We start from the raw sequence: 144,179 nt of genomic DNA on the forward strand, positions 1-144,179 counted from the left end.
GCCTCTTAATGTAATGAAACCCTTGTTAATGTTTCCAATACATAATGCACATAGACCAACAATTTTCAGTGCTCCTACATTGCCATGCAAAAGAGGGGGGAGGGATAGCTCAGTGGTTTGAGCATTGGCCTGCTAAGCCCAGGGTTATGAGTTCAATCCTGGAGGGGGCCACTGAAGGATCTAGGGCAAAAATCTGTCTGGGGATTGGCCCTGCTTTGAGCAGGGGGTTGGACTAGATGACCTCCTGAGGTCCCTTCCAACCCTGATATTTTATGATATTGTTGCAGTGCAATATAGCCTTATTGTAAAGCAAATCTTAATAAGAGCTAAGTATTTATTGTCATAGGGTATGTCTACACTGCAGTCTGAGGTGTGATAGACATACTCATGCTAGCTCTGCCTGTGCTATCATGGCTAAACTAGCAGTGTAGGTGCAGCAGGATGGGCTTCAGTACCGGCTGTATGCGGGGGACCCTGGGCATGTACTTGCATTGCAAGCCCATGCTGTTGCAGCTCCACTGCTCTTTTTAGCTGCGATGGCCTGGGTAAAGTTACCGGAAGTATGCCGGCCTGTGACAATCACATCTGAGATTGCAGTGTAGACACACCCTTCCATGTGATGGTCCAAAGATGGCACAGAATTTGCTGCTATGTGAACTACAAGACAAACAAGTGGATGAATTAAAAAAAGAATGAAGGAAGCGGGTCGGGGGGCAGTAAAGAAGGAAATAACATCAAAACAGAAGGCGCCTGAGCCAGTTAAATTGGTATAAATCTGGAATAACTCAATTGACGTCCATGAAATTGTCTCAGATTTACACCCCTATAAATGGGATTGGAACTGCCCTAGATATAGACTTTTCTATTTATATTTTGAGTAGTCTCAGAATAAAAGCAAATTTGGGGGACTCAAATTTTCATGGCTGAAATATTCTGAGTCTGTAACTTTCATAGAAAAATAGATCACATCTGGGTTCTATATTCTGCTTATCTGAAACTTCCCCTGCAGTTTCAACTGGATAAAGCATTCTTCTGCTCCTGTCCTTAGCTGCTAGTGTGTCCCCTTAACCAGCTGCCACCATCCACCTAGAAATGGCTGCCTTTCAAAGGGTGGTGATGTGATATTTCTAGAGACAGGGTCCTTGTTACAAGTTCAGGGCTCTTCCTGAGGTCAAAGAGAACACTGTGAACACAGTATTTAGTCCTAGTTTGTGTCTGCTTGTGAAGTGCTTAGACAATATTCTATTTGAGTACATGTCTTTGTTATCATTAGCAATGAACACTGCTGCCCCTCACTTTCTCATGCTCCCTCCCACCTCTGGTCCCAGCCTCCTCAAACTCAAGGGATCATTATGGTTACAGTACATACAGAGATCAGAGAGTGGAATGCTGCTTGCGAGACTTGTGGATAGAGGAGCAGAAAGTGTATGTCAGATGGATAATGTGTTACTTGAATCAAAGCCTGAAGACTGGATGTAAAGTAGCATGAAAAATAAGTTGAATTATATGCAGTACGGGAATGTTTGTTGCTTGAGAGTGGCCTGTATGTGTATTTTCAGGGGCTCCTATGTTGTGCATTTTTCTTTTTTCAGTGATTTTTGTATACATTTGCAGAGGTGGAAGTGGGAATAAAGCCTTTGTGAAGAGGGGATGCTATGGGGATAGGCTTCTTCCTTCAAAATACTTTGATAATCTTTTGGTGGATTCTGGTGCATGCTAAAGGCATGGACCACATGATTGCACCTTGGATGCATTAAATGCATTTCTCCCAGTTGTGAGGTGGGTTGGAATTCTATTTCATTCTACTTAGTCTAATCAGGCATTCACTTCAGACAGTTCATTTAAACCAGCAATTTGTTAGCAAGGTTGTTGGCGGGACCCTCCCTGCTAAGATGCAGGGAAGGGTCTTTACTAATATTAACAGACTTTTTCCCTGTGAGGTATGCGTAGTTGCCCATTTCTCACTGATGGGGATATTGGAAGGAGGAATACAGAGGTTGCTTAGGGGTATAGGAGGACTTGGAGGACAAGATTCAACCTTCACTAAGGAGAAGCTTTGAGAGCTGCTCGGGGGATTTTATAAAATCTTTTCAAATAAAGACTGCCTTTTTGGGACATGATTTAGTCAAAGACCAGTCATTGGGCTCAATATAGGGGTACCTGGGTAAAATTCTGTGGCCACCGACTATATGATCTAATGATCCCTCCTGGCTCAAAAATCTAAGAATAAAAGTTCCGTTGGTTAGAAGTTGAGATGAACTTCAACTGCAAAGTTCAATTCCAGATCCAAAGTTTGGAGGCATTTGGATATGGGATTTTGGTCAGCCTATGATGAAGATGGGGTTGGCTACAATGTGTCCATCCAAATCTGAACTTTCCAAAAGTTCAGTGTTAAGACCTGAGAGTTTGGTTTGGGTCCATCTCCAGTTAAGTTTCATAAGCTTCTTGAACTGAAGTTTGTACTCCAAAAGAACTTGGCCAATTTCCTTTAACTCTGTTTGTTTTGTTGGTTTTACAGCCTCCTTACCTGTTGAACTTAGTGACATTTGCCTGAGTAAGGATTGCGTGAGAACTGCAGGATTTGGTCTCAAATATTTGTTTGACATCAGGCCCATATAAGACGAGGCAGGGTAAAAAAGAAAAGAGCATACTCAGTGTATCTGTAATTCATACTTGACAAAATTGCAGTCCTTCAGAAAAATAGAGTACAAGAAATATTCAGTAACAATTTATATGTCATAGATGTACTGGAGTACAATATTATATAATAAAAGTTATGTCTTTAAATGTAGCATTTGTGTTTTATATTTTTTTGTACATCTGCTTGGTAGGATAATAGTGAGACACTAGTAATAGCGTCTGCTAGGAAGACATGAGATAATATTAAAAATCTTTTATTATAAATTATTCTTGCGTCTTACCATCTGTTTATTTTTAAAGTAAACTTGCATGCATCTCCGATGTGAGAATGATTTGACGTTGACAACTAATTAAGCCTATTAAATGCCCAGAAACTGGTGTATTTGTGACGCTCCAGAGCAACATGAGTTAAATCTTCTGTTTTTGGCAAGCATTTAATGATTTTTCTCAATACAATTTCTTTTTCATATTCTGTAGCTTAAAATATCTTTTGACAAATTCCCCCGTTTCATAGCTGTGCAGTCCAGGGGTCCAATTATAAAGGCTTTGCTGGGTTGGTTTAAAAATAATAATTTATACTTATTTTTACATGATTTTCCATATAATAAAGTGATTGCCCCATATGAGGCCCTGCGGTTTCATGCTAACCAGTATTTTTAAGTCACTGTTGGAGTCGAGAGTCTGTATGAGCTAATTAATTCTCTATTCTGTTCCTCTTTTTTGAGTCTGTTTTAATAATAATTTTATATATTCTTATGAATTTGAAAGACTTATTAAATAGGAATGAATGTGAATTAAACAGAATGAGTATCTTATTGTAATAAATACTTTTCACATATTTTAGGGGAGAGAAATATTCTGCTAAGATGAGTCAGCAGTAAGTCTATAATATATAACCAAAAATTCTTCATAGTTATTTTACTGTTTATCCACCAGACTTTAAATGAATGATCTTGAGTGAACTCAATGCGGACAGGTCTATTCTCTCCTTAATGAGAGTAGATGAATAATACCTATCTCTTATAGTGCTTTCATCTGTAGATCTCAAAGCGCTTCACAATCTCTAATGTGTTTATCCTCATGATGCCCTGTGAGGTAGGGAAATATTATCTCCATTTTACAGATGAGAAGGATCTGAGGCTGAGTGAGTTGCCCAAGGTCACGCAAGAAGTCTGTAGCACAACAGAGAATTGAACCAGGTCTCCCACCATCCTAGCCCTGGAGGATAGTCTGTTTTATGGCTAAAGTGCTAGCCTGAGAGTCAGGAGATCTGGATTCTGTTCCTTGGGCTTGTCTACATAGTGCTGCAAAGGACTTCAGAGGCAAAGATGGCTCTGTTTTTTGCCGCCCCAAGCACGGCAGTCAGGTGGCCTTCGGCGGCACGCCTGCAGGCAGTCTGTGGTCATGCGGATTCAGCTGCGTTTCTGTGGGTGATCTGCTGGTCCCACGGCTTTGGCGTACCTGCCGCCGAATTGCCGCCGAAACCGCGGGACCGGCGGACCTCCCGCAGGCACGCCACCAAAGGCTGCCTGAATGCTGCCCTCACAGCGACCCGCAGGCCGCCCCACACAGCTTGCCGCCCCAGGCACGCACTTGCTGCACTGGTGCTTGGAGCCACCCCTGATCAGAGGTGTGTGATTTGTGAAGCACTCTAATGTGCTGCATTCTAACTGCCCCATGTAGCTTGCTGGCATACTCTAAAAGGAACCTAGTTTCCGTTAATGTATTTGCACAAGTGCCAGCTGCCAAATTTCCCCGGGGGTGCTCACCCCCTGCTTGGGCCCCACCCTCGCTCCACCCCTTCCCTCAAGCCCCCACTCCCGCCCCACCTCTTCCTGCCCCCATTCTGCCCCACCCCTTTGCTGCCTTTTCTCGCCCAGTTCTGCCCCTTCCCCTGAGCGTGCCCCATCCCTGCTCCTCCCTCCTCCCTCCCAGCACCTCTTGCATGCCACGGAACAGCTGATCCACAGGAGGCCCTGGAAGGGAGGGGGAGGAGAACTGGGCTGCCAGTGGGTGCTGAGCACCCACTAATTTTTTTCTGTGGGTGCTCCAGGACTGGAGCACCCACAGAGTCAGTGCCTATGTGTATTTGTAAAGCACGGTAATGTGCTGCATTCTAATTGCCCCTCATAGACTCTGCTAGCATGCTGTAAAGACTGCCTAGTTTGCTTTAATGTAGTCATATTAACACAAACTAGGCGCTCTTTAGCGTGACCCAGCAAGGTCTACATGGGGCAGTAACAGTGCAGCACATTAGATTGCTTTACAAATTGCATCCTCTGTACACTTCGTTGGTGCTGTGTAGACAAGCCCCTACTTCGTCCAAAGGCTTCCTGTTTGACAGTGGGAAAGTTGCTCAAGGTTTGATCCTGAAAACTGCTGAATGGTCTCAACTCTAGTTGGCAGGACTGAGGCTCTGGTCCTCAAAAGTATTTAGGTGCTGAAATCCCATGGGAAATCAATGGGAGTTAGGCACCTGAATACCTTTGAGGATCTGGGTCTGAGCTCTTAACCTGGCATCTGTATGACTGTTTTCCTATCTTTAAATGAGGATAATGCTTATCTACCTCACAGAGAGAAACTAATGTTTGTAAAGTGTGATGGGAAACACTATATCAATTGAAAGTATTATAAAAATGGGTCAGACTTCCATGGGAGATTTGTCTGAGTATGGAGTGTGGGATATGCAGACAATATTGTATTCATTTTTTTTCTTGATTTATACTAAAAAAAAGCATCTGGCCATTGTTTAGCAACAATTAGACACACAATCCTTAAAAATAAATCTAGCTGCCTATATCCTCAACCCTTACAGCTTGAATAAATCAGCCATAAACATAATGAATCATAAAGTAAATTGGTCAAAAATAAGTTTGTGAGAATACATGGGCTTCTGCAGCATGCCCTCAAGGTCAACAGATTCAGGCGATTTTGGACCAAAAGGGGAGGAGGGAGTTCCAAAGTGGAAAAGCCTTCTTGGGAAAGCACCATCAGCAGCCCCCTCTTTTAATCCAGTGGAGCCCTGTCATGAGCTCTTCTGCTGACATGGATGCAGCAGTATGGCATGAAGAGAGAGGTGGGGGCAGGTCTTGGAAGTAGATAGGGCCCATGTCATTCAGGTTTAGGCTTTGCTAGAAAATTAGATGACGGTAGAACATGACCTCTGAGTCATGTTAACAAACATGTTAAAAATGACTTTGCAGTCAGTGTAGATGGGGGCAAGTTGTGTTTAACATTGTTAGCTGCTCAGGCTTAACCCTATGGTTTCAGTTGCTCACACTGCGTTCAATACAACGGGCCCTCTTTACATTGACTATTGCTAAGTTATGGTCAATAACATGTTAGTTAACATGACTCTGCAAGGTCTAGTTCTAACACAACCTAAGTTTCTAGTTAAGACCAGCTCTTAGGTACACGTTCCTTCACAAGTATTTGTGTTTTATGTACTCAGTAAAGCAATATACAGAACGTACTTCCTAAAGGGACATGGTTTAGGAGCGGCTGTGTGCTGTTAGCTGCGTTTTCAAACTCTGCTCCAGCATCATTCAATAACAGTTCTCGACAGAACGTATGTTAAGGACAGAATAGAAAGCGTGTATGAGGGGAAGAGCATAATTGTGATTATACAGTGCACACAAGTACATTATAAATGACAGGCAGTGGGGATCGAGGTTTTTAGATCAAATTTAGGCCCTTCATCTGGAGACTTAAAGAAAAGAGAAAAATGTGCTTTTACTGATACTGCCAATTAGGGAGTTGACAGGCGGCCTGATAATAATCCAGATGCACTGCAGAAGATGTGGAAGCAGCAGAGGCTGTTTCTGAAGCAAAGCAGAATAGTGTGTTAGAGGGTACAATAAAAGAACAGGAGGAGAGCAGGCAGTCTGGCGGCTAATTCTTTATTATGTTTTAGAGAGGCAAGTAGGATGTGAGGGATGCAAAAGACTCAACAAAAAAGAGAAATGGGTGGGCAGATAATATTAAACTAGGAAGGGATAATGCTGAGGAAAATTACAGAGAAGAACAACAGGGACAAAAGAAATATAAAGAACAGCTAACTATTACCTGCAGGGCCTAAGCAAAGGAGCATGTGAAATGGGATCTCGGGTGTGTATTCGCAGGTATAGACAGTGTCATTGGAGTAATTTAGAGACTGTTGAGACAGAAGGCCAGGTGACTTGTGGAATTGGGCTATACTGTCTTTGCCCTCTAGGCCACCTGTTCAAATCCATCCACTTCAGATCTACTGACTTCAGTTCAGTTCCCAGTAGACATCACAAAAGTCACCATCACAATGATCATGGCACCTCCATTCACAGTTTCAGTGCAGAGAGGTCAGGGCTTTGCATGGGCTGTGTAGAGTATGCTGTATTGCGGGGGCTACGTAGAAGCATGGACTGCCTTGGCTTCTTGCAGAACCTCAGGATTTGAGGCTGAATCCCCTAGTCATTCTGAGGGATATGGGGCAACCTCTCCCTGCTCAAAGGGAGTAAGCACATGGAAATTCTGTCAGCTTCATGGCCATTCTCGTAGATGGGAACTAGGGAGAAAGGACTGCACAGTGGTTGGGGCATTAGTCTGGTACTTTGAAGTCCCAGGTTAAATTCCTTGATCTGCCCAGGCTTCTTGGATGACTTTGGGCAAGTCACACAGGCTACATCTGCCTAGATTGTGGCAGCCTGCAGCAGGGAGCTGCCCAGCCCAGGTCCATACTTGGGCTTGTGCTAGTGCATTAAAAATAGCTGTGTAAACAGTGCTTTGGAGTTACAGCTCTAGCTGGAGCTCGGGACACCACCTTCCTCCTTAAGCTTCAGAGCCTGAGCTCCAGCCCAAGCTGCAATATATACAAACCCATTGTTTGTCGACCTGGGCTGGGCATCTCACTGCTGCAGCCTGTATAGATGTACCCATAATATCTCTGGGCCTCAGTTCCCCATCTGTAAAATGGGGATAACAGTATTTCCTAACTCACCGGGTACTGTGAAGATAAATACTTTAAAGATTGGGAGGTGCTCAGATACTATGGTAATGGAGGCATATAAATAATAATATGGTAATGGCCGCATATAAATACCTAGTACTGACTTGAAGTAGAAGCTGCAAATACCTGGATCATAAAGGCCAAGTGAGCAGCTGAGGGAGAACTATGCTGCAGTGAAACCCTGCCAGCAGCAGACATGTTACTCAACAAGCCTCTGGAACAGGGGATATAAATAAAAAGTTGGCATTGCTAGAGGAGATAGGCTGTAGTGCAGTGAAGCTAGACCTGTCACCGTGGCAGAATCAAGCCCTTTAAAGGGCTGCCAAGAGCAGTGGGCAAGCACCATCTCCAATGGTTTGCCATTTTAAAAAATAGCCAGAGATAGGAGGCTTATTTTAAGACATAGTGCTAGCAGATTATTTCAGCAGGCTCAACAGTAGGGGAAAAGCAGAGTAAGACCTCCCATCTTATCTTGGACAGACACTTTACTCCCTTACTTGGCCCACTGCTGTGTCAGTGAACGCTGACAATCCCCCTTGGTAAGATTCCAACAAAGTAGCCAGCTGATTCTCATCTTTGCCACCCTCAGTTTGACACTCACCTTTTGTGGTTGACTTGTGCTGCTTTAATGGCAGCAGGCTAAAAACTGGTTTCTAGCTTGGGTTTGATAGTACAATATCTGGTATGTTTTAAATACATGTTTTGGACACCTCTACCGCTGAGTCAGATATGCCTAGTTAACATATGAACCAGTTGCTATACTAGAAGCAGGGTTGTTGTGACGGGAACTCTGACTCAAGCACATATTCAGAGATATTCAGTCGTGGCTTACGATGGGCCTGATTCTCCATGAAAATCAGTGTCAATGTCAAACTCCTGTAGAACCACTGATTTAACTGGAGGTACTCTTGATATGCACCAATGCAAGTGAGATTATGGCCAATTGTGTGGAAGTAACTTTTAAAATAGGAAACTTAACATAGTTTATGTAAAAGTTAAAAATACTGGATTTTCAAGTCTGTATATATTACAGGCACATTCTGTACATGAGAAGGTACAGAGTATATGTTATAAACTATACAGTATGACACATTTCATGCAGCACAGGAAGTCTAAAGGTTATGTTGTCATCCTGTGAAATGGAGCTATTTATACTGAATGTTGTATGAGCTGAGCTTAATCAGCATACCAGCCAAATGCAGACTTGTAATTAAAGTTTACAATAAATACTTGCCTACTGTTTAGAACCCAATTTATTCTCTGGACTATAACTGTGTGCATATGTAAAATTTCTCTATCCTATCACGAGAGAACCTAATATAGGAACCTTTTTAAGTAGTCAGTCACCACTGTGAAAAGTTCCTAAATATGGATTCAACTACTTGTGGATATTTTTTAAAACTGGAAATGTGTCTTTGTCTCAGGGTATTAGACTGCTGCCCATCATCATGGCATTTGGGTGCCTTCCACAGAAAATAAACAACAATAGCAAAGGCCCTAATGGATTTCATGGAGTCTCTACCTTTTTGGAGTCAAACTGTTTATAGTTTATAAGCACTTGAGGGGACTTTTGCCTAAGTATGAGCAAGAGGAATAATCCCACAGATTTACAAAATATACGATTGTCTCATCTTTTACCTACAAAATGTATCTCTCTCTTCCCCAGCCCCATTCTTATATTCTTTAAAAATATATATACCATGAAAATGCAGGACACCAGTACATGTGATGGGACATTTACATAATGTCACGTGTTCTGGTTTAATGTGACTCACTGCCTGATGGTTTCATGAGTTGAAAATTATTTTAAAGATGTAAGCCTTTCTTTACTATATTGCGATATGGAAAAACTTCATCTATTCATTTATTGTAAGCCCCATTAAGGTGGCAGTGAGTCAAGATGAAAAGAGTGAAGCTATTCAAAGTAAAGGCTGATATTTTAAATGTTGAGACTTAGAAATATGTTAGTTATAGAATAAAAAATTCTATTAAACACGTAGTAAAAATTGAGAAATGCCATGCACCGCCACTTAACTGTGTGCTCTGCTCCACCCAAAACAAGAATGAGAGAGAAGTGATTATATTTAAACTATGGGAATTGTGCTTCTAAAACAGGAGCTGCCTTCAGGAAGGAAAAAAAAAAGAGTTATTAAAAGAAACCTAGGGCCCATTGCCAATGTAGATAGTGAGGGTGTTGCCATCGACTTCAGTAAGAGCAGAAACAAGCCCTTAAATATAAACTCTAGTGCTGAAGTCTCCTATAGCAATACTGCACCTGAGGGCCATTCTCTCATTATGCAGGAAGCTATAGTGGCTATATATATATATATTTATGTTGCTTAGAATTTTAATCATTTCTTTGGAGAGCTCCAGTTCCTCCAGAGTTTGCAACAGGAGATAGAAATATGGTAGGGTGATAGTCCTGGGGTGAGGGAGTTGCCACTTAAGGTCTCCATGAAAACCTGTTCCGATGGGGCCTAGTTCTAAACAGCTGACAATCATTATTTCCCATCCGTGTTGTGCTCAGCGGGTTTGCGAGCAGCTCAATGTTCCATCAGCACACAGGCCACCCTGGTGTATCACTTCAGCCTGCCACCTGCCGCTGAAATTCTGGACAAGAACTGGGCAAAATGGTTTTATCATCTTTCTCCTCTTCCCCTTCAAAATACCCTTTGGTGCAGAGGAAGGTGCACTGGATTAAGAACCAGGAGACCACCATCTAAAGTCACTACTTCTACTTTCTGATGGCAGTAATTCTGTCCCTTCACAACTCTTATTGAGTAAGGGTTGAGAGATTACACCAGCTGGGAATAGGGCCCATGTATCTAATATGGCAGAGCCAAATCTCATCCCATTAGCTACACTGTCTCTCAGAATCTGCCATATCTAAGTAGTCATCTATGCTCTGTAAAATGAGTCTACTCATGGATATGTAACCCACTGTTTCAGTGTGTTATGCATCCTCCTCTAGTGGTTGGTACATGGGCAATAACAGCCTATTCCCTTTGCCTGCTATTGTGGTTCCAGTAGCAAAGATCTATCCAGGGTCCAGTGCAAATTCCTGTAAGGGTGTGCCAGGACTTGGCTGGAGCTTCACAGGGAACCACAGGCAGGAGACTTAAATTAGAGCTTCCTTAAACCAAGGCCATAATTTGGGATGTGCAAAGGTAGCACTCAAGAAGTGCAGCCCAGAATCTGGCACAGAATCCCCCCCCCCCTTTGTTCCTGGAGAGCAAAAGTAAGGTGCTTTTCTTTGCAAGACACTGACCCTTCTCCCAGCTAGGCATAGAGAAGTCTGGCCCTTGGTTTCAGTGGGAGCAGGATGAGAGCCTGTGACCCGCGCCACTTCCCGCAGCTCCCATTGGCTGGGAACGGCGAAATGCGGCCGCTGGGAGCTGCGGGCAGCCGTGCAAATGTAAACAAACTATCTGGCACCCACCAGCAGATTACCCTGACTGGCCACAGGTTGCCCACCACTGGACTAGACTGATCACTAAATGAGAGTTCTCTGTTAAGACTTATCCTTCTCCACTCCCATTCCAATTAGTTTTAAGTCTAGTTGAGCACCTCATATGCCCTTGTTTTTCGTGGCTTGCATTCTAGTTAGTTATAATCTGTTTAGGAACATCAGACTTGCCATAATAGATCAGATCAATGGTCCACGTAGTCTAATATCCTGCCTCCAGCAATAGTCTTCATCAAAAAGTAAAAAATAATCCTAATAAGGTATTATATGCAATGTTATAGATGGCTAAAAATTCCTTCCTTATCCTTTCCACTTATCCTTATATGATGTGATCTTTAAGATTTCGTTACCCTTATTTTAGCTTGTGAACTAATGTTCAGAAAATTATCCAGTTCTTTTAAAGATCCAGTCACAGTGCCTGGTTTGGATGTTTCTGTTACAATGAATTCTACAGTTTAGTACTTGTTGATTCAATCCTTGTTTTTTGAGGGGGTACGGCAATAATAATGCAGGTTGCTGGTGTGAAATAGTACACCTATGACGATAACTGCTAATGATATAAAACTCATATTTAGCTACCTTCGCTTCTACTAAGACCTGCTAGTTCATTGCACTAGATAAGGTTTTACCAGCACTGTAGTGTACTGAACTCTACCAGCATGTGATATGGGTGGGTTATGAAGCCAGTCTAATCCAGATACAGGGTTGTGTCCTCTCAGTTAATTCATTGAGCTTGGGAAATGTTTTCCAGTTCCCTGAAGTTTGCATTTTGTCCTCTGGATGTCACTGTTCTGCCTTTTTGCACAAGACCTGTTGCAACTGCAGCTTTGACACTTACATTCCGCTTCAAAAGGAACCTGCGCCCGCCCCATAATGCAAACACATACAATCTACAGACTAGTCTTCTTAATTTATTAATGAATTCTTTTCATTAGCTCTACCAATTAACAATACCGCTTTCCCCAAATTAAAAAATGCAACCACCCTATTGCAGAACAGCTGTAGTGAAATACTTTTTCTAACCCTTTGTAAGAGGGAAAAGGTGTAGGTATAATTAATGCAAGCTTTAATTATAAAAATAGAAGTGAGAGTGGTGTGCTGGCAAATCAGATAACTATCACCTTAATAGCCCTTTCAGCACCTTACACTGCAAAATGTACATTACATTGCAGTGCCCTCTACTCATATTTACGTCAGCTTCCTTGTATACATGAAATGACAGTTTGCAATGGACATGGTGACAGCATTTTCTATAGATTGTGGCAGGTTCCCTAGATATAATTTATTGCCGGTCCTTCTGCAAACTCATAATGAAAGAGTTTTCTTCAGTACATACACCATTCCCTTTCAATATATAAATATCTAACCTGGTCACATATAATTTGAAATAAGAGCAAGGTTTTTGGTTTGCTGATGGAATATCATCACCAATAGGTTTCAGAGACGTTTTGCTTCTTGTTCTGTGACAAAAAGGACCCTCCTACATGCTGCTGTTTCAAAGGCTCTTGTCCATCTGGTTGCAGACAGATGGATGATGCTGTTTGCAGAAGACACTTCCCCCGGATTCATCCTCAGGCTTTAAGTTGGAAAAACAAATCCAAGGAGAGATGCACTGAGAGAGGGGAATCCAGATCTCTGGAAGTGCAAAAGCTGCTGCAGCTGCTGCCCAAGAGGGGGAAATTCACCACCAGCCTAGCACAGGGAAGAAGGAAAAGAGGGAAATCAATCATGCAGCAAGTGACAGGCTGACAGAACACATCCCTCCCAGCCCAACGCAGCACAGAGAGCCTGGAAACCCAGAAAACCATACAAGAAATATTAGAAACAAACAAAATAATCAACATCTCTGTGCTAAAGAAATACTGTGAAGGAAACACTGATCATTACGGAGAGGCAGTGAGCAGCAAGGGGGAGAAGGAATGAACAGTGCTCATCTAGCAAACAAGTCATGTCTTTTTGTTGTTGTTGAGGGCAAAGTGGAGAGAGACGCCATGCTCAGGCTGTGCTGGGAACTAATGTGATACCTAGTGAAGATGGCGTATATACAGGTAGGTCTGAACAGCACTGGGGAGGAAATGTCCTCTTTATCTGGGGAGGGGGACTGCAGGGACCCTGGGTCTGCTCTAATCTGGTTTAGACTCACTTGAATTTACTAGCTGCATGTTCATCCAGCCCAGGCTAGTGATTCCCTCGCCCACTTAATGGGAAACTTGAGAGTTAGTTATAGAAAAGGTTAAGTTCTTTAGTGACAGATGCAACCTGTAGCATTATTATTTGTTCTGATTTTTGCATTCAATAGTAATATTTGCTTCTAATGTATTTAGAAACAAGAACTGTGGCTTACTGGCAGTTGACAATACTAAGTAGGGTTACAAAACAATCTCTTCCAAGATAAGTTTGAGGAAATTGTTCTTGTGACTGGACCTTAATTAAAAAAAGTAAATAAAAGAAATTGAATGCATCCCTTCTAGCTATGTGTTGGGTGCATGTTCTTTTAAGGTTGTGTTGGTACAAATCAGTAAAACAAAAGGAAACTAACATTGTGTGTGTGTGTGTGTGTGTGAATGTGCTAGTGAGATTCTGTGGGTATGAGAGACTTACATTCATTCAGACATACACATTGTGTATGTACAAAAACAACAAGGAGTCCGTTGGCACCTTAAAGACTAACAGATTTATTTGGGCATAAGCTTTCGTGGGTAAAAAAACCTCACTTCTTCAGATGCCCAAATAAATCTGTTAGTCTTTAAGGTGCCACCGGACTCCTTGTTGTTTTTGTGGATACAGACTAACACGGCTACCCCCGATACTTGACAGTGTGTATGTGTGATGTTGGTATCTCTGTGTGAAGCTATTATTTATATGTAATAATGTCTGCATATGTGTGTGTGTGTGTATGAGACAAATGTTTGATGCCTTCTTGCACGGTGTGTGCAACTGTGCCCTGAGTGAAACAGAACAACAGTTTTCACAGACGCCTCTGCTGCACTTCCTGTTGCTGCTCTATGTGCCATGATCCGTCTGTTAACTCCAGGGTTCCGTTTTTGGGTCTCAGTTTGGCATGTGAGCAAGAGCAGGCTGGGAGATGGGGGTCAGGGCAGCCAGGAGTGCTTCAGCAACGACCCCAGCCCCCATCCATAGTGTTACCAGGGATGTTTCTTCTAATTGCTGAGCTGAGGGGAGCTTGCTGCTGCTGGACAGCAGGTGGATATCCAGGCAGAGCAGCCCCGGGGATGCAAATGGAGGGGGCCTGGGACTCAGCCAGGGGGGCATGAAAGGGCAGAGCTTCCTGATACTGTTGGCTAACCCTGTGACTCGTAGCCTGCAATCCTGTGAAATGCCAGCATGGAAGTGCCCCTCAGGAGGTCACGTGGGGCCTTGAGAACCACACTTAGATGTAGCCCCCTTCATCTGTGAACACAGAAAGGAGGACTGGACCCCAGCATGCATTCAGTGAGCTCTGTGAATCCAAAACCCAGGGGTCTACACACACTCACTGGGATCTTGTGGATACACAGACAGAGGGGCCCAAATACTCACACGGGGTCCCCATGCAAAGGTTAAAACAGGGCTAGCTTAACACAGAGGAGATTGAAAATGGGGTCCTAACTTGCATATGAGACACCCTCCCATTCGGGCACCCCTGCAAACAGAGTATACTGTGATTGTTCCCTCAGTAATTATATGCCCCTTCCCATTACACACTGTAAATTTCCTAGCATATATTCTGCATTGCAATAATGGGTATGGCTAACCCAAGTGTTTAGAAATCATCAGTCAGGTCCCCTAGACAATTGAGAGATTATAAATATAATAAACGTTGGGTTCTTTTTTGCCTTCTGGCATTTAGGAGTCACATTTTCAAGCATTTCTCGACAGTCCGTAGGGCTAGAAACTTACTTTAAGACAACAAAAATGAAAGCAGTGATTCTCAGGCACTAACAGGAGAGCAGCAGCTGGAGCTGGAACAGGAGTGAGGGGCTGAAGGAAGCCGAGGTGAGTGATGGGGTGGGGATCCCCAGCACCTAACATGCAACAGAGCCGATGGAACTACCTGCCACCAACATGTGCGAGGGGCTCGGGACCAGTCAGCTAATGTGTGAAACCCTGGAGTTAGCAGCACTGGCTCAAGGTGTTTTTTCTATTACTGTATGTGACAGGCTCCTGGTGAGTTCCCTAGTGGCATTAGAGGCAGGATTCCCTCCATGGGTGCCACATGGAGTGTGACACAAGTCCCACCAGTGCATACGTTCTGGGGATTCCCATCTCTTTCCCCCCTCCGCCTATCGCACACATTAGCTGACTGGTCCCCAGCCTGTGGCACATGTTGGTGGCAGGCAGTTTCATCGGCTCTGTTGCATGTTAGGTGCTTAATAATATAATAATATATGGTGATATATACCGATCTCCTAGAACTGGAAGGGACCCTGAAAGATCATCGTGTCCAGTCCCCTGCCTTCACTAGCAGGAGACAAGTACTGACTTTTGCCCCAGATCCCTAAGTGGCCCCCTACAGGATTGAACTCATAACCCTGGGTTTAGTAGGCCAATGCTCAAACCACTAAGCTATTCCCCACCCCATTGCATAGCATCAGCTTCCTTCAGCCCCTCACCCCTTTTCCACCCTGAGCTCCCACCCTGTGCAGCAGGCACAGCCACAGCCTAGATTTACAGGGCCCTCCTGAGGGCCTGCCCCCCCCCCAAGACCCCCCCCGCTCCCCCCCCCCCCTTTACCAGACGCTCGGGTCTCACCATGCCCAGCGCCTACCCAGGCTCCACGGGCTCTGCGAACTCCACTGGGAGCCTCCGCGGCAGCCTCCCTCCACCCCTGGCGGCTCCTCGGGGCGGCAGCACCAGCCGCTGCCGCCTGGCGGGGGCGATCCCCTCTGGGCTCCAGCTGCCCAGAGCGCAGGGGGCGCTGCTGCTGTGGCCGGGGCTATACCCCGCTTGCTCTCCCTGGCGGCCCCGGCGAAGGGAGTCGGGCTCCGGCTGGGTCTTGTTCTGCGCCGCGTGTTGCTGGCTGCAGGCGGCGGCGGGTGGCGGGGTGACGGTCCCGGCCGCAGGCTGGGAGGTTGGGGCTCGACGCTCAGGGAGGCTGCCCCGAGAGAGGCGAATGGCGACCCCGGGGAGAGGAAGGGCTGTAGCCACGGCAGTCCCAGCAGGGGAAATTCACCCCGAGCCATGCCCAGGAGGGTGCAGCGGGTGACAGGCTGCCAGAGCACATCCCTCCCCGCCCGGCGCGGCACAGAGAGCCTGGGGACCCAGACAAAACCTGCCCGAAATCCTAGACAGCGCCGGGCTAGGGAACCGCGGGGGGGAGACGCCGATCGGCAGCGAGCAGCCAGGGGGAGCGGAGATGGTCAGTGCTCATCTAGCAACCTAGTCACGTCTTTTTTTGTTGTTGAGGGCAAAGGGGAGAGAGACGCCATGCTCGGGCTGTGCTGGGAACTAATGTGATACCTAGTGAAGATGGCGTATATACAGGTAGGTCTGAACAGCACTGGGGAGGTAATGTCCTCTTTGCCGGGGTGGGGACCCGGGGACCACAGGGAAACCTGGTCTGCTTTAACCTGGGTTAGCACTCAGCTCAATTTCCTAGTTGCATGTTCATCCAGCCCAGGCTAGTGATTCCCTCTCCCGCTTAACGGTAAACTTGGGTGTGTGAGTTAGTTAGTTGCCCAGAAGGTGAAGCTCTCAAGTGACATACCCAACCTGACGCGCTAGTGGTTCGGCTTTTTGCATTTGTTTAATAGCAGCAGTCAGCCAATGCATCTTGATTCAGACCAGAACTATGGGTTGTTGGAAACACTTTGTGGAGTACTACAGGAGAAGGGTTTGGGAGAATAGTCTGTGTGATTGGAACTCGCCTTGTTCTTAAGAATGAAGCTGAACATCCCCTTTTGTGCGTGTTTGTGTGAACGTGTGTGTTTGTGCATCTGACTGATGGTGTACGTATGGGACTGACTGTGTTTGTGTCTGTGGGGGGGGGGGTGTTGTACGTAGGCGTGCTTATGTTTGTGTGTGTGCATGGGATTGTGCACGGTCTGTGCGTGTAAATGTCAGCATATATGTGAGTTCTTGTGTGTGAGTGTGTGTGTGAGAGGTTTGTGATGCCATAGTGCAGAGTTGCATATACCGGGCACAAAGAGAAGCGGAGCAACAGTTTTTGCAGCTGCCTCTGCTGCTGTTCTGTTGCACGTTCAGGGATCCAGCTGTTGACGGCGTGTTCCATGTCTAGGACTGAATTCGGAGTGGGAGCAAGAGCGGGCAGGGAGACGGGAGTAGGAGCAGCCAGGGGGGCTTTACCAAGTCCTCCCCCATTCACCCAGCTGGCGTTACCATGGATGCTGCTCCCGAGTTGAGCTTAGGTGGCTGCTGCTGAGGGAGGAGGACTAGGCCGGGCAGCCTCTGGAAGGGGCCTGGGAGGCTCAGGAATCAGCCAGCCAGAAGGTCATGAAAGGGCACAGAGCTTCCCCCAGGGTGTGAGATGACCTTGCTACTCACACTCTGCAGTCCCGTGAACCACCAGCAGGGATGGGACTTGCCCCTCACACTGTCACGTGGACCCTTGAGAATGGAGGCTCCGGAACCCCACCTACATGAGACACCCCCCCACCGTGGAAGCCTAGAAATGGGGGCTTCCACACATATGGGAATCCCTTCAGAGATTGAATCTGGGGCCCCTCACACCAATAAAGGGACCTGCTATGGACACAGACACAGGGATCCTCACCCCAATGTGGTATACTGACATATTACCACCAACTATGAACTTCAAAATAGGGGCCCACTCAACTTGCCCCAGGCCATGAAAACAACACTCACTTAAAGCTGTCCTTACTTTGAGGGGCTCTTGAAAGCTAGATGGGCAGGTGGCCCTGAACCCCTAGGTTTATAACTACTCTCAGCCTGGCCTGTCCCTCGTGTAATTGTGCCAGGGTAGAAGGAGCTCTTTGGTGGATAGGCTGTTGTATATGAGACCCTAATGCTGTAAACTGGGTCCACGGTGCATAATTCAAAATGTAATTTGACCTGCTCCCCAGAATGAGTTTTGATACCCATGGTTTTATGGTTTAAAAATTCCTGGAAGATGTTAGCCAGGAAATCTGGCTTCTTATCTGAGCTCTGACAATGACTCGGTTTGGTTCTCCACTGCCTTGCACAGTCACTGACAATGACATCTATGCACAGTGGATGTAAAATGCTGTTGGGTAAGTCATCCTCTCTGTAACTCAGTTTCGCATCTCTGAAATGACAATAGTGACCTACTTCCCGGGGATGTACTGACTGCAAATTAGTTAAAAAGTGCTTTGAGATCGTGGGATGAAAGATACTATGATGATCCAAACCACAATGAAGTCAGTAGGGATCTTTGCATTGATTTCTGTGGGCTTTAGGTCAGGCTTTGTGTGTGTGGAGTTTTACGATTTATTATTTCAAAAGTCCATAAGTGACTTAGGAGCACAAGGCTTATTGGCTTTCACTGGGAGTTGTGTTCCTAAGTCAGGCTCCTTTGAAAATTCCACCCTTAATGTTCTTAGCCCCATATCTGTATTATCAATGGTGTAGTACTGGACCCCTGCCATCCCCAAGTGACCAAAGTGTACAGAAGCAGAAGGGACATGTATATGCCCATACATGCATGTATGCACATATATTCATGCTAGAAAAAGCGAGCCCCGGCTCTGCAATATCACCCACCTAAAAAATGCTGGTCACTCTTGATCTGGAGGATGCAGGGAACTGCTAAGCACAGCAGCATATAGGGCACAGGAAGTGTAATGGTAAAGATAGCAAAACAGCCCCATGTATAGCAGATCCTGGAAACCAAGGTATCAAGGAACAGCTATCAGCCAGGTCATCAAGTAGCAAGGATTATGCAGGCACCCTAGGCCACAATACACATCCTATGTGTTGTTTTGTGATGGGGGTTTGTTCATGGCACCAGGACTCCCAAATGGATTATGCTCCTGAGTTGAAGAGTTGATCTTGAATTTGCAGATCTGGTGCAATAAGTCTAGGCTCAGCAGCAGTGGCTCGAGTGGTATTCCTTTTGCATTCCCAGTGGAGTAGGCCAATCTCATGGTAGACCCAGTCTGCCTATATGTGCTGGGTTTGTTATAGTGTCTATGGTCTTAAACTCCAACTGAGCTTACCCAGCACCTGCTGGCTATCACACCATTTGTACTCTATAAACCTTTGTCATTCCCCCAGAACTAGCCCCCCTGCTGCATGTGACTGGCATGGACACAGACAGCTGTTCGTGTTTGCTTTTATTTCATGGATCTGTGCATTTATGTATTTTATGGCACTGGCTGTTCATTTGCTTCTGCTGTGCTATGGTGATTAGTTCCTGCCTGTTGTCTCTGTCATCACTCCTGTGTTCCTGGCTAGGGTTTCTGGGGGAGCTGGATTGAGCACACAGACAGGATGGAACTCCGCTTACTTTATGATAGAGTCTGCGGGTAGCATTGCTCATGTTCGTGGGGTGCTGGCTGCCCAAGGACCTATTTTATTGTAAAGCAGATCTAGGTTGTTTTACTTGATGCCTCTCTTGCACAACTGATACATTTTAGCCAGGAGGATTGTCTGATGCAGGCCTGCCTGGAGTTACCACACCCCACTCTCTTACGCCACATGGCCTTTTCTCACAGTACATGCTGGGCTGTTTGGCTGCAAGGCATGAATCCAATGGACTCGTCTTAATGCAGCGTAGGCATTTTAGTGCAGGCTTGGAATATGCCACACCAGTTTTGGGTGGAATTTAGTGTGTAAATTGGGGGATGACAGAATCCTGGGGTTTTTAAAAATGATTTTAGGGGTGTAGCCATATCAAAATACAGCACTTTTGTCCTTGCAATCCTTACCTCATACAGGTGGTGGTATTTTCACTAAGCAACAGTCTGTGAGAACGTGACGATGGATGTTTGTGCTAAAATGCTTTCTATGGAAGCCATTGTAGAGCTAAATTTCATCTAATCTAATCTAGTTCCTTTTTAAAAAGTTGTATTGTCTATGTTTTCCATAGAGAATTTAGCCAATAGAAGCAGTATACTTTTGGGAGTGCAAGCCCCTTAAGGAAACCATCTTTAAAGGAAGGCACATGAGACAGAAAACTACTAGATATGAGCAGGGGTTAAAGATAGCAAAGCAATCACAGTAGAGATCCAAACTTTTTTAAATGAGATTTTTTAGTGAATTTTGGTGAATTCGGTGCTCATGAAAGTAAAGGTGCTAATAGTGCTAGTTACAGCAGGAATAGCACAAACAAAGTGAATAAGAGTGGAAGGATGGTGCGATTAAAGCACTAGATTGGAACGTGGGAGATTTGGGTTCTGTTCCTGGCTCTGGCACACACTTCTTGTGTGACCTTGGGCAAGTCACTTCAGCTCAAATTTTCAAAAGTGGTCAGTGATCTTGGGTGACTCAAGTTTTGAGCACTCACCTGGGGACACCTTGGGACTGATTGTTCCAATACTGAGGACCCAGCACCCCAGTGAAAGACAATGGGAGTTAAAGATGCTCAGTATCTCTGAAAAATCAGGCACCGGGTGTCTTGAGTTGGGCACACAGAAATGGGAGTACTCAAAGTTAGTGTCCACTTCTGAAAGTGTTGGTCTTAATATCTCTGGAGTTGCAACCATTTTTGCCAGAACTGAATTGAGACCAAGGTCTCTATTACCAGGAGCTTGTAGTGTATCTATGACCTGGATGTGGTTTGCTACTGATGCAGTAAATAGTTGTAGAAATCAAGTAATTTCCTGGGGACACAAGAAGAGTGTGGTTGCACATGATGTCTCTTGGGAGGGGGATGGTAGCAAAAGCAATACATACGTTTCTTTTGCTGTAAACGGGTGAGAGTGGTGAGATCCTCCTAGGGAAAGGTGAGCAGCAGGGAGGGAAGGGGAGAAGAAGACATTGTTGCTCCCTCAGGAGATTCTTCCCCTTCCCCTAAAATTAAGTAGGACAAGCTTGGGAAATAGCATGTCCTGAGAAATTAAAGAAATTGTTCTCTGGCCGGTGCTAATTTAGAGTTATTTGAGCATTGCTAAACTGGTTTTGTCTTTTTCATTTTATTCCCCTTTGCTCCATCATGGATATCTAAAAGGACAGTTGGAACCGATAAATGAGGTGAGTTAATCTGATGATTCATTCCCTATTCTGTCTCATCTCGTCATCCAGAGGAGATTGTCCTGCATTTTCTGAATCTTTTCTAATGCCGTAGGTATAGATGGTACGCGAGATTCCTTGCTTTGTGGCTTTTCTGATTTCTGGGGTTCATTTATAGAAAAACTAATTTTTTTGAATAGCAGGAAAATTCAGTTTTTTTACAGGTGTGGAATAAAAATGTGTTTTACTATCAATCTGCTACTGTCCTTCTCTGCAGCCCTGTCCTCCCGGGGAAGGCCTCCCAATGAGTGCCGACTGCCTCCCTATACAGACAGTGTTGAACACTGCAAACATGATACAGTTCAAGAATTTCTGGTACAATTATAAAAAGCCTATTCTCAAATTTTGACTTTGTGAGGGTTTCATAATGCATTCTGGGTTTTCACCTACCACTGAGAACAGATAGCTAGAATCTGTGTGTCTGTGTCCTATGTACTGTTCTTACAAACACTTTCTTCTCCCCCCCTTACCTGGGAAAGGTGGGTAGGGGTGGCTGGCTTCATGCCTCCTCCCCTCTCTCTCCAGTACACCAGCAAGCTGAGTTTAGAGGGTGTGGTGGGAATGGGATAGTTATTTGTTGTTGATATAAGACACCAGCAAGTTTATACCCTCTTGAAGCAAGGGAGAGAAGGAAGGGAACTGTGGCTTCTTCTGCCACAGTTCCTTTCTTGGGATACACTCCCCCTTGCTATAAATGTATACACTTCGCCTGTGTATATTTGTTTATAACATTATAACATAACATATATAATATAATAAATATACACAGGCGAAGTGTATACATTATTACATATTATGTGTGTGCATATAATAAATGTAATAGCACTGTTAGATAATTACTACTGCCACCATACAAAATTCTGTTCTCAAGTGTACTTCTATACTTACTGAGGGCAAATAATGTTTTTTTTTTTAAAAAATCATTAGCTTTTTCAATAAATTAATTATCATAGTAAGAGTCAGGCAAGATTTTGTACCTAGGCTGATACATTTTGCTGACAAATTTGAGGCTGTAATACTGCATGTATGGAGCATATGAATATCATATGTTTACATGCATACAGTATTAAAATACATTCATATTGTTGCGTTAGGTTTTTTCAGCTGTGCAACAACTTGTGAAATTAAATTGAGGTTTTCACTAATCTTTAGTTTTTTCTTCTCTCTGCCATGCATTTGTTGATATATTAGTTTGTTAATGTGAATGAAATAATGGGCATGTTTCTGCTCTAGCATATTGTTATGCCATAGTGTTTTGTAAATCGCTCTCTCGCCCACGTACATTATAATGCTATAAAAGAAAATACCTGCAGTGAATGTTTATTTCCCTGCCTAGTTATGGCTTCAGTGAGATTGTGCCAGTAACTGCACGGCACTTGTCTGTTTATATAAATGGAATAAATAGAGTTCCAAATGTTCTGCTGCAGAGACACAAACATAAATACAGCGGAGTGTTATTTCTCACCAATGATCTACTGGTTGTAATCTTATTCTTTGGTTTCCAATGGCCTCAGGGTCTGCTCTCTAGACTCTCGGATCTCTTGCTGTGCAGATGGACTTGTAGAAATTGTTGTCAGAAGTGTTTTGACTGTAGCTGTTGTCAGTCGAGCGAAGATGAAGTTGAAATCCTGGGACCTTTTCCTGCACAGACGCCAGCCTGGCTGTAAGTTTAGATGTGCATATTAAGCAAATGTTATCTCCAGTGTATAGCAGCATGACAAAGGTAATGTTATTTTGGCTGTGCTGAGGTCATAAACATGAGGCTATAAGAATCCAAAAATGCCACACACCTGGCTAATGGCATACATACAATAAGAGATTGGTGGGAAGAGTCGGTGTTAGGAGTGGAAACAGTGTATATAACTATATAAACAGTGCATATAACTGCAGTAAAGCTAAACAACATGTCCTGCTAATTCAGGTAGCTGGAGTCTTTGAAATATAGCTACCCCAGTGCTTAAGTCAGAAACTATCCTGCAAGCCAACACAGCAAGTTGGTAATTGGCCTAGCTTTGTATTGCATGCTGAGAACAATACATTTCATTTGAATTCTTGTAGAGTTTCTAAATTGGACAATGTTATTTTGAACACTTTAGCCCTCTGATTGCTGTAATTTTCCAGACTGCCAGTCAAGTGACTATGTAGGAGGATCTATATTTATTATTATTATTATTATTATTACTTAGAGCATGCCCTGTATTTTATGAACACATAACAGACAAGGTTCCTACCAGAGGAGCTTATGATCTACCTTAACCATAGACATATGCAATACACCAGATAACTGTTCAGACAAAGAGGGATTCAGGCACAGGCCCTAATTCAGCAATTTGTTGCATGTCAGTGAACCCCTGCACCCATGCAGAGCCCCACGGAAAATGGCTGAAATAACCCTTAACTTTAGCTATTTCCAGGATAAATCTGTATTCTTAGGAGGGCTTAGGGTTGGTTGTAAGATATTATTCTAGGCAGAAAGATAGCATACAAGCAGCACTTAGTGAAACTAAACAATATCTACTAGAATGTTTTGAGGATTATAAGAGTAAGAAATAGATACTGAACTTATTAATGTTATTCTAATTTAACCGGGCTAAAGGGGGGAACTTTCAAAAACACCAAGGTGACTTAAGAGAACATATCCCCTAGAAAAACTGAATTTCTAATGGGATTTGTGTTCCTGTGTCACTTAAGTGCTTTTAAAATCTGATCCTAAAACAACAACAATAACAACAACATCAAAGCAGTTTACAAGGGAGGCCAGTATTGTTATCCTCATTTTGCAGCTGGGGAAACTGAGGCATTGAGCGGCAAAGTGACTTATCCAAGGTCACCCAGCAGGCCACTGGCAGAGCAGGAGCCTTAGTGCCAGCCCAGTGCTTTATCTGCGAGGCCACACTGCGTCCCATAGAAGCAGAGTAGTTGACACTCAAGGGTTAAATGTGCAATGTGTTTCTGAAACCACAACAGGTGAGGTGCCCCCTTAATTGCTTCCCTAATGCATCACATTTCGCTGTGTTGCTGGAGGACAGATAGGAAGACACGTGATCACTATCATCCTCCCCTAGGAGCTTCTTTGCTTTCATTTTTTTTCCTGCCAGATCTATCAGGTTTGTGTGTAAACGGTATATAAAATTCATCCTTTTCTGTTTGAATTACAGCATCTTGTTTATTGTTTTGAATTAGTGTAGAAAGAAGGTGCAGAGAGGTTAGCAGTAGAGCTTCATAGTGGTTCTTAAACAGGGAGCCGTTTTTTAAGGGTCAGAATTATGCTTAGAAACTCATTTATCTGCAACTAATGGGAATTGGAAATAAAATCAATGCTAAATAAGGAAACAGCGTGTGCAGGTGAACAAAATGATGAGACAGCTTTATTGGACTTAGAAAGATACGCTGCAGAAATGATCGAGTACTTGGGGACAAGTGGCTAGGCTTGATAGGGGCTTCAGGAAGGGGTGGGGTAGAAGAAATCTTCACTTGATCTGTGGCAGGCCCTGAGTAAGGTTGCCAGGCGTCCTGTTTTCGACTGGAATGCCCGGTTGAAAAGGGACCCTGGTGGTTCTGGTCAGCACCGCCGAACGGGCTGTTAAAAGTCTGTTCAGCAGTGCTGCAAGTCTAAGGCGGGCTAATCCCTTCATGTCCTGGCACTGCACTGCACCCCGGAAACAGCCAGCAGGTCCGGCTCGCAGGCAGGGGGCCATGGGGCTCTGCATGCTGCCCCCGCACCGAGCACCGGCTCCGCACTCCCATTGGCTGGGAACTGCAGCCAGTGGGAGTTGGAGAGGCAGTGCCTGTGGGCGAGAGCAGTGTGAGGAGCCTCTTGGCCCCCTGACTAGGAGCCAGACCTGCTGGTCTCTTCCGGGGTGCGGCGCGGAGCCTGGACAGGCAGGGAGCCTGCCTTAGCCCAGCTGCGCCCTTGACTGGGAGCTGCCCGAGGTAAGCCCATGCCCCAACCCCGAGTCCCAACTTCCTGCCCCAACCCTGAGCCTCCCACTCCCCCCTCCCCGCCCCCAAACCCGGAGCAAATAGAGTGTTGGGAATCATTAAGAAAGGGATAGATCAGTGGTTCCCAAACTTGTTCCGCAACTTGTGCAGGGAAAACCCCTGGCGGGCCGGGCTGGTTTGTTTACCTGCCGCATCCTCAGGTTCGGCCGATTGCGGCTCCCAGTGACCGCAGTTCGCTGCTCCAGGCCAATGGGGGCTGCAGGAAGCTGCATGGGCCGAGGGACATACTGGCTGCTGCTTCCAGTAGCTCCCATTGGCCTGGAGCAGCGAACTGCGGCCACTGGGAGCCGCGATCGGCCGAACCTGCGGACGCGGCAGGTAAACAAACTAGCCCGGCCCGCCAGGGGCTTTCCCTGCACAGGCAGCGGAACAAGTTTGGGAACCCCTGGGATAGAAAATAAGACAGAAAATATCATATTGCTTCTATAGAAATCAGTGGTACTCCCACATCTTGAATACTGTGGTTGCCCCATCTCAAAAAAGATATATTGGACTTGGAAAAGGTTCAGAAAAGGGCAACAAAAATCATTAGGGGTATGGAACGGCTGCCATCTGAGGAGAGATTAATAAGACTGGGACTTTTCAGTTTGAAAAAGAGATGACTAAGGGGGGATATGATTGAGGTCTATAAAATCATGACTGTTGTAGAGAAAGTAAATAAGGAAGTTTTATTTACTCCTTCTCATAACACAAGAACTAGAGGTCACCAAATGAAATTAATAGGCAGCAGGTATAAAACAAACAAAAGGAAGTATTTCTTCACACAATGCACAGTCAACCTGTGGAATCCTTGCCAGAGGATGTTGTGAAGGCCAAGACTATAACAGGGTTGAAAAAAGAACTAGATAAATTCATGGAGGAGAGGTCCATCAATGGCTATTAGCCAGGATGGGCAGGGATGGTGTCTCTAGCCTCTGTTTGCCGGAAGCTGGGAATGGATGACAGGGGATGGATCATTTGATGATTACCTGTTCTGTTCATTCCCTCTGGGGCACCTGGCATTAGCCACTGTTGAAAGACAGGATACTGGCTAGATGGACCTTTGATCTGACCCAGTATGGCCATTCTTATGTTCTCCTGCACCCTAAACCCCTCATCCCCAGCCCCACCCCAGAGCTTGTACCCCCAGCTGGAGCCCTCACCCTCCCCTGCACCCTAACCCCCTGCCCCCTCCCCAGAGTGTCCTCTCACACCTTGAACCCCTCATTTCTGGCCCCACCCTGGAGCCTGCACCCCCAGTTAGAGTCCTCACCCCCTCCCACACCCCTGCCCCAGCCCAGTGACAGTGAGTGAGGGTTGGAGAGACTGAGTCACCAAGGGAGGGGGAATGTAGTGAGTGGGGGGTGGGGCTTTGGGGAAGGGGCGGGGCTAGGGTGTTCGGTTTTGTGTGATTAGAAAGTTGGCAACTCTAGCCCTGAGGCAGTAATTCCAACCATCTGTGGCCACTGGGGCTGTGTAGTGGTAGATCACCACCTTTGGGCCTCTGTTCCTTTTCTGCTCCCCGCCCCCCGCTAACCCATCTGTGTGGTGATTCTCCAGTTCCTTTGGGGAGCTGGACTTTGCAATGTGCAGCTGATGTGGACCCCCTTTGTGGGCTCCAGCAGTATTCCCTTCCACCTGCCTCTTGGATCCGCACCAGTTCCGCTGTCTCTAGGATCCCTCCTGGTTAACTTTTGCAATAAATCATAGTGAAAAAAGTTATATTAAAAGACCCTGTTCTGCAATCCTTTCTTATGCTGTGTTACATATAGTCAGACCAGCAGCCTCTAGGGACTATCAAAGTCATCAGCTCTCATGATATTTTCCCAAATCTTACAAGTTTAGTGTTTGTTTTGTTTTGTTTTGTTTCTTTAAAGATTTTTGTCTCTAGAAGCTGGGCAGCAAACTGCTTCAAAATGGCTGCTGTCTCCCATTACTTTTCATATGATTGAATCCAAGATGCCCTCAGCTAAAATGGCAGCTTCTGTTTCCTGTATGTAGCCCAGGCAAGAGATAGTGAGGGGATAGGGGAATGTATGGTGGTGGCAGCTGACTTTATCCAAGGAATATGGAGGGGGTGAGGAGGGAGGGAGGCTGAGAGATAGACTGTAAAGGAAAACGGGCATAGGGAAGGAGATTTGGGGGTATGCTAATACGGGGGAGATGCTGGGAGAATATGGGTGGCTGAGGGGAAAGGGAGAGAATATATGTATAGGGGTAAGGAGACTGAGAGAGGAGGGCTGGAAAGATGGAGAGGAGAATGGAGAGGGACAGAATGACACCTCAGGAGATAGAAGAGAGAAGTGGTGCCTTTTGCCTGGTCTTGTTGTTGTTTTGGGTGCAGGGAGGTGGGGAGGTTTCTAAATGTTTGGAGTTTGCAGTACTGCACTCATCACGTGAGTAAGTGCTACTCGGCATGAGTAAGAGTTGCAGAATTGGGCTGTGCATATGTACATTAATGTGTATATGTATTTCAAAACTGCTCCGAGGTCTGGTTACACTAATTGTTTTTGCATGGTAGATGTTCCCATGCTATAGTGCTGGGCAGCAGTATAACACCCTGAATTAGGACCTGGATTTAAAAAGATCCACATTCTGCCTCAATGCATTGAATTTGGGGAACAAGTAAATTTCTTGAGTTGCCCCTTCTCCCTCTGAAAAGTATCTAAAAATGCCTAAGGGCTCACAACTAAGAGCATCCAATCCTTTGCTCCTTGTCCACCTGACATGGCTGTTGCTGTCATATGGGGGGTGCTTTCCCCCCCACCCAGTCCTTCTCATGGTCTCTAGATGAATGGGAGCAATCTTGTTAATGTCTGCATCGATCCTCCATTCTTTGTATCCGCAGCATTCCCATATTTAGTAGTAGAAGCTCTGGGTATGCTAGGGAAGCAGGATTAGGCCCAACTGCTGTGAAATTAAGTAATTTCTTTCAGTAGATGTTGACTTTTCACACTTCCTGAATTTTTACAGCACCCTACAACGTCAATGTTAAAAGAAGTATGTTTATCTTGCTGAAGCAAATCTAATTGTATTGACTTGCACACATGGCAAATCCTTATTGTGATTTCATCATGATTGTTTGCTTCCTAGCCTTAGCAAAAAAATTGGCCGGGAATTGGGGTGCTTGTCAGCTCTGTATATTATGAAATCTCCTACATAAAAACTCGAAAATAAATACTGTGTGTTCTGGAAGGTTAAACTGAAATTAGAGCTCAATTCTCCTTAACAAAGGTTCTGATTAAATATGAACAGAGCTATTCCAAACACAGCCAAAGTTTATTTGAGGAAAAATTATTGTGGTTCAGTAGCAATTTCCCTGCAAAGGGTCACCTGCTTGTTACTTAGTTAATTCACTATTATGTTTAGCATGTGTAGAATATCCTTAATGATTTTTTTCTGATTCTTTTTGCCCCTGCTTTGCCCACATTCTGTAGGCTTAATTTGCAGGCATGTGAATCATAATAAGTATGTTCAAATCCTCAAGTCTGTGTCTTGGCATGAAAAGCAGACTTTTATGCTCCTAAGTATTGATTTTTATATCCAGCTGAAGGATTTAAGCAACTGCGTTTGAAAGCTGGGTATTGTCTGTTCATTTAATGTATGTTTTTAATTTGCTATCAAAAATCTATTAAATATCAATGGACTGTGAAGCTCAGGTGGGTTCAGATCTCCAAGCACCACAAGATCCAGATCTGAACTTCTTCCCCCAAACTTGGGGGAGAGGTAGTTTCAGATCTGGAATTCCATTTTTAGTCTATTCCTAAGTTTGGTTTTAGATTTTTGAGTTTACTACTTGCTACAGAATATCGTTAACAGCCTAGTTTCATCAGTGGTTTGTGAGGCAAATGATTCAACATATTCATTTTATTCCTGACATAGCCGGAAATATAGAAAGAGTGAATGAGGAGGAAAACTCAAGCACTGCTTCTATCTGATTTGCTTATTTCATGCTGAACTTTGGCTGTGCCCAGTTTCTATTTTCTGAGTGTTCTTTTGTCTTGTGGCTTAACCAGAAAAGTGTATTTTATCTTGGTACACTACAAAGAATGAAATACTGTTTAAAAAAAAAAAAGGTGAGATTCTGATCTCAATTATGTCAGTATAAAATTGTTCTTCCATTGACTTCATTGGACTTTTTCCAGACTGTCACCAGTGCAACTGACATCAGAATCTTGAACTATAGATTTTTGTTCCTGTCTGCTTTTGCTCTTCTTTGAGGGGAACTTAAGAGGTTCTGATTTGTTCTGTTTAATGTGAGTTGCTGCAATTTGTGGGAGGCTGAGATTTTCACTGAACTTACTTTATGTAGAAGATTTAAATTAACAAGGGGATTGCTTGTGGACTTTTGTATGATCCCATTCTCATAATCACTTTGTGCATTTTAAACCTTCACAAAGTTTCAGTGAGGGGCATGTAACCTTTCTTGCTTATTTAAATTCTCCCACAAATAAAACGAGATATAGCAGAATTATTATGCAAAAGAGTGAATAAAAAGGGGACAGGAACTGCTTAAAAGGTATGTCAACAAATCCTGCTTTACAGGGCCACGTTTCCAAACTTTATGGCTCATTTACTACCATATATTAATATTAAACATGTTGTGAGAAGATTGATCATGGTTATTTCCCATGCTATTCATAGTGTGACTATCCAATCCTAATGAAAGCCATAATTCCAGCACTATACCCTAAATATACAGCAGTAAGTAATGGTATAAATATTTTCACTACATATATCAATAATGCTGCAAGGTCTGTATCGCATGGATGTATTTAAAACATGAGCATATCTATATAGATGTGTGTTAAGGAGCATACTGGTGTATATCCTTGCTGTTGCTAGTAAGCTTCATTACATTTTAAGAAGTCTGAAAGACAAAATAAAGGATAGAGAATCCATGTTTTGTAGGGCCTTGAAACCATAGAGTTCAGCACTCTTCTGTTTTCCAGCTAGATCTGAAGATGAGCTCTAGCATCCATGATATTCATCCAGGGTTCAGTCTAAAGTATCAGAGAAGAGGGCTTTTTATCCTGTTCGTTATGTGTAAAGTACACTTACTGGATTCAGACATCCAGAGGTCTTTCATTTTCACAGGATAAGCAATCAAAATGAGGACAAAGACGGAGACTCTGATAACACAACCAGCGAGCCACCTCCAACTCCTCAAGACTCTTCTCCTGACAGAAGGCGATCATCTTCAGATACATCACGGTCCACTTACAGCCTCACAAGGCGGATTTCAAGTAAGGCTGTCAGACATACAAAATTAACATAATTTCCCAAAGCTTAGGTTAGTGCCAACTTTTAGAGAGAGATCCAAGTCAATCCTAAGGTATGTTGATTAAAATCTTAAACTGTTCCACAAAGAGACTGTGAAAGGGGCCAAACTTATATTTTTGCTAAAGGATGAATGTGACAGAATCACAGAGTTAGACAGGGGCAGGAGAGAGAAATCTATTTGATATTTTCACTTAACAATTAACTAGTTATGATATTATTGTTTGTTTTATTATTTGTGTTGCAATAGCCCCTAAGGCCCCAGTCATGGGTCAGGACCTCATTGTGCTGGGTTTTGTATGAACAGAACAAAAAGACCGACTGTAAGAGCTGTGGGGCAGAGACTAAGTTGGGATGCAATAAGATCTTTCCAGTTACCGACATTGCTATTTGATGTTTCTTTTGCCTAGGTCTAGAATCAAGAAGGCCAAGTTCTCCACTAATTGACATTAAACCTATTGAGTTTGGAATCATAGGCGCTAAAAAAGAAATAGTTCAGCCAACTATCCTGAGAAAAACATATACCCCAGATGACTATTTTAGAAAATTCGAACCAAGACTCTACTCTCTTGACTCTAATAGTGATGACATGGACTCCTTGACAGACGAGGAAATCTTATCGAAGTATCAACTGGGCATGCTGCATTTTAGCACACAGTATGATCTGTTGCATAATTATCTAATAGTGAGGGTAATTGAGGCTAAAGATCTGCCTCCTCCAATTTCATATGATGGTTCAAGACAAGATATGGCTCATTCCAACCCTTATGTCAAGATCTGCCTCCTTCCAGATCAGAAGAACTCCAAGCAGACAGGAGTAAAACGCAAAACCCAGAACCCAGTGTTTGAAGAGAGATACACCTTTGAAATCCCATTTTTAGAAGCCCAAAGAAGAACTCTACTTTTAACCATAGTGGATTTTGACAAATTCTCACGCCACTGTGTCATAGGCAAAGTGTCAATGTCATTAAGTGAAGTTGACCTTGTGAAGGGTGGACATTGGTGGAAGGCCCTTGTTCCCAGTTCGCAGGTAATGGAATTTATCAGACGGTTATTATGTAATATTTCGACTTTGTTTTTGTGGTTTCTTTGCTTGTTTGGGGTTAATGAGAGGTTTTTAAATAGCCATGATCATTCATGGCTATTCAAGCACCTTCTAGATTGAAAAGGCGTTGGATCTGATTCTAGTCTTGCTTATACCTGTATTATGCTGGGGTAAATTCAGTGACATTCTTTTTGATTTACATTGGTGTAAGACAGACCTGAACCAGGCCCACCATTGTGGCTTTAAAGGAACAACATCATAAAGGAGATGAAATTAGAAAGACCTTCTATTGTGCATAATGGAAACTGCTGGAAATTGCTTTGTGAATCTGCAACTTCTGGGAGAGCCTTTCTTGCAGATGCAGGTTCATGGACAAATCCTTCCCTGCAGTGGGCTGTGCTCACTGTCACTGTAGGGCAGTGGTGGGTAATCCGCTGGCAGACCACCAGACAGTTTGTTTACATTTGCCCAGCCGCCCGCAGCTCCCAGTGGCCGCAGTTAGCCGTTCACGGCCAATGGGAGCTGCGGGAAGCGGCACGGGCCGCAGGGATGTGCTGGCCGCCGCTTCCCACAGCTCTCATTGGCTGGAAACTGTGAATCGTGGCCACTGGGAGCTGCGGGTGGCTCTGCAAATGTAAACAAACTGTCTTGCGTCCCGCCAGCGGATTACCCTGATGGGCTGTAGGTTGCCCACTACTGCTGTAGGGAGTTTATCCAGGCTAGAAAAGCAGTACTGTGATCATGAAAACAGAACGATGGTTGGGGTGGGTGTGTCTGTTTTGCCATTGAAATCTGCACAGTTAGTTTGTGAGAAATACATAAGAGACTGGTCCTCTTTGAGACATCTTGGTCGTCCAATTGTCAGAGGATTCTTCTTGTGTTTCTGTACAGACCTATCTAGAAACATGTGGCCAAATATTGGTGAGGGTGAATTTATTTTCATTGCATCTGTTGACGGAAGTTGAATGTGCAGCGTATTCGATTGGATTGTAATGTCTCTTTGCACATGTGCAATGTTCTAATCTTCTCTCTGGGCTAGCCCCTGCCCTCTGATGTGTTGAGGAAGATGGTGTAGGGTTCTTCGTCTTCCCATATCCTCTCTCAAGACATCAGTGCAGGGTCTCTCCCCTTACTACTCACAGGAATGTTAGGAAAAACTCTTGGCCAGTGTGCCAACCCCACTAGGCCCTCAATGGGATGACAAGCTGGCTTGTCGGAGTGCCTAGTTCCCAGGCTAGTTAGCAAGTATGCTGCAGCTAGCAGCAGCCACTAGCATAAGGGTACATGCTACTCTGGTAAAAGAAGAAACAAATGGCAGTGCATTGCACTACTTCATCTTGAACCAGCCTGCCCTGCTTTGCTATGCTCCCCCCGCCCAGCAGCCAATGCTAAGGGTGGGAGTTTGCCCTGAGCTTAAGAGGCACTATACTGTTTAGCATTAGTGTAATACACTTAGATCTCTCTCTATCTCTCTCTCTCATCACTTGTTGTGATGTGTGATTTGTCAGTCTTACGTTTTCAGTTTTGGGTAATGCTGTGTCTGATCTCTCTCTGGTGGTTAGGGTGACCAGACAGCAAGTGTGAAAAATCAGGATGGGGGTGGGGGGTAATAGGAGCCTATATAAGAAAAAGACCAAAAATCGGGACATTCCTTATAAAATCGGGACATCTGGTCACCCTACTGGTGGTTAACAGCACCTAAACATTCACAGAAGGCCAATATAGCCATGGATAAGGGATTAGTCAGATTCTGATCTCAGGCATGCTGGTGTAAATCTGAAGTAATTCCACTGATTTCACTGGCATTACTCCCAGTTTTACACTGTTGCAACTGAGGGCAGAATGTGGCCCAGGTGTATAACCTGAGTTCAGAAAGCTGCAGAATTAAAATCTATTGAGACAGTATTTATGTTCAAAATCCCAAAGCCTTGGGGCCTGATTTTTCATTGTCTGGCACCTTATGTAGCATCTGCACCTGTGCAAAGCGGTTGGAAAGTGTTTTGCACCCCCTTTGCTCTAACTTTGCACTGCTATAAATGCACAAGGGAGTGGAGAATCAGGCCCTTGATTTCTCAATATTATTTATTTATTATGATGCAGATGACTAAGTTTGGTTTTTTTTTTATAATAAAGCTAGTAGCATGATGAGATTAACAAGAACACTTTTTGTAAATGCATAGGGAAAAATTCTTTCACCAACCAAAGTGAGTGGCTCCATGGGTGAAAATGAGATGTGGGTGTTCAGCTCCACTGGTTAGAGTCTGATATTGGGAGGGGTGGTAGAACAACTAAAGGGCTCTGCGTTTAAATGCGTAAGCGTTTAACCAGCCTTACAAGGCTTATCTTGCATCCTATCCCTTGTTCTCCCAAGTCTGTATTTACAAATATGCCCTCACATACATGGATGCAGTTCCCATTGATGGCCGTGGACATCACATTGGTGTATCTGAGGGCAGAGGGCCAAATTTTGTTCTCATTTATAGCCATGCAAACCCATTGCAGCCCTGCATTTTTTTTTCCAACTCGGCTTTTTGTGTATGATTAATGCTTGTCAGCACATGCTGAAACGATGATGTATACGATATAACAGTGTTGTGTTAATGCAAGTTAAGGGCCTGAGTATGCAAGATGTTCACTGCCTTCAAGTCAAACCCCTTACAGGATCTGGTCCTAACATGTCTGGTGATAAGGAAGTAATAGTATCTACTTCATGCTGGCCTGCATGCTATGGGATTATATCTGCTGCTGATGTAAATGGGTTTAGCTCCAGTGGCTTCAGCTGACTTGTTCCAATTTATGCCAGCTGAGGGTCTGACCCATATGGTGCAATACCACAAGTGTTTCACAGTAGTGAAGAAAAGTTGATGGATTCTGATTAATTACAAGATACCTAGTGCTGTGAGGTGCATTTCAGACTACAATGTATTAGAATTTAGCCCAGTATATGCATATGTGACTAGTTTGTGTGGGGATGATGGAAGGAGCCTCCTCCACCCATGGATTCCTGGGCAATGGCTGATCCTTGTGCGTGAGAACCTCTTGAGCTTAGTTCTCTCAACATGCAGTCTTGCCCAAAAGAGGGTGAGGTAGGGAGGGGCATGCTCGGGATTATGGACCCCTCCCTCTGCCCTTCCAGGAGCATGGAAAGATCTCTTCTGGTCTGGGCTGTCCCAGGGATTCCAGAGGTATTAGGCCCAATTCACCCTATGTTGTTGTTTTTCACTAGTGCAAAGTGATTCTAAAATGCCAACGTTCTGGTTTGGCAGCTATTTATGTTCGCTTTGCACTGATGTGTGTGCCAGCACGAAGTACAGGGTAATGGTGAATCAGGCTCACTGTGCCTACATCAGGCGGAGCTCCTGGTGGGGCAGTCTGCCTCCCTACCAGAGAGCATTGGCTTTATACAGTCTTCTAGTCCACATGTATTGCATTAAAGTCAGTCAGTCCAATTCTGCTCTCACCAGACCAATTTAATTTAATGAGGTTGCATAGATGTAAGCAAGAGCAGAATTTGGCCTAGTGTCTCGAAACCTCTGTGATAATCATGTATTAATTAATCATTACGTTAATGGACAAGGAGAGTTTTGCTGATGCATTCGATCTCTTAAGTTGGCAGACAGAAGGCGGTATAAAAAACCAAGCTACAAGCAGACTGATATATTTCTATTAGCGTAGCAACTGAAATGTCATGTGGTACATGCATGTTATGTGAAGAGCTGCACTTCTTGCACTCTTCACTTGCTAATTTAGGGCCTGATCCTCAGAGGTGCAGAGCACCGCAAACTCTACATCATAATCCTGTGGGCCAGATTCTCCTCTCTGTTACACTATCATTGCATCACTGTAACAGAGGAGAATTTGGCCCATAGTATCTGAATATGACTTTTAAAAGACAAGCTATGGCTAGAATTTCTGCTGAGTTTAAAATTCAAGAGTACTTGAACCAGAAGATTTGAGCCCCAATGGACCAATAAAATACTGATTGTTCCTGAATGGAAAATTGCAGTTAATGGGCTAAATTCTGCCCTCATTTACCACTGAGCGACCCCATTGACTTCACTGGATGCTTCTCCTTTGATAGTCAGTCAGACCATGCTGTGATTCTGTAGTTCACTTTTCACAGAGAGAGCCATTCGAGCTTGGATTTTGCGAGGCCTTTGAAGCTAGAGTGATTCCTTTTTTTTAGTTGGGAAGTAGATTTTGTTTTGCATCTTTCTTCCATCAAGCCTAGCTTTCATTTTAAAGGACAGTAGCCTAATCTTTCTCTTACTGAGACCAATTGGCGTTCCAGGTGCTCAGTGCCTTTGAAAATCAGGCCCCCAGGGCAGCCAAAACTTTGGCCCTTGAGGTTGAACATTTTGGATTAAATCCCAAGAGGTACTGAACCCTTGCACTACTCTAGCCATCAGTGGACAGATGAGGGAGGGAATGTAGCCATACCACTTAGTGTTCCAGAAATTCTGGGCTGCACTGCATCCCTGAAAAAGCCATTGTAAGCCAGAGCATTACCCAGGGGGAACAAACATCCTCAGGTCAGATGAACTTTCAGTCCTTTGGAACCTGGGACAGTCCTAGTGCTACTGTGTCTGCATGTCAGGTTGATGAATGAGAGTTGTTTTCTTTAAAAATTAAAATATGAAGACAGTTTAAAATGTGTTTTCGACATCACTTGATCCATACTACATGCAGCCTAAGCTGGAATGGAGCTGTCAAAAGCACTGGGAAGTTGAGACCATGGATTTTTTTTTTTTTTTTTTTAGATCATTAAGTTCAATAAGTCTTAGTGGTATCAATATTCCTGCAAGAAACATAATGTCCATCAGAGTCCATATGCCCTAGCAGTTCCACAGAATTCTTTTTGTGACCGGAGGAGGGTGAGGGATCAGGGAACAGCTGTTATAGAGGATACACGCAGTGTTGTTGTAGCTGTGTTGGTCCCAGGATATTAGAGAGACAAGGTGGGTGAGGTAATATCTTCTGTTTGTGAGAGAGACGAGCTTTTGAGCTACACAGAGCTCTTCCCCAGGTCTGGGAAAGGTCTTTATACTGTCACAGCTAAATACAAGATGGAACAGATAGTTGAACATAAGTCAGTGGTCCCCAAACTGTGGGGCATGCCACTCTAGGAGGGGCATGATGGAAAAAGTTTGGGGACCACTGTCATAAGTAGTTAGCACATATTCTAAAGGATTATTCAAGGTGAAGTGGCCTGTTAACACTCTTGTAGTCAGGACAAAAAGGGGGGTTAGTGGTTAAAGATTGTTGTAATGAGCCATAAATCCAGTGTATTTATTAAAACCATGATTTTTAGTATCTAGCAAAATTATGATTTTAAGCCCCCAGGCTTGTCATTTGAAAGTGTTGCGCAGGGTTCCTTTGAGGATGAGGACTGATAGGTCTGATATAAAGTGATTGCTTTGTGAAAAGTGTTTCACCCACAGGCGACAGGGTGTTTTTGTCTTTTATCATTTTCCTGTGTGAGTTCATTTGAGAGAGTAGTGATTGTCTGGCTTCACCCGCATAGTTGTTATTGGGGCATGTCATGTACTGGATGAGGTACTCCACATGTTGTTGTGATAGGCATTTGAAAGTTGTTCGAGGGGCGGGGTTGATCATTGACATAGTGGAGATGCAGGTTTTGCATCTGTTGTTCTGATGATACCCCATCTGGGTTCCTGTGTGGGGTGGTAGGTGACAGCTCAAATACCACAGAATATGCTCACTGGAAAAAGTCCAGGATATACACCTTAATACACTCAAATCTGCCTTCACCAAACAAGAACACTCCACCAGAGAAGTAGATCGCATCATGGAATGGGCCACCCAAATGCCATGAGAGAACCTGCTTCAATACAGAAATAAAACCCCCTCTGACTGCACACCCCTCGTTGTCACCTACCACCCCACACTGGAACCCATGTGAGGTATCATCAAACAACTACAACCCGTACTCGATGGGGACCCCATCCTGAAAGAAATCTTTCCTGAACCCTCTCTTCTTGCCTTCAAACACCCCCCACCTCTCCAAGCTCATCATCAGAAGCACCACCCCACACACCAACTCAGAGCACCACCAGGCCCTTCCAGAATAACAGATGCAAAATCTGCAGACTCGTGATAACGAGTGTTTTGTGCATGAATCAAGGAAAACATAGATATTTAAATAAGTAAAATATTAATTCATATTAATTTAAAGTACGGTCTTAATATTTTGTAGTGAAAGGGTAAGGTGTATGCTTGCAATTTGTATCTATTGTTTTTATAAACAGAAAGTTCCATCTGCAGGATGACAAAAATGGAAATAAAAAAAAATAGTGTTGCTTATACCTGTGCTAAGGAAGCCTTTTCTACTCATCTTATTTTTTAAAAGTGCTGAGTTTGAAGCCGAGAGGAAGCTTCCTGTAAGATCGATGAAGAAGAAAGTTCACTGTCAGCCTTTTAAAATTTCTTGTTAACTACATTTAAATTGAATTTGCTCCAACTGTATCTTCCAAACGAATTCTAGGAATCTTAATAGATTGGGAGAAAAAAAATCTGCTTGCAGTGCAGTGAAACTTGATTTTGCATAAAGGTATCTGCAGACACTTATAGAATTAAGTAGCGATACAAAATGGGTGTGGATTCTTAGTTGCAGTTAGTGGAGCTATGATGGTTTACACCAGCTGAGGATCTGCCCCAGTATGAGAAAGAAAGCAATGAATGTGGTGAAACTTGTGTGGTGAAAAATGCTGAAACAGTCAGTCATAAGACCATTAACAGAAGGAGAGAAAAATGAAAAGGCATAGACGAGGAATGTAAAGATAGAAGGCAAGATGTCTGTTTTATGGTGACATTTAAAAATAGACGGAAACTTCATGAACTGGAAAGATACAGGAAAGCTGGTCCAGATGGCAAGAGCTACAGAGAAGAGAAGTGAATAGTGGTGAGAAAGAAAAAGCAAAGAGGACAAGGGTTTTAGAAGTGCAGAGAAAGTGGCTGTAAAAAGCTACCAGATCAGAATGGCAACTACTTTGTGCTTACTGTGGCCAAGTGTAGATGACAACACACAGTGCAAGGCAATGGAAAATCAGGACCGACGGCTGTGAGGCAGTGTAGGGTGAGGCAAGTCCAGGGATGGTTCCTTTAAAAAAGGAGTGCATCTTTAGAACTGGGTCCGGAAATGAGCAGAGACAAGGGAGTGTGGGCACACATCTTTTTGCAAGTGAGAAGGTGGATAGAAGCAAATGCATGTTTTCCCTAAATTAAAGGCATGATCCATCTGCTATTGAAGCTGATGGGAGTCTTTCCACTGCTTTCACTGCGGTTTGGATCAGGCAAGCTCTTTAGCCCTCACAAGATTCATAATGGAATATACAGCTTTTAATTTCTAGGGAGTTGGTTCAGATCCAGCCCAGATCAATAGTGAGCGACATTTCTTACTGTTTGGCTGCTTGTTAGTCAACAGCATGTACAATTATTTTGGCTCAGTTCCCAGGCCAGTGAGCAGGAGTCCACATCACAAAAACCACCATCCCAGCAGACATTTTTGTTATCAGAGATGCTCAGGATTGAAAGTGCATGAGCACTGTTCTGTCCTCTTGGCCCGTAGGAGAGATCCCTCCAGCTCAGGATTGGGGCATGTTGGCAGGGCATCACCTCATATGCCGTCCCTGGTCTGTGGATCAATCGAGGACTTCATATTCAGCCAGGCTCTTGAACCAGTGCCTTTCACAGACACTACATTCACAAGGAAGATAGAGGGCTTGATCCTGTAAGGAGTGGAGCACTCTGGCGACAGTCCGGCGAAGCACTTACGCCGGTGCTTACCTTCGGTGGGGCTTAAAATTGATCATGTGCTTCAGTGCTCGGCTGAATTGGGGCCAGAGTGCCAGCACCTTGCAAGATTGAGTCCAGAAAGAGGGCCAGTGATCTGCCAGTTCAAATAGTACCAGAGCCAGAAAAGAAGAAATATTTTACCCTCCTTAAATAACTCCATACAATGGAATTGCCTGACTATTGTAAAGTAGGTTGAAAGTACTTACTATATCTATGCTCAGAGTCTCACATTTCTCTGTAGAGATTGATTAAAATAGAGTATGCTGCACCCTTAGTTTTATCAACACATTATTATTTTTTGAGGGGGAGGGGTGTTTATGAATAGGTAGGTTGAAATGTTTTGGACCAGTGTTGATCAGAACTGAGAGATCATTATTCTGCATGTGAAAATCCATGTCTTGCTGGTGTGTGAAAATTCATAAGAACTCCTTTTTCCCCTCCCCAGAGATTGTCATGGAGCTCCGTCTGATAAAAGACTGGGGGGTACTTGCTGTACCTTTCCTTTGAACCTTCATATCGCTAGTACACTTGAGTGGCATTCACTTTTTGGGAACATAGGTTCATAAGTACAGGGCTCAGTGGGAGTCTAATGGGCTTCTTGCTTGAATGTTGCACTCAGCCTTAAAGAAATTGCTTACAAGAGATTCAAGCGTCCAACAGCTCTCTGAAGCTCTAGTTTTGATTCCTGACTCAAGAGTAAACACAAAATATGTGTCCTCATTGTTCCTCTCTGACCTTAACAGAGATATTGATTGGTAAAGAAGAGGGGTACAGAAATTAAAGACTCGGTTTATAGGTCATTTCTGAGCATTTCTTTAGCAACTTATAATGAACTCTCCACCGTTCATGTCATGTGTTTTGGAAGTCTTCACTTGTGAATGTATTGAATTCATTCTTGGCTGCAGAATTCCCAGACTTTTCAGTTTTGGGTCTATGGAGCTGCAAGTGCCATTCTGTGGAAATGTGCACATCATTTGCATTTGGCTATAATATCCATCATTTAAAAAAAAAAGCAGGTTTCCATAATGCCCTTCACAGTAGACGAAAGAAGTTGGACAGAAAATTAAAAACCAGTAAAACTGATCATCGGACAGCTGTTTCTTTGGCAAAAGTTTTGAAACAGCAGTTGGTTCAGAGATTTGTGCATCCGCATAGAAACTAATTCCACAAACTTGGCTAAAAGCCACTGAGCGTGCCAGAGACTCCAGTCAGTATTTTGAACGTGCCCCAAACCGTAGCAGCTGTTGAACTAAACAAGCGATGCAGAACTTCCAGTAAGGGAGGGAAACCAGGGTTCTGTTGCTGAGTCCTTCCCTCACTAGACAGTAAGGAGATGGGAGGATTGAATACTGGGGTTTGCTAACCTCTCCTCAGCCAGGGTGAGGGAGAGGAGGGAGAGTTCTTCCTCTGCCTTTTAGCAGTGCTGCCCCTTACTTTAACCCCTGGGAGGATATGCTGTAAGTGGCCTGCCCTCTGAAGACAGAGCTAATGGGATTAGATACATGCAGTTGAGACAAGGCCCCAGTATGTCTGGTAGTATGGGGATTGGGTTCCAATGTGGTGGATTGCAGGAGGAGAAAAGGGCCTGTGAAGAGCTGTGGGCTCCCTTTCTACCTGAACTTTTCCTCCTATACAACTCTGACCCACCTATGCTGGAGGAGGCCTCCCAACCCCATCCTGGAACCAAGAGGAGGCATCACAGAGCAGCTGCTTCACTTTCTCTGTGATGATAGTGGGGGTAACTGAAACTCTCTGTAAGGAGGGAAGATCACAGGGCCACTGCTAGTTGGTGTGTGACCTGAGGGATATACATACAGCTAACCTGGGAGAAAGTCTCCCCATGAGGCGGAAACGGAGCTGAACAAATGCTCCTTCAGTCTAATATTGGTTATATGTGTGGCCTGATCCTATTTAATGGTTAATAATGATAGTATTGATTGCCAATTGATCAGGGCCGGCTCCAGGGTTTTGGCCGCCCCAAGCAGCCCAAAAAAAAAAAAAAAGCCGCGATCGTGATCTGTGGTGGCAATTCGGCGGGAGGTCCTTCACTCCCAGGCGGAGTGAGGGACCATCCACCGAATTGCTGCCGAATACCTGGACGTGTCGCCCCTCTCTGGAATGGCCGCCCCAAGCACCTGCTTGAGAAGCTGGTGCCTGGAGCCGGCCCTGCAATTGATCCTAATTAATGAGCTGAGGATAATAGAGTTCTTGTCCCAGAATCAATCTGCACAGAACTAAAACCAACTTGTTCAGTATCTTGTAGGGAACCTCGTGGTATATGGCAAGGACACTCACACTGCAGGCAAAGCCTTGGCGATTTTTATTAGAGCCAATGATAAAGACAGAAAAGCTCCAAACCACATAAGCAGAGAGGAATAATACAGGATTGGGGATATCTCTGGTATCATTCCTTGCATAAGCTCTTAGACTTATATATAGTAAAAGCTTTGTTATCCGGCATGTTGGGGAAATGGGGGGTGCTGGTAATTCAAATATTCCGGTTAACTAAGAGTTATACTTCCCAATGGAATACCTATTTTCAAATAATTAGAATACAGTAAAATGAATAAAGTATAAAATAGTATACAGGTACTCACCAATCCAGTAGTAGTGTCGCACTGCAGAGTGGTTGGTTTCTTGAAGCACTTAGGTATATACAGGTAATGTTTTCTATACAATAGGTTATCTTCTGACACTACATATCACTATGGGCCGCACATGGAGTACACCCAGATCACTTAACACTAAATTATACTGAACATAATTTAATCTTTGATGATTCAGAAGGCACTTCAGCATCTTGCAGTGCCTCAGGGTCATCATTATCAACATCAATTATCATTGTAGATGCAGAAGGTGTAGGAGATTGGGCTGAATCTGTAATGACCCTGTGACACACCTTGGAAGCTGCTTTTTTGAATAAATCCCCCATATCATCTTGCTTGCTTGTCTTCTGCCTCTTTTGCATAGAAGGGGAGTGCAGAATGTGCAATTGCATAACTTCCGTGCCAGGATACTAGTCCCGGTTACTAGATTGAAGATTTGTATTGGGAGATATCAGAAATGCCGGTTAATAGACTTTCCGGTTGGTAAAGAGCTGGAGAACACAGCTTTTACTGTACAACTTTCCTTGAGAACCTGGTGGTGAGAGACAAAGGACCAGCCTTGCCTCTGGCTGGCCAAATGAGTCCGATGGTCCAAGTTCCCCAATGCCTAAGATTGGCGATAGATAACAATAGAGCTGAAGGGTTGAATGATACAAAGCTAACCCCCTCTACCTGGAGGTTTGCCCTATTATAGGGCCTGAGAACTATCATGCTAATGCCCAGCCTTCCATGTCCAAATCTGACTTCCTTGTCCTGATCATGTTGGGGTGCCCTTATCCATATTAATGCCATTTAACTCATCATCACATATGTCACCTATTGCTCAGCCAAGTTTGTGGTTAGATATCTGCCGATGATTCTATCCTAAAATATCCAAGCCCAGTAGCACTTCAGTGTTCCTGCAGTTGCTTAGTACCATTAGGTTCCAACTCCTGCTATTGAGCAAGCTATTCCTAGTTCCCCAAAATCTAAAGGTAGCTGTCAGGCCATTTATCTATCCCAAGGATCACAGATCTACTAGGCTTGGCTATATTTATGCTAACTTGCTTAAGCGATTGTCTTACAGGATATGGGTTTGTAGGTTCCTTGAGTTACTGAATATAATAAAAGGCTATGGTAGCTCCATGGGCTACACATGTTGGATGAATATTCAGTGTGCTGCATGGGGATTTGCCCAAGTGATCCCCATTAATTTGAATGGGTCTGCATGGTGCATTGATAATATAAGATTAATCCTGTGCTGCTCACTAGCTCCTTTTATCCCAGGCGCTCAAAGTGCGTGACAAATTTGAAAGAATTTAGCCTCACAACAACCCTGTAAGGTGGAAAGTATTCTCTCCAAGTAAGGCTGGGGAGAATAAGTGACTTGTCCAAATTCTACAGGGATTCACTGGCAAAGCTAGTGGGACTACAACCCAGATCTCATGGCTGTGTTTTAACCAGGCTTTGTGCTCAGTACCCTAACCCTAGGTGGATAAATTGTTGCCAAAGTATACTATACAGCAGCTCAGACCTCCAAAAGTCTTTAGTCATTTACTGTAGGAAGCTGCAGGAAACCTGTGGGAGCAGGGTGTACTAAAGCAGCAGTGTTCTAATATACCCAAGCAGGTAATGCCAGGGATAACCTTGAGGAGGAAAATCAATTTGAACCTTCATTAGAAGCACTGTATAGATCTGCACACTGATGTAATGCACTATGTACCTCTGGAGTCAGGGAGTCTTTGAGCTGTAGAACTCTGGGCATGTTGTAGCAATCTCAAACAGTCTGGAAGGCCTGTGAACGGTGCACTGCACTGTTCCAAACAAGATGTGCTAATGGCAAAATTAAACTCTGCTTCTCTTGAGACAGTCTTGCTGTCAGGGCCGGCTCTAGGATTTTTGCCGCCCAAAGCAAAAACAATTTTGGCCGCCGCCCCCCCCCCCCTTATTTAATTACCCCACCCCCGGCCCTGCCTCAACTCCGCCCCTTCCCCAAATCCCCAGCCCTGCCTCCTCCCCCCAGGCTCTGAAGCCTAGGAGGGAGGGGGAGAAGTGGCGCCGCGCCGCGGCCACTCGGAGTCTCCCCTTCCCTCCCAGGTTTGAGAGCCTGGGAGGGAGGGGGAGACTCCGAGTGGCCGTGGCGCGGGCGCCGGTTCTCCCCCTCCCTCCCAGGCTCTCAAGTCTGGGAGGGAGGGGGAGCAGTGGCACGCGAAACGGCTGCTCGGGATCTCCCCCTCCCTCCCAGGTTTGAGAGCCTGGGAGGGAGGGCGAGTAGCGGCGCGCGAATCAGCTGTTTCGCGCGCCATGGCAGCAGCAGCGGAGGTGAGCTAGGGCGGCCGGGGCACATTTTTAGGGGCGGCATTCTGGCGCCGGCCATGCCGCCCCAAGCACCAGCTTGTTTTGCTGGTGCCTAGAGCCGGCCCTGCTTGCTGTATTCCAGAGATGGCAGAAAACACGAGCCTTTTCTGTGAGGGTTGGATTCCTCCCCAATGATAGTTACAGAAAGTTCTGCATCAAAGACAACCCAAGGTTATAGACTCTAGTAACAGGCTGCATAATGCACCCATAAAAAGGAACTGTGAAAGATGAAGCAATAATCAGAACTTCAGGAAAATAATGGACATCCAAGACTGGATGTCACTTAGCTACCTAATCTAACAGGAAATTGCTTTCCCAGGGTCAGCTGGGATCAAAACACAAACCGGTATGTCATCAGCATTACAATTGTAACTGAAATTATGCCTTTAAATGATGGTGCCTAAGGGGGAGATATACAGCAAACAGCATAGGTTCAAAAACTCACGGCCTGTGGTATTCTACAGTATCTCTAAACAGAACTGGAAACATACCCACCTGTAGGGTGACCAGATGTCCCGATTTTATAGGGACAGTCCCGATTTTTGAGTCTTTTTCTTATATAGGCTCCTATTATCCCCCACCCCCTGTCCCAATTTTTCACACTTGCTGTCTGGTCACCCTACCCACCTGTAATACTGAACGATATACCTGCCTTGTATCAGAAAAAAATGAACATTCACTTAAAAGGGGTAGTAAAGATTGCCACATAGTGGTTTTGTTTGTGGTTTTAAGGTGTAATCTCTTTTCCTTATGCATCAAGTTAGGCATTTAAATTTACAAACTTTGGGATGTAAATGTATCCCTGGATCCCGTAGTGGGGAAATATTAGAGGTTTTGCCATAACTACTGTGAGCAAAATATAAAGTGGACCTATACAGGCAAAACCCACAGCATTTTTTTTCATTAAAAGGTCTTCGACAAACAAAATTTAGACTCTTCTCTTCCTTGAGCACTAATAAAATAAATATGGCACCGAATACATAAGCTTCCCCCTTCCTTTGTTCAAACCCTGCACTTATGTGGAAGAGAGAGAGAGATGTCTTTATCAAACCTTCCCTATCCTGCCTGAAAAGGCTTCAATGTTGTAACAAAAAGATGCTTAAGTGCACAGAGTCACTAGGGAAAAAATATTGTAACATTTCCTCTATAGTATATGAGATATCTATTTATATAATAAAAGCAAGGAAACGAAACGGCTGATGATTATGGAGAGCATTGAGAGGGAGCCCTCCCAAATTTGACAGGCACACGGAAGTGAGAAACATTCCTCTCCAACCAATTATGCCAACCTGAATTGGCCTGAGGCTTCTAATTTGCTTCCCACCAAACTAAGTAAGAACCCCTCCACCAATCTCGTCTGACTGGGTCAGCTCTCCCAGCTGACTTGTCGTAATAAAAATAGCCATCTCACATCAACTGCTGACTTTCCCCAGTTGTCTCCATTTTGCTGGCTGAACAAATGACTATACAGCCAGGGCCGGCTCTAGGATTTTTGCCGCCCAAAGCAAAAACAATTTTGGCTGCCCCCTCCTTATTTAATTACCCCACCCCCGGCCCCGCCTCAACTCCGCCCCTTCCCCAAATCCCCAGCCCTGCCTCCTCCCCCCAGGCTCTTAAGCCTAGGAGGGAGGGAGGAAGGAAGGGGGAAAAGCCGCGCCGCGGCCACTCGGAGTCTCCCCCTCCCTCCCAGGTTTGACAGCCTCGGAGGGAGGGGGAGATTCCGAGTGGCCGTGGCGTGGGCGCCGGTTCTCCCCCTCCCTCCCAGGCTCTCAAGTCTGGGAGGGAGGGGGAGCAGCGGCGCGCGAAACGGCTGTTTCCTGCGCCGCGGCCGCTCGGGATCTCCCCCTCTCTCCCAGGTTTGAGAGCCTGGGAGGGAGGGCGAGTAGCGGCGCGCGAATCAGCTGTTTCGCGTGCCGTGGCAGCAGCAGCGGAGGTGAGCTAGGGCGGCCGGGGCACATTTTTAGGGGCGGCATTCTGGCGCCGGCCATGCCGCCCCTAAAAATGTGCCACCCCAAGCACCAGCTTGTTTTGCTGGTGCCGAGAGCCGGCCCTGTATACAGCACCCATTCTTCCTAGTTCTGGGGATTTCATCGCTGACACAAACCCTTCCATTGGCTTCTCTAGTTCAGTGGTTCTCAACCAGGGATAGATAGGTCTTCCAGAGGGTACATCAACTCATTTAGAGATTTGCCTAGTTTTACAGCAGGCTACATAAAAAGCACAAGCGAAGTCAGCACAAACTAACATTTCATACAGACAAAATGAGAAAGTAAGCAATTTTTCAGTAATAGTGTGCTGTGACACTTGTATTTTTATGTCTGATTTTGTAAGCAAGTAATTTTTAAGTGAGGTGAAACCTGGGGTCCGCAAGACAAATCAGACTCCTGAAAGGGGTACAGTAGCCTGGAAAGGTTGAGAACCACTGCTCTAATTAGACAGAGTGTCAGATGTCAATGCTCAGATTCAGCAGTGTGGACTTGTCTTGCAGAGTGTATAGCAGAGGCAGGAACTAAACCTTGAGAAGTTTTAACTCTTGCCAGGGTTTTTCTGGAGCAACTGATCCATTTGTAACATGGTTGTTAATTGGACTCCATGTGGAGCTATTGAGGACTGTGAATGACAGGTGACCAAACAACAAGAATAAAGTTAGCAAGCATGGTTCAGCATATGAACCTGATTAATGAACAATGGGTTGATAAATCTAAGGCACCAGGAGAGAAGTGCAAGGTTACAAACAAATTCAAAGAAAAATGTTCAGTGCTGAATTGTAGTCATCTGGTCCACCTCCCTGCATTGTAGCAGGATTTGGACTATCCAGCATTCGTATTCCTACAGCTGAGCTGAAAATATATAGCCAAGATCAGGTATAGTTCACTGCTGAAGTTAAATGCCTTTTCAAGTCCCTGAGTCATTGGTATGGTAGGCTATTCAGTGAACTGCATTCTGTTTTGAAAATGCTGTTTGTCATTCTGAAAAGCACATTACTGGCTGTGCTCAACAATGAGACAGTTAAGACTATTCCTTTTTGCCATTTTCCAGCAAACCCATCCTGATGTGGTCTTTGTGGGTTGGATTGCACATTACTTCCTTCAAGGCAATTAATGGAAACATGCAGTGTTTGGACATTGCTGACACTAAGCTGGAAAGCAGTGTGACACACAAAAAGGCCTCAAGGGAAATTTAGGCCGATGATGCCTGATCCCAAGCCCACTGAAGTTAATGGGAGTCTTTCTGTTCAATTCCATGGGCTTTGGATTGGACCATAACACACAGTAGTTTGTAATTCATCACCTTCCGTCTGAATATTGCATGCAAGACTATTAGTAAAATATAGACCCAGTTCTTCACGGGGGCTTTGCCCCATGAACAAGTCAGGCATGTGCAAAAGGGCACAACTGAAGATCAGGACCTTACATTATCTTTGTACTAACCAAATCCGGGATCATTCAGTAGGCAGCATTGTGCGTAGTTCACTATAGACCAAGTTTTAAAAAAAAATTTGAAAAGTGTTTTGGTTAGCCACACCCATTTAACACCTGCAAAACCTGCATTTGCCTAAATTTGTGTGGGTAGATGCCTGACTGCCTGATGTGTGTGCAAATCTGAGCTTTACACTCACACACCCATTTTGTGTGTGCACAAAATGAAGCAATGTTTAAAAAAGCTCAACTTTTGAATATACAAATTTAATTTTATTTAAAGCTTACCATGAATACATGGAGTCCCTACCCTGTCTTTGACAGAGCGCCAGGCCCTGTTCCATGCCCAAACTCACTGCCCTCTCCCTTCCACTTCCTGGGGTCTGACTATGCTGGTGACTCAAAAACAATAAAACCACATAAACTTCAGCATAAGGATAGCTATTCCTAGGAGTTCCGTTTGGGCCAATGAGATACTTTAAACTCCTGTAGATCCTGCTTGAAACTAAATGGGTCCACCTACCACCAGGACCCAGCAGTAATTCCCCTGAATCTTGGTGCAGATATTTAGTACCTGAGCCTAGGGTGACTTGAAGAGCCCTGCATTTCTGTACCGCAGTGGTTCTCAACCTGCAGGCCTCTTGCGGCCCAATCAGCACACAGCTGCAGCCCATGTGACATCCTCAGGGCCATAAGGGTAGTATATGTATTGTGTGGATGTGGCCCACATAACACAATGGTAAATAGGTGGAGAACCAATGCTGTACACAGTTTTAGTGTCTGCCCTCATCTTATATTTATGCTTTGATGGATATTTACAAAATGAATTGTTTGGTGGTGGTACTGATTGTTAGTTACGCTACTGAGAAAAGTTATAGGTATCTTACATTATGTAATACAGTTTTCCAATTTGTGTTTTCCAAACATACTGGAATTTGCAAAAGCTGAACTCTGCAATGAACCAGATTAAACAATGACTGCAAGTGACAAATAAGAATGGATACGTTACAAAAAACCCAAACCAATGTAGAGTTGCCAGGTGTCCAGTTTTTGAGCGGAATGCCCAAAAAGGGCAAAAAGGGACCCTGGTGGCTCTGGTCAGCACCGCTGACTGGGCTGTTAAAAGTCTGGTCAGCGGCGCAGTGGGGCTAAGACAGGCTCCCTCCCTGCCTGGCTCCACGTGGTTCCCAGAAGCAGTGGCACGTCCCCATTCTGGCTCCTACGTGTAGGGGCAGCCAGGGGGCTCTACATGCTGCCTCTGCCCCAAATGCTGGCTCTGCAGCTTCCATTGGTTGGGAACTGTGGTCAATGGGAGCTGCAGGGGCAATGCCTGCGGATGGGGCAGCGCGCAGAGCCTCTTGGCCGTGTCTCAACATAGGAGCTGGAGGGAGGACGTGCCGCTGCTTCTGGGAACTGCTTGAGGTAAGCGCCACTTGGAGCCTGCACCCCTGCCCCCACCTGTGCCCCAACCTCCTGCCCCAGCCTGCACCCCAAATCCCCACCCCAGAGCTCGCACCCCCAGCCAGAGCCCTCACACCTCTGCACTCCAACTCCCTGCCCCAGCCCGGTACCCCTCCCACATGCTGACCCCCCTCATTTCTGGCCCCACCATGGAACCCACACCCCCAGCCTAGAGCCTGTACCCCCTCCCATACCCCAACCCCCTGCCTCAGCCCAGAGCCCCCTCCCATACTCTGAACCCCTCGACTCCAGCCCGGAGCCCCCTCCTGTGCCCCAAATCCCCTATCCCTGGCCCTACCCCAGAGCCCGCACCACCAGCTGGAGCCCGCACCCCCTCCTGCACCTCAACCTCCTGAGCCAGCCCGATGAAAATGAGTGAGTGAAGGTGAGGAGAGCAAGTGACAGAGGGAGGGGGGATGGAGTGAGCAGGGGGTGGAACCTTAGAGAAGGGGCGGGGCTTTGGAGAAGGGGCAAGGCAGGGGCGGGGCAAGGATGTTTGGTTTTGTGTGAGTAGAAAGTTGGCAACCCTAAACCAATGGCATGTTATAACAATGTTAATAGGGATGGAAGAATACCTGATTCAGATTAAATTTGTACATGAAATCATTGGTAGTCACAGGATTCAGAATTATGCAGATGGTCTCATAGACAGTATGGATCTTTTACACCAGTGGTGGGCATCCTGCCGCCCAGGGGCCGCACACGGCCCGTCAGGGTAATCTGCTGGCAGGCCACAAGACAGTTTGTTTACATTTGCACGGCTGCCCACAGCTCCCAGTGGCTGCAGTTCTCTGTTCCTGGCCAATGGGAGCTGCGGGAAGTGGTGGCCAGCACGTCCCTGCAGCCCGCGCCACTTCCCGCAGCTCACATTGGCCGGGAAGGGCGAACCATGGCCACTGGGAGCTGCGGGCAGCCGTGCAAATGTAAACAAACTGTCTCGCGGCCCACCAGCGGATTATCCTGACGGGCCGCAGGTTGCCCACCACTGTTTTATACCCTACATGCCAACCTGTGACTGGTCTGCCAGGATTCAGAATCAGCCGTTCAGTAGGCTTTGTCCTGAGTGGCAACAGCCTGTTCTGTGGTGCAGTGATCGGATGAAGTGCAGTGATGTCTGGGAAATTTTTTCTGTCTGTGAGACTAATCCAGAACTGATTTCATAGAGTGTAAAGACCCACGTTGGGAGCGACCCAGTGTCAAGCTACTGTCTACATCAGCCACGTGTAAGCAAGTAGATAATCAGCTACCCTAAGGGTTGCTGTGGTACTAGGAAAGGGTTAGGGATCAGGATATTACAATTGCCTAGGTGCCCCACAAGCAATGATGACTTTTTGAGCAAGGGGCTAGACAGTATTTGTTGAAGCATGGATGGTGTGTTGCTCTCCAAAAGGAAGGCATCAACTATCCTTAATAATATGCCTAAGGCTTTTCTGCTAGCTTAAGTCAGCTATTAAGGGCTTGGGCTCATCTCACAGATGGTTGGCAGTAGTTCCCCGAGCACATGCACAATATCAATAAGAAACTGGCTGGGAAAAATCGTCTGGTAAAGACAGTACATTTCCACTAATTTTTCTAAACACCTCTATCATAACACCCACTCAGCTGCCTGCTCAATGCTGAGACTGGGCACAGTCGTGTGCTTAGGTAGGGTTTGGACCTACCCTTGGTGCAGAGTACAGTGTGTATATTTTCAGACTTAGATCTCTCGTGGGCAGTGCCTTCCTGACCAGAGGGAATTACCTGTGTAATGAAGATTCAGAATACAATGCTAGTCTCTTAGGGTATGTCTTCACTACCAGCTGGATCGGTGGGCAGCGATCGATCCAGCGGAGATCGATTTGTTGTGTCTAGTCTAGATGCGATAAATCGATCCCTGAGCTCTCTCCTGTCGACTCCTGTACTCCAGCGCCATGAGAGGTGCAAGCAGAGTCGATGGGGGAACGGCAGCAGTCGACTCACCGTGGTGAAGACACCGTAATAAGTCGATCTAAGTACGTCGACTTCAGCTACATTGTTCACGTGTAACTTAGATCGATCCCCCCCACACCCAGTGTAGACCAGGGCTTAGTATCACAGTTATGATGTGTAAATTCCTTAAGGCCGACAAGAGGAAGTGCATGGGTGGGGTGGGGCGGGGTGGGGGGCTTTCTTCATCTTTCTTTTAGGTAAAACAAGAATGAAGTTCACTGTGGGAAGAAATGGAGAATGGTGAATAGTTAATTTGGAGTGTGTGTGTGCTGCATCGATTTATATTGCCATCTATTGTAATCAGGATAAGGAAGTAATGATGAGGGTTCAGGATCAGGGCATCTGTTCAGGGAGACTCATTAAGTCTGATACTTTCCATCGCCTCAGATTTTAGGTTTGACTTATCCCCCTGTTTGATTTCTCTGACCTGCTTGGCCATCCCCAAGTTTATCTCCTTGACCTATGCAATGGGCAGGGTCTTCCCAGACTGACTGTCACTCAGCAACTCCAGTTGCCTAGCTAGGTCTGTTACGTGCAGCACACTCACCTTGCATAGCCCATTGACTGAACCAGGCTCTGTGACCGGAAACTCCCTTTTGTATTTCTTTGAGCATGGAGTCCAAGGTCAGAAGGGACCACTGTAATTACATAGCCTGACCTCCTGTGTAACACGGGGCATAGAACTTCCCCAAAATAATTCCTAGAGCAGATCTTTTTTTTAAAAAAAAAATCCAATCTTGATTTAAAAATTGCCAGTGATGGAGAATCCGTCACAACCCTTGGTAAATTGTTCCATTGGCTAATTACCCTTAGGGGTTAAAAATTTACACCTTTAATCCAGACTGAATTTGTCTGTCTTTGACTTCCAGCCATTGGATCTTATTATCCCTTTGTGTGCTAGATTGAAGAGCCCGTTATCAAATGTTTGTTTGTTTGCTTCCCATGTAAGTACCCATAGACTGTGATCGTCACCCCATAACCTTCTGTGTTAGGCTAAATAGATTGAACTCCTTGAGTCTGTCATTAAAAGGCACTAAAATTAATCATTTAAACATTCTTGTGGTTCTTCTCTAACCCTCTCCAACCTATCAACAGCCTTCTTCAGTGGTGGACACCAAAGAAATAGACACAGTATGCCAGCAGCAGTTAGCCAGTTACTGATCTGTTTCTTGTGTGCCATGTTAATTTTGTATGTTCTAGTTGTTTAATGAAAATGAGCAGTGCCAGGTCACGTAATGTTTTGTCTGCCTAAATCTTCCGCGTTAACCTTTTGTCCCTCACCCTAGTCATAAAGCAGGGCTGTGGGCATTGCCAGAAAATCCCTCTGCCATAGGCGCTGCTACCATAGTCTTCCTGTTGGTTGCTGCTCCAAATACTATTTCCCCCTCCCCCCCCAAAGGAGTTTATGCAGGTTTGAGAGGAGATGATGTCATCAACCCATCTTCTCCCTCCCAGGCCAGCCAGTCCCCCTCCCAGCTTTGACCCACAGACATACAGTGGACAGGTCACTGTGCAATCAGGGGGCTGAGGCAAATACTCCCACAACACCTGGCTTGTTTCCACTGTGGTCACTAACTCGGCTTGCGTTAGCAGAATGGAGAATGTGGGGTTAAATACACAGGAATTATTTTACTCACTACTGAAATATAGCCACCTCTAGGGTGGAACCAGACAATCATTTAATTAACCCACAGTGACGCTACACATCAATTTAGGACATAAAGTGGAAAAGAATGCCATATTCAATTCAGATCTGAAGCGCAGAGCTTTGCTCAATCTACCATGTGTTCACCTATGTACCAAATGCATCTCTGTCATGTAGTCCTGAAAAGTCAATAAGAACAATATAGAAGAAAAACTGCTGCAGGGGAATCTGGGTGGGCAGAATGTAATTACCAGAGTTGGGATTGGAACAGGATACCAGATTCAATGGCTCCTACTCATCTTGTGCCCTAGGATCTTTAATGAGGGAAGTAAAAAAAGGGCCTGTATTAAGAAGCAGCAGCCACCTCTGTGATGTCCTGCTGCAGGCCACAGGGGGATCAGAGTTTCCCAGCTGAGGATGGGGGAGGGTGGCAGGAAATGGAGGGTCCTTCCCAAACCTAGAAGGAATCCTGAGGCTTTATTTACTTCTGAAGAGAGCTCTCCTGCTCGAGTTTTGTTCTGAGTGTTATGGTTCATTTCAGCCCAAAATGCAGAGCCACACTCATCTGGAACTGCTACATTTTGCCTAGTTTCCCCCTGAAAAATGATTAACTGGCTAATTTCACTGGAATCTAAGCCCCAGTTTGTTCAGAGCCTGCCTGGGTTTACCTGAAACTTGACCTGGGTTTGTATACTTTGGTAAACTTGCCCCTAGTTTCAGGTTTGTGACAGACATTTACCACAATACTAATTGCTGTTGTCATTTGTGTCCACTTGTGGTTTATAACATCTCATGATGTGGGTGCCCTTGTCCTTTCTGTAGTGATTGTGGTACCATTGCATCTGAAGAAGTGAGGTTCTTACCCACGAAAGCTTATGCTCCCAATACTTCTGTTAGTCTCAAAGGTGCCACAGGACCCTCTGTTGCTTTTTACAGATTCAGACTAATATGGCTACCCCTCTGATACTTGTGGTACCATTGTTTCTCCTATTCCTTGCTGAGATGGTCCACACAGATCAGATCTGGACCTGGGTCTGAACTTCTCCAGTGCTTGGATGTGGGAGTTTTTGGGGTGGGCTCAGCTCTGGTGGTGAGAATAGAAAGATACTATGGTTATTGCAGGTATCGGAAAGGTGAATGTAAAACCAACAATGGTGCTCACTGGATATGTATTTCCATCACACTCATGCATCAGGAAGCTTCAAAGGCAGTGCATGTCAATCATTAGTATTTTAAGCCATCGCTTTTATGCAGCTTTTAGTAATATCAGCTCTCAGACACTTTTTCTTTTACTTGTTTCAATTAAGTCAACGAAAGGGGGATTAATGGATAAACAGCTATGCTTATATAAAGCTAAGGTCAGGACACAGTCTGCTGAATAGCAAGGACACAGGTAAGCCTGGCTCTCAGATAACTGCATGACATGCTGCAGTATCAGGGAATAAGGGCACAAGTTCGTTAAGTGAATGCCACCTCTGAATTTCCTCCCTATTGTCAGTTTATATCACAAAGGAAATGCTACTTAATCCTGTAGAGTCTGATTCTCTAAGCATTCCGTGCCCAGAATTTCCAGAGTTGTCAGTGGTAGTTCTGTTTTTCAAGATTGGGCCTGTATTTTGTATGTTAGCAGCAGATCAGTCATGTTCAATTATTAAGATTAGAACTAGACGGAAAAACTTCAAATGCAAGCAAGAAAAATTACAGCTCTTGAGATTCCTCCTCCTTGTGCATCCTGTTGAAACAGTTCTGACAGGGTGACAACCTGTTCCTGTCTTCTGCTCTCTCTATGCAGACGAGGGCCCTTCAGCTGCTAAACACCCCAGTGCAGTTTATTCACATTTGCTCTTCCCATCACCTTACTGTTCCACACATCATATTAGATACAGTTTCAGTTTCTCCTCCTCAGGTCTCTGCTGAGGAGAGAGCATTCTCTCTCCAGAGACTGGTTCTCATTCTCCCTCCTGCACTGCCTTCCTGTACTTTCTTATACCTCCTGGGTTAACGGGCCAATTTCCTCATTGCTCCTCCTCCAGACCCATTGTAATCCACTAATTAGGCCCTGGGGAGAATTAATTGGTGTTTAAGTGACCAGAGTGCTGGCTCAGCTCTTGGTTCCCAGCACTCTGTCACAGGGTCACTACAGAGTAATGATGGCAGTTTTAAAACGGAACCATGTTCAGTGATTGAAGTATAATATAGTGAAGCAAACCTATTAGCAGGGGATAGTATCCTTATTTTTACCTTATTCAGTGCAAGGCCCCAAGTGGTTCTTGAAGATGATGAAAATGGAATGTGACTTTAAATGTTTTTCTGCCATTTCAATCAATTAGGGGATCTGTTTTTGTTGGTTGAATTGCAGTTGTCTCTCTAGCTGACTTTGCAGTTGTATAATCTCATACTTCCTTTTCCCTGTAGAACGAAGTCGAGTTGGGAGAACTGCTGCTATCACTAAATTACCTTCCCAGTGCAGGACGACTGAACGTAGACATTATTCGAGCGAAACAACTTCTTCAGACAGATATGAGCCAAGGTTCAGGTAAAGGGCAGTGTATTTCTCAGATCACGCCTGCATGTTTGTGTGTGCTCTAAAGTTGTCCTGTATAGTTAGGCTGCCATTTTTGATTCCACTTAAGTGATTTGGACACTCGGTTCCACTAAAATTAATGCATGGCTTTGAATAGCTCTAATATATGTTTTTAAAAAATATATATATAAATCAAACATTGAGAGTCCAAGTCTACTGGTTGAAGCATAAGATTGGGAACCAGGAATTTCCAAATGCTGTCCCTGCCTCTGCTTTTGTGGTTTAGGATTATTTCTCAATGTTCGTGCTGTGCTTTGCAGACACAAAGTGTTGTGTGCGTGTTAAATATAAAGGCGGTTTAATTCTGCAAAACTTGTTATGCTGTGTGATTTTTGACAGTGTCTACTCACCCCTCACCTGCTTTACCTGAGTATGGGGAAAGGTCGATTTCATCATTCTAGCAGCTGGTGATTTTCTCTCTCCCTCACGATATATTTCCCTGACTCCCTACTTCAGCTGCTGCTGTTGTCAGACTATTGACGTGTGTCAGTGAGACCAACATACCTGGCTTCTGTCAAGGTCGCCATTCGTTGCACTCCATGCAGAATCAACAGAAACATTCTGAATTTTGCTGCCTGAGACTCGTACATCTTCACTGCAAGTCACCTGGTACCTTGACAGTCCAGATCCTGCCCAAGTGCTCTTTTCCTGCACCGTGCCGCTCCACACTCTGGTCCCAACTGTGCAGAATCTTTCTGAGACAGAAACATGGACTGGCTGCAACTGTAAAGCTGGAATTGTGTTTGTGTTTCTTTCAGATCCCTTTGTGAAAATTCAGCTGGTTCATGGATTAAAATTAGCCAAAACCAAGAAAACCTCTTGCATGAAGGGTACAATAGATCCTTTCTACAACGAGTCCTTCAGTTTCAAGGTTCCACAAGAAGAACTGGAAAATGCCAGCTTAGTATTTACAGGTAAAAGCATTCTTGCTATTGAATTGATGCTATCTTGGCTGTCTCAGAGGTAAACAAATCAGCTGCACCATGCATGCACTTTAGCCTACTCAGTATCTTCCTCTTTTTCAGCAAGCTAACGTTTATGGGACAATCAGCTCTGTCATTTCTAGAGGAGCTTAATTAGCATCACGCTTCTCTGCACAGAAGCTTTCCTGGTGTTGTCACCTGTAGTATGGAACTGTCTAGGAACTCACCTTGTCAGTTTCATTCTTAATTGGTGCTACTGGGAAAGGATTTCCACTGAGGAGAGAGGCAGGCTAATTAAACTGGGTCCTGAAGTGCTTCATGGAGAAGTCAGAGGAATGAGAGACAGGTGGAAAGAAGTATCTGATGATCAGCCTAGGACTTAAAACAATACTCATTTTGGGACTCAACATAATTTTTACTTTGAGGATTGTGCACATGTCTTGTGCTAGCCCATTGTACCGCTGTGATATAAATTGATTTGTTTATGCCTGTATTTTTAAAGGGACACTATTAAGGTACTGAGCTTCCAAAGTAAGTGCTGAGATTTATTGTTGACTGTTTGGATTTTGTAACACTCTGAAAAGAGATTGATAACAAATGTCCAGGCGTTTTGGTGGGGTTTTATTCGCATTCTTGAATTTGGGTATTTTCTTACTTCAGTTATGGAAACAGGCAATGGAAATTGACACACAGAAAAGTTTCTCAGAGCAGGGTTAGATAACATAGTGGTAAAAATGACTGCTCCTGGTCTATGCTGTGGCTTACATGGTTGATAGCACTGGAAAAGATGCATTATTGCGGAAAAACATTTAAGAAGTTTCTAGGGGCAGACACAGGGTAACTGGAAACTGAAGCCTTCTTAGTAGTTGCACAGTACATGCAGCACAAGTAGTGGCAGTGCAGGCTTCCATGCGCTACCTTTCAAAGTGTCTTAACCCAGACCTGAAGCATCTGCTTTTATGGGTTTTCTATTGTAGCAAAAGGAATGAAGAAGGTAGTTTGTATTTTCCTGCCTCTTCAACCCTTGGCTTGTTGGCTGAGACTTCCAGCAAAGGGTATGTCTAGACTTCAAAAAAACACCCCCACCTGGCCTGTGTCAGCTGCCGCAGGCTTGGGCTGCGGGGCTATGAAATGGTAATGTAGATGTCTGGGCTTGGGCTATAGCCTGAGCCCTGGGACCCCACAATGGGGCCTCCTGCCTGAGCCTGGATGTCTACATTGCAATTTTATAGCTCCACAGGCCCAAGTCAGCTGATACGGTGCCTGTTGTGATGATTTTATGGTATGGACGTCTGTTCATTGAGAATCGGGCAGAGACCACTAGCTCATCTCAGTGGACCACTGAACTGCCATTGGATGGTGGGAATTTTGGCCTCTGCTGACCTTAGTCAGATTTGAACTAGTAACCTAGAAGTGAAAGGCTGTATAGCTCACTATTCATCTACTGAGCAGTCCACTCTCCCAATTGTTTTCAGTAGTAGGGGTTTGAATGATATTTCTGTGGGCAAACAAGTTGTAGAAAAGAACAGAGTTGTATAAAGACCATTTCTGTTGTTCATATTTTAATACATGCTTTCATTACTAGGAGGAGAAAATATCAAATTCAAGAATACAAAAAAAAGTTGTTTTGAATTGTATTTTAACTTTCATTTCCACTTTTAAATGCCATGCTCAGAAACATTAAAAACCAAATTCTGCTCTCATCTGCGCCAGTGCAGTTTCACTGGGGTAACCAAGAGCAAAATTCATCCCCAAGCATTCTCTGTGTTAACTTGATTTTGTGAATGGTGGCAATGCCTTTGCTAAAAATTATAATGCAAATAGGATTCAGTCCCAGTTGTTACATTGGGCTAGATGGTAGCATTCATGCCACTGTGGTGCAGAGGGCAGTGTGGAGCCAAACGGTCCCTGGAGGAGCACTATCTCTCCCAGTGCTGTATAGGGGGTGCATTTTGCCCCAGACGTTGGGATGCAGTTGATTGCTCCCTCCGTGGCCATGAGTCCATCTGCTCTTCACCCCACTTGCCCCCTTTTTGGCATTGTGGTCTCTGGGAGGAGCAGGAGTGAACAGGCCCTAGAACTGAGGGAGAACAGGGGCTGCCACTGTGGACAGCCTCTTCTGCAGCCTTGTAGAGACCCTGAAACTTGATGTGCCCCAGTCCTGCAACCAAGCAAGGGCCATGAGCGGAGTTTATGCTCCTGTGAATTAAAGGAAAAGAGAGAAGGATTTTTTTTTCTTTTTTTGTAATGTTCCGACAATGTTTCTGAGCCATTCAAAAGAGAATCTGCACCCAAAAGACAATATTATTGTAAAACTCTATATTTCTTACATGGCAGAAACGGCTGTCAAGTCAGTATAAACAGCTGAAATTCAATCCATTAGCTTGTTTCCAAACATTTCATAACAAAAGTGATGCTGATCAGCATTTTAAATCTTGCCCTTCATGCACAGAAATTTCCACAGCAAAAAGGCTATATTTAAGCATGACTTTACATGCACGCCATCTTGAATGTTCCCTTTCATGTGTAATGATGAATTTGTTCCTGGAATCTTCAGCCAGGTGATCTCTTTCTGCAGGAGTGAAATACTCCGGTGCTTACCTACAAAATACCGGCTCCCTATAATCAGGAACAAGGAATAAAATACAACACAATTCATTAGAACAAATGAAGTTGGTATTAGATGGTTGGATGGCTGACCTTTTATTATGGATATTTTTTTTTAAATGAGTCAATCAGAAGCTAACTGATTCATAAAAATAAACTATCACATGTTGTTACGTAGCAGTAAGATTTAACTGATAATATTTGAAATGATCACATCACAGGGTTGTTTGTACCAGAGGGCACAAAATATTCATTGTTGAAATCACGGACCTGTGATTATCTACTGCATCATCAAAACACAGTGTCATGGAGTACACAGTACTTGGCGAGATCGATAGGGTCAGATTCTGATAACCTTCCTCATGTTGAGTAATATATCACTCTGAGTAGCCCTGCTGCTGGTGATATTGCAGTAATGCCTACAGGTTCCAGCCACGATCAGGGCCCCAGTGTGCTATACGAACCAATGGTGAGAGACGGCATCTTCCCTGCAGAGCTTACAGTCTATAGATGAGACAGACAAAGGGTGGAAGGGGAAGCAGAGATACAGAGGGTGAACTGATTTGCCCAAGATTACACCACAGGTCCGTTACGAAACCAGTATTAGAACCTGCTCTCATCCCCTAGCCACAAGACTACGCTGCCTTTCCATTGTCCTACTCCGTGCTAGCAAGGGGTATCAAAACCTATTCTGAAGAGTGGTGAAGAAGGAATCCTATATGGCCACATAGAAGCAAGTGGAGAACAGATATCCGAAGCAATATCATGGAAATAACCTAGTCCAGTGGACTTGGTGATGGTAAGGGCTCTGGGCCAAATTCTTTGCTGGTGTAAACTGGCAAAACTCCATTGACGTCAATGCAGTTGCATTCGTTTAAACCAGTAGAAAATTTAGCCCAATTTCATGTTATGTCAATGTGTGCTTTTAAATAAATAAAGGTAAGCAGCTGTGACTACTCCAAGGGTGGCTGCATTTCTCTGTTGGGTGAGTGTTTCCTACATTGCCTTCCCTGGATCACTGGGGTATTGTGTGGCTTAATTGGTTCATGCTTGCGAAGTGCTTTGAGATCCTCAAGTGGAAGATGATCTAGAAGTGCAGATTATCATTATCGGAGCTGAATTTCTGTCTGAAAATGAGAGGAGCGGAACCCAAATCCTTTGGTTATTTTGCATGTATGCACAACAGGAACTAAAGCCACCTCCTTTTTTTCTTTTAGGTCTTGCTTGCTCTAGCATCCCTTAAGTCAGTTAATTAAATTTGCTGATGAGAAAAGAGCCAATTAAAAAGGAAAGTAATCATGCTGCGAAGGGTGGCTAGTGATACCATGAAGGTATGTAGATCTGTAAAAGCACCCAGGCCAGCCAGTAGCTAGATCATCTTCAATAATTTAAAATAAACCATGTCAGTGGCTTCAGGTATTGGACGAGTTCCATAGCTGTCTTAAGCTGGCATCGTTTCATTGAATTCAGTGGAGCAACGCCAGCTTATGCCAGCTGAGGATCCTGGCACTCTCTGTGTAGTTGGTGATAAATTCAGAAGTGACACACTAGTTGATTTTGGATACGCCTATACTCGAGCTGGGAGGTGTAATGGATGTCCCACTGCTAGGTTTGATTGAGTTAGCCCGCTAAAATTAGCAGCATAGCTGCAGCTGTGTGGGTGGCAGGAGAGGCTAGCCCCCACAATACACTCCCATCTGAAACCCTAGGTATGTACTTGAGGTGGCTAGCCTCTCCCACCCCCCAGGCAGCCAGGGATATACTTCTGTCTCTAGTGTGCTGGCTTGCTCAGTGCTAGCGCAGATATATCCGCCCAAACTGGAAATTACAACTCCAGCTCCAGTGCAGATATAGCCTTAGAGCAATAAGACTTTTGTGTATATTTTTCTTGTGTCCATTTATTTAAACTGCATAGTTTTCAGTGTACTATGGTGGGACGTGCATACAGTTCCCATTACTTTTAATGAGAGTTGAGTGTGCAACATTGCACAGACAACGCCGACAAATGAATGTCTCTTTCCCTTTATGCAAGTCTCATTTCTGCAAATTCCCCCTCCACACGTATACCCCACCCCCCCCCCCCCACCTATCATATGACTCTCTCTAGCTTTGGATTGAAAATATGAATTGTAGCCATCCTGTTTAAGCACAGCATTGGATCTACCTATACATAGATGAACCATGAGTTTGAACCTTAGTATGGTTGACTTACAACATAGCACCCTATTTCTGATTGACTGTTATATGCCAGGTTGAGACATCGCCATGGACAGCCGTCCATCAGTGTAGCCCATGCTCCCATTGAGGAAGCTACAGATGCTAATGAAGATGAATTTTATCAGCAGCTAGCAGCTGTGACGCAATCTGTTCCACTGCACGACGAACTTATTGTACTCGTAAATATGAACGCCGCACCAAGTTGTCCCAGAAATGGCTTCAAAACTATTCTTGGGCCATTTTCCTCTGGAACAATAAATGACAACTCTGTGAGATTACTCTTCTTTTGTGCTTTTCTTAGCATTACCAACACTGGCAGTTGGTTCAGGCACTTAGATATCTGTCAGGAAACCTGGATATTCAACGATGGGTGGATGAGGGAGAAACTGGACCACATATTGATCAGAATCGTTGCATAGTAAGGTCATACTGGGTCTACAGAGGTGCATAAGCCCTGGCAAATGCTCACCATTATCACTTTGTTGCTAAAATGCCAGTTACTCCTCTATTTTAACATAAAAGTGTGCTCCTCATGAGACATAAAGCACAAGGTATCTGTGAAAATTCAGCACTTGCTAATCTGTCTCAGTGGAAAAACAAATTAGACACACTTGGCACTCTCCTGGATGACGTAGAATTAGCTTGGACAGTCATAGGCACAATCATCTGAACAGCAGTAGATGCCATCCCAGAACTGAAATGCTACAAGCGACGCCTCCAGCTGTACAGTGGGACGTTTCAAATATTGCAAAAGAAATAGACAGCACCATGATGACACTGATCAGAAATGTTTACAAGGTATTTTTCAAGCATGAGCAACAGTGACTCCTGAAGCTTATTTTGAGAACTTGACAAAAGAGTCAGAAGAAGGAAGGAGACCTAATAAATTTCAGCAGCCATTCAAAGCTATACAGTCACTTCGATCCAAAAATGAACTTTTTGCGGGATCTTTGCTGACAAACAAGGCTGAGGGTAAAACATGCTTTATCCAAGAAGTTCTGCAAACTTTTGTAAATGTACCTACATTGGAAGAGGTTCACTCTAAAGAAACTGCGAAGCTGGCATGCTGCTGGACCTGACAGCATAATGCCTGAATTTCTCAGGTGTGCCATAGAGCCTATAACTGTACCATTACACCAACTTTTTGTCTGGGCTTGGACTCCTGGGAAGTTACTAGCGGAGTGGAAGGAAGGGATCATTATCCTGCTCTATAAAGGGGGAACAGCCTCCACATTGAATGTGGTAACTGTAGGTCAATTAACTCTGCCCTCTGTTCTTGGAAAAGTCTTCACATGTCCTACTCACCTTGGGCTTCGCTGCCAAGCAATCCACAGTGGATGCTATATTTGCTCTTCATCTTTTATCTGAGATCCATCGTGAATTTAGCTGCCCTTTGACAGTAGCATACACAGACCTAAAGGTAACCCAGTAGTGCAGATAAATTGAGCTCTGTGTAGCTCATGGTGTTGGGTGTTTTTGAGTAAGACCTTAAAAGCTGAGATCCTATTTGCTCCTTGTAAATATTATATATCCCATGATGTAAATCCTTGGCATTTACAAGCCAAAATATTCCTCCTCCTGCTTCTGTGAAATGTGTTGTGTATTGGTCGTCTGTCTGCTACACTGCCTCCACCCTTTCAGTGGTTGGTGAAATGATTTTCATAAGAATATACAGTTATATGTTATGTGCGCCACTGGAGACATTTTGTGCCTAATTTTCAGAGGTGATAAGGAATGGGAGAAGGAAGGGGTCCCAGATCCACAAAGGTATTGGGGCTCCTAACTTCCATTGATTTCAATTTCAGTTCAGTTGGAGCCTAAATACCTTTGTGGATCTGGGCCTGTGTGTCTGGAGGCCTTCATTTTTGGGTGCTGCATTTGAAAGTCAATCAAAACTTCTAAAAGTGCTTTATAAAGTGCTTTGGGTTAAAAGGTGCTATATGCATAGCAGCTGTTGATATGACTAATACATTCCACTACCCTTAAATATTCGTATAACTAAAAGATAGCATGTCAATAGCTAGTGGAGAATTTTTTTATTTTATTTTGGTGCCTCAAACCTACTGACTAGGAGGTGTGCATTTGTATGCAAAGTGTGGTAGAAATGCACTGTGTTTTTATTCTCTTAGCCTTTTGTGCACTTGATAGACAGCCCCCAGTGCTATCAGCTGGTTAATTCCGCACAGACCATGGATTGGCTCTATGCAGACAAACACAGCAGCTATTAAAGAATAGTACGTGTTAATTGTCATGTGTCTCTTACTAAAGGAAAGATGGAATTTGGCGTGGACACCAGAATTATAGGCAGTTAATTTCAAGTTGAGCCATGGGATCATTGCCTACCAAGTACACAAGCAAGCAAAAAGGGAGTTTTAAACCCTAGAGATTAATACCTCCAGGTGCACTTGTGGATGCCAGTGTTGGGGATGTAAAGATACCTACTCACCTCAGTCAAGAGCGACGCTGGAACTTGCCGGGCTATGCTTTTTAATCTGAGTTTTGATCATTTTCCAAAAGACACTTCATTATAAAGTGGAAAGAAACTTCTTAGAATCCAAGAAATGTGGTCGTTCATGTCTGTAAGCTAGTTAATAAGTATTAATGTTGTTAATATTAATAATATTTGCATTGTCCAGATGGCCCCCAAAGCACTAGTCCCTCCCAGGCAAATGGCCTGTTAGTAACTCATTAACATCTTTTCTTCACTTACCTGATATAAAACAATAATCTTTTAATAACTTCAGTAAGGGAATATATGCAACCATGTGATCCTATTGCTGTCACACTTCTCTTCTTCCTCTGACACATCCATGTTGTGCCTATTTAGATTGTAAACGATTGGAGCAAGAAATGTCTTCTTTATGGCTGTACAACACGGAGCCCAGTGGAGCCCTGCTTCTGACTGAGGCATCAGAACACTGTTATAATGTAAATAATAGCTAGTAATTGCATTGTGCTAGGCACTGTGCAAGCACAGCGAGAAACAGAAACATGGGCCCTGCCCCAAGGAGTTTACATTCTAAACATGAGTCTGTGTAACAAACAACAGGAGGTGAAGTGGGGAGATTGCTCTTAAAATGGAGGCATAGCAGGAATCCTCTTGCTGCACCCTAAAATGTAAAATACAGCAGAGCGCTCTTAAAGGGATGTGCTGTAAAGGGGGGGGGGGGGGGGGGGAGCTTGTGCCATTTTTGCTTTTCGGCACTGTATAATTGCGGATTGTAGGATCTGGCTATAACTTTTGATATGTCTATATGACAGTCAGTGAAATCCTTTACTTCTAAATTGTTTGTAGCTTTCAGTCTGGCTAGCTCCACTTCTCATGGTGCCATTTCTCAATAGAGTCTGAGGGTACAGCTTTTAAAGTGTCCAAGTCCCATTTTTAATAGGGATTTAGGGCCAGATTTTCCAAGATATTTAGCTGCATAAAGATTCAGGTACCAAGGCGCTTATCAAAACTCCAGTAGGTGCCTAGCTGTATCTGCATCTTTAGATGCCCAACTGCTTATGACACCTGGCCTGTAGGCTCCTAAATCACTTAGGTGGTTTTGAAAATTTTACCCCAGGGCTCTAATTAACTTCTGCTCAATAGAAACTGCTTTGGCTAAAATAATAATCAAATTACACTGCCCAGTAGTAAAACAAACCTGTTTCACCCCTCTTTTCCCCACCCTCCCCAAGGAAGATTCAAGGGAGATTTAATTGCATCTGAATTAGGGTGACCAGACGTCCCGATTTTATTGGGACTGTCCCGATATTTGCCTGTTTGTCCCGCGTCCCGACTGACGTGCGGTCGGGACACTGGACAAACAAGCAATTTTGTCCTCTGGGAAGGGCTCTCGCCCCACCCCCACCCCGACTCCGCTCCCTCCTTCCCCCATTGGCTCCCTCCCCAAATCTCCGCCCTGGCCCCGCCTCTTCCCCAAGCATGTGGCGTTCCTCCTCCCTCCCAGGCTAATGGCGGCAGGCTGGCTTCCAGTTCCTGGAGCTGGTGAGTATGGGCACCGGGCGGGCAAGGGTGCTGCTCCCCCAGGAGGGTCCGGACCCCGGCAGCGGCGGGGGAGAGCGGCTCGGGGCCGCACGAGTGGCCATATAAAGTTTATTGGCTTGGGGTGGACCCTGGCCAGTCCTCGCCCCTGTAGGGGGGTGATAAGAAGCTGAGTCCCCCCCTCCCCTCTTGTCCTGGCTCCTCAGCTGAGCCCCCCGTCTCCCTCCTGGGGGAGCAGCCTCCTTGCCTGCCTGCCCGGTGCTTCCAGCTTCAGGAATGGAAGCCGGCCACCGGCCACCACCCACCCCCTCCCTCCAGGCTTGCGCCGGCATTACAGCTGCAAGCCTGGGAGGAAGGAGGAATGCCGCTCACCTGAGGAGCCAGGACGAGGTGGGAGGGAGGACTCGGCTCCTTACCTGGCCTGCGGTGGCCGGCGGGACATGCTGGCGCGGGGCGGGGACGCTACCCCCTTACAGGGCAGGGCGAGGAGCCGGCCGGGGTCCTCCCCGAGCCGATAAACTTTACATGGCCACTTGCGCGGCACTGAGCTGCTCTCCCCCGCCGCTGCCGGGGTCCGGAGCCCCGCGCCTCTCCCGCTTGGCTGCTCTCCAGCGGCTCCTTCCCCGCGGGGGCGGCGGGATGCGCCGCATGTGCCTGGGGGTGGGGAGGACAGCACACGTGGCTGCAGCGCGGCCGGGGCTTGCTAATTCCCCCGGCACCTGCAAAACGGCTTTGGTGGTTTTTTTTCTCCGCCAACCCTCTTCCTCTCTCTCTCCCTCTCTCTCTCCCCCCCCCCCCCCCCCGCATCCCGATATTTCATGTCAGTGATCTGGTCACCCTAGTTGAAGCATGAAATTGGCCTCAGCTGCAGGCATGATCAGAGATGCACCTGAATTTTGAGCTGCCTGAATATGTGGAAACTTGACCTTCAAACATCTAAGTAGTTAAATGTCAACATCCCCTTTAACTGCCAGTTTGCATGGGTTGCAAACTGTGTTAGGTGTGGGGCCAGAACATGACCCAGCTCTCAATGTGCATAGCTCATTTCCTCAACGTAACTTTCTGTCAAAAATGTCTTCACACATTTAGACACACAGAGAGCCTCTTGCTTTCATACCCAAACAAAATAAACACACCCCCCCCTCACTGTAAGCAAATCAAACTATTTCTCTTCCAGGCTGGGAAATAAGAAAATAGATTATTTCTATTTTAAAATACTTGCAAGGCGTTCTGATACTGTGGTGATGGGAGCTGACTAAGTATCTAGCTACAGACAGGGATAGCTATCTTGCTGCTAAGCAACCTCCATTAAAAATTACATTTCAGTGCTGTCACAGGGCATGCCCCCCCCCCCTCCTTGCCTGAATGGACCCCTCTCAGGACCCCTTAAGGACTCCATAGAGTCCAAAATGGTGTAAGACAAAATTCCCTTTCTGGGTTTATACTTTAGTAAACACAAATAAACTTGACAAGAAACCTCTCCCCTTGGCTTAGATCTCAGGCTCCAGCTTGACGTTTACAGTGCAATTTTATAGACTTCGTCTCGGGCTGTTTTGTTGCTGTGTAGACGTACCTTTGATGGCCTTTTATCAGGCCCACGCTTTCGTTATTGAACTCCCTACCTTGATGGGCTCATTCCCCTTAAATTAGCTCATCACAGGTAGCCTGGGTCGAGTGGAGGGTGCCGTTTCTGAAACATCTGGGTTCCTTGTCTCCAAAGATTCTACATACCTGACTCATAAAGGCTGAAGCTGATTTCCATTAAATCTGTGTAGTTCAATCATAGGCAAAGAAAACTCCATTGACGTAAGTGAAGTCACTTAGGATTTGCACCCGTTGCATTGAGATCATGATTTGGCCTTTTATGTCAGGATTTTTAAAATACCCTTAACTCAGCATTCATGAATTTGTGCATCACACACTCTATGGCCCTTGATCTGGAGGTCTAACAAGAGCACACAATTGGTGTCAGCTCCGCCTGTGTTCCTGGCAGGTCATTATTCCAGGTCGCTGAGGCTTCAGAATGTGATCCTAGTGATCTTACTAGAACATGTAGGGAAAGTGAACAATGGTTCTTGGGGCGCAGTGTTGGTATGTTAGGGACACGTAGACAATAAGTGGGAAATGCAGAATGGAAACTTCAAGTTGAGAGTTTCTTATAAAAATAATAGCTAATAATTAATTAATTAAACCCAAGCACAGCACAAAGTGGCAGGCAATGTATTTGTTCTAGTTTAACTAAAAGTGTAAAAGGCAAGCTTTCTAAATCCATCCAGCCATGGGAAAGCAGATGAAGAGACAGAAGCTAGATGATTGGAGGTCAGACCAGATGATCACAATGGTCCTTTCTGGCCTTGGAATGTATGAATAAGCTCCACCAGCAGGGTGCTGACATACCTATGGCAGAAGTGTAATGTGAATTCATCCTAGACATCAGGAGCAATTGAGTGATCCTGTGGTTTAAATGAGAGTGATCGTTCACTGACTCAGCTCAGATATCATAGAAGCCCTTGGGTGCTGGACCCAGACAGGAGACAGAGGATGGGAAACGCTCCTGTGGCAGTTCCCAAGAGACGAGCTGGGATGCTGCTTGTCTTCTTTGCGCTACACGGTATCAGTGCAACACCCTCTTGAACTCTGCTTCCAAGCATGGAATGGGGGCAGTGTCTGAAAACCCCCCAGAAATCTGAGCTACGATTTAATTATAAAGATAACCAAATTGGGACTTTCCTGTAAAGGATGTATCCATATTAACAGAATACAAACCACCCTCCAAGTTGCATATGATGCTGTTTGCATATATTGATAGTAAAAAGAAATCTACACATGCCAGTACTGGAGGATATATCCCTCTCCTGGTTCCTTTCCCTTCTCTCTGCATATCTGTTAGACATGAACACCCTTCTCACATGCATATAGCTAGCTGCAGCAGTTGTGCAAAGGGAGTTTAATGAATCGTTTTCAAGTGCATAGTTTGCTAGTGAATGATGACTCCGTGGAAGCCTTTGGACAAAAATGGGTATATTGTTAGTGAACCAGGAAGTAATGTGGGTTTTTTTCTGTATCCATTAATGAACATCCCTTCTTGATGACTTGGAAACCATGAATAAAATCTGAATCTAATGAACATTCTTTCCCAAACCCCAAGTTAGATCATGAGATGCTTTTCATATGAGGATGTGACTTTGCCTTCTGTTGAGCTCTGTAGTAATTATAGCCTTGTTTCTAGGTTGTAAAGTGTGTTCTGAAAAGGAATCCTCTTAGTCTGTCCACCTGTCTGGTATTATACTATTGGATCAGTGCTGAAATGATGGAGAAACAACCACAGTATCCCATGACTTATCATTCATGGCACAACTTTCTCCATGATGGCCACCCGGCACTGCATCTGGCATTTTAGCGAAGGATGCTTGCTCCGGGGGCTTCCTTTTTAAACGTTATGGTACTTCATCACTTTTCAGGGCAAAGCTGTATCCTCTGTTCATAGGACGGTACTGTAGCAGGGCAAGGTTCTCAACTGATTTTCCTGACTCCTGTAATGTACCAGTACAGCAGCCTACCACACTGCTTTCCGGTAGCGTTGACTTTCAGCCACAAACGGTTCTGTACTGATTTTGAAACGGTGTCCTAGAGGAGGAAGAATCTGTCTCTTGTTACCAGCCCCCAAGCCGTCCTGTTGAATCCAGTCTTCGTGTGTGTTAGCAGCACTGGAACTCTTCTCAAGCTGGCAATTGGCAAGCCAATAGAGAAGAGCAGAAGGTAACGTTAGCATGATTTTTTGGCTAGTGTGGAGCAGGTGACCCCCGTCAAAATTTTGTTTCCCTGCAGGGTGGGGTAGTGAGACTTGAGAGAGCTGGCTGAGTGTGGTCATGAGGCTCACTTCATGGGGAAAGTTATCAGAGGGGAGCAGGCACTGCTGGCTGTTGGGCCCCCAGGGACAGTGAGGCAGAGGCAGTGCCAGTGACACTGCTTTGGAAGCAGTTCTGACAGCAGCTGGCCCTTAGTTCTGCCATACTCGGTCTCATCGAAGTAGCCACTGCTGGCTGGCAATGAGAGTAATTGAAAATCCCCCAAACGGCAGCTGTGCCCATTGTTCGCTTTCACTGGATTATACCTAAACAAGACTGCCCTGATCTCGTTCTATCCTCAGCATGTCCCTCACAAGCCCCGTACTCCCCAGCGTGTGCAATAGATGCTTGCTCACGCTGCTGAGCTCTGCCTGCACTTTTTCACACCCTGCACAAGCCTCCCTGCACAAGTGCTGAGCAGCCCCGGGATGTGGAGTTCTAGCCCTGTGGCTCTCTGTGCTTCACTCAGCAGCCTGCAGGATCCAGCCCTCGGTAAGCACTCCAGGATGAAGCCAATGAAGTTAAGTGCAGAGCAGGCAGTCGGGGTCTAGACAACTTGACCAGATGGATCCTTGCTATAACTCCACTGAAGTAAGTGGAGTTACTCCAGGGATGAATTTGGCTCCTTATATCATGCTGAATGGTTTAATAAGTTAAATACGAGAGTGAAAGATCATTAATATTCTTTCAAATTAATACCTATGAAAACAAGAAGTCCTTGTGGAGCAGCGCAGTTGCTGTACCTTGGTCAATGTGGCATCATCTCATTGGAAGGTAAAATTAGACCCTCAAATTCAGTTGAACGTGTTAATAAGGTGTGCAGTGTCCGAGTATATACAACTTTTGCCATAGTATAAAATAAACTGGTTTTCACCTATATTTAATATTCCTTTGTTGAATCTGGCATAATAAAAAGAACTTAGTAAAACTCCTATTTACAAGCTGATTTACTAGCCAATTTTGCAAGTGCATTTATTTGTACTGTGTCATGCCTCTCTGCCTCCTTGCCTTATCTGTCTTGTGTTTGTTTGTTTGTTATGGTGAAAGGATTCATTACAGTTTGTTATTAGGCTGTATCTATTCTATGCTCTATGCCCTAAAACTCTCTAAGTATCAGTAGCTAGAATACTGAGTGTGGAAAGCATTCTCATTCAACCTGATATTTATCTTTGCTTCCATAATTGTCACATAATATATGTGAATGTGGTGGCAGAGTCTGTCTCTGTAACCCAGAGACCATTGACTTTAAGATGCTGCATAGCAATGGCGCTACTGTATTGAGGATTCGCTCTATTATCCAATTTGCCTCCAAAGGCAGGCTAAGCAATAATGGATTACATTCAAGACTCTTCATATGTAAATATGGCTTTTACATTTCTCTTTCCCATCAGATTCCTTTATCTCCTTAGTTTGTTTTCAGTGCCTCTTTCCTAATAAAACTGTCTGCAGTGAAATTGATAACATAATTACCTTTCCTGCGATGGTTTTAAAATCAGTGCAGATATTCTTTCTGGAACTGGGTTTCAATGCGATCCCTAACATTTTCTGGTACTAGGAACAATTTTTGGAGCTAGAGGCTTCTCCTTTTGCAGTGTCAATTTGTACCTACAAAAATGCAGCCACAGTTCCATTGTGAGTGGATTTGAGGCATGGCATCCCAAAGGGAGTTTGCAAATCCAGAGGTTGGAGGAGTAACTACTCATATTGATGCCTGTGATTCACTGTTAGGGTTGCCAGGTGTCCAGTTTTCAAAGGGGACCTGTACATTATCCAGTACTGACCGGACACCAAAAGTCCAGTTACCACAGGTGGGGGAGGGAGGGAGGGCAAGGGAGGAGCTGTTGGGTCATCAACCTATGCCAGCCCCTGCTTAGGTGAGGCCACCTCCTACCTGCATCTCGTGGGTGGGCAGGCTCCCGTCCTAGCCCGGGAGCAGAGGGAGCCCAGCTGGTTGCGGGGAGGGAGGTGGACAGGATCGAGGGAGGAGGAAACAGGAGGGGGGAGAGCTGAGAGGGGATTGGGGGATGAGGTAGAGCAGGGGCAGGGCCTCGGGGGAAGAGGTAGGGAGGGGGTCGGTTCCAGCTCTCCTGCTGTACTGTCCAGTTTTCAGAAATTAGAACGTTGGCAACCCTATTCACTGTGCAGGTGACAAAATGCAGGCATAAGCCCTGGCCTTATAACTGCCTGAAAATATGCCCCTTCAAGTTTAGCTTATTCTGCTAGACATGCAGATGGCTGGGGGCTATGCTGTGCTGTGTGTTTGCGTGCTCAGGCTTACCATATACAGCCCTACTGCTGGGTCCTCAGAGCCAGATCACATCTGTAAACAAAGCCATTGGTTGTGTTTGGAGGCCAGGCAAAGATGCCTGAAGCACGCGGGTCTGATCCTGCATTCTTTCACACGACTTCAGGGGGAGTTTTGCCTGAAATAGGAATGCAGGATTTGGCCTTAAAATGTCAGGTGAGGTGTAACCATCCAGAATCAGATCGTCAGCCCAGGTAGGGTCCCATTGCGGCTACGGGATGGTGCAAAGGGACCTTAAACCTGACCTAATTGGGCATTGCTCCAATGCAGGGGGAATCCTCAACTAGCATAAAGCTGATGCTAGCCCCCTTTGCGCCAGCTCTCCTGGTGCCTCCACCCTGCTGTGTAGAGAGCACTCTGGGGTAGGAGGAGGTGTTCCAGGGGGCAGAAGGAGCAGAGCTGCTCTGCTCCATGCTCTGGTCATCCTCTCTGGCGTAAGAGCCCAGCGCCAGTTCAATCCCAACCACCCCTAGGATTTGGGGAGGTAGAAAGGTGGCTTTGAATAATCTTTGCCTCCTTGTCCATCTGGTGCAAACATGAGCTCTGTGCAGCTCAGGATTAATCCCAAGTGCCCTGTTTCTGCTCTTGCTTTCACCTGTATAACTCAGGACTAACTTGGGTGAAATCAGTGGATTTGTCCCAGTATAAAACCAGTGCAAGCGAAAGGAGAATCAGTATCTGGTCGTGCTCATCTGTTTTGTTCAAATGGATTTAGAACTAGAGGGGAAAGGAAATACAAAGAACTGACACAGCTGCTAAATTCCGTGTGAATGCAGTGGAATAGATTCCAAACTTGTCTGCACAGCATCCTTTGCTTTTGATGGTGCATCCTTTTGATTTTTATTTCACGTTATATAAGCCTCTTTGTTCTCTACACCTGTATTTGGAACAAATATCCTGTTTCTAATCTGTAGTGCACGGATCGTTTTAACAGGTCATCTCACAGAGCATGATGTTTGCACAACCCCAATAGTTGAAAGGTTTTTCTGGTCATTAAGTAAATTCCTGTGAATGCCAATATTATTTGCCTGCTTGATTAGAAAACAAACAATAGGGCCCAGAGAAAAAAAGGCCCCCTCTTGGATAATTGATTTGCTGCTGTGAATGCCATGAAGTGCTACTTAACAGGAAAGCGTCAAGTAGCATTTCATAGAGTTTTCCCCCCTCCTCTCTATTGTTTGTAATACACACAGGAATGACTTCAAATAAAGCATCTTTCACTGTTAATTTTATCCTCATCCATTTGATTAACACTGATGGCATGCAATGTTTCTAAAGAGTTCAAGGTTAGCATGGATTTATTCTGTCTTTATTCTGTCAAGGGTTACAAATAGTAACATCACCACAGACAGCAATTCTTTCAGTTTGGCCTTGTAGGTAGCTGGGTGGGGTGGGGAGGGTGGACTGCATATGCAGTAAAATCTTGACCCAGAAAAGCACTTAAGCAGATGGGTACCTTTAGACATATGAGTAATCCCTTTGAAGTATAGAAATATGCTTAAAGTCACTCACGCGCTTAAGTGCTTAGCTGGGCCCAGGTCCAATGGTGCAGGGAATAGATGGTAAGAAAAGGAAATGATTGGGCCTACGCTCATGTGAAATTGCATGTATTCCCTTTACCAACTTCTTTTTTTAAATTGGAAAAATGATACATTGGTATAGCTAGTATTTTGTTCTGATTCATCCTGGGATCATATTTCCTGTGGTGTCATTTCTGGCTGTATTCAAGATCTTCTTGACAGGTATCTGTGCTTACACGTTTCTTGCTATTTAGGGGTCCCAGCACTGTGCTATAGGGTGCCTTGTCCTCCCTCCCAAGAATACATGATAGCAACAGTAATATGTGTAGGAGAACCTTTTAGGGTTGGTGGAGCATTATCAGCATTACCATGAGTAGATGACATTCAATGTGAACTGGAGGTGGAAATGCCAGAATATAATCACTGCACTGGTGGAGGCTGCTTCTTCGAGGTAGAATATTATTGTCCCATTTGACCCAAATGGCTAGGCAAAAATTCAGGGTCTAGTAAGTTGTTCCAGTTAGGAAGAGAAATTGGTGATTGATATTTCTTTGATGCGATTTTATTTGTTTGCAAAGAATGTACAAAACCCCGTGTCTCTGAATGCACGAGGAATCAAATAGCAGGAAACAGTGTTTTTTGCTGACAGCACCAAGAGCACTCTTTTCAGCCTGCACCACTGGCGGGAAAGCACTGGGAGGGAGGGAGAGGAGCGGGGACGCGGTGCACTTGGAGGGGAGCAGGAGGGGGAAGCTTGGCTGCCGGTGGGTGCGGAGCACCTGCTAATTTTTCCCCGTGGGTGCTCCAGCCCCGGAGCACCCACGGAGTTGGCGCCTATGGCCTGCAGTACACCTGTCTCTCGCCGTGGGCCCCCTCAGGGAGTCCACTCACTCTGGACCCCCGGGGCCTCCACCCCCAGAGGGAATAATGCATCCCTGATCTCTAGACTGGAGTGACTCTCAGCCAGTGTAAAACAGAAAGATTTCTTGAGCATCTGAACCCAGCACAGGAAACTTTTGGGGCCCTCAGGCCTAGCATTCCTCAGCACAGTACATCTAGGTCTCTCCTGTATCCAGGTGGGCTACAGCTGCTCTCACTAGTCCAGCAGACCCCTCCTTCCAGCGGAGGCATCCTATATCACCGACCCCAACAGCTCCTCCCCTGTCCTTTGTCTTCCGTCCCAGGTAAACAGGTCACTGGGGCCCTCTCTCCTCCGTCTTTTGTTCCCTCTTTGGCTGGAACTGATTGGTCAGGTCACCGGGGTCCTCTCTCCTCAGACCAGTGTCCTCCCACTGGTCAGAACTGGCTGCCTTCCAAGCGGGGCCGGGCCTCTTGTTTGGGGACTCAGCTGCTAGGCGAGGGTCACACCTGGTCATCTGCAACAACAAACCCTCTCCCACCACCTTGTTAAACATGCAGCACACAGGGAAACTGAGGCATGCACACCCTATTTATGTAAAACACTACAAAATTCCCCAACTTTGTCACACTCTGTATTAGTGTGCTGTCCTCTTCATTATTTACCACTCCTCCAATTTTTGTGTCATCTGCAAACTTCGTCAGTAATGATTTTATATTTCTCCCAGGTCATTGATAAAAATGTTAAATAGCACAGGGCCAAGAACTGATCCCTGTGGAACCCCGCTAGAAGCACACCCACTCGATGATGATTCCCCATTTACAATTATATTTTGAGACATATCTATTAGCCAGCTTTAGTCCATTTAATCTGTGCCATGTTAATTTTATATTGTTCTAGTTTTTTAATCAAAATATCCTGTGGCGGCAGGTCAAATACCTTAGAGAAGTATAAACGTATTACATCAACACTATTGCCTTTATCAATCAAATTTGTAATCTCATCAAAAAAATATATCCTGTCAAATTAACTTGATATTTTCCATAACCTCATGTTCATTAGCTTTAATTATATTACCCTTGCTACTTCTTTATTAATTGAGTCTTGTATCAACCTTATGCTTAGTTATGTTAATTGACTGGGGAATTCACACCTATCAGTCTGTTGGGTTTTAACTTAACCCATACCGAGGTTTCACCGAGCTCATAACAATATCATGGTAGTCTATGTTGCCCACAAAATCCGGTGCAGTACTTTTATAGGCTCAATAAGGGAATTCCCAGGGCCAGGCCTGAATTTCACATTCCAAATATGCAGCGATGTTTGTCCCAGGATATGAGAGAGACAAGGTTGGTGAGGTAGTATCTTTTACTGGACCAATTTCATACACCAGCAGGCAAACCTTTTTTTTTTTTTTTTGAAGCCCATGTGCAATCTCATATTTTGGGTTTTCTTTTGTCCGGATGCTGTGCAGGCCAATATATGGGGCTGTCTTTGCAGCAGGACCAGAAGCGGGAAATAATTTTGCCAAGGCAGAGTTTCCTTAAGTTGGTTAGTATTGTTATCCTGTGGGAGGCAGCAGCTGGATAATAGAGACATATTGCTTAGAAGCATTGCACTCTCTGCCCCATCAATCCCTGCAACCCAACATTAGCACAAGGGTTAAATAACTAGCTATAGTGATTAAAATTCCATCTGCAGTTTAACATTAGCAGATGTTGCAGAGAGTAGCTTAATGAAGGAAAATTCTGGGAAATGAATTTTACATTCAGTTCACAGACTCACTTAGACCAAATTCATAAATGTCAAACCACTGCCTCTTGTCTCTGATTTTCTTTTTTCTCTGATAAATGATATAGGCTGAATTCTAGTTACACTGAAGTTGTTGACTTCAATAGAGTTGCCTCAGCATAGCTGAAGACAGAATTTGCTCCATATCCGTGAACCAGTTGTTGGCACTGTAAGGTGGGAAACTGAGTCATGAGTCCACCCTATTCAGGCTTAAATTTTCATCTTTATTTATAAAATGCAGACAGAGTCCTTGTCAGTTGTAGTGTCTGAACATATATTTATGCCAGATGATAAACAGTTAAGATGGAATAGGTAGGGGCCCATGTCACTGAATTCTGGGGTACTGGGAAGTTCTTCTTTACTTCACGATAGTCATTGATGCATCCGATCCCAGTCTGGTCCTTCTGTCTCATTCCTTCAGTTTCTAGTCTGCTATTTCTCCAGTTAGGGCCCCTCCTTTGCTTGGATTTGCATATGTTTCCACATTTACATATTCATTAGTTTTTCTCCAATTAGCATTAAGCATTTGTCTTATGTAACCATACTGTACATATGAGCAAGTATCAATTTGCACAGCTTTTGCTGTTTATACCATTTTCATTGTATTATGTATTCATGTCATCTTGCCCTTATTTTTCCCAGGAAAAGGACTTTGAGCATTACAGGTTTGTATATTTATCAGGCTAATTAACTTTGCTTTTGACCCAAAACACAACATATGCCATGAACAAACCATCCCCTTTGTCCTGCCAGCAATAGCATTATTTAAGAAAATCTATGTAAGAGGGAAAAAATGGCAAAATAACACTCAAGCCAGACAAAGTAAGGCTGAGGCATTGCCTGAGACAAGTGTTACCTCATCTAAACTCATTTACAGTCCATAATTATAAGTTATTGAAGTATAACTAATTACGATCTTAATTTTACCATGTAGCAGTTCTTAATCTTTATATTTCAGTATCATAATTTAATATATGTATATCAACATAACCCTTAATTTATTTGGGTGGGGGAGGAGTTAGAGAGCATTGTGGCTTTAAAATGTCACTATTTCTTTGTCATCTTCACATGCGGGTTTTCAAGGGACTTTCCACGCCAAGTCCAACATCATGTTTATAAACCATTTAAAAAACAAAACAACTTTGTCTGTCTGTAATCTTGCTTATTGCACTAGGAGAGGTGCTCTTTATTTTAGGACCTTCATCATTGTTCGCCAGTAGCATAACATTAGTGTCCTGTCATGGCTGTGTATTCTTAACTTTATGCTCTTTACACTAACTAGCTTTTTAATATTGATATCAGCAGTTCAGAAGTACAGTTCATCCCTATTTAGCCTAAGGTTTCAGGTGCTCAGGAGTGTAAAGGAGAAAATGTTAGCAGGCTTTAAAGAAGCTGTGCTAACTGGAGCACTGCCCATTTCAGAGCGGGAGCGTTGTCTGGTAGTTAGGATACTCAACTGGGAGTCAGGAGACTCAACTGGGGTTCTAGTCTTGGCACTGACCTGCTTCTGGGGAACCCACCCTTTGTCTGCTTATCTGTCAGAAACCGAGATGTGGAGGGTCATGCCTGCCAGTGGTGGATGAAATTGCAGTCAGTTTGAGAATCAGAGCTAGAGGTTAGAGCTGAAATAAGGAATCAAGAACAGGTGGGAACAAAGCAAGCATAGGGCTGGGAGCTGGACTGGAGCACAGACAGGACAGGACTGGGCTGGTGCAGCCTAAGGACTGTGGAGTCTGCCACCACTATCAGGCAAGGGAGAGTTCAAAACCATGAAGTTACATTGGGCAGACTGAGTTGCTGTTTCTCCTGTGAAGCTTAAATACCTGCCCTGTGAGTCAGGTCCTGACTTGTGGACTGGCTGGAGCCTGGCACAGGAATGACTTCAGCCACATACGGGATCAGACTCTAGTTTGGGGATGACTCATCACCTCACATCTTTTGGTAGGCTCTTTGGGGTAGGAATGTTGCTTATTATGTGTTTATACAACACCTAACATGTGGGGTCCTGAACTCAGTTGGGTCCTTTAGGTGCTACTGTAATACCAATAATATAAATATAATAAACTCTTATATAGCTTTGAAGCAAATGATTTGCATAACCAGCAGGTGGTCTCACCCAGAACAGCCTCAGGGAACTAAAAGATGAAACTGGAGTTTTGCTAAATAAAGTTTGGGAAAAAATTAGGTTTATATTGTACTGATAAAAATAGAAAAACGTCAGGGTTGTCTTACTCTGTTTTGGTTTCCTTTTGCCGTGTAGTTTGTTTGGCTATGTTTGGGTAGGTAGGAAATGGCCACAGGGCAGTGTTGGACTGGCTCCATTGTCATACTGGGTGTATTGTCAGAGTTGTGGTGCAATTTGTTGTGGCAGATGTGTGCATGTGATGTGCACAAAGCAGCGCTTAATTATTTAAAGGCTTTTAAAATATGCAATGTGAAAGCAAATACATTAAACAAAACTTTGGTAAAATTTGATAGGAAATGAATTATGTACGGTAGAGATAAATTAATGGGGAATTCAGAGTAACTGAGGGAAAACGTTTCATTTGAAGCCAGGAGGGACTCCTGAAGCTACTGAAATTATAACATGGATGATAAACTCATAAGGATTCATTCATTTCATAGTTTTCTCTTATTGTTTTCCTTTGGAGTTAAACAGTTTAGTACAGCATCTCTTTATGTAATTGATTTAGGGATTGATCCTGAGAGAAGTTGACTAGAACCTACAAGTCTCATTGACTTCAGTAAGAGTTGTGGGTTCTCAGCACCTTTTGAGATCAGGCGCTTAATAAATAATTTCCATTTATTAATTTTAAATTATTTTGTTACTTGGGTATTGAACCTGTTCGCCTGCAGGGGGCAGCAGAGTTCCTGCTTGTTTATACCTAGCGCTTGATACAGTAATTGCTAAATAACTCAGTATGACATATTTTTAAGGATATCTATATGTTTACAGCCCCAGCTCAACAAGGTACTTAAGCCTCTGCCTGACTGTAAGCATGTAAATAGCCCCACTGACTTTAATGGCCCTATTGACTTCAGTGGAACTGCTCATTTGCTTAAAGTTATGCACATACTTAAATACCTTGCTGAATGAGGACCTCTGTGCAGATTATTTCATAACTATAATGATCATTCAAAGGCGGAATCTATATTTTAATACCAACGTATTAAAATCTGTGCTTGCTGATGCTTTCCAATCCAACTTTTCAATAAGACTTGCTTAAATTGAAAGTCTTGTTTGATAAGCAAAATGATATCCCATGCAAGTCTGTGCAAGAATGGCAGGACCATGCCCTTAGACCTGTACTGGATAGGCAAAATATTCAGGATGCGAAAGCCAGCTTAATGTTACATAGTGGCAAAGATGCTGAGCCCAGTGGATTTGATTTTTATGTTAATGCAAACTGAAGAGGTCTCTAATGAGTTATGTACCGTTTCCATTGGTTTTCTAGGGAGCCTGGAGTGCATAAGTAGCTAATTCGCTAATCCTATCTGCTTTCTACCCCATCAGTTGATTCATTTTCCACTATGCACACTCCATGGGGTGTATTTTCAAAATGAGAGTGAGCCAAAAAAGAGCCGTCTCTCCTCTAGAAGAGCAAAGTACTGTGGTGTTTTAAACAACCGTTTATTTTAATAGTATTGGAGCTAAAGGCACTATATGCAACTAGCTGGGGGACTGTTGTTATAAATATGTCATTTGGGTTTTCTCCTTCCCTTTTATTGCACTTCTCAGTTAGGCCTTGCCTACGTTGTTGGGTTCTTTTTGCACCATTGTAGTTTGAAACCTGGGTAAATTGCCTTGCAAGTCATCTCTTACACCGGCACAGCCTATGCACAAGTTTGAGTTACATCTGTGTAGCTAGAGGAGGCTGGAATGAGTCACTTTGCCCACAAGCTAACTGGCCTTGTAAGAAAGAAACCTCCTTAAACCATTAACAGTATTTACCAAATGACAAGCAATTGCAAGTGATCAGGAGACACGATTGTCTGCATGTGTTTTTTTAGAAGACCAGTGAGATCATGGAGGAGTCTTTGAAGAGGGCAGTGGGCACACAAAACTAGGTCTGAGAAAGTTCTGCACCCACCAGCTCCCATTGTGACAGTAGGTGCAGATTTTCACAAGAGCTCAGCCACACACACACACACACCCCGCGGGTGTGTGGGTGTGTGTCATGCTGAGCTCTCTTGAGAATGTGGCCTACAGGGTCTGAGAATGCCACAGGAGCGAGTTTACTTCACTGGGGGGCATGGGTGCATAGGTCCCATTAAATGCTCTGTGCCAAATGGAGTTGTGACCTTAGTGAAATGTTCCTATTCACTTAAGGCAAACACACTGCCCTGTCCCCTGTATGCACTGAGGCCTTCTTAGCAGTGAAGCTGTATGGTTCCAATGCACAGGGGACAAGAGATGTCACACAGAGGGTGCTTACCCTTGCTGCTCCCCAGCACACAGCTTTGTAGGGACCCCTGTGTCGCAGCATGCAGAGAGAGGACTGGTGGGGGCAATGCGTGGGCTGGCTAGGAGAGGAACATGGCTGGGAATGTGCTGCTGCCTGAATCTCCCAATGGCCAGTACCATGGGGCTCTGCATTAGGAACATGCACAGCACTGAAGTAGCCTATTAGAGCCATTCAGCAGTTACTCTGCAGGCTTGGAAGGAAGTGTCTCTCCACGCATCTGCCCAGTGCCTGGCCTGGCTACTCAGGCCGAGGTGGGCCTAAGGCAGGGATTCTCAAACTGGGGGTCAGGACCCCTCAGGGGGTCATGAGTTTATTACATGGGTGGTCGTGAGCTGTCAACTTCCACCCCAACTCCGCTTTGCCTCCAGCATTTATAATGGTGTTAAATATATTCAAAAGTGTTTTTAATTTATAAGTAAATTTATAATTTACTCAGAGGCTTGCTACATGAAAGGGATCACCAGTACAACAGTTTGAGAACCACTGGCCTAAGGAAATGATCCAGCAACCCCTTACTCATGCAATGTCATCAGGAGTACTGACAGGAGGGCTCGTCGGAGGAAGGAGTTACGTGGCTGGATCCGTTGGTCCCCATACTTCACAATGAATTTGGAGACAACCTCATCACAGTTCACGAAGTCCAATCAGTACTTTAGCTAGGAAAAAAGCATTTAGGAAGAACACAAGTAAATAGATAATATACAATTGTTATTTGCACCATATTGTTCATCCTTAAAAATGCAGCTCTTTTAGTGCACATAAACGAACCCAATTTTCATGTATATTTCAACATTTCCATTAAAAGGGTAAGGGGAACCTTTTTATTCCAGAGTGGATCTCTTCAATGGCCGGCTGCGGTATGTGCAGATACAGAAGGAATTAGTTTGATTAGCACAGTATGTCCAGTCACCTGATCTCTTCTTTTTTAATTGCTTTTTGCTCTATCTTGGCCTCAAAATGGATGCTGTTGTCACAGCAATGACTACTATCATGCAGAAATACCTCATGAGATCCGGTTGTGCAATTTCTGTTAGGAAGAGAGATTACTAAAATGGAAAATAAGTGTCCACCTGGTCATAACCAGAACTTGGCTGAGTTTGGGGAAATCCAGATGATGAGAAAAGTACTTTATTTTATGCTTTAAAAAGCCCTGCCGGGTTATCAGGTTTGCAGACCTAGTACCAGTTTAATTGAAGTCTTTAAATCAAGTGTTGAGGACAGAGGTTAGTGGCCTATGACAGGAGTGGGTGGGTGAGGTTCTGTAGCCTACTGTGTGCAGGAGGTCAGACTAGATGATCATGATGGTCCCTTCTGGCATTAAAAGTCTATGAGTCTATGAGATCCCATCTTCTAGGCCTGCAGTGACCTTGTGTTATTTAACAAATGAATGTGCACTACTTGGACACCTCCTTTGGGTGGAGTCCTGCCTTCTTTTAGAGCTGCCTCATCTGAAACAATCCCAATTACGAGTGCTTATGTGCTTTACTCTAGTGCATAAGGGAGGTGGAAAGAGGGCATCTGGAGCCTCTTCCCCAGGCCTGAAGGCAGGAAGGCTGGATGTATCCATAGTACACAGGGCATTTGGCTCACTCAGAACTTCCCAAAGATGTGCGGTCTGTGTGTCTGGGACATTTCTATCTCCTCAGCTAGCGCGGATGTGGCCATTAGAAGCAATTGCTAGTTGTCTGATAGTGGATGCACACATTGCTGCTGGTCAGCTTCTCTCATCTCTCCCTGTGAAATCTTGCCTGGCCAGAATAATTCCTGTTGCAGAGGTGGCAACTCTGTTCCCCTCACTGTGCCAGCTAGGGTTGCTTGTGGCTTGTGTTGTATCTTGGCAAAACTATAATTCTCTTAATGTGAATAAATAGATCAGAGACCTACAAGTGTGTATAATGGGACAAACGTAGCAATGACCATGTCTGAAGTAGCTGAGAGTCTTCACCAGGACTCTGAGTATATATACACCTTGGGAAAGGAGAGCATGTGCTGTTTGCCCTTTAAACCAACCCTCTGTGTGTGCAATTACTAAGAGAGAATGGCTAGCACACCCTTATCAATGTACCAGGCAGTGCTTAATTGGCACGCTTATAAAGGAAGTTCTACTTCTAAAGCAGGTAATGAACAACAGTTTCTTCCTCTGTAGTTGAGAGATGAAGCACATTATAAAATACACCCAGTGAGGGAAACCTATCACACATCTAACTGGTACAATCTGCTGGACGACTGGTGCAGTCTACAAAGACCCCATTTTTATTTTGAGCTTCTCTTACCCCTGTGTATGGAGTCTTCAAATTTCCCTTCCCAAGCTGTTCTTGTAAGAAACAAAATTAGCAGGAAAAGAAATTCAGGGCTTGGATCTGATTAAAAAGAGGCTTAATTTCACAGCTGTATCTTTAGAGCTTTCTGATTGGTGGTGCCTGTTAAGCAGTTCTGTTCCTCTGAGCCATTACAGATGGTTTACCAAGCAAATGCTGACAGTTTTAACAGTAGAATAAAACAATTAGCTCCCAATGATGAACTGCCTAGAATTTTAAAATGAGCTCATGGACTGATAAATGGAGCTGAATTTTTGGCAGACAAAGATGTTTTATCTTAGCAAGCAGCAGCCTTTATTATCTCAAGATGTGAATTCATTGAGACTGTTTGTAGACATTATAGTAGAGGACAGGGCTATCTGTTGCAGTCCTAAAATGCCACCTGATTGAAGTAAGTCTAACATCCATTCTGGAGGTGAACACCAGGAAATTTCTTTTCCCTTTTTTCAGAAATCGTGAAACTGCACCAGTGCTACCAATGATAGCAGTACTAATAATGATAGTAGTAAGCTGTAGTATAATTAGCATATTGCTACCCTAATGATTCAATATGCTAATTATCTGACACTACCAGATAAGCACTGGAATTCTCCTTTGGGTAGTTAGGTTGGGAGATGAGTGCTGTACCCTCAGGTAGTTCTCTTGGAATTAAAGAAAATGGTTTGAAATGTATGTACTTTAAAAGGCAAGTGCACATAAAATCGCAGCAATCCAATCTGCCTAGCATCACCAGAACAATAAGTGATCCCCACATTTGAACTCAGCTACTCAGTTTACAGTCCCAACATTAACTGATTGTTAAGGAACCTTTTATTGCCTGGAATACTTTGCATTTGCTAATCTGTGCTGTGATTAATTAGTGTAGAACATCCTATCCACAATTACATGGTATTGTGTCTCAGGGTTCTGCTTCCTCTTTCGTTGTTGAAACAAAGAGAAAAAAATATCATTATAAAAGTTGGGTGAGGGTGTTTTTGGGGGGCTTTTTGTTGTTGTTTTTTGCATAATGTTTGTTTACTGTCAGATAATAAATCCCCCTTGGGATCTTTCAGGCATTTCTCATAGTCCTGGTGGGTATGTTTGAGATGCATTGGCTTCTATGAGAGCTCATTAATAACTCCGACAGGCTGTGTACTAGTTAAAGAGATGGATAGTCTGAAATTCTGCCTTGCATGCATGGCCATTCCACAGAAAACAGGGCTGATTCTCATCACGCCATCCCTTCCTTTGCAGTAGCTCCCTTAGAGCAAATTGAGTTACTCCAGATCTCCACTGGTGTAGCTGAGACCAGAATCTGACCTCCTGTCTTGGGGTATAAATCAAATTAAAATATTGATTGTAGTTTAAAGACACACAAGGCATTCAGAGTTTTAAAGTGGAATTTTCAAACACTGCCCTCCCCTCATATTGTTTTTATAGCACAGGCTCAGCAAAATGACGTTAACTGTTTCTAAACTGGGACTCAAGAGTTTGAGAGACAAAACTTTTATACATTTTAGTAGTGTCAACTAGAAATATTCCAGAATAGTTTGATAGAACATCAGGTACATCTGGATATACCGTAAGTATCAGAGAAAATGGGAGCTGGCATTATAGACAGGCGTTATTATCTGTTTCCCCCTAGGGAACATCATGCATTCGGAGAGCTCCAGGTTTAGAGGGAATGGCTTGCTGGTTGAGGCAGAGCTCCACTGGGAACTGCTGTGGGAGTTCACGTTGATAGTTGCAGCTGTATCTCCTGCTCCATGGGTGTTAGGGTCTGGTATGTAAGCTGTGCTTACCTGTGCCATGAGGGGAGAAGGCCCCAGGGAACAGTGCAGAGGGACAGGTCTACGCCCTGTCCTTGCAAAACCCTGTTCCCCAGGTGATGACGAGTCAGGAATTTTGTCTGGAGATTTCTGAGTAGGGTGACCAGATGACAAAACTGAAATATCGGGACGCGGGGGGCGGCGGAGGGGGAAAGAAAAAAAAAAAAGCCGCCGGAGCGCCCCCCATGCACCAGCTCACCTCGTCTCCACCTCCCCCCATAGGGGAAGGTGCCCAGCTGGTGCAATCCCGCGGGCGGCCCCAGAGTGGGGGCAGCAGGCCCCAGCCCCCCAGTCCCGCTCGGGTCCCGCAGGGGAACAAACGGGACTGCCGCTGCCTCTGCCCCGGGGCGGGGTTTCCCTACAGCCCGCCCTGCGGGGCGGCGCAATCCCGTCACCCCGAGTGTGCCCGGGCCCGGCCCGTGCCCAGCTGCCCCGCAGAGCACTGCAGGTGGCCCCAGAGTGGGGGCAGCAGGCCCCAGCCCCCCCGTCCTGCTCGGGTCCCGCAGGGGAACGAACAGGGCTGCCGTTGCCTCCACGTGGCGGGAGGTGAAGCCCCGTCGGAGTCCTGGTGCGGGCAGCTGCTTCCCCCCCACCCCCACCCATGGGCGCGTACAGGGAGCCGGTTCCCTAGGCCGGACCTGGGGCTGCCCCTGCAGGTACCGCCCCACCCTCCTGCCTGCACTCGGGGCCAAGCCGGACTCACTCACCCCGCGCTCCCCTGCGTCCCCCGGGCCTCCCTCCAGCGCTTGTGCCGCCATACAGCTGATCAGCGCAAGCCTGGGAGGGAGGAGGAATGGCATGCTTGGGGAAGAGGTGGGGATTTGGGGAGGGATCCAATAGGGGCAGTGAGGGGGTAGAGCCAGGGCAGGGATTTGGGGAGGGATCCAATGGGGGAAGGAGGGGGCGGAGTCGGGGCGGGGGGGGACACAAGCCCCTCCGGGCTCCGCCTGTGCACGGGAGCGGAGGGCAAAATTGCTTGTTTGTCCAGTGTCTCGACCGAACATCGGTCGCGATGCGGGACAAACAAGCAAATATCAGGACAGTCCTGATAAAATCGGGACGTCTGGTCACCCTATTCCTGAGTAAACTTCCCCCTTATGCAGATGGCACTTTGTATATGCAACCCTTTTCCTGGCACTACCTCAGTCCAATCCCCTGCTTCTGCTTGCTCCTGTTTTAACAAGCGAATAATGCCAACGGTGTAAACTAAGAATGTGTAACCTAAATGGGATGTGACCACACACTGGCATGAACAGAGGGCTCAGTTCTGCCCCGGCTGAAGTTAATGGCAATATTGCTACTGACTTTGATGGGAGCCAGATCGGGTCCTGAGTTAGCAGCCTGAGGCAGCATGATGTATTAGCCAAAAGGACAGAAAAGGGGAAGCCCAGGGCTTCAGGCTCTGATTGTTTTACAAGCCAAAGGCCATCCCTGTTGCATGCTAAGAACAGTACATTATACATAGTTAATTAGCATATTTACAGAGTGGTGTTAGTATAATAGCAAATATAGAATCATTAAAAGACACTTGTAGGGAATAGGGATAGAGCATCCAGTGCTTGGTAACTTGCCTCCATTAATCCCCTGTAAGAGTTACATTCTGCATCACTTTGTACTGGAAGTTTAGAAATCCATCCAGTTTTAAAGATTTTTTGTTGATCCTTCCAATTCTAGCCAGTGCCTGGGAACCCTCTGACTTTGGCTATGCCTACACTATGGAGCTTACAGCAGCACAGCTGTACCGCTGCAGCTGCGCCGCTATAAGGTCTCCTGTGTAGCCACTCTGTGCCGGCAGGAGGGAGCATCTCCCACCAACATAGCGCTGTTCACACCGGCGCTTTTGTTGATGAAACTTATGTCGGTCAGGGGTGTGTTTTTTCACACCTCTGACCGACAAAAGTGCTAGTGTAGACAAAGCCGTAGGTTTTCTCAAACCCTTTCACCCACCTTCCTGCTGCACTGATGGAGGACTTTGTCCTGCAAGCTGCTGGGTGCCCTCAATCCAATCTCACGGGAGTGCTCCCTGTTTTCCAGGGTCATGCCTTTAAATTGCATAATTATGATTTCTGTTGCTGTGGGTGGCCATTTGTTCCACTAGAGGAGGTTAATAGAAGGAACAGGATATTAGGTTTATTCCTCCCTCTTTGTTGCTTAGCTGGACTTTTAACAAGTAGCTCTAGTGATAATTACTGAAAATTGGCCCTTTATAGACATCACACTGGACAGCCTGGTCATGTCTGATTGTTTTCTGTAAATTGAGATCTCTGGTAATTTTATTTAGCACATTTGCAACTAGAAAATGAAAGGAGTATATATAGCATCCATTCACTTAAAATCCTTCACTATATTTACCTGTTTCATCCTTAGAGTGTGTTTGGACCAAAATCTCAACCTCTTTTTACATAAAAAATTCTACTGTAATTGTGTATGCGCTAGTTGTTTTCCCTTTACTTCTCTGTTTTCTAAATACCACTGTAACAAGCTCTAAATTGTTGGCACCAAGGTATCCATCTCAGATTAGAATCTTATTTTAATCTATAAAATAACATTTATTTTTTCTAAGCAGCTAACCAGGTCTGCATAACCTTTTTCATAGGCCAAAATGCTGAGGCATTTTGCTTACAATTTCTGCAAAGTCTTTTCTATACAATAACCAGAATTTTACATACCATATTCCATGCCCTGTCCATGTCCTCTATGTGGCATATGGTCTAATACAAAAATACATTTGATCACCGCAGACATCTACTGCAGGAAGATTCCTTCTTCCCTTCTGCCAAAGATGCTGCTAATCTTAGGACCTCCTCCAAAACTCATCAAAGTCTGGAGGAGTCTTTTTCTATTGATTTCAGTGGCCTCTGGGTTGTTCCCTTACTGCATTACTCTGATGTTATTCTCTAGTGATGAAATCCTGGCCCTATTGAAGTCAATGGCAAAACTCCCCAATCCGTGAGGCCAGGATCTCACTCTTGAGGACGGTTTCCTACTGAGCTCCTTTTTTGACTGCTCTAGATTCCCCCTTCCTTTGCTGTGTTATTCTGCTCCTCGCTGTGCTGTGGGGATATGAGGATTTCTTGGTTTGTACATAAGTTCTGCAATTTACCTGGGTTTATTCCTGTACAATTCCAACTGCGAAACGGTTCTTTGGATCTTAAAATGGTCCCAGCTGCCTGGTGGGATTTCTGCACTCACCGAATGTGGTGTTCGTAACCGAGAGAAGGGCGGCTTTCTTTATATGCGATGGGGATGTTTGTTGTAGGTGTTGATCTTGACCCGCTTTCGTTTCTGTTTCTTCAGTTTATGGCCACAACGTGAAAAGCAGCAATGACTTTGTTGGAAGGATTGTGATCGGTCAGTATTCGACAGGCTCACCAGAGTCAAACCATTGGCGTCGAATGCTCAATTCCCATCGGACAGCCGTGGAGCAATGGCACAGCCTGCGGTCCAGGGCTGAGTGTGATCGTGTCTCTCCAGCATCTCTTGAGGTGACGTGAGAATGGTTCTTTATCACCAACACAAGCAAACAACTGAGGAAAAAAAATCAAACCCACACATGCTCCCATGTGATTTCCATGGAATTGAAAGTAACTGTTACAGCTGCTGGTAACAAACTGGCTGCGTTAGCCTACGTGCCTCAGTGAATCTTCATAATGCAAACCATGTATCACTTGTTCATGTGCCCATTGTTTTCGCAGGGTCACTGCTAATGTGGCCTGTTGGACCTGTTACTACTTGCATCATCTGCTGCATCCACACCACTGTTTTTAATCCATGTACATTATATTGGAGACTATTCAAAAGGTCACTATTAACGCAGAAGCGTTCTTTACCTGCTCCAACGTATTGCAGAGCAGGTTATAGGCTGATCTGCTATGGAGATTCTGAGTTAACTGGAAACTTTTTGAGTTGCCTCCGCTACCCTTACAGTACCGATCCATGACTCATTTTATTGGAGATGTAAGTATTTGTGTGTTCTCTTTGGTGAATGTGGTAAATAGGCTAGAGTATTTATTTTTTAAATGATAGAACATGTGGTAAAATCACTTCTAACTCCAGTTTTGTCTTTGTACTAGTTCAACAAAATTAAACTCCTGTTAGTATGTATGTGTGCCTTTGTGCGTCTGGGTGTGTGTATGTGTTTGTGTGTGTGCATGTGCAGTGTTACACACACAGACCCTCACATACAACCATGTATAACATGGAGCTAATGTTATGTCAGTAATGAGACCCTGCCACTCTAATATAGCAATCTCTGTATGTATAGTAGATAGAATATGATATAGCAAAATAAACCTTTTCAATAAAGTGTGTTCTGGAAAAGCCATGGCAAGTTTTAAAGACCTTTCTTATGTTGTGCAAAAGATCCTGCTTTGGGAGGTTTTGCAGATAAGAACACCCAAAACAACACACGGTTTTAATTCCCTTCTTAGCAGGCTGCAGTGGGTCTTTCTGTGTTTTATGTACTAAACAAGGTAGTTTTTCAAACCACTGAGTGAGTTTTAGCTACAATCAAGCTGTCTGTTCTGTTGGATGCTTCTGTACATTTTTCATGGCATATTGTCTGGTCTGATGGAGAGTGTATATTTATTGAAAATAAAGATCTATTTATTTGTGCCATGTATATTGAGGTGGTACTTATTAGCCCGACTCAGGTGTGTGTCCAATTCGGTCAGTTATGTTCATTGCACAACAAAAAGAAAAGCCAAGTTGTTGGTCCTGATTTTCTTCTCACTTACCCCGGATAAATCACAAGTAGTTCCAGTGAAGTCAATGGAGTTACACTGGTGTAAATCTGCTGTGGGAGGAGAATTCGAACTGCATATAGGTTCTGATCCAAAAGCCATTAGGAATCGAGCTCCAAAGGGTTTCCGATCAGGCCCACAGAGCTCAACCCTTTGCAGGATCAGGCCCATGGGCTGACATTTTCATCTCTTTGGCTATCAACATGGCCACGTCAGCTCCAAATGCTCATGAATCTCACCACTTTGTTTACAGAGTCCATATAAAAATAAATAAATAATGGAATGAAAGGAAGCGTGACCTGATGATCGGTTTTTGTTTTCTCTCTGTATCTCCATTTTAGAGGGAGAAATATCCCTCTTGTCTTCTGAAGTGATTACCCATGTTGTGATGGGAAGCCCAGGCTTCGAAGTGTGAGTTTGCAATGCTGCCATATCAACGCGGATGGCCAGTTAGAATGGTCAGAGACAGCCCCTGGGGCTCTTAGCCTGCCCTTCACTCGGAATGTAATTCCTTAATAACCAGCAGGCTCTTGCATTCACTGCTCAAGCCTTTCAGGCTGGAGGTCAAACAAAGGTGGAGGGTTGGGCCATCCCATGGCTTCGTGCATAGCTGTATGCATTGCTGCAGGCAGATACAGGTTCCGGCTCTAGCGTCTCGATCTATGTGGAGCTGAAAGCATTCCGAAAAGTTTTATAAAATTCAGGAATAATGGATTGAAAAAAAATATTCAATACACCACATAAGGCCCCAATCCTGCAAGCTGCTCCATGCAGGCAGACCCACTGAACGCATGCAGAAATCCATTAACTTTAATAGGGTTGAACTTCAGAGGGGGTCCATATGAGTGCAGGGTCCACCCATTTGGGAGAACTTGCAGTGTCAAGGCTTAAATTAGCACGCCTATATCTCCAGGGCTGCTTGTTAGGTACATCTTTTGCTGATATTAACACAGACTTCCCCCACCATTATTATTTGTTTGAAGTTGTGACTTTTCTGTACATCATGTGAAATCTACAAATCTTTCCAGCACCGAACCGTAAGGTTTAACCAATTAGGTCCCATTCTGAGTGCTGCTGCTCCAGAATGTAGGACTGTATTGCCAGAAAGTACCTATCATTCGTCTGCCGTGCAGTGCTAAGAGTGGCATAAAACATTGATAAGTCAATAGACACAAACAAAATCTCTCAAGAAGCAGCCATGAAAGCAGAAAGGGGATGTGGTTTGCTTGAATAGAGAACTTAACATTTAAAGGCTCATGACTAGGAGGTGTGCATGCCTGCTTTCTAAAACCTCACCAGAACTTTTGGGGAAAAAAATGGTTTAAAGCAACTAACTTCTGCCAGTGAAATGGGATGTAGCAGCTTCTCTGTAATGTCTCAGCTGGGAAGCTCTTGGTTGTTGTGAAGAGTGTGATATTACACTGGAGGGAGCTTGGCCAGCCTTCCTAGCATGTCATTGTGAAAGTTTGGAGTTTCGGGGGAGGGTGCAGTGTAAAAAGTATATTCACATCTGCTCCAGGAATCTCAGCAACAGAGCAAGGCGATTCCGAACTAAGGAAAGGCTTCATGTCATTGGCTCTCTGCACACCTGGAAATGAAATTTTGTCCTCAGTCAGAGATGGTGATCAGATGGGATTTCTATGTGCTCTTCTCAATGGTTATGCTCTCTACCCAGGCTTTCCCACAGACAAATATTAAAATCAGTCAAGGTGAGTGCAAATCACTGACTGTGGTTTGGGTGAGTAAACTTTAGGTTATTGATGGCTTAAAATCAGGCACTTTTACAAACGCATCCTGTAATGTATGCAATTCTCCTTACCAGTTTTGCTAACTTCTCCATAAAACCCAAACTTGTAAATTCAATAATCTGCTTAGTTTGGGAAGATGTATTACTAAGTAATGCTGATCTTTTCTGTTCCAGTATGTTGAAGCATTCTCTCTGTTGACTTTGTTTCTTTGTTTTGGAGGCATGTTCAGTTTAATCTTATAAACAATATGTGGTCCTGTACAATGGTGCCAAGAAGTTTACATTATGTTTACAATGCTCTTAATCTGATTTTTAGTCCAAACAATAGTAATTGCACTCAATAATAATTAATAAAGCAATTGCAAGTTGTAAAGGATTGTGACTCTTTGGATATTCAGTTTTCTGTGGAAGTGCAAAAAGCAGAGAACAGTGATTTGCCAAGTTTCTTTTATTCACCCTTTTTAACATAAAGTGAAGTTATATGTGAGAACTGTCCCTCTACATATTAGATCATATAAAACACATACAGCTGGCTGAAGAGTTTCTCTACAGTTAATCACAAAGTGTACTTTTTTAGGGGAGAGAAGTATTTTAATGACATTTTAACTGGCTTTGTGATTTCATTGTATTACCCAGGTTTGCGGTACATTTTTACTTGGATAGAATAAGCCAAATTCTGTTCATTTACACCAGTGTAATTCCAGAGTAACTACACTCACTTTGATAGTGTTCTTCTAAATTTACATGGGACTGTGAGCAGAATCTCACCCAATAAGTATTGTTCAATGAACTAGTGAGAAAAATAATTACCACACGCTTGGCTTTGGTGCCAGGCAACAAATCAATGGGAGCTTCCTCAAAAACTAATTGAGGAGAGAAAAATCAAAGATGCTTCCTATCCGGTTGCAGCTAGATGTATAGTATTTCTGTGCTGCAGGAGATCTACAGAATTGACTATAATATTTTTACATCTTGAAATACAAATACCATAGCATTTTATTCCATAAAAATAACTTCATTTTGAAAAAAAATATTTACAAAAAATTCTCTTATGTTTCTGAGGTTGTGACACTTTTGCAGAACAATTAAAGTTTCAGTCCGTTGCCTGGATAATCTATAATCTCCACACTCACCATTGATCACCACTCCCTTCCAACTCTGCCCTGCCGTTCTGCAGAAGAGAGGAGCAGCTGGCTTCAAAGAGACTTTTTCAGAGTACAATACTTGCGCACACACCCACTTAAGATAAAGCCTTGTCACGACCTGCTTGTTTTGAAAGCAGTCATCTAATGAAAGGGGGCAAATAATCATACAAATTAAATATTTTGCATGATAATAATATTGAAGACACCCTATGTAATTTTTGGTGTCTGTATTTAAGGACAGCCCTTATTCACATACAATTTCTCAGTAATACTTAATGACATTGGCTTATTTTTTTTCTATCCATCATAAACTCCTCTTTTGGTGCTTATCCTTTGGCAGTGTGTTTTATTCAACAACAGGGAGAGGTTAAAACGAGTGTAGTGTAAGGGGAATGTAGAAAAGTTACTCTGGTGAGGTATTACAGATCTATCTTAGGGTGGCACTTTGTATCCTCACTGGGAGTGTATAGTTATTGTTAGGTTACGTCTGTAGAAGATGGTGCCAAATCTTCGTATGAATTGTTTTGTGGAGCTTGTAAAATATGTCCCATTCCCTGCATACTCACACCTTCCACAATTGTGCACATTTTCTGTGATCCTGCTTAACATCATCTATCGCACCAAGACGTGATGGTGCGTCCCCAACCCTTTCCAAAATGGAAATAAATAATAAATTAACAGATGCCTGATGTGTTGCTTGAATTGGGAGAATTGCTGAAAGCATGTACGTGGCTCAGTTCTGCAGGCCATTGCAGATAAGGCAGTGAGTAAGCATTCTCGGACTGGGATTTTCTTCTGGAAAATCCATTTCAGTTCCTTACTCCAAACATTTTTAAATTCTCATTTCTCTGATTTTGTCCATACTCTGGGGGAAATCCTCTCCCTGCTGGAGCTGATAGCAAATCTCTCATTGACTTCGGTGGGGTCAGGATTTTACCCTCTCTCTATATCGAACATGGCAGTGGAGCGGCATTGATGGAACATCAGGTCTTTCTATGCTTTCATGTTATATTTACAAGTATTCCTGTGGCTGAAGGTAAGCTGTAAACTAAATGAGATGAAAAATCAAAAGGACTACTTTAGAGGAAAGAGAAGAAAAATTAACATCCCTTTCCCCAAAAATGTGCTTACCCCTTGATCCTGACAACACTAACTGCATGTACAAGAAGTAAGAGAGAACACACACTTGCTGGCATCTAGTCCCAGCAGAGATCCAGGAATGGTTTCCATAGCAGAAAGTCAGTTGATCATTACATGTAAAGGGAGTTTTCTCTCATTCAATCTACTCTAGGGCCCTAATCCTGTGAGGTGCTCAGTGCCTCCTGAGTATTGGTAGGGGACCCTTGATACCCAGCAAGTTTAGTGCAGTTTAAGTTGCTCTGCAGCTCTGAGGATTGGGCCCCAGAAGAGCATTAATCTCATGAAGTCTAGGTATGCTATTTGCAATACAGCACGGTTTATTGAAGTCTCTGAATCTCTGTAGCAGGCACAGTTAAAGCCACATAACTAGGGCCCTACCAAATTCATTGTCCATTTTGGTCAATTTCATGGTCATAGTATTTTTAAAATAGTAAATTTCATGATTTCAGCTATTAAAATCTGAAATTTCATGGTGATGTAATTGTAGGGGTCCTGACCCAAAAAGGAGTTGTGTGGGGGATCACAAGGTTATTGTATGGGCGGGTTGAGGTACTGCTACCCTTACTTCTGCGCTGCTGCTGGTGGCGGTGCTACCTTCAGAGCTGGGCAGCTGGAGAGCAGCGGCTGCTGGCCAGGAGCCCAGCTCTGAAGGCAGCGCAGAAGTAAGGGTGGCAATACCATGACCCCCCTAAAATAATCTTGCGACCCCCCTGCAACTCCCTTTTGGGTCAGGACCCCCAATTTGAGAAACGCTGGTCTCCCCCATTAAATCTATATAGCATTGGGTAAAAGCACACAAAAGACCAGATTTCACGGTCCGTGATGCGTTTTTCATGGCAGTGAATTTGATTGGGCCCTACACATACATTCTGGTAGCCATAGGGCTCCCTTTGGCTGAATCCTCTTTTCTGAGTTGCTAAGTCGTCTATTTAAGGGCATTAATGGCTTGTTTACGGTTTAGACTCTTACTGATAAATACATAGCCCATGATGAAATCAAGCCCTTCCAGCATAAGTAATATCTGGTAATATCTGCTGTTGAAAAGATGCTCTGAGAGTGCTTTGAAGTGCCAGGAATGCTACCAGAATGGACATCACTTGTCAGTCTTGCCCCAGACCCTGGGCTACACACATTGCAGAGCTACACACTTTTATCACAGAAACATCCTCCAATCTTAAATTTGAAGCTGTTATGAAAAAAATGACTTGAGAAGCAGATTTCTGTAGGGCTCAGGTTGTTGTTGGTTTTCCTTTCTCAGTAGCATCATGGGAAAATATTGGTTGGAAATATTGAGCAGTTAGACACTTCAATCACAGTTGGGCCTCTGTTGTCTGGATGCTGTCAATACATAGAGTAAAAGGCCATTCCTGCCTCATAGAGTGTTCAGCTGAAGCACAAAGGAAGGATTGTTATCCCCATTTTACAGATGGAGAACCAAGGTACAGAGATTAAGTGACTTGCCCAAGGTCACTCAGAAAGAGCCAGGAATTGCACCCCAGTATCCTGAGTCCCAGGCCACAGCCTTAACCACAGGTGATCCTTCTTCTCTCAGTGAAAGCGTTAATGATGATAAAAATAATAAAGGATTAGCTCTTATAAAGCTCTTTGTGGCAGGAGATCTCAAAGCATTTTATCAAGGAGGTCAGACAGTGGTTACAGTGGTGTTCTGCTGACGTCGTTTCATATGTAGAAAATTGATATGACTGACCCAATGGCACTGCCCTTGTTTTTCATACTAGTAAATACCCTTCTGACCGGCTGGGCTTGGTTAAAGTTTTCCTGCTGAGAAGTGGGCTTGTCTGCCTTACTGTATCTGACAGATTTGAAAATAAAAGTAGACCTAAGTGTTCTAGCTTAAAAGTGGTTCCTTGGTTATTTCCTGTGAATTTAAGAATAATAATCCCTCTTCTAAAGAGAGTACAAAGGCTTCCTACATTGACCTAACAGAAAGATGCTAATTAAGCATTGACCTACCTTTGTTCTCTTTTCTGCTATATTTAACCTTAAAATCCTCCAGGCACCTCTTGTTCACTGAAGCTAATCAAATTAATGACACCTAGTCGGGAAAATGGTGTAGGAGATCAAAAGCCTCTATGAACACCTTGGTCTGATGATTTAGTTTCAACCATTTCTATCAAGGGGAACAATTTTCTCATGAAATTTCAGGGAAGCCAAAATGACCCTAATTGAAATTTCGAACCAGCACACAACAAACACCCATAACACTTGACATGAAAAGGCGAAACACTGAGACGGCTGCTGGTTTTGGCTTGTCCATTGTGCTGTCATGCAACTAAAGGTGAAGAGTTCGCAGCCATTTTTAACAAGCGTTCCAAAAATAGCAATGACTAGGCTGCCCGTGAAGCTCACAGTGTCTCCAGTCACCCCAGCCAATAATTAAGTACCCAAGGTATTCTAAATGCTTGGTGGGCAGGGCTGAGTCCTTCCAGGTGCTGAGTGTTCCTGAGGAGCTGGGGGTGTCCTCAACCCACAGGAGTCCTCACCACCTTGCTGTACTGAACCCACAGCGAGCAGGAAGAAGCGTGTATCAAGCCAATGTTACTACATCTGGAATTGGTAATAAGTTACATCAGCAGCATAAAAATATATATATAAAATCAGAATATGGGGCCCACTGACATCTAATTCAAGACCCACTAAAATTAATGGGAGATTTCCTCTTGCTCTCCAAGGGCTTTGGATTTGGCCCTCAAGCTAAAATGCCTATGGACATCAATAGTTTGCCTGGCTGAGGACCCTGTAGTGAGGTGTGATGGGGAGCAAAGAGAAGTAAAATGAATGGGTGGAAGAGCCCCGCATAGAATCAGCAAAGCTGGTGTGCTGTGCTCCCTATCACTCACTGAGGCCTCTCCTGGCAATTCCACCTTCCCTGGGATCTGAGGGGCTCTGGGAGTAGGTAAGGAGGGAGGCTAGGGACCCTGTGGACAGCTAGGCTGAGATGCACAGAAGTTTTATAAGCAGCACTAACCTATATTCCATGACTGACCCATCAGTACATGTGAGGGAAGGTGGAGCCCAGGGTGGATTGCAGCTATTCGGTGGTTCCTGTCCTGGGATCTGTGGAGGCTGGAGGCCGATCCCTCACTTCCGTTCATTGGTGTTTGATACTTCTGTCCCTCTCTCACTTGGGTTTTGTTGTAACAGGATGTGAGGTAGCCCTGAGAACTTTTTTCTCTGTGAGACGATGGCAGGATGTGGCCCATGGGAATAAACATTGCATCGTGCTGTTAATAAGATTAGTCCTGCCTTGAGCAGGGGGTTGGACTAGATGACCTCCTGAGGTCCCTTCCAACCCTGATATTCTATGATTCTATGAACTGAATAAAATTTGCTACAATTTTTAAAAAGCTGCTTCCATTTTTCAAGGTATCGATCTGATTTTCGACTAGAGCTCTTTTGCATAGCCCAAGCAATGCTCTGAAAGCAACTTGTTCATCTCTACAATGTTACTTGGTTCTTGAGATCGGAGTTGTTCACTGACCCTAGTTATCTAGACATGGCACTTCTCAGGGCTGATAATGACTGGAACTGGCTCCAAGAGCACTTGTATCAGGATACAGCCTCTAAAGAGCTCTGGAGGGGAAAGGGGAAGGGTCACCACAAAGGAAGAATAATTATCTTTTATCTGAGCTCAAGGGACAGAAGAGTGCTGGTGGAGGCTTGGGGCTGTCAGAGAAAGGCAATGAAAAAGTAGCTGTTTATATAAGCCACAAAATAGCGCCTGTTTTGCAGTACTTGAAATAACTGGGCTCAACATATTTGACATTATGGAGGCATATAGTACCCTGGGTCAGCAGGAGAGACTGACTCACAGCACTCCAGTTCCCCTGAATGCCTGCTGTTTGATTCACAGTGCTATTGTGAGCGCTGAAATGCTGGGAACAGTCAGTTCCCGGTATCTGAGTCATTCTTCTGCCACAGACTGTGACAAGTCTCCCAGTTTCTGGGGAGCTGATCTATAACCAGAGCTAGTTTTATGTTCTGTACTCAGGAATGGTGATGTAATGGTTAAAGGACAGGCCTTGGAGCAAAAGAGCTGGGTTCTAGTGCTGGCTGTGGCACCGACTTCCTGTGTTATCATCAATGAGCACCTTTGCCTCTTAGGTGTTCTTTATTTGAAAACTGAGTGTAATGCTTATAGCAGGGGGCTTCTGTGAGGCTTAATCGGCTGATGTTTGTAAAATGCTTTGAGGGCCCTGGGTGGAAGGAACTAAAGAAATGTGGTGCAAAATGACTGCCAAAGGAAGCTTCACGTAGTGACATTTGGGGAGGAAGGAGCTCAGTCCAGCTAGTTCTAGCATTTATACCCTGTGATGATTTGGACTTGGCTAATCCCCCCCCTTTTTAATATGCTCATACTTGCTGCTTCAGTTGCTGCCTTTGTTCTACAGGTTAATTATGGTCATTGTAAAGATGATTCCCCTGGAAGTCCCTGAATACCAGATCCGTTCTTAGCTTCAGTTTGAACTCTTTGGGTTTTGAGCCTGTTATTTGCTTGGATAGTTTTGAGGCATCCACCTTCGCTGGACCTCTCAGGATTTCATACACATTAGTTGTGCTTCCTCTTTTCTAAAGAACAACAGCAGCATTTTCCTCCCCCTTTTTCCAAAACCTGAAACATTTCATCCTTGCTGCCCTCGGCTCTACCTTTTCCAAGTCTTCAGTGGTCACTCCAGCTGGGAGCTCACTCGTCCTTTGTGAAGGATGACTAGTGCTCCATGAGTCCATTGATTTAAACCAAATAAACAAAGGACAGCACTCAAGAATGAATTTAGTGCAGGGAACAATCCCGCACTGGCAAGGAGATAGACTGGATGGAGATGACTGAGCTTTCTCAACTTCTGTGATGTGTCCTGGTGATTAAAGCCCTAGTCCAGCAGGATTCCTAAGCACACATCTAACTTTAAGCACCTAGATCATTCCATTGATTTCAGCAAGACCAGTCATGTACTTAAAGTTAAGCATGTACTTAAATATTTTTGCTGAATCAGGGCCCTATTTACCTTCTTACCTATCTCCCAGAAATGTGACTGATGGATTTAAAGTTCTGCTCACTATTTCACCCTCAGTGTCTTGTATTTTGTGACCATTTAGAGTAGAATGTTTCTTGGCATCTTTCTACACTGTTTTCAATGCTTTTACTGCATTAAGTTGCATGTATCCCTTTCCCACCACTGCCCCCATTTTTTTCCCCTGGTCCCTTTGATTGGAGTCGTCCTTGTGTTATCTGCAATGGTGGTACAACCTCTCCTACAAGTTTGCTCTTTCCAGGCATTGATGTGAATGAGAAAAAGGGCCCAGACCTGACCTCTACAGAACTCCATAGTGTCACTTCCGTCCTACTTGGAAAATGTACAATAGGGTTAGTAAATATTTATATTATGGTAGCATCCAAAAGTATTTTTCTTCCCTGCTTGGACTACTCAAAAATGGCAAATTCTGCTCAAACTTTCCAAAGTGCTGAGCTCCCATCCTCTGAAATTCAGATATTTTGAGGAGATATCCAAGAATGGAGGCACCCAAAGTCCCCAGTTGCTTGTGAAAATCTAGGCCCTTGGGGGAATTTTTTTCTTTTTGTTTTTTGTAAAGCCAACAAGGAGACAGGTCCTAAACAACAGAGACATTCACCATTTCCGGGGGCCCCGCAGCTGTTGTGTATTAAATGCACTTCCAGTTTTCTTTCCTTTCTCCCCAGCTATGCCAGAGCCAATTCAGTCCTACTCCTGCCCACTGTTTTGGACAGAATATGAAGGGTACTGTTACAGATACTTTCCCGTCAATAAAACCTGGGCTGAAGCCGATCTCTATTGTGCGGAATTTTCCATTGGCATAAAATCAGCCAAATTAGCGTCGATTCACAGGTAAGAATCAAATAATTCTGTTTCTAAAACATTGTCAAAGTCCAGCTAAACGATGTCTGCGGCAATAAATAAATATATAAGTAATTCCTCAGCTGGAGTTTAACCTTCCTATGAGAAAACAAACCCATTCAAGCCAAATGTACCACTGTCGTAAATTCTGTGTATCTGTATTGAAATGCACTAGCTAGTGTGCATGTGTATCTCTGCCCTCTAATGGACAGAATCAAAACTCCTCAACTGTATTAATTAGATGTCTATCAGAGAGTCTCCTTTAGCTCAAGTGGTAGAACCAATAATTCTGAAGCAGATCTATCGCTATTGCTCTTAGTCAAGTCCAGAGGCACTTGTGAAATGGCCATGGTCTGTAACACTGTTTAGTTACATTAACATAAATAACAAGTTGTCACCTTATGCTCTGTGTTACAACAAAGCTATTTGGATCACCCTGGGTTTGGCTGTAGTGGTACAATATAATAACTTAAAGGGCCACGTTTTCCAAAGGCCGTGTGAATGTGCATGCAAACCCCATGCATTTGCATATAAACTGCACACCACCTACCAGATGCTTGAGCCAATTTTATGGTCATATTTTTGGAGACTCTTTGAAAATTTGGCCCTCAATTACAACAGACGCCACTCTGACAACTGCAGACACATTGTACCCATTATACTAATCAGTCCCTGGACAGAGGAGGGTGGCTTTGCTTTCAAGGGAACAATTTTTGTTACAATTTTGTCTGACTCAGCACTTTCAAAATAGAAAGGTTTTCCACTCCATGTTTCATGGAACAGTTCACAAACCCAGATTAGAAATGGGGCCCAAAGCAAAATGCTGGATCTAAACATCCAGGTATCAGAGGAAGACTTTGCTACATGGGCACATCTGTAATTCATCTCAAATTCAAGAATCTCTCTCTCTCTCTCTCCCCCCCACCCCCGCCCCACAGGCTAATACTGAAAACTGCCAGAGAGGTAATGCAGAAGTGTTTTCATTGATGTCAAGGAGTACTGAAGCAGGTCCCTAGTGAGCGAAAGGGCATTCACCAGGCCATAGGCGCCGAATCCATGGGTGCTCCGGGGCTGGAGCACCCACGGGGAAAAATTAGCGGGTGCTCCGCACCCACTGGCAGCCAAACTCCCCCTTCCTTGCCTCCTTCTCCTCCCCACCGAGCGCACCGCGTCCCCGTTCCTCCCAGCGCTTCCCGCCACCCCACCGCCAAACAACTGTTCGGCGGCGCTTAGGACTTTCCGGGAGGGAGAGGGGATGCAGCACCCTCAGGGGAAGAGGCGGAGAAAAGGCAGGGCAGGGGCAGGGACTTGGGGAAAGGGGGTGGAATGGGGGTGGGGTGAGGGGATCGAGCACCCACCGGGCAGAGGGAAGTCAGCACCTATGCACTGTGCCATGTCCTGTTTCCAGGTTTTTTCCTCCATCCCAAGGCCCAGCCACTCCTGATGGTTTAAGACAGTGTTCTTCACTGCAACGCGGGTGAGCCAGGGGCGGCTCCAATGGACTCTAAGTGCATCTCCCTGTTGATCGTGCTCTGTGGCGGCAGTGGGGCTGCAGCTAAGGCAGGCTCCCTGCCTGTCCCGGCCCCACGCTGCTCCCAAAAGTGACCAGCACACCCCTGTGGTCCCGGGGGGAAAGTGGGGGAGCAAAGGTCTCCACGCGTTGCTCCTGCCTGCAAGCACCACCCCTGCAGATCCCATTGGCTGGGAATGGGGAACTGTGACCAAAGGGAGTTGTGGGGGTGGTGCCTGCAGAGAGGGGTGGCACACAGGACCACATGCCCCCTCAGGGGCCACAGGGGCACATTGGCCCCTTCCAGAAGCGGCGTGGGGCCGGGGCTGCCCAAAGTAAGGGCTGCCCCTTCAATGGACAGGTTTTGAATAGCTCTTCTACCACTCAATCTGCAGCCTCCCGAAGCCAGCCCCCCAAACCCCTGCCCCAGCCCTGAGCCCTCTCTCAGAGCCAGCCCCCCATACACCCTCCTGCATCCCAAGCCTCTGCCCCAGCCCTGAGCCCCCTCCCAGAGCCTGCACCCCATCCCCCTGCCTGCACTCTGTACCCTCTCCTGGAGCCAGCACCCCATACTCCCTCCTGCACCCGAACACACTGCCCCAGTCTGGAGTCCCCTCCTGCATCCAAACTCCCTCCCAGAGCTTGCACCCCTCACCCTCTCCTGCACCCCAAGCCCCTGCCCCAGCCCTAAGCCCCCTCCCAGAACCAGACCCCGATTCCCAGCCCTTCACCCCAAGCAATATTACCAATAACAGTAATATTACCATATCAACCAGCAAAGAACTCAGAGTGTTCAACCATCTGTGTCGGGTTGATGTGGCTCTCAAATGGAAGGTTTTTTGCCAAAGTGGCCCCACTTCAGAAATAGTGAAGAGCACTGGTTTAAGATGTGGAAGCTCATTGACCTGCTTGAGTTCATTTCACACCATTCCAGCAGAGCATAGGCAGTAGATGCTTTACGTTACCACACCTCCTGCTTGCTGTTACAGCTGGTGAAATGATTTTGAATTTTTGAAAGTTAGAATTTTTTAATTTTGAAAGGGGACGGGGATTTGAAATCACTGTCATGTATTTTTCCCTGCGTTTCCATCCAGCTCTGGGTTTTGCCACACTAAGCCATCCTCTTACACAGACTAAGAAAATGAATTCAAAATTTCCACGGACAATTTCAAAGATTGGGTCCCATGTGCCAAACTGCAGTCTGAATGCCTAGGGATAGTGTTTGCTTAATTTCACTAATACCAACCTCCTAACTATTTCATATTATGGTACTTTACCAGCTGGGAAGAGAATGTCTTTGTATATGACCTGGTAAACAGCCGAGTGCCTGGAATACCCACCGATATCTGGATGGGACTTCATGACCTAAGACAGGTGAGAAACCGCTACAACATTAGCTACCGCCTGCTTTTCCTCTTGACCATCATACAAACAGGTTTTCTCATAAAAAGCACTGGAAATCTATTCAGCCTGGAGCTCATTGAGATGTAACCCTTAGCCAGTTTCATCAGACTCACATAAAAGGCAAAATTATATTTTCTGTTTTCCCTCTACACCTTTCAATTTTTTCCCTCTGACTATAATACAAAGTGCTGGACTGACAGCCCTGGAGAGCAAGATTTTCTGCTTATCCACATTGCCCTTCCAATGCTTCAGCTGTGACCTATGAACATTAGAGGATAATTCAATCTCCACAACTACTGAGGTAGCCAATAAAAGTTTAAAAGAGGGGAAGGGAACTATTTCATGATAAATGTTGCAATTTCAAAGTTGTTTCCATGTGACATGGTTTGAAACAGAACAATTTGCATGTGTGTGAATTTTCTGCAAAACATTTTCCTCCTTTCTCCACTCTTTTTTTTGGGGGGGGGGTGTACAGGTAGGGGACAAGGACAGTGAGTACTGGGAGTCCAGCACCCCCAGGCTTGAAGTAATAGCAACTGAATGCATGGCTTCCATCATACTCAGGGTTTGCAGTTTGGTTTAATGGCTTTCAGCACCCACGTTGAGTGCAATACAATAAATGATGTCTAGCCCCCCCCCCCTTTTTCATTTTTTCTTTGTCTTACTCTGTAACTTTTGAAATCTTCTTTTCAAAAATTACACAGTAACAAAAGGAAATCCAATGAAGTGGAGCCTGGGCACTCATACCTACCGAGGGAGAGGCTCTCGGGCTCCAGTCCAAGGGGGAATGTCTACATTGCTATTTTTAGCCCCACAGCCCAAGCCCCATGAGGGCGAATCAACTGAGACTCGATGCATGTTTTTCTTTGCAGTGTAGTCGTACTCTATGATCTTAAACGATATGCTAGCAGAGTGCAAAACTCAATAGAAGAAGGGCCTTTGTTCAGCATGGACCTAGTTTTTGCCATCTAGACATAGGAATGAGGTCAGATTGATGACGGCACTCTCTACAGGGGAGAAGAGAATATTCTGTTGGCCAATCCTGAAGTCCACACTTCCACAGAGGTTCAGTTGAAATCACAGCACTTCTCCATTCTCCCCACCTAATTTCCGGATGATGTTTATTAGGAAGGCCACTTTGAATGGACAGATGGTTCTTCCTATGACTATAACTACTGGGATGGCAACCAGCCAGATGATGGGATCCACTCTATTCCAGAGGAGGAGGACTGTGTACAGATCTGGTACAGATATAACAGTGGTAGGTATTTCACTGTTGGGCCTCAGGCTGTACACCACGCTTTCCAGGAAGCACGTGTAAATAAACTCAGTGAAATGCAGGCTCACCCTTTTCTATGCATAAGAAAAAGATGCTGGCAGCATGAGTATCTTAACATATTGTTTTTGCAGAGGAGGAAATTTGGCCCCTCCCCAAGAAGCAAGGAGGTAAAGAACTGTCAATCAAAGGCAGTATAAAGACACCAGCTTGCCTGCTTCCCCACCAGGTCTACACTACCTATATCGGTATAACTACATCGCTCAGGGGAGTGAAAAATCTACACCCCTGAGCGATGTAGTTATGCTACCTAAACCCTCATGAAGACAGCACTATGTTGGCAGGAAAGCTTCTCCCTTCAACATAGCTACCGCCTCTTGGGGAGATGGATTAACTATGCTGACCGGAAAGCGTTGCTGTAACGCTGTACGTGAAGACAAAGTCCTGAGACATTTCCAGACCAAAGAAATAATGAGAGGAATATATTATTGGAAAGAGACACCAGCAGAGATGCAGTCACTAGGGGGAGGAGGGAGACAACAGGATTGAGGAAAGGGTAGACTAGGACAAGGAGCATTACAAATAAGTCTTTTTCTCTTGTCATATGGGAATCTGCGCAGGAATAATCACAACATACATACATGAATAATTGTATCCAGGGCTGGGTCTGGTAAGACTGTAATAGTCTCTATATCTAGCCAGCATGGTCTTATGTCTATGCAAAAGTATATTGTCAGAATTGTGTCTGTATTACAGAATCTTTTGACAAGACTTTTCTTCAGAGCTAAGGTTTGGGGGTGAAACAAACTCCTTTGTGTAGGAAATTTGGTGTTTCTGTATACATTGTATGTCATTTCTTCATGGAGGCACTTAGAGTTGAATTTTGTCCTTCATCATGTGATCACACCTTCATTTAAAACCTTAACTAACTCCTTATTCTTACTCCCCTATAGCTTTACGCTCATGGAATGACAACAGCTGCAACAGAGAATTCCCATTTGTCTGCAAGATTCCATCCCTGGCAATTGATTAGCTCGCTCCCACAATAACAAACAGCAGCAGTCAACCGACTAAACTACTGGAATAAAGTCAGTCTGACCAAAGGCATATTTTATATCAGAGACAATTTTAGCGGCTCAAATAACTAGTTATATGTCTGATGCCAGCTACTCCACCTAGAAAATACCTTACCTGTCTCTTGCTTTTGTCCATGCTATAGCTGACCAAAGAGCATTGGTGAACAGTCAAGCCTGTACATTTATCATGGTCTAGGAACAATTTCAGTGTTGCATCTCCATCCAGACCTCTGTGACTGAAAAATGATTTCTTAACCTATACGTATAATTAAACAGGTGAAACAATTCAAGACAGTGAGAAAGTCTGATTCTATGGTCCTCATTCCCATAAAATCCTACTGCCCTCAGTGGGAGTTTTGTGTGACAAAGGACTGCCTAACTGGTCCTTAGATTTGGAAATCTCTCTAGCATTCTGAGGAGCAAGACAATAACCCTTTTGCAATGACAAACTCGAGTTCATTACTACAGAAGACACATTCTGCATCATTTCTGAACTTTGATGTCAGAATGAAGTAAAACTAACAGCCTGAATCAGATCTCACTTATACTGGATGATTTCAATTGAATTACTTTTCATAATTTGTATCAGTGTGAGCTCAGAATAAGATGCTAACACATCTATACCGTTATTGTACAAATAAAGCAGCTTCAGCCAAATATTGAAGTCTATGCTCAGGTCATATTCACTCTTTACTCAGACCAAATGTGATGGGAGTTATACCTGAGTAAAAGCTGAGTAAGGACCTCTAGATTTGAGCCCATATTTAGATTTTAAATATACCAACCTGTCACATAACAAGAAATGAATTATTTTACTACAAACACTCAGACTGTAATCATAAAGTAACAGGGGACTGTACTAAATAATTTAGCCTGTGGGAATTAGGAGGGACTGTCATTTTCTGCTAAGTTATGCAAAATACCATGTGCTGCTAAAGTTGCTTTCTCACAACTAAAATCCATTGTAAACAGCATACTGAAGTTCCTTCTTCTTTCTAACACTGCTGAAATATACATGTTCATTAGCTTATACCAGTTGTTTTACACTGGTGCAAATCCAAACCAGCTTTTATACTCAGTTTTGGCAATTGACTGTTGAAGAAATCAGAAGGGGGAAAAAAAGCTTTCATGCGGTATACAAAGCAGTAACTTTTTATATTGGAACAAATATTTCCATTAACACCATTCCTTCAGGATTACAGGTTTTTTTGTTTTTTGTTTCTCTCTCTTTCATGTGTGCAAAAAAGGGGACAAAATTGTTACATGTCAGAATAACCAAGGTGCCTATATGAGATATACAAAGCACATCTCTGTCATTGGTAACTGCTGTTTTACTATAAAAAGCAAGATTATTATTTTATTATTATATTGGACTGGGGATTGCAAAAATAATTGCAGTGGGAAATATTTTTCTTTTTAAATTGAGAGTTTTTAAAAGAAATTATTATTAACAAATACAAAACAAACTGGACTAAAACCATGTGCAGCTGGGTACGCTTCTGTTACTTTTTTATAATTTGTTAGCTCCTTTCAGATGTGGATAATGAATTAATATAAATCACATCCTCTGTCTCCACTTCTTTCCTCTGTGGAATAAGAGCTCCTAGAATGAAGGGGTGCAAGAGTAGATTTACAGATTTGGGGCCAGATCCTCAGCTAGTATAAATTGGCATAGTTCCATTAAAGTCAATGGTACTACACTAGTTTACATTGGTAGATGGAGATTGTTTCTGCTCACTGCTATTCTTGATATCAGATGTTTGCACCTCAGTGATGGGTGGTGCGAGACTGGTAGATCTACAGCATACTGTAGGTCCAGTTTGCTCTGTTTGGATAACAGGAGAAGACACTGCTGAAAGGAGGAGGCAGGAAGTATCAGTTTTTATTTGTACTAGTCGTGGTGCAAACTTCCGTGAGCATGATAGGACAATGGGGTGAATTAAAACCCCTCCCCAACAAACTCTGGGGAAACAAGGCTCTGGATCTGAGTTTTGCAGTTCAGCCTTGCTGTAGCAGATTCATATGCCAAGGATGTGCTTTACAAAGGAAGGTAGGGATCTGCTATGTAGGTCAATCCAAGCAACGTCCTAGGGATTTCGGGCACCTTTTCATCCTCAGCTGACAGTTCACCTCTGTGTTCTGCAGCCTCTGTTCTCAAAGCTGCACTCACAAGAGGGACATTTCTAACATCAGATGCTCCTGCTGAGGAGGAACAGATTAATCCTTTGGGAGGTCCTGACCCTGCTGTTCTTCTCCTACTGGCTTCATTATAGGAGAAGAAAAGTTATCACTATGAATCTACTTTTATTTGTTACCGCTATAGCACCTTGAGGCCCTAAATTCATGGCCATGTTGTGCCATGCTATGCTAAACTCCTTGCCTCAAAAAGCTTACAATGTAAATAGACATGACAGAAAAGATCCACCATTTTACAGAAGGGAAACTGAGGCACAAAGAGACATAGTGACTCATCCAAGGTCACACAGGAAGGCTGGGGCACAGCAAGGAATTGAATCCAGGTCTCTGGAGTCATGCCGTAACCACAGGATCATCCTTCCAGCACCATAAGGTGGACTTGCCTTGAGTGCCGGGGACTGGACTAGATGACCTCTCAAGGTCCCTGCCAGTCCTACACTTCTGTGACTTTAAGTAGTTTTCAGGGCATTTTATGTTTGTGAGTGTGTGTGTGTGTGTGATAGACAGATGCAGAGAGATCTGCGTGTGTTCCAGAACTGGTCCAACTAGCATTGCAAGGTCTTGCTTGAGATGGCTGCCCCCACACAGTCCCAGGGTTTCATTCTTTTGCCTTTTGTCTCACATAAAGCCTGTTTGATTCACAGCAGGTATCCTCTCATCCTATTGGGTTTTTACACTGCCACTGTCCTACATACTATCTGTCATTCTGACCATCAGGTGAAATCAAATCATTGACTGTAAAATATTCAGCCTCTATTGTGCCTCTGAACTTTCATGTCTTGAACTGGTGTCATTTGGCACCTTACTGTGAGTGCCTGTTAAATTTAAAAGGCAGCAGGGAATCATTACAATGATGTATTAAGTAGGGTCAATGGACAGCTGAGTTGTGGGGTGACAGATGTGTTAGCTGGAGCCAATACCACCAGGCACAGGGAGCCAATTATATTTTTATCCAAAGGAGGAATCATCTCAGTAGCAGATTTCTTCTGGGAGGCCCCATTTTTCTGGGACGTCCCTTGTTTTTTTACCTTTACAAGGTGTGTCATCTGTATGCAAAATCTGAGGTCATATTGTCTTGGAAACAGATAAATGAAACTCTCTCCATCTCCTACCATGTATCAGCTGCCCAAAGTCTCGTGATAGTCATTATTTGTCTAGAACTGAATGAGTACCAATGCTCCAGCTAAGGCTTCAGTAGCTCCCTTTGCACAGGATTGTACAGCAACCACCGGGTTCCTGCAAGGTGCGGAGCTCTCTGGCCTCCATCCAACAATCATGTAAGCAACTTCTTAACTTTAAGCAACTGTAGTATGTGAGCACTTCACACACTGCTTCTCCTTCCTTCTTCCAGTCAAAGGGAATCGTTCTGCTAGAGTGTATGGTTAGTAAAAGAAAGCTGCCAGCGGTCCAGGGTTTAGTATGGTTGCTTGGGACTTAGGAGACTCTGCATCCTGTTCCCTGTTCTGCCACAGGTATCCTGTGTCACCCTGGGCAAGTCACTTAAGTCTCCCTCTACTCTGTAAAACTGGAATAACGGGGTGTTATGAGGATGAATACACGAAAGACAGTGAGGTGCTCGGATACTATGTTGATAGAGGCCATGGAAAAGAGAAATGTGATTTACCTTTCATTCTGCAGGTGGTGAAGTCTATGGCCATTCTGTGCAGCTTTGTAGCCTCTGGTGCTTTGGGATGTATTTCTTTTTAATGCTCAGTCTTATGCTATCGCACAAGATGCCCTGATTAAAAGAAACAAATCATTCTATCCAGGGGACAAATTACAAAACCAGCCAGATAGAAAGAATCACTAATGGTCAATACCTTGTGGAAGGAAACGTGATTCAGTACTTCAGGCTGAGGACTATCTTCATGACTAAGGGCTGGACTGTGATTCCGTCCCTCATGCTGAGGTGTACAAAACTGGTCAGGAATTTTCTGCTTCCCCCCATGAAAATATTAGATGAAAACAAATTGGTTTTGTCAAAAATTTTCTTTGAAAAAAAACCAAAGCCCTAAAAAATGAAAAATTTTGTTTAAAACTGACAAGTGTTCATTTTTTTTGGACAAAAACTGAAAAAGCCAGTTTTTAATTTCAAATTTCTTCCCCTGAAACCAGCGAAGCTATTTGTGGAGTACAGTGCTACTTATAATGAGCAAAGGGGTCACAATCTGGCCTTAATGGAGAAAACCATGGAACATTTCAGTCAGAGAGGTTCAAACTGGCACACTGTTTTGAGTGACTATATCTCAACTTCAAAATAAGGCCAGGAAAATAAATGTAACCGCTGGAGCGGGATAAAGAGCGCCAAGGAAAAGAAAGGTGGTAAAGTAACTAAGCTCCATAATATCCAATCTATTCTCAGCACAAGATCTAGTGCTGTGGTTCATATGTGCACTTATCAATAGATGTGATGGTTCTCTAATTTTCATCATAGAGAAGTTTGCCTTTGTCTTGAGGAAGCAGGGGGAAGTGAGTTAGGATATGTGGTTTATATTTTCATTGATGCCACCACCTCACTTACTAACCCTGGGCAAGCCACGTTCTGTGCTCCAGTGTACTCATCTGCAAAATGGGTCTGATACCTCATGGGGTGCTGCAGGGCTTAATTAACTGATATTTGTAAGTACATGACCCTCCACAGCTCAGATGTTCAAAGTAGTGTGGCATTCAGGGCCAGCTCCAGGCACCAGACGACCAAGCAGGTGCTTGGGGTGGCACCTGGAGGGGGGGCGGCACTCCGGCCAGCCAGGGAGAGCGGGGCCGCCCTCCCCCGGCGCTCTGGCCAGCTGGGGAGAGCGGGGCCGCAGCCGGGCTCGGCGCCCTCCCCTGCCGCGCTCCCCGCCGGGGGCAGTGGAAGGCTTTTTTGCCTGGGGCGGCAAAAAAGCCAGAGCCGGCCCTGGTGGCATTATATTTTTAATGTACGGTAAACTCAACCAAATCAGTTCTGTCTGTTAAAATTGAAATAGGTAATCAATAACATGTAGCTGACTCTCTCTCTCTCTCTCTCTCTCTCACACACACACACTCTCTCTCTCTCTCTTTCTGGCTGCAGTGCAGCAGCGGTCTGCAAACTACTAGGAAGCAACTCCTGATGTTCAGAAAAATGGTTGAGTGTCAAGCCACTGAGGTTAACTTTCTCCCAGAAATTTTTTTTCTGCTTGTATCCATGGAAATAAGGCAGCCTTCCAATGCTTCTTAGAAATCTGACAGCTGCTCACCTTAACACAAGGCAATGTGGCAGACATAGCTTCCTGGCAACATTTTTTCCATGAAGGGAGTGTAATTCATCAGATGTAATTTTCCAGGTGATCTTGTGCTACTTAGTTAAGTTTACCTTTGAAATGCTTTGTACTGCTGAGTTCTTGGTGCAATTAGCTTGCTAATCCATTACGCAGATACTGAGCAATCCCATTTTTTCCCCAGGTCTTTGGCAATGCCACAAGTCTTTTGGGAAATTGGGTTTTGTATAAGCAGGAGATCAGTCCATGGTACACACTGCTGTTGGGGTCATAACTAAGTCACAGATAACTTATTTTTATTACTCTTGCTCCCTAGAAACAGTAGCCATCTGTGACAGGGTGGACTAGGCCCCAAGGGCCCCCTGCTGGAGGCCTTGTGGTCCTGCCACATCCTGCCTCAGAAAAGGGCAGCGGAGAGAGTCCTCAAGCTGCAGTGTGGGATCCAGCCAATCAGCGGGATTGTAGGTAGTAGCCAATCCAGGCCCAGCAGGCCCATATAAAAAGAGCTACAGTGCAAAGCAGTATTCACTTCCTTGCTGGAGCTGGAAGAGTGTGAATGGTGTGTTTGGCTGAGGGCATGAAAGGACCGCAGACAGAGCAGTGCTGGTAGAGACCAGAGGGCATGAGAAGGTGATCTGGGCTGGTGGCTGGGACTCAACCAGTTCAAGGCCCTGAGGTAAGGGTGAAGAATGTCCTGGGGTTGTGGGGAAGTGGCTCAGGGAATCATAGCAGCAACACAACTTAGTTAAAGGGGCACAGTGGATGGCTGCTATTGTTAGAGTCCCTGGGCTGGGACCTGGGGTAGAGGGTGGGTCCAGGTCCTCCCCACCACTCACTGACAAAGTGGCCTGGACTTTGATGCAGTCACAGAAGGGGAATTGAACTGTTTAGTGGCCTGGATGGAGAGCTGGGGCCCAGAGAGGCAAAGAGTCTCTAGGGAGGGAGTCCTGGGGGAAGTGGCCCCACACCAGGGCCAAGCTTGCTTGAAGAGCAGGGACAATTTGAGAGAACCCAGAAAGGGCTCAGAGACAGTCCAAACCAGGGTACTAGGATTGGCCCTGCTGGGCAGACTGAGACTTGAGCCTAGGGATAAGACTGCAGATAAAAGGACTTTACAGAGGGTGCTGAGATAGGCCCCATGTTGGATTTGTACCCCAGAATGGGTTTGGTTTTTAATCTCCTACAGACTGTGTGATTTTGCTGGAGTGCTGAGTTGCTGAAGAACCCACCACAAGCCAGAGAGAAAGTGCAGGCACGTGCACTTGCTCACAAGATGTGAGTGCCACCTGGTTACACCATCCAAAGTAATAATTCTTTGAATATAATGCCAAATTCTGGATGATTTCTATCCTATATCACTCCACTGACTTCAGTGAGTCTACACAATGCTGGAGCAACGGCAGAATTTGGCTTATGTTGTATAAAAATTCTTCTCCCCTGTGTACAAATTAAATGTTTTATTAGTGCTCTGATGTGAGCCCATCAGCCTAGAAACACAGTTCTGGGGGGGCTAAAGGCAGAACAAGGTGGTCTGCAGCATCCAGAGGTTTATCTATAAAGACAGGTAAATGCTCATGTTAAGTTTTTATTTACATTAAAATGTCTATATTAATTAGAAGCAGTTACTTCTACACTAATGTTTTGGGGCCTGATCCAAAGTGCTTTGAAGTCAATGCAAAGACTCTGGGCTTTGGATCAGGCATGTAGTCCCCTAAGGACTAGGGTGACCAGATGTCCCGATTTTATAGGGACAGTCCCGATTTTTGGGTCTTTTTCTTATATAGCCTCCTATTACCCCCCACTCCCTGTACTGTTTTTTTTTTTTTTACACTTGCTGTCTGGTCATCCTACCTAAGGACTATTCTGCTACTTTTTTGGCATACAGTTTGAAGTGAACTTTTTAAAGACCTTTTAGAATATGCTAGTCTGTGTAGAGCTAGCGATTTGCCAAAGTAGTCTAGGAAACTTGGGTCCATGTGGAATTTGAGCGTATTCTAAAACGTATCAATAGTTTGAAACCGATCCAGACTACCTCTACTTTGCCCATGCTCTGTGTTCACTGAGTCCTTTTAGACATTGACTCATGTGGTATGAGCTGAATTCTGCTGTCAGTTGTACCAGTGGAACTGCATTGATATGAGTGGGTGTGTACCTGTTTATATTTAATCCCACTTGCCCCAGATTTGCTCTGGGCCCCACTCAAAGCACAACGTTACTCAAGGCTGCAGTTTCACTTGCAAACAAACCACCTGAAATTATTCCATTTTAATTGTATTTCTATTTTTGACCATTATGATAGATGAGGATTTGAAGTGGGTGGCAGTAACCACTAGCAGAATGGTCCAAGGTGAATTAGCAGGGAAAGTGGAAAACTGATCATCACCATCTAGATAGATCAGTCTTCCCATGTGCAGAGCTATTGTTTTATTTCAAACCACCTGGCATATGACTCGAGGAAACAGGCCTTCAGCATTTTAAGCTTTCACCCCACACTCAGTCTCCCAGGCATCTCATGTCCTGCACAGGTTAAACTAGTGTTACATTAGATCTTCCACCTCAGGATAAACAAGAGACTGATTTTCATGATGTGTCATATTTCCATGATTAGTGATAATTTCATTACTGATACTTGAGGCAAACAGAGGATGTGAGAGAATTAACTGTATGTGACTAATGTTAGTCACATTGCTTAATGCATGACTGGAAGGTGCACAGATACTACAATTATGAGGGGAGTATAGGAACCTACATAAAATAGATCACACAATGATCATTCGAAGAGCTCCACGTAAAGCATGGCACACCAGAAACCATTTCCCGTATAACAAATTTTTTATTGGTCTTACAAAACCTGGGAGCATGGCTCCATATGCTTGAGCACTTTCTGTGCTCAAATGAAGAGCCCATTATCAAATATTTGTTCCGCATATAGCTACTGATGAACTGTAATCAAGTCATCCCTTAAGCTTCTCTTTGCTAAGTTAAATAGAAAACCTGTCTTCAAGGACTTTCAATCGTCCTTTAATCATTCTCGTGGCTCTTCTCTGAACCCTCTCCAATTTAGCAACATCCTTCTTGACTTGTGGACACCAGAACTGGACACATTATTCCAGAAATGGTTGTACAAGTGCCAAAGCCAAAAGTAAAATAACCCCTCTTCCTTTTTGAGACTCCCCTGGAATGCCCAGGATTTTGGCCAGGGCATTGCATAGGGAGCTACGGTCAGCTGACTATCCACCCCTCACCAACCAAAAAAATCTTTTTCAGAGTTGCTGCTTCCCAGGGATAGAGTCCCCCATCCGATAAATATGACCTACATTCTTTCTTCCTAGATGTATGTCTGCATTTAGCCATATCAAGACACACATTGTTTGCTTGTGCCCAACTTATCAAGTGATCCATGTATGTATTAGTGACCTGTCCTCTTCATTATTTACCAGTCCCCCAATTTTTATGTCATCTGCAAACTTGGTCAGTGATGATTGTTTTCTTCCATGTCATTGATAAAAATGTTAAACAGCATACAGACAAGAGCCAATCCTGCGGGACCCCCTGAGAAACATACCCACTAGATGATGGTTCCCTATTTACGATTATATTTTTGAGACCCAGCTAGCCATCTTTTAATCCATTTGAAGTGTACCATGTTAATTTTATAGTCTAGTTTTTTAATAAAAATGTGTGATACCAAGATAAACTCCTTAGAGAAGTCTAAGTATATTACTTTAACACTACTACCTTTTTATCAACCAAACTTGTAATCTCATCAATAAAATATATCAAATTATTTGGCAGGACCTCTTTTCCATAAACCCATGTGGATTAGCACTAATTATATTACCTTCCTTTAATACTTAATCAAGTTATTACCTGAGAGCAGAATCAGGCCTAATGGCCATGTCTTGAATAGTTTACAATTGAGTGAGTCGCAACTAGTTACTTCTCTAGTGAAGACACTGCTTAAGAGCCTAGTCCTACAAACACATGTGCCTGTACTTAACTCTGTACAAGTGTGGTCCCAGTAATAGGGTTGCCAATCTTGGCTGGCTGTATTCCTGGAGGTTTCATCACATGACATAATCTTTCATTAAAGATTAATTCCTGGGGACTCCAGGACAATCCTGGAGGGTTGGTAACCCTACCCCAGAAAGCTATTGGACTATTCACATGCATAAATATATATGGTTGGATATGAAGGGCCCAGCTTGGAAACACTAGTGGGTGTAATGATGTTTGCAGTTGATAGTAATTGTAAGCTCTTTGGAGCAGGGACATAATCTTTCACTGCCATAGGTGCCGGAACTACAGGTGCTGGTAGCAATAATCCAAATAGATGGTTTCCACCTTCAGCACCCCCACTATAAAAACCTGTTCCAGCACCACTGTATACTGATAAGGCTTTGTAGCACTATGCATTGTGAAAATATTAATAACAACTTGAAAGAATTAAGTTAATCCCCTCTACATGCAGCAGTACCTCATCTTCATCCCCCTTATCCTGCAACCCTGGCAAAGTAACATGACTCTTTAGCCCCAGCAATGCCATGAGGTGTTGAGAGCAGCCAAAACAGTTGGAATGATCACTGGGTTTCATTATCTCAACTGCAGGTTGTGATAGTGAGTTCCAGAAATAGCAACAGCAAATGAATAAGAGAGAAAAACACGCTAGAATGCTGAAGAGTTTGCTTCATAGCTGAAAGGACCAGGGAGATAAATGTGAGTTACATTGTCAAGTTAAAATAACCCAGTGCTGAAAAAAGTAACTTTGAGAGCATCATAAAGAAGTAATGAAGACATACGATACACAGTTATAAATGCCCTAAGTCACCTTTTGTTTGCTCAGCTGGCAAGACCATGTTTTTTGTATTATCTGAGTGCTTTTGATCCAACCAAACCAATGAAAATCAATCAGAATTCTTTCTGTTTCTAAGAAATAGCATTGTTTCCTGCAGAAAGACCAAGCAACTCAGTCTCCCTTTTGAAAAAGCTGTCTAAGACTCTGGGCTGGCAATAAGGATGAGAAAAGGGAAAAGATCAAACAAAATCATGTTATGGATTTGTTTGAACACTTTATTGCAGTTCTAAAAATGTATCTAGTATAAACATAAACAATAAACTAGAGCAACAACTGGTTCTAATCAACCACTGACAAGACTGATTCACTATGATATAATAATTAGTGAAAATAAACAACTAGAGAGGGTAATAAACCAAGCATACATAGAATCATAGAATATCAGAGTTGGAAGGGACCTCAAGAGGTCATCTAGTCCAACCCCCTGCTCAAAGCAGGACCAATTCCCAGCTAAATCATCCCAGCCAGGGCTTTGTCAAGCCGGGCCTTAAAAACCTCCAAGGAAGGAGACTCCACCACCTCCCTAGGTAACGCATTCCAGTGTTTCACCACCCTCCTAGTGAAATAGTTTTTCCTGATATCCAACCTGGACCTCCCCCACTGCAACTTGAGACCATTGCTCCTTGTTCTGTCATCTGCCACCACTGAGAACAGCCGAGCTCCATCCTCTTTGGAACCCCCCTTCAGGTAGTTGAAGGCTGCTATCAAATCCCCCCTCATTCTTCTCTTCTGGAGACTAAACAATCCCAGTTCTCTCAGCCTCTCCTCATAAGTCATGTGCTCCAGACCCCTAATCATTTTTGTTGCCCTCCGCTGGACTCTTTCCAATTTTTCCACATCCTTCTTGTAGTGTGGGGCCCAAAACTGGACACAGTATTCCAGATGAGGCCTCACCAATGTCGAATAAAGGGGAACGATCACGTTCCTCGATCTGCTGGCAATGCCCCTACTTATACAGACCAAAATGCCGTTAGCCTTCTTGGCAACAAGAGCACACTGTTGACTCATATCCAGCTTCTCGTCCACTGTGACCCCTAGGTCCTTTTCAGCAGAACTGCTACCTAGCCATTCGGTCCCTAGTCTGTAGCAGTGCATGGGATTCTTCCGTCCTAAGTGCAGGACTCTGCACTTGTCCTTGTTGAACCTCATCAGGTTTTTTTCTGCCCAATCCTCTAATTTGTCTAGGTCCCTCTGTATCCGATCCCTACCCTCTAGTGTATCTACCACGCCTCCTAGTTTAGTGTCATCTGCAAACTTGCTGAGAGTGCAGTCCACACCATCCTCCAGATCATTAATAAAGATATTAAACAAAACCGGCCCCAGGACCGACCCTTGGGGCACTCCACTTGAAACTGGCTGCCAACTAGACATGGAGCCATTGATCACTACCCGTTGAGCCCGACGATCTAGCCAGCTTTCTATCCACCTTACAGTCCATTCATCCAGCCCATACTTCTTTAACTTGGTGGCAAGAATACTGTGGGAGACCGTATCAAAAGCTTTGCTAAAGTCAAGAAATAACACATCCACTGCTTTCCCCTCATCCACAGAGCCAGTTATCTCATCATAGAAGGCAATTAGGTTAGTCAGGCATGACTTCCCCTTCGTGAATCCATGCTGACTGTTCCTGATCACTTTCCTCTCCTCTAAATGTTTCATAATTGATTCCTTGAGGACCTGCTCCATGATTTTTCCAGGGACTGAGGTGAGGCTGACTGGCCTGTAGTTCCCCGGATCCTCCTTCTTCCCTTTTTTAAAGATGGGCACTACATTAGCCTTTTTCCAGTCATCTGGGACCTCCCCCGATCGCCATGAGTTTTCAAAAATAATGGCTAATGGCTCTGCAATCTCACCCGCCAACTCTTTTAGCACCCTCGGATGCAGCGCATCCGGCCCCATGGACTTGTGCACGTCCAGTTTTTCTAAATAGTCCCGAACCACTTCTTTCTCCACAGAGGGTTGGTCACCTTCTCCCCATGCTGTACTGCCCAGTGCAGCAATCTGGGAGCTGACCTTGTGCGTGAAGACAGAGGCAAAAAAATCATTGAGTACATTAGCTTTTTCCACATCCTCTGTCACTAGGTTGCCTCCCTCATTCAGTAAGGGGCCCACACTTTCCTTGATTTTCTTCTTGTTGCTAACATACCTGAAGAAACCCTTCTTGTTACTCTTAACATCTCTTGCTAACTGCAACTCCAAGTGTGATTTGGCCTTCCTGATTTCACTCCTGCACGCCTGAGCAATATTTTTATACTCCTCCCTGGTCATTTGTCCAATCTTCCACTTCTTATAAGCCTCTTTTTTGCATTTAAGATCAGCAAGGATTTCACTGTTTAGCCAAGCTGGTCGCCTGCCATATTTACTATTCTTTCTACACATCGGGATGGTTTGTTCCTGCAACCTCAATAAGGATTCTTTAAAATACAGCCAGCTCTCCTGGACCCCTTTGCCCTTCATGTTATTCTCCCAGGGGATCCTGCCCATCTGTTCCCTGAGGGAGTCAAAGTCTGCTTTTCTGAAGTCCAGGGTCCGTATTCTGCTGCTCTCCTTTCTTCCTTGTGTCAGGATCCTGAACTCGACCATCTCATGGTCACTGCCTCCCAGGTTCCCATCCACTTTTGCTTCCCCTACTAGTTCTTCCCTATTTGTGAGCAGCAGGTCAAGAAAAGCTTTGCCCCTAGTTGGTTCCTCCAGCACTTGCACCAGGAAATTGTCCCCTACACTTTCCAAAAATTTCCTGGATTGCCTGTGCACCGCTGTATTGCTCTCCCAGCAGATATCAGGGTGATTAAAGTCTCCCATGAGAACCAGGGCCTGTGATCTAGCAATTTCTGCTAGTTGCCAGAAGAAAGCCTCGTCCACCTCATCCCCCTGGTCTGGTGGTCTATAGCAGACTCCAACCACAACATCACCCTTGTTGCTCCCACTTCTCAACTTTATCCAGAGACTCTCAGGTTTTTCTGCAGTATCATACCGGAGCTCTGAGCAGTCATACTCCTCTCTTACATACAACGCAACTCCCCCACCTTTTCTGCCCTGCCTGTCCTTCCTGAACAGTTTATATCCATCCATGACAGTACTCCAGTCATGTGAGTTGTCCCACCAAGTCTCTGTTATTCCAATCACATCATAGTTCCCTGACTGTGCCAGGACTTCCAGTTCTCCCTGCTTGTTTCCCAGGCTTCTTGCATTTGTGTATAGGCACTTAAGATAACTCAACGATCGTCCCTCTTTCTCAGCATGAGACAGGAGTCCTCCCCTCTTGCGCTCTCCTGCTTGTGCTTCCTCCCAGGATCCCATTTCCCCACTTACCTCAGGGCTTTGGTCTCCTTCCCCCGGTGAACCTAGTTTAAAGCTCTCCTCACTAGGTTAGCCAGCCTGCTGGCGAAGATGCTCTTCCCTCTCTTCGTTAGGTGGAGCCCATCTCTGCCTAGCACTCCTTCTTCTTGGAACACCATCCCATGGTCGAAGAATCCAAAGCCTTCTCTCCGACACCACCTGCGTAGCCATTCGTTGACTTCCACGATTCGACGGTCTCTACCCCGGCCTTTTCCTTGCACAGGGAGGATGGACGAGAACACCACTTGCGCCTCAAACTCCTTTATCCTTCTTCCCAGAGCCACGTAGTCTGCAGTGATCCGCTCAAGGTCATTCTTGGCAGTATCATTGGTGCCCACGTGGAGAAGCAGGAAGGGGTAGCGATCCGAGGGCTTGATGAGTCTCGGCAGTCTCTCCGTCACATCGTGTATCCTAGCTCCTGGCAAGCAGCAGACCTCTCGGTTTTCCCTGTCAGGGCGGCAGATAGATGACTCAGTCCCCCTGAGGAGGGAGTCCCCGACCACCACCACCCTCCTCCTCCTCTTGGGAGTGGTGGTCGTGGAACCCCCATCCCTAGGACAGTGCATCTTTTGCCTTCCAATCGGTGGAGTCTCCTTCTGCTCCCTTCCCTCAGATGGGCCATCTAGTCCACTCTCCGCATTAGCACCTGTAGAGAGAACATGGAAACGATTGCTCACCTGTATCTCCATTGCTGGTGCATGGACGCTTCTCTTTCTTCTTCTGGAGGTCACATGCTGCCAAACCTCCTCACAATCCTTCTGTCCCTGCTGCGCCTGCTCTGAATCTTCAGAACATTGTGGCCGTAGAAGCATCTCCTGACGTCTGTCCAGGAAATCTTCATTTTCCCTTATGCAACGCAGAGTCGATACTTGTTTCTCCAGCCCTTGAACCTTCTCCTCCAGTATGGAGACCAGCTTGCACTTTGTACAGACAAAGTCGCTTCTGTCCTGCGGAAGAAAGACAAACATGGCACAACCTGTGCAGGTTACAACAGCTGATCGCTCACCTTCCATATCACCGTCCTCTTAGGAGCTTCCTCAACTGTTGCAGGAACTACTCGGAGAAACCTGCAGATGAAAGCCTCAGTGCGCTCTCCCTAGGCGAACTCCCAGGCAAACTCCCGCTGTTAGCCTCTGCTGTTCGCTGGTTCGCTGCTGACTGCCCTTATATACCAGTCAGGCCCACTCAACCACTCAAGGCCCAGCTGGAACAAAGCACTCCCAATTCACACTTTTCAAACAAACAAGCAAGCAATCAAGCACACGGTCAAACTGACCAACTGTCCCATCTGTAGTACATCTGTAGTATTTGTTTAGGGTTAGACTGTGGGTTGGACTACATGCTAGGCAAGAGGCTAAAACGCCTAAGCAGGGCTACTTAGACCTTGAGTCTGGACTCAGAGGAGCAAGCAAGGTGGTTGGAGCTGACAAGGAGGGGTGGGGAATGATCAGTGTCTTGGTTCCAGCTCTGCTCGCTGACCAGAGTAACTGAGCCTGGGTGGCGCAGCTAGTCACTGACTGCTGTCTAGGCTGGCAGTAAATCACTGATGCCCTGGGAATGGGACCAAGGAGTAAACCAAAGAGCAGCTCTGCTTTGGAGGAGTGTCTCTGAAGCACAATCCTTCCTGGGGTTGCTCTGGCGGTGGGGCAGTTTACACTGCAATCCTTGCTCAGGACAGTACATCCATTATACACAAACCCAACTTCTCAGCTAGCAACTGTGGAGGGCTTCTCGGAGAGGCCAAGGACTATATGGGCATAGAGACTAAAACACTCTCACCCTGGGAATTGGTCAGGTTTGAGGCCTGGTGGCAGGGCAGCGGGGAGAAGCATATGCAGTGCTGGGAAATGCTTCCTGTTCAGTGACTCACTGTCCAGACATAACCTGGAAACTGTGTCAAGCTTTGATTTCACATTATCATTCATTCCCTCTCCTCCCCCCGAGAGGGCCAGGAATAGTTCTCCAGCTTATTCTGAACATATTGGCCATCTATGGAGTGAGCTATTCAGCTAGAGGTTTCTAGACTTTCAGGAATGGCTTGACAAGATTTCTAAAAGCTATTGGAGCTTGAAATGTGACGAGCAAAGACCTGTAAGCATAAATCCTGTGTCATATGGAAGTGCGCATGTATCCTATCCTACACAAGGGTGCCTTGACATCAGATTCACACACGCGTGCAGAGCCCTGTTGTGTACAGCTGGGCTGGGAGAGTTGGAATTTATCTGGCGTGTAACTGGAGAGGTTCCATTGTTAAAGGAAAAATGTAAAATTAAAATATTCATCGTTGCTTTCTCTAAACATGTCACAGGAATATAAAGTACCATAGATCATATGTTATTTGGTTAGCTGTTTGATTTCTAGATAAAAATAAACTTCATTTTCTCCTTGATTTCTTTCGGGCAGTGATGTTGCTGCTGCTTGATACTGTTAGAGTACTTTCTTTATTTTTACACATACCTCTGTCTAGTCCCTTTCTGAGGCAATTAAAAGCTCAGGTCCATATCCCAATGAAATTGCTTGGTCTCCCATGATATCACTATCTTGGAAACACGATGGGGTGGAAAAAAGGGTTTGAAAACTGATCCTTTTTTGGAGTGATTACATTAAATAAAATGAGCCAAAGGCCATTAGAGGGTTGTAGAAACTTGACATCATTGCTTTTTGGAGTAAATACATTCAACCTCTACGAGAAGTTTGCAGTTAAATTTCAAACTGAGCTTGCATAAATCTTTGCCCTCCAGATGGAAACCATTGGGTTTTAGCAGATGTTAAATGAGACAAGCCTTTAATTCCTGCCCCTAAACCACATGAAGGAAAAGATGATAAAAGCAAGTTACATCATTTTTAGTGTTGGAAAAACAGGAAGATGCAACATTTAAGGCCTGTTGCATGAGTCCTGGTTACGCTGTTTTTGCACTGGAATAATTATTATTTGTATTGTGGTATTGCCTAGGACAGGGCTGGCTCTAACTTTTTTTGCCACCCCCAGCAAAAAAAAAAAAGAGCGCAGCGCCGCCCCGCTGAAACACCCCCCACCCCAGCGCCACACCACCGAAACAAAAACACCCCCCCACACACACACATACACCCCCAGCGCCGCCCGGCCGAAACAACAACAAAAAAAATCCTGAGTGCCCCTCGCCACCCCAAGATTGGCCACCCCTTACAAGGTGCCACCCCAAGCATGTGCTTGGTCGGCTGGTGCCTGGAGCCGACCCTGGCCTAGGAACCTCAGTCATGGACCAAGCCGCCATTGTGCGGCTGTGCAAACACAACAACAAATACAATGCCCCAGAGATCTTACAATCTGGGGGCAACGACACTTGCAGACAACTGAATTCACTGAGCTGTCTAACAACTGGATTTCATTTGCAAATCAGGAGGTTAGATATCTACATCTGCAAAACTGTATTTTATTTATTTGCAAATACAAAATTGTGAGTGCAAAGAGGGAGGCCAGGTTGAGGACACTATAAAAATCAGGCCCTTAAAAATCTATGGGAAAATGTATTGAGATTATCTTTTGGAATAGGTATGGACTTTGTATGTTTAGGGCCTGATTGATAGCTCACTGAAGTATTTCTATTAACTCTAATAGCCTTTAGACTTGGTCCTTAGAGCCCAATGCTGCCTCATACTAAACAACACACTGTTCATTTATTAATCATAATAGGCATGTTTATAGTACCAGCAGTTTTCATGTGGTGTGCTTGTGGAAATGGATATAGATGTTATCTAAGGTTATGTAGCATTCATTGTTTCATTATTTGGTCAAAAACAACACCACCAAAAAAAGGCACTTGAAATCTACACTGAAATATTCACTCACGGTGTATGAAACAACCCCCACATGAAAGATAAATTCACTGTGCAGTGCATATAATTTCATGGAGAAGGTCACCTTTCATTGTGATATTTTAAACAAGGTCTTTTCTAAAGTGTTCAGTTTCCTGAGTGAAACCTAGGGAGAGCATGGTAAAGAAGCAGTTGTGAAGAGGACACTTCATCTTGTCCACCTTCTTCGACTGAATTGCCATCAATGAATCTGTGTTTGTTCATTTTGCAAAACACGAGACGTACAAATCTGCAATGGCATTTTACTGATCCAGAATGACAAATCTTCAAATTTTGGGAAAGTCAGCTGCAGCTCCAAAACCAAATTCCTCTTTAAGATGGATCCAAACTGGAATTCTCTTGAACTTTAGGTTAGTTCAGATCCAACTTTCACATCTCAGGTAATTTTCCCCTAAATGCAAAACTCTGCTCAGGTTCATAGCTTGTTAATCAGTCCTTGGAGGAAGAAAGAGCTTATTGCTGCTTTATCTATTTTCATACTCTGCATTGAGGAACCAAATATTTACCCAACCCAGTGTTGTGAACACAACGAATCTACATCAAATCCCGCTGGCTGTTGTCCTTCAATGTGGATGTACAACCAGTACAAATGGTAGAGCATAACATGCTGGACTCTAACTGCTCTGAGTGAGCGCAGCTGGCTGTACTGTAAGTCCAGGGGACACAAATAAAGAACAAGCTTTAAATAGGGCTTTCCAAACATGTATAGTAGTTTAAAGTGCAAACATCTGGGTTTTGTTCCTGGCTTTTTCACAGCCATGGTGAAAGATCATGGCAAGGTGCTTAGGCCCTCATTTTTCATCCACAACTCCAGCTGAAGTCAGGACAATGAGGACAGCTCAGCAATTCTGAAAATCAGGCCCAAGGTGTCTCAAGCGGGGCCTCTGAATAATGAGGCATCCGAAATTAGAGGTCACTTTTGAAGATGTTCATCTTAAACTTTTTTCAGCCTCTGTTTCCCCATTTATAAAATGGAGATGATAATAATACTTAGGAGTGTTGTGAGCTTTGTAAAACACTTTGAAATCCTCAGACGCATGGTGCTAATAAAAGAAAAGTGCTAAATTTTTGTTAGTTTGGCTCTTACAGACCATTGCTACAACTGATTTTCGTAATATTAAACAATCAAAACATTTTATGCTTATAAATAAAGGGTGTAAACAGATTTATTTTTTCTTAAAGTTGATAATGTCTCTTTATTTTGAGCCTTACCTTTTCAAGGACATATATAGAATGTTAACCACGTCAGTTTATAATGAACTTCAGGGGATATGTCCATTCACTAAAACTTGCTATGCTGTATTAAATTGCAGTGGAACATGTCCTACAAATGCTCCCTTAGGAGATCTCCACAAGAAAAATGGGCATAATACCCCATTAACTGGCATGATTAAAGGTAGGCATTTTAACAGGATGTGCACTGACCTTTTAAGTGAGGCTAAAGGTCAAGCATGTTCCAGTCAGCTCAGACCAAAGCTATGGTGGGAAGATTCAGTTCAGAGGGACTAAGGGGAGGTATAGTCCTGGGCCATGTGACTAGGGGATCATGTGATTGCAGGACTATATAAAGCACACTCTGTGCTCTACATAAGGATGAGGCATGACTTGAGTGGGTTCTGTGAGTAGGTAGCAGGGAAGGACAAAGAGTGTCAGGAAGGTGGTCTAGAAACAGGTGTGTGACGGTTTTGGTCACAGGGACCCCCTTGGGACTGTCACCCGATGTGCTGAATGTGCCTCTGAGCCCGTTTTCCCTGCCAGCTTGGGACTCCAGAACCCTGCCTTGTTGAGCCAGACACACTAGCCTGCTGCAAACACAGACCCAGGTCTGGGCCACGCCCCCAGAGCTGCAGCCTTTAACCAAAAACTGCTCAGTAGGTCACCTATCTCCAGCACCCAGACACCCAGTTCCCACTGGGATCCAGCCCCCAAATAAATACGTTTTCCTCTGGATAAAGCTTATATAGGGTAAACTCATAAATTGTCCGCCCTCTATAACACTGATAGAGAGATATGCACAGCTGTTTGCTCCCCCAGGTATTAATCACTTACTCTGGGTTAATTAATAAACAAAAGTGAATTTAATAAGTATAAAAAGTAGGATTTAAGTGGTTCCAAATAAAAACAGACAGAACAAAGTAAGTTACCAAGCAAAATAAAACAAAATATGTAAATCTAAGCCTAATACATTAAGAAACTGAATACAGGTAAATATCACCTTTAGAGATGTTCCAATAAGCTTCTTTCACAGGCTGGACTCCTTCCTAGTCTGGGCCCAATCCTTTCCCCTGGTACAGTTCTTGTTAGTTCCAGCTCAGGTGGCAACTAGGGGATTTCTCATGACTGGCAGCCCCCTTTGTTCTGTTCCAGTATCATGTGACATGTTCACATGTCACTGTAAGATTTCATTACCCACTCACTGGCACACACGTATACAGGAAGGCGTATAAGTAAACAGAGCCATTTACAATCAATTGTCCTAGTTAATGGAAGCCATTAAGATTCCAAACCACCATTAATGGCCCACACTTTTCATAATTACAATAGGACCTCAGAGTTATATTTCATATTCCTATTTTCAGATACAAGAATGATACATTCATACAAATAAGATGACCACACTCAGTAGATTATAAGCTTTGTAATGATACCTTACAAGAGAACTTTTGCATAAAGCATATTCCAGTTACATTATATTTACACTCAAAAGCATATTTCCATAAACATATGGAGTGCAACGTCACAAGGTGCACTAAGAAGAAACTTCCCAGAAAGTTGAAAAATGGTTTAGGGCCAGGACTGCGTGGGGAATCCTGGACAAGAGTGATGATTCAGAAAAGCTGAGAACACAGTAGCAGGAAGTGCCCCTGGGAAGTCTCTGGTTTAAGGCAGATTGCTGCTCGTGGTTTAATATCCTAGGGGCCTGCAATATTGGGAAGGCATGGGCTCTTCTATGGTGCCACCAAGTGCTTGTAAGCAGGACGCTACAACACAATGCAAAGAACTGTTTTGCCCTGGGGAAAGGGTGAAGGAAGGATGCATTCAGAGGGTCAATAGCTGCTACAACAGCCCTTCATCAACTGGAGTGAAGTCTGCCTGGGCGGGGCAAAGGTGTGTTTTGTTTTAGACTCTATTTGTTCCCTGGGAAGGGGAGGCCTCATTGGTCTGGCTAGGAGGCCAAACCCCCAATTTAGCAAAGGCTCAAAGCACCCTACCAGCCAGAAGGCGACTGCTGACACATGGCCCTGAGACAGAAAACGGAGTCAGACACCACCTGATTTCAGACCAGCTATGCAACCCTGTCACAGTCAAAAAGCTGGCTGTAGGAGCTAGCCTCTTACCTCTAGAGACCCAAGGATAAATTCTATTTTAGGGATCTTTCCTGCTCCATTTGAGTCCATGAGACTTTTGCCACCGCTGTCCATGGGAGTAGGATCAAATTGTTAGACAGTTAATTGGAATGACTTTGCTGGTCTCTTCCCAGCCTCCATTTGTACACGTTGCTATCCCTCTTCTACCCCGCTCTCAGGCATGCACACTTGCAGTTTGGCCGAGTTAACTGCAGGTCAGGACTGAGGTGCGGTAGCAGAGCAGCCTTGGGAGGCTTGTACAGCATCTGCCCACACCGTGCCGCCCCCAGTGCTATTTAGCTCTCGCTTTTCTGAGCACTGAACTCGCTCACAGGCTGCCAGACAGCTAGAGGTAATTCTTCTGGCAGCAATGCAGCCGAAACAGAAGCAGCATGAGTTGCAGATTGAGGATCTTAGTATATAAAGCACTGACACGTTCTTCCTGGGATCTTGATTCAAAGGAGCATGAAAGGTATGTGACATAAATGCAGCGGGCTCAGTCTGGATGCTCGTGTACAGCAGTACTCAAAATAACAGCCTCACCATGCAATAATCTCCTGCTTTGGTGCTGTTCAAGAATGCTCTGTACAAGCCAAACCACAGGCTGGAGGTATCACTTCCAGTGAACTCTCTTCTCTCTCCTGATCCTGTGCAGTACTGAACATGTTCCTCTCCCAACTGGCTGCAGTGGGAGCTCAGAGCCCGCAGCCGCTTGCAGGAACCAAACCTTTTGCTAGCTCCTGTTGGTCACTCCCTGAAGTGACAATGCAGGTTTTTACCGGAGCTGTCTTTTCAGGGGTACCAGAACGGGGGAGGTGAGGGGGCCATTCCCCCCTCACACACACTTTTTACTGGCTGTAAGTGCAAGTGATGGGGGAAGGGCCTTAGGGAGAACGGGTGGTGTGGGGGTGGGACCTTGGGGGAGGGGTGGGGCCACTATTCAGGTGCCAGTGGGTCCCCCCACTTTTAGGAAGCTTCTGCAGCTCCTGCCTCTGTTCCATCTCTCACCCACCTCCACAGTCTCTGCCCCCTTCAACAAAACACATACGCCTTTAAGCAATAAAAAGATGCTACAGTTCATGTCCTGATGGCTCTGTTTGTGGGTGCTGAGCTGCGGTTCGTTTATAAAGCATTCCCTCCATCTGGTGGCTTGTGTGCCTTTGGCTGCTTTGTACTTAACTTTCCACTTTAACCATTCTAAAAGTTAGGCTTCTTCACGGGGATGTAGTGTATTATGGGTAATTCGTATCTTTCTGCTGACAGTCACCCACTTACCCTAGCCCATTTTAGTCTGCTCCTCACAGAAATGGAGCTGTGGATTTCCTGGCTGTAATTCTGATAGATGAAACCAGCACCGGATTTATTTCAGTGAGAGAAATAAGACCCAGATCTTTAAAGGTATTGAAATAAATGGGAGTTAAGTTCCTAAGTGCCTTTGAGGATCTGGGACTAGGAGACTTAGGCTCACTTCAAGAGCCATAAACCTACCAGCTCTAGCAAGCCCCACATCTTGGCCCTAAGAGCTACAAGGACTAAGAAACAAAGGACAATATTCTCTGGTCCAGCTGAGCTGTACTTCTGTCTGTCCAGGTACATAAATAGATTTTATCACCAGGGCATCTGAGCACCTCACAATCATTAATAATAAATCTTACCCACACAATATCACCTGTGAGGCAGGGCTGTATTAGCCCAGTGCACAGATAGCACACTGAGGCACAGGCTGTGGTCAATGAAGGTAAACTGGGTTTGCACCAATATAACCAACTAGTTCCAAGGCTGACAGTAAAATGTGAGAGGGTAAAATAAAATTAAGGCGCAATCGGCCATTTATCTAGGGAACAAATGTGTGGGTTCTTCTTGGCAATTAACCCATGATATTGTTTAGGGCTGGTCTGCTTTGCAGTCATTTACCCCTGTGCAACCTGGGTATAAAATGCTAGCAAAACAGAATGTTATACACCCACTTTGCACAGGATGTAACATAGTGGAGAATTAGGCTCGTTTTCTTTTACAAATAGCATATCTTTACCCAACAGGAAAGTATCCAATGAACAATCTTCCACCTACTGTCTAACATTCATAAGATGAGTAGGACCTTTCTCGCATCTGTTTTCCCTTTCCCTTTCTTAAACGTATATCTCCATCAAAAGAAAAGTTTGCTGGAGCAATGTATGTTTCAGTTCACTCTGCATGAGTTCCCATAGCTTCTATGCTTCCTTTGTTTACATTTTTTGATGATATTGCAATGAATTAATGTAAAATAAAGTCAAAACGCTTTGCTGGCTTGATGGCTGAGTGCTGTCTCATGCTGCTAGGGGAAACCAGGATACCTCTGGCAGTTCCTGAATGGTGGAAATATTTACAAGGTCTTATTCACCTTGAAAATGTTCCATATAAAGCCAGAGAGAACGCTGAGGATTTTGACAACCTCATTTGACAACCGTCTATTTAATCTCTAAAGAGTTGGCATAATTAGAGGACCCAGAACTTATTCCATTCTACTTTGAGTCATGGTACAAGTGTGATAAAGCAATTAACACTCATTCCTTGATTTGTGAAATCTGGTATCTGTTCATCTGACGGGATGACAAGCAGTGATAATATGTTTGTACATTAATTAGGTTCTGGGTTTACTCAGTTATTACAGATACATAGCTTACTGTACATCTTGCAGGGATTAATACTGCCGAGCCCTCTGATTCTCTTGTTAGATGTGAGCTTTCTACTACATTTCTTTACTGCATTCTAATTCTGAAGGGTTTTCCTTCCTATCCAAAACTACAAACTCAGTGTGTGGGAGGGGAAGAGCAGGAAAGGATTTAAAGGATATGTCTACAGTGCACACTCCTTACAATGGCATGCAGTGTACATCTACTGCAAACCTCCCTCTCCCCCCCAGCATGGGTATAAATAGCAGTGTAGACAATGAGGCACTGCTTAGGCAAGTAGAGTAAAGACATGCCTGAACCCTGTGGTATGTACCCTACCTGGCTCTCTGCACACCCAAGCAGTGCTTCCCACATCTGCACTGCTATTTTTAGTAGTGTAGTGTCCCACAGCCCTCTCCTCCCAGAGCCTTTCACTGACACGTGTAGCTACATCCTGCAGTGTGGACACAGCTTGCTTTTCACTGCACCAAGTACCTACCCATATGGTACACAGCGCTGCCTGTGGTGTGCAGTGTAGAGGTTGCCAAAAACTACTTATTGCAGCATCTTTAGGGTAAAGTAATGGGGTGGCTGTTGAAATACTTCACAGTGGGCTAGATTGTCACAGTCCTGACTCAGTCATACAGTAAAGTTCCCTATTTACTCCCCTGCTTGGCCCTGTTGGATCATGACTGGCTGCAGTGGGGAGAATGGGGGTTACTGGACTATAACTCCCAGCTTTCTCAATGCTTTGCGAAAACCATCCCCCTGGTTATCAAAATCATCATCAGATGGCTGAAGAGGAACCCAGCCATGTCTAAGGTGCGCTGGTTGGAAAAGGGAAGCATTTCTAATGCTTCACCTCCGCAACATCTGCCACTATGCAAGGCATCTGCCTGCCATTAAATCATTCTGCAGCCTTACTGTTATTGGATGCCCAAATAACCTTGGGGCAAAAAGTGTCCCCTTCCATCTGGTTACAGAGATCCATGCACTAGTGACTTCCAGGCACGTGCCCTGAAGAATTTCTATAGAGCTTTTCAAGTACCTTCTATAAAACCCTATTCAATTTCTAGAACATTCTGTTGGATTCAATTCTGATTCAGCGAGTCCCATTCATTGGGACTCCACATAAACATGTACCTAACTTTAAGCACAAGTACCTATCTGAACTGGGGCCTTAAAGTAAAAATTTCAAAAGTATCTATAGGATATGGGGGCTCAAGTGCTTGGCTACACTTCAAAGTTAATGTGGATTAAGGTGATGTGTGGATTTAATGTACAATAGCTGTTTGGTTTTTTCAAAGTGGATTAAGCTAAACAGGAAGAAGGCTCTTTTGTTCCTGAGTAGAATGCCCACACCTGGAATTAATCAAGAGAAATTCCATGTATAGACAAGCACAAATCCCACTGACTTTCAAAGGATCCTAGGTCCAGATCCTCAAAGGTATTTAGGGGCCAGACTCCTATTGAAATCAATGGGGGTTATGCACCTATACACCCAAGTCACTTAGGTGCTTTTGAATATTTTACCTTTTTACATTTTCTAGGACAGTTTCATAAAAACACCTAAAAGAGCATGCTCTGTCTTGTGTATCTGCAGCATCAGGCAATATCCATGCGAGTTTACTTTTAGTTCTATGAAACAGCCACGGAGGACGACTCTGTCTCCAAAATGCAAAATCTTCTATGAGCTCATATATAATTAATTTTAGTAAATTAGGCTTATTGTTTCTATAGTTAGAGAGCTGGGGGACCCACTTGATGGTCTGCAGCACCTTGCAGTTTTGCAGCAACGAGCATGTTTTCCTCTCTACTCATTTTGTTAAAGAAAGTACATTTCTAAGTGCCAGGAGTTAAAAACCTATTTAAGTGTCTATGTTCAAATGTATCTAATAATGAAGTGACAAGCTGCAGTGACCCCCATAAAAACTGGGCAAATGGGTTATTGCTTATTTGACCTGATTGGAACAAGCATTATTGTATCTGACAAGGCAAGCCCCAGGTGAACACGAGTTCATTTCACATTGTCATTTTGATTGCCAAATCAGACCTCTGAAAACTTTATTTCTCATGGATTAAAGCCAGACTTCAACTCCAGCACTTGTGGTGTGGAATAGTCTCCTCTACTTATTTAAGCAGGCAAATAGATCAATTAAACAGTTAATTTTGTTAGTCGTCCCGTCCCTTCAGAGACTTGTAATTATAATAGTTATAATTAGGTATAAGACTTCTCACCATTAGGAAATCCTCTGAACTAATACACAAGACCAAAAAAAAGGGTGTTTCCAGTGTCTAGTCAGCCTTTGTGAAAATGAAATTCCAAAAGGTAAACTCCTATTTCTCCATGAAAAACAGCCTCTTTTGCTGTGAAAATGGCAAAACTGAACCAATTCAGGAAAACTCAGTGTTGCCTGTGAGAACTTTGTCATGAGCACAGCAAGTAACTGTGTTTATAGGCCAAAGTGGTGACATTTCCCCCTGGAACAAACTCCTAACAAAAAGGAGCAACAGCAAATTAGAGTCCAGAGACAAGTCAGAAAAAGACGTGTGTGGGAGTGTAATGTAGCTGTACGTTCGGGAGAGGTCATTAGCTTGGGCCAAGTCTACACTACAAAGTTTTGGCGGCATAGGTTTGTCTGCCAGGGGTGAGATGGGGTATAATGGGTGACAGACATACCTGTGCCAGTGAAAGCCCCTCGTGTAGATCCAGTTATACTAGCAAAACTGCATTTGCTGGCATAGTTTATTTCATGCAGGGGACTAGAATAAGCCTAGGGTGACCAGACGTCCCGATAAAATGTATCAGTCGGGACGCAATTTGTCCCTATATCCATCGGCAGCGTGGGACTGTCTCGGCTTTTTTTTTTTTTTGTTCTGCCGGCGGGCATCCCCCACCCCAATTGTCCCGATATTTTCTTTCCCTCATCTGGTCACCCTAAATAAGCCATACGGGATAAGTGCGAGCTTTGCTGGTATAAGCTGCATATACTAGGAGCCTTTTGCTAGTATGGCATACCAGTGTAGTTATACCAACATAGCCTTCCAAACATAGGCCTGGCCTACGAGTCCCTTCCTCAGTAAAGGCCTGATCCAAAACCCATTGAACTTAGGGGAATATTAGTATTGACTTCAGTGTGGACTTTGGATCTAGTTCAAACATGTTCATGTAGAGGCTGGATGAGCTAAGTCCTAATTTTACAATTAATGAGGGGGTGGTGTCCTGTGATGGAAAAGGGCTATGGACATGGTGTCTTATAAACATTTTGTTTTCATTTAGGTTTGTCTCCTGACAATTGTGACTTTCTAGTATTTCAGACTTCAAGTCTCTCAATTGTCATTTTTCTGACATATGTTTTTATTATGTCCATTGTACAAACACTCACATTATTTATTGTGTGTCCCCAAAAAGACTGGCCCTGCATTAGCTTGCACTGAGCACAGAGACCCAGATCCTCAGAGAAATTCAGTGGAAGTTAGGAGCCTAAATCCCTTTGAGGATCTGAACTGAAGGCAGCAGCTTCAAGGAGAATGCCTAGCAGAGTCCCTGATGTTTATTGCACCTTCATACCTCCCCTAAAGCAGGGCTCTGTCTGTGTGCCACAACGGAGTCTGCCATGTTCAGGCTTCTGCGCCGGGATATACTTATAAAGTCTTGGCATCAAATCATGATCCGGCTTCTGCCTGCAAAGCCCTGCTCATAATGAATCCAATTGCTGCTCTAGCTCACGGTAAATAGAATCTTACTCCACATCTATTTTACCTGCGTTACTTCTGGAGTACGGTGCTACTCAGCATATGTAGGAGTATTAGTCTGGCTCATAGAGACAGATTCTCCTCTCATTTACACTAGACTAATTTGATTGTCTTCACAGGAGTTTCTCTGGATTTATCCTGGTGCGAAGAAGAGCAGAATCTGGTCCAGGCTTAGCCACATGAAAAGTATCAAAGCCATACCTGTTTATATCACATATGTCAGGTTACCTTAACCAGACTGTTAAACGGCCTTGACATTTGCAAGGAAAGGCAACAGATGTGTAATAGGTAAAGCGATGAGGCAATAAATAACATGTTTTTGTCTGGTTCCCGATCCCCCTCTATTCTGCTATAATGTACAGCTTCACCATGAACTTTTTTTCTGTTATATTGCACGTATAATACTGTGTTTTTGTATCTTGTGTTATCATGAAAACTCAGATAGGAGCTCAAATACTATGCTGATGGAGGCATGTTATGTTTCATGTTCCCCAAATTACCATGAATTCAGAGCCATACGGGGCTAGTTCCATGTAGAGATCTGATATTACTGTATATGGTTTCTCTAAACAAAAGCTCACTATTGTAATAATTGTTTTGTTGCCGATATTTACATGGCAATAATATGTAAATCTGTTAAAACTTCCAGAATAAAGGATTTTAGCTGACAGATTAATAATAATAAAAAATATCAGTAATAAAATAGCTATGGAGGAGAGGATCACCATGTTTTGTTGAGGTAGCAGATGTGTTTTCTTGCTCATCTATTTTACCTAGTCCTTTCTTTTCCACATGATGGGGAGGTTTTTTTAGGACTGTACAGCTCACATCTGGGATGATTACAAGGACAGTACAGGCAGCTCACAGACAAAGGGATTATATAGTGCTTTTCATCAGTAGATCTTGAAACAAAGGAGGTCAGTATTATTATCCCCAGTTTATATATAAGGAAATTGAGGCACAGAAAAGGAAAGTTACTTGCCCAAGGTCACCCAGCAGGCTAGTAGTAGTAGAGCCAGGACTAGAAAACAGGTCAGCTGAGTCCTAGTCCAGTACTCTATCCACTAGGCTACACAGTCTCTTTATAGCTTATTTATACCTAGATGTCAATGGGTTAAAAGTAATCTGTGGCCTAAGGTTTGTTTGGATTTATTTCTAGAATTAGTCAGAGTGGAATTTAAATGCTGGTACATTATGTAATGAATATGATTGTTCAGAGCCTTTTCTTTGTATATGATATGGAAACTATGTTATATATAACCAATAAAATTATGTATACAAATCAGTAATCACAGCAGTGGGAACAAACCATACTTGGATCCAACAAGTTAGCAAAATATCAACACTTAGGGGCCCAATCTGTGGCAATAGAGTACTTAAGCAACCGCCCTGTCTGTGAGTTCCAGGGGTCATTTGGCTGAAGAGCGGCAGCTTAGGGAATTCCCTACATCAGCAAATTCCTACTGACCTTAGCAGAACCATGAAGTCATTGGGAGCTGTGGGCATATGAGGAGAGCTGGGCTGAAACACCAGGAAGAAGTGTCCCTGTCAGCTGTGACACAAGCTTCCTGTTAAGCCCACTGCCACTATCAAATGAAGTGTATTTGTAGTTGTGTCTATCCCAGGATATTAGAGAGGCAAGGTGGGTGAGATAATATCTTTTATAGGACCAACTTCTGTTGGTGAGAGAGACAAGCTTTTGAGCCAGAAGAAGAGCTCTGTGTGGCTCGAAAGCTTGTCTCTCTCACCAACAGAAGTTGGTCCAGTAAAAAATATAATCTCACCCACTTGTCTCTTTACTGTCAAATGAGCAATTATTTTGCAGAGGCCTTTCCAAACCATGTGTTATAATTTCTGGTAATACTAAGTAGAACCCGCTTAGCTATTTGCATCACAGTACAAATATTTTGCCACTAACATCAGCATTTCAAATCCACAAATCCCCCTAAACGTTAGGTTTCGTTTGTGACAATAGAAATCAAAATGGAACCTGCGCAGCTGTTGAAGGAATTCTAGACCATGTGTGTAGGAAAGCTGTGAGGTGGCTAAGTGTGTTTCTACATCTTCACTTTTTGATCATGTAAGTGTGTTTTATAGCACCATAACTTAAAAAAATACATGTTGTGCAACTGCTAGTGTCAGACTATAGGGGAAAAATATCAATTTAATCAATACTTTATGATAGCAGGGGAGCATGCAACACACAGAAGCAGCACCTTCCCGAGCTGCATCTGCACCCCTTGTAGTCTGCTGCCTCTCCTCACTAGGAGGTTGCTCTCTGATAGGAGGTTTTGCCCCTACCATGGCTTTCTGGGGCTGGTCCTTTAAATATGACAAAGCCAAGCAGCTGCAGCCCTAAAGTGTCCATTTTGCAACTGGCTGTTGCTTGCTACATTTCCCTTTCTTCCAGCTGGTAAGTGCTTTTAAGTCCTGTTATATTGTTGAAAGTTTTCCTTTTCTTATTCCTGTGCTCTCCTGTTGTGATGTGTTGTTCATATGTGCAATTAATATCCTGCTAGCAAATGTTACTGCTCTAAATGGGTCAGTGGCACCTAGGTTATAGAGATGTCTCATTGCTGGGGTTGACAAAAAAAAAAAGTCCCAAGAATAGGGCAAAGACCATCTTCCAGTTCAGACTCTGTGAAGAAAGCACTCCCCTCCCAGTTCTTCTTTGATTCTATATGGTGATAGCAGCATTTAATGCTTATGGCATCTACCTGTATTGTTCAAACCATTCTAGTGATAAGGGCCAGTCACCATATTTGTATCCAGTTACGTGTTCAGGCTCTAACCTCCCCAAGGGTCAGATTTGTGCTTCAGGCTCATCATTGGTTCATGGCTGAGTAGATAAAACAAACTAGCAGCCTGTCAGTATTCATAGCACCTCAGACCTCCGTAAGTTCAGAAGAAGAGCCTGGAATTCATAACTGCCTGTGCTTGATAGATGTTAAATCAATAGGGCTCTTTTCCCTGCAAGTGGCATCAAACGTTTCAAAAGAAAGGTTAAAAAGTTCCCTTGGGAAAGTGTTTGAAGTAATGGAAGAATTGGGCCCCACTGTGGAATGACTTTACTAAAAATATTGTTAGTGGGGAAAACCTGTGAAAACTGTCAGCTCCAATTAACATCTTCATTTCCAGGAGAAAAAAAGAAAATATGCATGGGTAGCAAAGCTGAAAGTCGACCCTTAAAATTAATAGGGTCTTTGTTTTACAAACCATGCCTGCCCTCTCTCCAAACTCCAGGATCCCTTACTTCAAAACAATGATCTCTCCTTCTGCAAGAGGGCTCAGAAGTAAGAGAAATTGCAATAGCAAACCAGTTTGCTACAGGCATGATGCCAAGGTTGCTACTCTAGGCCTAAAACATGAGCTGCTAGCTTTGTTTGCTCTCATGGACTCATTTGTGCTTGTCATGGTGTCTAGTGATAGGTGAACAGCAAAAGGCTTAGAGGCTGGTTTGGGTCAGTGGCATGCCCATAAGTCAGGTGCTTTCCTGAATTTCATCCAAACTACCCACAGGTCTTGGATCTTGGCATACTTAGCTGGAAATCAAGACCAGACTCTGAGATTTATGAGATTTGCTGCTTCTAGTTGGGCCAGAAATATTCTCCATCTTTTGGCTGGACCCAGGAAATGCAAAGACATGGGATGATTTTTTTTAAAAAAGGTGGGGGACCAGGGTCCACTCTAAACATCAATTGCTTCCTACCTCAAAAAAAAATTGTTGGGGATAAGCCTGAGTCCAGGATGAAGCCTCAGGTGAATTCTTTATCTCAAGTGGATTGGCCTTCCATAACATCACCCTGCTCTTCCAGCCTTCTCTGGCCTTGGGGCATCCAGGATGTTTACATGCTGCTCAGAAGAGCTGAGCCCTATGCTGGGTGCCCCACTAATGATAGTGGGTCCAGTCAGAACCTTGCCAGGTTCACATGCTGCTTCAAAGCTCTTGAGAAGACTCTCCGCTTCTTGTGACCCCACCGTGATTGTCTCTTATGGGACAGCACATCATCATCAAACCTGCCCAGGGATGGAGCCATTCAGCAGGGGTGTGGCCTTCCCCATGGCCAAGGACTCCTCCTCACAGTCCTGACCAGGGGTCTCTGTTCTGCCATGCCCCACATGGACCACACCCTTCCCCACACCTTGTGCCAGCAGGGACTGGGTGTCACTGTCTCTTTGGCTTTGCAGGGGGCCTCTGCAGCCCCACTGTCGCAGCCCCGCTGTCACAGCCCCTTTCCCTCACTCCCCAGCCAGGAGTGTGGGACTATCTCCAGCTTGGAACTGTTCAGCAGTACTCCACGGCCGGGGTTTCATCCTCCTTGCAGTCCTGGCTGGAGGTCTCTGCTCTGCCCGGCCAGGACCCCAGGACTTACTTGCATCCCGGTGTCTTGGGCCTGTTGGCTGTATAGGTGGCCATCAACAGCCCTGCTGCCAGCACTAATCCCAACCCCGGCCCTACCCACTCTGGATTTCCAGCAACTGTAAAAATAAAAATAGTTAACAATAAAATAATCTTCGAAATAGAAATTGCTTTTAATCACTGAGACTGGAAAAGTAAAAATTGAATGCTGCCGAACCTAAGCTTGGATACACCCCTCTAGTCAGCATCTCCCATTGGCTAGCTTAGGTGGATCTCTCCTCAGTGGGCTGGCTTTTGTGGCCCACATTCTTAGGTACCTCTCCCCAGGCCTTGTGTAGGGAGCCTGGGCATCCAACTCAGGGCTGTGGATTTGTCTGGCTGGCAAGGCACCTATGTCCCTTTCTGGATCTAGCCCCAGGTACACATGGCATAGGTGTGTTTCAGGAAGCATGCAGCTAGAAGATACAAGATTCTTACATCACATAAAAGTCAGGCATAGGTGTAAAGGTAACATAACCTAGAACATTGAGCTGGGAGGCAGGAAGTCCTGCGTTCTATTCCTACCTGTGTCTCTGGTCATGGTAACCCTTTGCACTTTATAATTTACAAGCAACACACCACCCCTATGTGGCATAAGAATTCCAAGGTCAACAATAGGATTAGAACAAATTTGGGATAATTCTTAGAATAAAGCAACAGTCTGCTAATGGTCTCTCAGGGCTATTTCCTGTGTCAGCTTTCCACTGATATAAACCTATAAAAGAAACCTACTCAGAAGCTGATGCCAGTGATTGTGGAACAGTAACAAATCACTGGCATAATGAACTTGATTGCGAGCTGGCAAATCTTCACTTTAGGCCAGGTCTTTGTTCAATTAAATATCAGACCCGCTGTTTATCTTTGCGGACTAACAGCCATTTTATCCAGCTATGTAACTTGGGACCTTCTGACAGATGTTTAAATTATAAAGGAAATGAAAGACTGTGGCATGGTGCTATGAGCCAATGTACCAACTGACTCTGTGCTTGAGAAATTTGACATCATGTGAACAGAATGTACACTGCAGACAATATTCTGTCTTTCAATCTGCTTTGCTGTAGGACTCCCTTCTGCATTCAGTGTTTGCATTGCACTTTGAATGTGCATTTTTGCACTACCTGGGTTGCATTCTCGTACTGCTCATTCATCGTGCACCATTCATCTCCTTGAGTTTTATTTATGTGCTTAGTGGCTGCCAGCTTAAGTTTCTGGGGCAAAACATCCTCCAGGGACTGATCTTATTCCTGGTTGGAGCATGACACACTAGACATCCTGATTTAGTATCCTCCCCTCACTGTGTAGTGTCAATTTCTAACTTTTCTGTGAGGTTTATGTTAAATTTCACAATGGTGACATGCTCTGTGGCTCAGTCAGCATCTCTTCAAAGGAACCTATCACAGAAATCTCACACCCGAAGGATTCACCCACACATCTTCAGTAAATCATTTTAAGATGACCTATCCAGTTGGATTTTTTTTTCCTCCTAGTGTTTCTTAGGAACTAAGCATCTTCCTCTGTGACCTATCAAAATCAAGATAAGGTTAAACAGCATATGGACCAAGTTGGTAGTGAAAAAAAATAATTATCCTCTGGTAATGGCTGTTGTTCTCAGTTTGCTTCCTGGTGAGCAGATGTGTCCATATCACAAAACCCCACATTACAATCTGCATTCATTTGCTGCTTGCTGGCAATCTGAGCAGAGAAGCCACAGGCTGAATGAATGTGGAGAATAAAGGACATATTGCAACCTTCTTGGTCAGGACTGAAGCATTAGATAGGCTGTGTGGGGAAGCTTCCATTGCTGCTGCCCGTGCTGTAATGCTTTCCGAGGATACACTGAGGTTACAACCTGCAGTTCTGTGGGATTCCCAGCACTGAATTCACATTAGCAAAGAAGAATAAAGGAAAAAACTACGCAGCACTAAATGTTTGGTCACAGCTCTGATACAATCGCAATTCTAATGCTGTAGGACTCGCAGCAATCACCCTAGTACCACAGTAATGAGGTGATTGGATTTCTTTTCTCTGTCTGCAGCATAGAGCATTGGTGGTGTTGTAACAGAGTAGCAAAATGTCAGTGCTTCATCTTTCATTCATATTCATGTCCCAGGCTTTCAGGGTAGGTACAGACTCGGAGCAGTGCACGTGTAATTTTGCTTAACACTGTGTAATTTTGCTTAGTATCCATAGGCACTTTGCAGATGAATTCCTGTGCACTGTGGTGAGGGCATGTGGACCCTTGTAGAGCATCACTTAATGCACTGTTCTGAAACGTCCCTAATACCAGTGCCCAACAGCAAAGTGTTTGGCATCAGACTTAATACTATTTGAGCATAGTCTCTCTGTTTGTGTTTAGCTCTTTGATATAATAGGGGTTAATTTTCTGCAAGATTAGATTAATTAGAAACAACGGATTTTTTTTCTCTGTCTGCCTTATCCTGCTTACACAGATTGAAATTGAGTCAGCTCTGGGACATGTTGGCTTCAGCTGGCATATTGCAGGACATGGGGCCTCTCGCAGCAGAAAGTCTGTCTGGAGATAGTTAGTGGTAATACAAAAACAACAAGGAGTCTGGTGGCACCTTAAAGACTAACAGATTTATTTGGGCATAAGCTTTCGTGAGTAAAAACCTCACTTCTTCAGATGCATAGAGTGAAAGTTACAGATGCAGGCATTATATCATAATACAATGCTTCTCAAAAGATGTGTGTGGGGTGCCCTCCAATTTCCCATTGAAGTCTATGGAAAGACTCTCGGTAACTGTAGTGGGAGTTAGACCAGGCTCTGAATCAGTGCATACCAGGGTAACCTCTTTGGGTGTAGTAATTTCAGTGACAGGTTTGTATGTAGTACACCAGCCCTTGGACTATATTTTACAGCATAAAAACTTGGGACAGGGACTGCCCTTGTTCAGGGAAATGCTAGAGTCAATTAGGGTTGTTTTCCCAGCAGCGCTGGACAACCACAGCACTCATTGGATTTGTTGGGGCTCAGCCATTCTGAGAATCAGGCCCTTAATTACTAAGCTTATATACGCACGTTAACCAAGGAAAAGACGGATTATAAACAATAATAATTTCTAGTTTGATGCAATCATCATTTAGTCACGGGCTGCTTTAGCAATATCAGCGATGGTTTGATTCTTAGACTTGCCAGTCAGAAACGGTCAAAGGGGTGTGGTTTGGAAATCAGTGTGGTAAATACCTGAATCAGTGTGAGTTTGCAAATTAACCAAAGGGAGATCAGGCATTACAAATAGCACAAGTGAGGGCCAGGGGAAGAGGTGGAGGTGTGAGGCAGATGGAATAACTTTGGCTCATATAGACAGAGGTGAAAAAAGGGCCAGTCTAGGGGAAGTGAGAAGGTCTGTGTGAAAAAAGAGGTGACCGAAGTAGAGCTTAAGAGGTAGCAAGGGGGAAGGTAGTGAGGTCCAGGGGACAGGACACTGGACTGGTAGTCGTGAATCCTGGCTCTGCCACTGACTGGCTGTGAAACCGTGGGCAATTCACTATGCCTCTCTGAGCTTGTTTCCCTTCCCACCCTTTGTCAGTTAGACTGTAAGCTCTTATCTCTTACTGTGTGTTTGTACAGCGCCTAGCACAAAAGGGCCCTGATCTTGGATTGGGGCGTTAGGTGCCATATCTGTACATGATTTTCCTCTCTGATTTCTAATTGTGACTTTTCAGGCGGTCTGGGCTGAATTTTCCATCTCGCTAAAAGTTTTGTCATTTTCTTTCTTCTTCACTATTACTGGGAATGTCAAGACTGTGCAGCTGCTTTGACCCTTGTTCTTTTGCATTGCTGTCCCTTTATTTATTAATTAAACAGATTATCAACTTTGCATAGGGCTGTGGTCATCAGAAAATACTTTGTTTTCTGGGATGAGGAAAGTTGCAGGCCTGGTTTCCCCAGTTGGCCAGACTGCTCATCAGAGTTCTTTGTTCCATGAGCTTTCTCCCTCATTAATAACCTGCTTTATTTCATAAGCCTTTAGTTTTGGAATGTGAAAAAATATTTTGGGGGATAAACAGTTTCTTGCAGCTCAGAAGGTAGATTACATTTATTTCTTTACTGTGGCAGTGAGGCTCTTTGTAAAAACAAATCTAAAGATAAATTACATCAACTACCCACGCTAGGGTTAGCATTCGATAAAACCCCATCACTGCAGCCACCCCAAAACAAGATAGCTGGGTAATAAAATGACCAAGGAATAAAATAAATTGAGCAATCAAAAATGAAACAGCACAAGACACACACACACAGATCAAACACAAACTGAACAAAATGAATCTGCTCCCTGCCATGGCCAGCACTGGGTGCCAGACATGGATGCTGACAAACCAGAGATATTCCCCCTATGTATTCTTAGTCACTAATATCAACACTTTGACCCTGTTTAGCAAGATACTTAAGCATATGCACTTAAAATCAATTGGGACTATTCACATGCTTAAAGTGAAGTATGTGCTTAAGTATGTTGCTGAAATAGGACCTTAGGGCCTAAGAGAAGAAGGATGGCTTAGCAGTGCTTAAGGGACTAGCCTGGGAAATGGGGGAGCCAAGTTCATTTTCTTGCTCTGCCACAGACTTCCTATGTGACATTGGGCAAGTCACTTAGTCTTTTTGTGCCTCCGTTCCCTATCTGTAAACTGGGGATAATAGCGCTGCCTTACCTGATGGAGGTGTTGAGGATAAATACTTTCAAGATTCAAATTTTCAAAATACAGACAGTACTATAATATAAGTACCTAAAATAGGTAGATTAGCATTTTGTAAATATGGCGTATGGAGAGAGAAGGCTCTGCTGGTTCCCAGAAGAGTGTTCATGCATTGTGCCATGACACCTTCCTCAGGCTCAGCTCAGTCCTGTTAGACACAAGCATTTCTATTATTAATAATTAGTTCTTCAGGAGTATTGCTTTTGCTGCCTCAGGTCCTGCAGTTGGGTTTCAAGTGAAGTTCTGGCGAACATGACTTATAGCTGTGAACAGAGGCCAGTGCAAATGATTCCCCCTTGTTTTCCCATCAGAAGCTTTGATTGTCACAGCTGACTTCACATTTGACCACTTCAAAAGGATGTTTCAAAGGCCTGTGTCCCTGTGTCAAGATTTATTCACAGAAGATCTTTTCCCCTTCCTTGCTTAACTTTAGATGATTCACTGTTCTTTAGTTATTTTAAGATGCCTCCTTGCTGATGAACGTAATTAATTGGAGGATAGTTACCACCACTTCTTTTGTCATATGCACTAAGAAATAGAATGGTTTTACAGTAAAAGCTAATACTTAATGTCAATAGCCACATAGGCTGGGCTAATAACATTATCAAATTCATATGCCAGCAAGCAGTAACACATAGCCACTTAGTACACAATCCTTTTGATACTGATTGAAATAGAGGGCCAGATCCTCCACTGGTGTTGATCAGTGAGACTCCAATGAAGTTAATGGGGCTGCACCTGTTTATATCAGTTGAGGATCTGGCCCTCAGTATTTATCAGTGTTCAGTAGGTATGAAAGAAGACCCTGATGAGCACTGGTGCAATATTTACTGACTGAATTTGTTCCAGTACTAAGTTTAACATGTTTGTTATTGGCTTTGGTTATTTTTTGCACTATCATCAGACATTTCTTCCTGTTTAAAGGGTTGCTGTCAACCTATTTCTTCCCTCGCCCCCCAATTTGATTTCCTGTAAAGAAGGTAAAGCTCACAGTGTATCCTAGGAGATGACTTCCGTGATGAGTTGAATGCGTGACAATGATTTATTTTCTTTGGGTTGGTGGGGAGGATCTAAGCAGGCTGTGTGCATGTCCATCAATAGACTATGGATCTGAGTCTGTTCTTCGGGTCAGTAGCAGTTTTGACATAGAAGTCAATGGGCAGAGGATCAGGTCCTTATACATAATACTTATTTGTGTGAGTAAATACAGTAATTGTGATTAGAGAAACTAAGTGGTGAGGTAATACCTTTTAGGGGACCAACTTCTGTTGGTGAAAGAGACAAGGTGATAGGTGACCTGAAGAAGAGCTCTGTTTAGCTTGAAAGCTTGTCTCTTTGACCAAGAGAAGTTGGTCCAATAGAAGATATTACCTCACCCACCTTGTCTCTCTAGTATCCTGGAACCAACACCTACAACATGGCAACAACAACACAGTAACAATAATTAGGATTGTTGTACATTTTAAATGCCCTGCCACCCAGGTGCTAAGGACACTGTACCGTAATACAATAAAAACATTCTAAAGGACAACATAAAAAAGCTGTGCTCATAAAATGTAATTCAAACAAGAACAAATTGAAGTGTGGATAGATGTTGCCTTCCAAAAATCCTGTTGAATAAGATATACTAGGCTGTAAGGAAGTTAACTAGCAATATTTGGAGCTAAATAGGTTAATTATGTCTCTTCTGATACAGTTTTGAACTAGCTGTGGTCTCTGGTTACCAGATCTCATGCTTTTCCATAGGTGGAATCAAAAAACGTTAATATCCAAATTAAATGCAACGTGTTGCTTGTAGTTTTAATTGAGTTACCCAAGGGCAGGAGACTGAAATCAAAGAAAATGAATTGAATGTCCATGGAAGGTCAGTATTGGTTCCCTTTCAGTGATAATTCAATACACATTGTTTTATGCAGCAGTAATCTGTAACACAATTGTTTGCCAATTCTATTGCATTTGGAATCTCCCTAAATTTCAAAACTGCCCCGATTTAGAATAGGGATTGAAGGGTAAAGCCTAGTCCATGCTTTTAGTATTAAAAGTACACTATTTAGCATGTCTAATTACATTGTCTCTTTCCCATCCTGCATTACAAATTTATTTTAAAAAGCCTTTTAGGCCAAATCCCGCTTGCCTTCCCCATGCGGGCAGCCTCAGTGAAGTCAGCAAATGTGCTCCTGTGAATGAGGTGAGCTGCATTTGGCTCTACGTGATGTTCCCAGTTTCTCCTGACGACCAACGCATGTTTGCTTAACTTAGGCTTTTCTTTTGTTCGGAGGGAGGCTTATCCTGCTCTGTCTTTTAAAAGCTATTCTTTGTGCTATTAACGGCTAAACCGGAGAAACTTAAGGCGAATGGAGAAAAGTGAATTGTTATGGAACAAATGTCCTTATAGACATGTTGGAGTATGGATCAGGGTGAGAAAAGCAGATTTTTAAGCATGAAAGATAGCTGGTCATTCTTCCATTCAGAAGCTGAGCAGAGCAGAGCATGAAGAAAATAATATGATTTCTGCATGAGGAAGATCTGCATACTATGCAAACTGGCCACCTTTGATTAAATCTCCACTTGCACTAATTTCAGAAATACAGTGAAACCTTAAATGACTGACCAAGATACCAGCACAAATTGATTGTTTAGCAGAGACATGGCCTTTAAGTGAAAGCTGAACAAAATTATACTGTAAAATTCTAAGGGTCTTTTAAAGTGGTCACTTAAGTGAGAAGGCTGCCTGTTGAGGCCACCCTCACAGTACTGTTTTGCTGGTTGACACATTGCCCTCCATAACAATTTCCCCCACATTTTTCATGCTCAAGAAGGCTACGGAGAAAATTGCTAAGCTACCGTATACTTTTCACATCAGTGCTCTGTGGCAGCTGTGGATACAGCTGTCTCTACTCAAGAGGGCAGTGATATGTTTGTTTCCCCTCCTTGTGTTTTCATATGGTTCTCGGTTATTAAAAAAAACAAAAACCTTCATTGAAATCCAAGGTGCCAGAATGTAGGTGACATGATAGAGAAATGGCTACTAACCACAACAATTGTGAATCAGTCATAATGCTTTTATTAAAGAGGAGTATATGGCCCTGGCATAGTTTAGAGCAGTCTTAGGGATGCTCTAATTTCCACTGGCAGGCTATGATCCTCCAATGAGGCTATCTACTTGCTCAGTTTCAATAGGACATAGCAAGTTCCAGTCATGACTCTTTTCCTCAATGAAAGGCCCCCAGCAAATCCCCTTCATTGCAAACTGTCAGTGTGGAGTGGGAGCCAGCCCTCAGCTCTATACCAGCAGGAGATTCCTCTATCCCAGGAGAATAGGGAGGGATAGCTCAGTGGTTTGAGCATTGGCCCACTAAACCCAGCGTTGTGAGCTCAATCCTTGAGGGGGCCATTTAGGGATCGGGGGTGGGAGGAATTGGTCCTGCTAGTGAAGGCAGGGGACTGGACTTGATGACCTTTCAAGGTCCCTTCTAGTTCTATGAAATAGGTATATCTCCATATATTAATCCTCAACTGATGGGCCTGAGCCGGAATATGGCCCTTTTGCCCCGCTGAAGTGGTGCAAAGAGGACAGCACTGGGGAGAGAACCTGGCTGCATCTCTTTTCTATAGTCGAGGGATGGCCAAACTTACTGAGCCTCCAAGCCACATATGACAGTCTTCAGAAGTTTGAGAGCTGGGGCACAGGCCTTCAGCCATGTGGGAGGCACCTGCCGGGGCTCAGGGCTTCAGCCCCACTCCTGCTGAGACCCTCCCCTCTCCATTGGACAGAAGCCCTTGTCCCACTACCCTGCTGCAAGGCAAAGGTGCTGAGCTCCCCCGCCCCCCAGTCTGGTGGGCA

The 144,179-nt window shown here is 44.4% G+C and overlaps 2 protein-coding genes across 12 annotated transcripts; both read left to right on the forward strand.

Moving 5' to 3' along the window:
• Positions 1 to 12,769: 12,769 nt before the first annotated feature.
• Positions 12,770 to 88,669, forward strand: SYT17 (synaptotagmin 17). Of its 8 annotated transcripts, XM_034783402.1 has the most exons (9): positions 12,770 to 13,135; positions 16,494 to 16,571; positions 21,201 to 21,218; positions 22,772 to 22,920; positions 30,336 to 30,484; positions 30,929 to 31,548; positions 55,230 to 55,350; positions 56,157 to 56,312; positions 87,346 to 88,669. In XM_034783402.1, exons 2-9 carry the CDS (start codon positions 16,557 to 16,559, stop codon positions 87,540 to 87,542), a joined length of 1,425 nt encoding a protein of 474 aa, XP_034639293.1. In that variant the 5' UTR covers positions 12,770 to 13,135; positions 16,494 to 16,556; the 3' UTR covers positions 87,543 to 88,669. The 8 variants fall into 8 exon arrangements, with proteins under 8 accessions (XP_034639293.1, XP_034639295.1, XP_034639300.1 ...); XM_034783404.1 differs by lacking the exon at positions 16,494 to 16,571; XM_034783409.1 differs by lacking the exons at positions 16,494 to 16,571; positions 22,772 to 22,920 and having other exon boundaries at positions 13,120 to 13,135.
• A 1,424-nt stretch (positions 88,670 to 90,093) lies between these two features.
• Positions 90,094 to 104,266, forward strand: CLEC19A (C-type lectin domain containing 19A). Of its 4 annotated transcripts, XM_034783412.1 has the most exons (7): positions 90,094 to 90,499; positions 94,249 to 94,355; positions 98,115 to 98,205; positions 98,539 to 98,704; positions 101,504 to 101,597; positions 102,756 to 102,888; positions 103,857 to 104,266. In XM_034783412.1, exons 4-7 carry the CDS (start codon positions 98,541 to 98,543, stop codon positions 103,934 to 103,936), a joined length of 471 nt encoding a protein of 156 aa, XP_034639303.1. In that variant the 5' UTR covers positions 90,094 to 90,499; positions 94,249 to 94,355; positions 98,115 to 98,205; positions 98,539 to 98,540; the 3' UTR covers positions 103,937 to 104,266. The 4 variants fall into 4 exon arrangements, with proteins under 4 accessions (XP_034639303.1, XP_034639302.1, XP_034639301.1 ...); XM_034783411.1 differs by lacking the exon at positions 98,115 to 98,205; XM_034783410.1 differs by lacking the exons at positions 94,249 to 94,355; positions 98,115 to 98,205 and having other exon boundaries at positions 90,100 to 90,499.
• Positions 104,267 to 144,179: the final 39,913 nt, after the last annotated feature.

The sequence above is a fragment of the Trachemys scripta genome, chromosome 10 (genome assembly GCF_013100865.1).
Source record: "Trachemys scripta elegans isolate TJP31775 chromosome 10, CAS_Tse_1.0, whole genome shotgun sequence".
Classification (NCBI taxonomy): Eukaryota; Metazoa; Chordata; order Testudines; family Emydidae; genus Trachemys; species Trachemys scripta.

What these genes read in the sequence shown, in the direction of transcription:
- SYT17 (XM_034783401.1), top strand. Translation starts at nt 21,435, where the DNA reads ATGTGTTTTACTATCAATCTGCTACTGTCCTTCTCTGCAGCCCTGTCC. An exon ending in GCACAGACGCCAGCCTGGCT is followed by an intron (nt 22,921 to 30,335) that starts GTAAGTTTAGAT and finishes TCATTTTCACAG; the next exon opens with GATAAGCAATCAAAATGAGG. An exon ending in AGATATGAGCCAAGGTTCAG is followed by an intron (nt 55,351 to 56,156) that starts GTAAAGGGCAGT and finishes TGTTTCTTTCAG; the next exon opens with ATCCCTTTGTGAAAATTCAG.
- CLEC19A (XM_034783410.1), top strand. Translation starts at nt 90,385, where the DNA reads ATGAAATTTTGTCCTCAGTCAGAGATGGTGATCAGATGGGATTTCTAT. An exon ending in AAATATTAAAATCAGTCAAG is followed by an intron (nt 90,500 to 98,538) that starts GTGAGTGCAAAT and finishes CTTTCTCCCCAG; the next exon opens with CTATGCCAGAGCCAATTCAG. An exon ending in CTGGTACAGATATAACAGTG is followed by an intron (nt 102,889 to 103,856) that starts GTAGGTATTTCA and finishes ACTCCCCTATAG; the next exon opens with CTTTACGCTCATGGAATGAC.